The 135876-nt window shown below is 43.8% G+C and overlaps 4 protein-coding genes across 11 annotated transcripts; 1 reads left to right on the top strand and 3 right to left on the bottom strand.

The window, feature by feature from the left end:
• Window positions 1–13503: 13503 nt before the first annotated feature.
• Window positions 13504–17389, top strand: LOC139549229 (E3 ubiquitin-protein ligase RNF26-like). Its single transcript, XM_071359465.1, has one exon. It carries the CDS (start codon window positions 14108–14110, stop codon window positions 15461–15463), a length of 1356 nt encoding a protein of 451 aa, XP_071215566.1. The 5' UTR covers window positions 13504–14107; the 3' UTR covers window positions 15464–17389.
• A 13687-nt stretch (window positions 17390–31076) lies between these two features.
• Window positions 31077–36707, bottom strand: LOC139549245 (complement C1q tumor necrosis factor-related protein 5-like). 4 transcript variants are annotated; one of them, XM_071359488.1, is made up of 4 exons: window positions 36355–36707; window positions 34848–35270; window positions 32408–32646; window positions 31077–32272 (listed from the first exon to the last, which is right to left on the bottom strand). In XM_071359488.1, exons 2-4 carry the CDS (start codon window positions 34889–34891, stop codon window positions 31737–31739), a joined length of 819 nt encoding a protein of 272 aa, XP_071215589.1. In that variant the 5' UTR covers window positions 34892–35270; window positions 36355–36707; the 3' UTR covers window positions 31077–31736. The 4 variants fall into 4 exon arrangements, with proteins under 4 accessions (XP_071215589.1, XP_071215590.1, XP_071215592.1 ...); XM_071359489.1 differs by having other exon boundaries at window positions 32408–32643; window positions 36355–36706; XM_071359491.1 differs by lacking the exon at window positions 34848–35270 and having other exon boundaries at window positions 32408–32643; window positions 36355–36692.
• Window positions 36708–46775: 10068 nt separating this feature from the next.
• LOC139549228 (histone-lysine N-methyltransferase 2A-like) lies at window positions 46776–98711 on the bottom strand. Of its 5 annotated transcripts, XR_011669850.1 has the most exons (35): window positions 98443–98711; window positions 80323–80395; window positions 76404–79765; window positions 75496–75673; window positions 75099–75333; window positions 74933–74997; window positions 74293–74841; window positions 74003–74082; window positions 73600–73842; window positions 72772–72918; window positions 72468–72566; window positions 72099–72219; window positions 71748–71861; window positions 71212–71396; window positions 70711–70881; window positions 70241–70351; window positions 69242–69315; window positions 66861–67063; window positions 66563–66663; window positions 66298–66435; window positions 63969–64127; window positions 63553–63670; window positions 62729–62807; window positions 62485–62645; window positions 62119–62286; window positions 57443–62015; window positions 57240–57308; window positions 56937–57148; window positions 56640–56714; window positions 56298–56472; window positions 54615–54719; window positions 54310–54393; window positions 51719–51848; window positions 50961–51380; window positions 46776–48156 (listed from the first exon to the last, which is right to left on the bottom strand). XR_011669850.1 is itself a non-coding variant. In XM_071359460.1 (34 exons), exons 1-34 carry the CDS (start codon window positions 98686–98688, stop codon window positions 51105–51107), a joined length of 12879 nt encoding a protein of 4292 aa, XP_071215561.1. In that variant the 5' UTR covers window positions 98689–98711; the 3' UTR covers window positions 46776–51104. The 5 variants fall into 5 exon arrangements, 4 of the variants coding, with proteins under 4 accessions (XP_071215561.1, XP_071215562.1, XP_071215563.1 ...); XM_071359460.1 differs by having other exon boundaries at window positions 46776–51380; XM_071359461.1 differs by having other exon boundaries at window positions 46776–51380; window positions 72468–72563.
• Window positions 98712–105540: 6829 nt separating this feature from the next.
• On the bottom strand, window positions 105541–132426 carry LOC139549227 (ubiquitin conjugation factor E4 A-like). Its single transcript, XM_071359459.1, has 20 exons — window positions 132322–132426; window positions 130370–130541; window positions 129891–130061; window positions 128953–129065; window positions 128468–128620; window positions 127672–127831; window positions 125376–125578; window positions 124991–125182; window positions 112641–112974; window positions 112433–112559; window positions 111867–112174; window positions 110405–110537; window positions 109959–110149; window positions 109714–109814; window positions 109459–109572; window positions 108715–108889; window positions 107738–107918; window positions 107261–107408; window positions 107010–107167; window positions 105541–106770 (listed from the first exon to the last, which is right to left on the bottom strand). The coding sequence occupies exons 2-20, from the start codon at window positions 130497–130499 to the stop codon at window positions 106635–106637; spliced, it is 3228 nt and encodes a 1075-aa protein (XP_071215560.1). The 5' UTR covers window positions 130500–130541; window positions 132322–132426; the 3' UTR covers window positions 105541–106634.
• Window positions 132427–135876: the final 3450 nt, after the last annotated feature.

Genomic DNA, 135876 nt, shown 5'->3' with positions numbered 1-135876 from the left:
GACTGGATTTACAGTGGTTTTAAAGGACACGTACAAGCAGATTTTTTTTCTTTGTCAATAACTCAGCCATCTTTTGGTCAGTTAAGACATGCGCCATGGGCCTACATTCCAAAGGTGGTGTCATTTGGTCCTATGGTTCAAGATAAGAACATTCTTAAAGTATTTGAGCATATTTTAGCGTATTAGCGTATGCGCTAATGTGCATCTACTGGCGGACATCTTTGAATGCATCAACGTTATTTTCTCAAACTCTTTATGGACTATTGTGATTATTCCAAAGACCAAATTTGGAGTGAATCTGACTTTTAGAATTATTTTAATCATTAGCTCTCTCATAGTCAAAAAAAGGTCATTGTTAATAGTTTCCTTATTTTTTAAAGATATTATTGGCAAATGTAATATGGTTCATAATGTCTTTGATGACCCTAAAAAGTTTCAGGTTGATAGGCCATTGTGGAGTGTATTTACAAAAGATTTAAATGGACACGTAAAATATGATTTCCTTAATTATCAATAACTCAGCCATCTCTTAACCGATCCATTAGCTTTTTTCAAACTAAGTTAATCTAAGTTAAACTAAGTTAATAAGACGTTTGGGGAAGGTGGGGGGTGCTAAGCTGACAAATGAAATTGTTTTAAGATGGTCATACTATGGATCATTTAGCTATTTGATTTAGAATTCTAGTACCCCTTTAAGTATCAAAACAATTATTTGATAAATATTGATTTTGGCCTTTACTACTAAAGCCCATAGAAATGTATTGAATAACACATTCATAAATGGCAAAAAGGACAGTAAAAATATAAATCATAAGAAACAAACATGTCTGTCCTAAATCTAGGAGATATAAATATAACTCTGAACATATTTAGGTTTTTCTTTACACATATTTAACCCCATTTTTGGGTTAGGCACAGAATTACTTTCATACTTCCATTCGTTTTTTAAACCGATACCGGTTACCTTCAGATGAATCCTGTGACACTTGTGGGGGTCATAGAGAGAACGGAGAACACCATCGTGTTCGGGAGAATCTCCCCTTTCAACAGTGGGGTCCCATTAGTTTTTACCCCAAACGGTTCGGAAGCTACCAAATAGAAGTTGGCACACCATCGTGTTTGTGAGTCTCCCCTTTCCATAGAGTGGTCATAATAGTTTTTATAGGTCAAACCGCTACAGACGGTTACCTGAGAAGACTGATTTTCGGGATGTCTCATGGTCTGACAAACATCGCTCTAGCTCTGCGACTTTTCACTGCAGATGCGGAAGTGCGACACTGGTGGATGCCAAATAGCTCTAGCTTAAACCTACAGATTTTGATTAGGGTTTTATGTAACATGACTCTAGGGGGTTAAGAGATGTAATGTTGTGTTATTTGGACTTATGGTTCATGAGAAATATGTTTTTCAAAGGTTTAATCAACATTTCCAAGATGGAGGAAAATCTATCCTGATGGACCTTTGTTCAGCATGGGGAAAGACACCTACATATAAAGTTTCAAGTCTCTAGGTCAAACGGGGCAACGGATATAAGGATTTCAGTGACTGCTTATAACAGTGCCCGCTATTGGCCAATCGTTACCATTCTTTTTTAACAAGTTACTCATGGCCTCAATTTCTGTACGCCAAATTAGAAAGTTATCAATCTATGTAGTTGTACATTGAATAGTATCCATTGTAGGGTAAGCATAGCCACATGGACATGGTATGTGCTTTATGAAAAGCATTACATAAATCTTAGAAAGCTCAGAGAAGACAATCACCAATGGAGTTATTTATTTCATCTGCATATTTCAGCTTGGCCAGCAGCTGTTGGGTCGTGGGGCCCTAAGGGCCTACAGGGGCCCCTGCAGTCATGGCTGTCCTATCAGATCCCAGGTCCGTGATGAATACTTCCTTGGTGACCACAGTACTGACCAGTGAGAACAGACTTATATAACAGATAAATGGTGGGAAAAAGCATTGTGAAAGATATGATCGGACTGGGGGTCCCTTAAAATGTAATTATGCTGAAATTATGCATCAGCCTGTTCTCTTGCCGGATTCGTAACGCAGACATGGCATGGAATTACATTTCAGTTAGTTCCAGAGCATTCCCGAGCATTCCATTGCTTGACTAAGAGCTGTTCCAATTGATAAATCAAGGCCTATTAGAAAACTTAGATTGCTCTGCTGATTCCTCTGCCCCTAAACTGTGCTTTATCTGTGATTTTGGAAACCCAAGCCTCAGTACATTTGCCGCATGATGAAGAACTTGAGAACTCAAGAAGAAGAAACTACTACTCTTTGCTGAAAGCAAACATCCGGTACATGTAGACAGAAGTCTTTTTATGGAGTCCAAAAACAGGCTAACTTTTTGTGATTCTTTCTGTGTAAGTCTCTAAGAACTTTGCAAACCTGGATTGTACAATATTTGCACATAATACGTTTTTAATTCTTGAAGCTCTGTCAAGTTGGTTGTTGATCATTGCAAGACAGCCATTTTCAAGTCTTGCCATAGATTTTAAAGACGATTTAAGTCAAAACTGTAACTAGGCCACTCAAGAACATTCGATGTTGTCTTGGTAAGCAAACTCCAGCGTATATTTGGCCTTGTGTTTTAGGTTATTGTCCTGCTGAGGTGAATTTGAATTTGTCTCCCAGTGTCTGTTGGAAAGCAGACTGAACCAGGTTTTCCTCTAGTATTTTGCCTGTGCTTAGCTCTATTCCGTTTCCTTTTATCCTAAAAAACTCCCTAGTCCTTGCCGATGAAAAGCATACCCATAACATGATGCAGACACCACCATGTTTGAAAATATGAAGACTGGTACTCAGTGATATTTTGTATTGGATTTGCCTCAAGCATAACACTTTGTATTCAGGATTTTTTTATTACAGTTTTTCTTTTTTTGCCTTATTGCAAACAGGATGCATGTTTTGGAATATTTGTATTCTGTACAGGCTTCCTTCTTTTCACTGTCATTTAGATTAGTATTGTGGAGTAACTACAATGTTGTTGATCCATCCTCATGTCTCTTATCACAGCCATTAAACTCTGTAATTGTTTAAAGTCACCATTGGCCTCATGGTGAAATCCCTGAATGGTTTCCTTTCTCTCCGGCAACTGAGTTAGGAAGGACGCCTGTTTCTTTGTAGTGACTGGGTGTATTGATACACCATCCAAAGTGTATTTAATAACTTCACCGTGCTCAAAGGGATATTCAGTGTCTCCTTTTTTATTTGTACCCATCGACCAATAGGTGCCATTTTTTGTAAGGCATTGGAAAACCTCCCTGGTCTTTGTGGTTGAATCTGTGTTTGAAAATCACTGCTCGACTGAGGGACCTTACAGATAATTGTATGTGTGGGGTACAGAGATGAGGTAGTCATTCATGTTAAACACTATAATTGCACACAGAGTGAGTCTGTGCAACTTACTATGTGACTTGTTAAGCACATTTTTACTCCCAAACTTATTTAGGCTTGCCATAACAAAGGGGTTGAATACTTATTGACTCAAGACATTTCAGCTTTTAATTTTTGATTAATTGACTTTAAAATTAATTTGTTCATTTGACTTAAAAAATATATATATATTTAACCTTTATTTAGCTATTTAGCTATTTAGCTATTTAACTACCTTATGAAGTTTTTAAGACAAAAAAACAAATTAAATCAGAGCCGGAGATATAGAACTGCTAAACCGAAAGCTTTTGAAGACGCCATGCCGGTGTCCCTCATGCGTCAGGCGCCTCGTCGAAAAGGTCGGTACTTCCGTTCCAAGAGGTTTTATACTCCCCCAGATGGTGCTATCCGCTCCATTCAAAGTCTCACCGCTTACTGACATCTAGGGGAAGGCGTATGCAGTGCATGTAGCCCCATAGCTTATAAGGGAATTTATAAACCGACCCTGGAACAGAGACCTCAATTTCAGAAATCTCACTTCTTGACAGGAAGTGTGCTGTAGAATGAGTTCTGTTTCACTCAGAGAAATAATTCAAACGGTTTTAGAAACTAGAGAGTGTTTTCTATCCAATAGTAATAATAATATGCATATTGTACGAGCAAGAATTGAGTACGAGGCAGTTTAATCTGGGAACGAAAAATCTACAAAGTGTAAACAGCACCCCCTATTGAGAAAAGGTTTTAAGAACAAATTCTTATCTACATTATGGGGTATTGTGTATAGGCCAGTGACACAAAATCTAAATTTAATCCAATTTAAATTCAGGCTGTAACAAAACAAAATGTGGAAAAAGTCAAGGGGTGTGAACATTTTCTGAAGGTACTCTATGTGTGGTCAAGAAACAATATTAGTGGGCAAGACAAAATATTTAAGCGCTTTAAACAGGGTATGGTGGTAGGTGCCAGGCGCAAAGGTTTGAGTGTGTCAAGAACTGCAACGCTGCTGGGGTTTTCGCGCTCAACAGTTTCCGATGTGTATCAAGAATGGTCCACCAGCCAAAGTACATCCAGCCAACTTAACACAACTGTGGGAAGCATTCAATCAATCAATCAATTTTATTTTATATAGCCCTTCGTACATCAGCTAATATCTCGAAGTGCTGTACAGACACCCAGCCTAAAACCCCAAACAGCTAGTAACGCAGGTGTAGAAGCACGGAAGAAGGGCATTGGAGTCAACATGGGCCAGCATCCCTATGGAACACTTTTGACACCTTGTAGAGTCTATTTCCCTCTGAGGGCAAAAGGGGGTGCAACTATTAGGAATGTCTTCCTAATGTTTGTATACTCAGTGTATAGGAATTATATATTATAATGAGTTATATAATGAGTACATTATAGAATTAAATTGGGATTAAATTGGGATATGATATACAGTATTATGATGAACTATTACAATTAAAATATTTCATCATTAGTTTGGATACGTTTATTGCTTTATTTCTAGCCTGTGTTTGTTAAGATGTGTATTTAATTTATTTATGTTGTGGTGACCTAATGGAGGCCGTGGGAGGGGCCTCTGTGGAGTTATCTGCACTTTGCCAATCCCACCCCTGATCAGACTACTGTGAACTTAAAAGCCTTTGTGGTGAGGTACATGCAAGGGGCATCAATAATGATACCATGATTAAAGATGGAAGAGATGTTTGTGCTTCCTTCGAGACAAAAGCTTTTAGTCTTTCATTGTTGCTTCCCGTTACAGTGCATTCGGAAAGTATTCAGTTTAAAAAAAAAAAACTTTTTCTACATTTTGTTTTACTTTACAGCCTTATTCTACAATCTATTAAAGAATTTTTTTCCCTCATCAATCTACACACAATACCCCACAATGACAAAGCAAAAACTGTATTTTAGAATTTTTTGCAAATGTATTACAAATAAAAAACTGAAATATCACATTTACATAACTATTCAGACCCTTTACTTAGTACATTGTTGAAGCACCTTTGGCAGCGATTACAGCCTCGAGTCTTCTTGGGTATGATGCTACAAGCTTGGCACACCTGTATTTGGCGAGTTTCTCTCATTCTTCTCTGCATATCCTCTCAAAGCTCTGTCAGGTTGGATGGGGAGCGTCGATGCACAGCTATTTTCAGGTCTCTCCAGAGATGTTCGATCGGGTTCAAGTCAGGGCTCTGGCTGGGACACTCAAGGACATTCATAGATTTGTCCCGAAGCTACTCCTGCGTTGTCTTGGCTGTGTGCTTAGGGTCATTGTCCTGTTGGTAGGTGAAGCTTCGCCTCAGTCTGAGGTCCTGAGCACTCTGGAGCAGGTTTTTATCAAGGATCTCTCTGTACTTTGCTCTATTCATCTTTCCCTCGATTGTGACTAGTCTCCCAGTGTCTGTTGCTGAAAAACATCCCCACAGCATAATGTTGCCACCACCATGCTTAGGCCTGATTGCTGGAGTGATGCAGAAATGGTTGTCCTTCTCATCTCCACAGAGGAACCCTGGAGCTCTGTCAGAGTGGCCATCAGGTTGTTGGTCACAACCCTGACCAAGGCCCTTGTCCCCCGATTGCTCAGTTTGGCCAGGCGGCCAGCTCTAGGAAAAGTCTTGGTGGTTCCAAACTTCTTCCATTTAAGAATGATGGAGGCCACTGTGTTCTTGGGGACCTTCAATGCTGCAGAAATATTTTGGTACCCTTCCCCAGATCTGTGCCTCGACACAATCCTGTCTCGGCACTCTACGGACAATTCCTTCAACCTCATGGCTTGGTTTTGGCTCTGACATGCACTGTCACCTGGGGGACCTTATACAGACAGGTGTGTGCCTTTCCAAATAATGTCCAATCAATTGAATTTACCCTAGATGGACTACAATCAAGTTGTTGAAACATCTCAAGGATGATCAATCGAAACAGAATGCACATGAGCTCAATTTTGAGTCTCATAGCAAAGGGTCTGAATACTTATGTAAATAAGGTATTTCTGTTTTTTATTTGTAATACATTTGCAAAAAATAAATAAAAATGGGTTTATCATTGTGGCATATTGTGTATAGATTGATGAGGACATTTTTTATCTAATCTATTTTAGAATACGACTGTAAACGTAACAAAATGTGTAAAGAGCCATGGGGTCTGTGCAGGTCTGGTGTGTTGCCATCTGGGGGCTCAAACTTTCTAAACCCGTAACGAACGTCATTCAACAAACCGGACATCTCCTTTTATGCTCAGTAGACTTCATTGCACTCTGTTTTTCTTTTCCCCCCGATTTCAGAAAATAATAAGATCAACGCAGATAAAGGACCACAACTGCCTCCTTCTTCTCTTCTTCCTCCTCCTCCACCCTCAATCTACAGCTAATCCATTTTGTCTGGTTCAGTAAAAGCTCCGATCCACAACACACTCCCAGAGTACTCCTAGGGAGGGATACAGGTCTGTCTATGAGCAATGCTAATCACACACAATACATAAATATGTTTGACATTATTTGAAAAGGCTTTCAAGGCAACATATTTCTTCATGTTGCAGGTGAAACTTTGATTTAGATTCTCTAGATTATTTTGGTTCAGTTTTTGTGTGTGAAAATGTATGCTTTACTATAGGACTACTAGTGCTGTAACCTTTGGTAAGACCATGTGGTGGCTGGTGTGGATAAACTTTAGAAGTCAAACAGGGAAATTATGACACCTCTGGATGAAAGGCGGACGTAAACAAAGAGGTTGTTGATGCTTCCACTTCCTGTATGGCCTAGCAGGGGCCCCTGTTTCCAAAACAATCTCATTGTTCAACCTAACCATTCAAGGCCAGTGAAATAAAACACAGATTAATTCACTCAGTTTAGGCAAATTAACAACTGTAATGTCAACAGAATGTATCATATTCAATTTTTCTGTTATGAAGATAATGACCAAGGTGAAGGAAATACTTTTTGTATCCACAATGTAATGTATTGCAACAACAGCCATGAATACAGGAAATGGGGAGATGTGAAAATGTTTTTTTATATTTTGTAAAACCCAGCTTGTATATTGTTAAACTGATTCCAAGGATTTTACATTGGTGCATCCCCAGAGGGTCACTTATTATGAATGGGGTCACTTATTCTGCTCCTACCGAGTGAAGCAGCAGTGGACCATATGCCTTGCCTCTTTGGCATTCACATGATAAAATACAATGTGCAGTATTCTTGTGAGACAAATGTATTGATCTAAATACAGTATGGTCAATGGACATTCTGGCAGTACTGAGGTGAGAGGACAACATAAGACACAGCTGTCAGTAATTGGATTAGCTTGGGAATTCATTCCTACAATTCAGCCCAGCACAGACTACTCTAGCAGTGGTATGTAGGCTATAGCAGGTTAGGTTTCCCAATCAGCGGGTGTATGGACAATTCTCATCATATCATTGTGTCACATGAGGAAGGGTGGAGTTTATAGCTGACGTGTAGAGGAGGGGAAATTGAAATACAATCCAGTCGTTTCCGCCAATCACTCATGTTTTACTACTAGGTCATGTAACATATGTTTACTGTATATTAGACCGTTCCTGAAATACCTGGAAGACAAGAAGCTTATATTGAAACAATATGTCATAGTATAGTCATTTTTTAATTCGGGGCGGCAGGTAGCCTAGTGGTTCGAGCTTCGGGCCAGTAACCGAAAGGTTGCTAGATCAAATCCCTGAGCTGACAAGGTAATAATCTGCCGTTCTGCCCTTGAACAAGGCAGTTAACCCACTGCCCCTAGGCCGTCATTGTAAATAGAATTCTAGTTCTTAACTGACTTGCCTAGTTAAATAAAGGTTAAATAAAAATGAAATGCCAGTCTTTTACTATATCACAGTAACTTTGGTCTTAACAGCATTCGTCATGACTTCGATGTTGTGGGTTTTGGAACGGTAGAAGTCTTACTGCCGCTTTGCTATGATAGGTTGTGTCAGCTCTATTCTTCCGAGGTTATTGATAGTAAGTGGGTTTATACTTCAATTGTAGCTGTCATCAGCTCTGCCCTTGACCATGAATGATGTCAATGTGCAAGTTATACAAGTCAAATATCTAGTAGATGTGCTTTGTATTTGTGATGTACATTATAAACAGAGAAGCTGCCGATGTGAACCTTTTTTTTTACAAAGTCATATCAGGATTCATCTTAAGAATGTGCGCTCTTTACCTGTAATGATATACAATCCTAGGCAGAGGGTTTGGGAAGATTGGGAGCATTTAGTTTGGGAAATAAAATAGACTGGGACTGAGTAAGGAAAAGACAACACAAATAAAGTGCCTGGATGTCTCTCCTCCGTTGCAGTTCCCAGGGACTGCAAAGACCCTAGAAGACCCAAGAGAGTAAGCTTTTAATTTGGCTGACATATAGGGACAGAAAGTCAGGACATTCTGGAATTTTGTGAGGGGACACAGAAAAACATGTAGGGTGTTCCAAACAAACGTCCTGCTTTTATTCAAAACTGACATCTCTGTTTGTGAAATCAGGATCTTCACAACTTCAGATCTGCATATCTTGTTTATTTGAGCATTTTAGGGGATGTTTTGGAAGTGTTTTATTGATGGTTCTCTTTGTGTCCCTTTACATTGAACTTTATACCCATGAGAATCTTAATCTACGTCCGTTGGGAATAAACACACTTACATTTTGTCCATGAATCCGGTTGCCCTGGCATTTCCCCTTTGACGTATTCTCTAGGCTAGCACCCTTAGCACATACCCCTAGTGTACCCTGGTCCCTGCACGAGTGTAATTGATGATTGGACACTGTTCCTGTTTGTTATGGCGGTCGCTCTCTGTGGTGGAAAGAGATAGCTTAAGTTCTAAAGAGAGCCTAGAGGAAGGAAAGAAGAAAATAAGTCATTCTTTCCAGGCCAGACCCAAGAGCAAGTTGTTTTGGGGTTGTCTGTTCGAATGAGAGAGGGCCATTGTCCAATGTGCACAAGGGTGGGAGCACGGAGTGTGCGCAGGGGGCAAGGGGGCTTGGGGGAAGAGTGGGAGAGATATTTGGAGTCCTGTTTCTACTAAACTCCATCACAATAACATGAACTGTGACAAAGGGACACTTTGATAAGAGACGCAAGCTTTTGCAAATCCCTGTCTCCATGGTGATTACTGGTAATTAGAGGCTATTAATCATTACACGTCCCACATAGACAGTGTTTCAGGGCATGTCCAATCCTACCCCACGCCATGAAGAGTGAGAGCGTGATTTAGGCTGTTCTTTATCCAAAGTCCATCCAGTTCTGAGTTCTAGCTCAGTGTATCACATCTGTGATGTCTATTTTTGGAATGTCAAATGGGTATTTACAAGAAAATGTGCACATCTCTGACCTCATTCCTAAAACGTTTTTTAAATGAATCATAACATTGAGCATGGCTTTCTAACATTAGAAATGAAATTGAGCTAATAAGTGACGACCATGTCGATCACGTAAAGCCATCCCCATGGTCCTGGGAAGGGAAACTTTCACAGTCCAAGAATGTACTCCTGGGGAATTTCCACATTCAACAGCAGTTTTATTTTTTCTGATATTTCTCAGTGCCTCACTTCCTGTGTTAAAAGGATGACCCTCTTTTTTTCAGCCCACACCGCAATCAGGCCTGCCGATCATGTAGAAGGATGTAAGGGAGGGTCAGCCAGTCACATTCTCTATACAGCATGGAAATAACGTGGTGGGCGGGAAAATCAATTGAGTCCTTAGCGGGTCCCCTCTCCTTGTAGGAAGTGCGTCAAGGTGTTTTCTTATTTTACCATGGGACCCATCCTGGTGGCTTCTGTTGTTCTCCAGTCTAGGATCCATTTCAATATTGTTTGTTCATTTTACCCAGGGCCTCTAACGAGACCGTTTACATTTTGGCTCTAGAGCATGAGGTTGTAAATTGTGGGACTGTCATCACTGACAAATGTGAGGGAAAAATGCTCCTGTCGGTCATCGGCTGCTTGTCTTTGTATGGTGAATATTTATTTTATTTTTTATTTTTTTCACATTTGTTTAACGAGGTAGGCAAGTTGAGAACAAGTTCTCATTTACAATTGCGACCTGGCCAAGATAAAGCAAAGCAGTTCGACACATACAACAACACAGAGTTACACATGGAGTAAACAAACATACAGTCAATAATACAGTGGAAAAAATAAGTCTATATACAATGTGAGCAAATTAGGTGAGATAAGGGAGGTAAAGGCAAAAAAGGCCATGGTGGCGAAGTAAATACAATATAGCAAGTAAAACACTGGAATGGTAGATTTGCAGTGGAAGAATGTGCAAAGTAGAAATAGAAATAATGGGGTGCAAAGGAGCAAAATAAATAAATAAATAAATACAGGAGGGGAAGAGGTAGTTGTTTGGGCTAATAGGACACACAGCTCCATACTACTGATAAACCTCTGACTGGGTTTTGTAAGAGTATGGAAAATAAACATATTTGTCTTGGTCAAGATGAAAATCTAGATCCTCCTTAGAACGAATGCCCCTTTGGAGTTGAAGTAAGTAGCCCTGTGCCTTGGGGTTGTCACACTTATCCATAGTGGAATAAATCCCCAGATGTGAGCTTGCTGGAGGGGTATACCTACTGTGTAAAGTCTAAGCAATAATTTAAGAGATAAGGTAAGTATACTGAGGCCTTCAAAAAACGTCAGACTCCCAAGGCCCAATTGAGATTTTTTTGTTCACCTCATTGATGGGAAATGTATTGCTTAGTTGTTTGTGGATCAAAGGCATGCAAAATTTCATGACATTTAGGCCTAATCGTCATCTGAGATAATTTGGTGTTCGCCTTGCAATCTCGGCAACCCAGAACAAATCTAGCCACGTACCCTATAGGCAGGGGCGTAACTTTCATGGGGGACGGGGGGACATGTCCCCCCCCCCCATTATGAATTTGCATTTTGTCCCCCACTGTTTTATCATTGAAATGTGATACAAAACTGGGGCAATGGTGTGCTTTAGGACCATGCGGACGCCTCCGAGTGGTCGGGTAGGCTGTTTGGAGTGAATAATTTTTTTAAACAAAAAATAGATATTTTCCAGCTATATTGACTTCAATTCAGGGAATGAATTTTGATTGGATCCCGAGGGGTTCGTACTCATTGTACGGAGATTGTGACAGCCGGTCAAATGGCGTTCCTTGAGAAAGCAAGAACAAGATGTATGTCAGGAGAAGTGCAGTATTATCATAAGGAGATGTATACTTGGAATATGGAGGAGGAATGGAGGGAAAAAGAGAGGCAGAGGAGGTCTAAGAGAGAGAGGGAGGAAATGGCTGAAAAAAGGGAGATCGTTTGTTAAAGAAGAATGGTAGAAAGTGTAAGCAAAGTGAGATGAAGACAGGAGGAGAAATGGAAGTGAATGATGTTGAAGTGATGATGTCGAGGCTTGCACCGAGGGTCAGGATAAAGCTGAGTATGTGACAGTAGGAGTGAAGTTTATGGAAAAAGTGGACCCTTGCCTTTTGGCTGATCCATTCGTGGTTTCAGGGTGGGTGAAAACAGAATTGGGTCATGTGGAATTAGTGAGAGTAACCAGAAGGGGTCTTGCAATAATTGTTTGTGTTTCTGCTGGTCAGAGGAAGAAGGCGCTCGGCGTTAAACGAATGGGTGCAAGAAATGTGAATTGTTTCACTCTCCAGAAAAGGCGCCATTGAAAGGAGTGGTTACTGGGATAGCAGTAAATGTAAAAGTTGACCAACTGAAGGGGAAGATTCCCGTGTGAGTGACGCTTGTCGTTTGGTGCGACACAGACAGGGTGGTGAGAGTGGTGAAACAGAAGAGTCATTGTCTGTTCTTTTGAGTTCTGATGTTGAGTCTTTGCCCGACAAAGTGATGTTAGGATATATAAGTTACCCTGTACAAGCTTTTGTGCCGAATACATTATGTTGTTATAGGTGTCAAGCGTATGGGCATGTGGCAGCAGTGTGTAGGAGGGAGGTTCCTAGGTGTGAGCAGTGTGCAGAAGGGCATGAGACAAAGGAATGTGTAGCATTGGGGAAAGTAGTGGTATGTGTTAATTGTAGGGGTTCCCATGGGGCTGGGGATCAGACATGTGCCGTGCGAGAGAGGCAGGTTGAGGTTTCCGGGGTTATTAGTAGAGCAGAAGTTGTCATATGCTGAGGCAACGAAGAAAGTAGAGGAAGATGGGTCAAGGGGGAGGGATCTTGAGAGGAGTGGTGTGAGCAGTAGATCTGTACCAGTACAGAGGGAGGGATACTGAGAGGAGTGGTGTGAGCAGTAGATCTGTACCAGTACAGAGGGATAGGCCAACAAGTGATATATGTTTCAGTAAGAATGGATTTTTAGCATTTATAGCAATGGTGTGCGAGACTTGACATCAGAAGAGTTACAGGGTGTGTTAAGTGGTGATGTCCCATCCTTTCAGGCTGTTGGCATGAGGTAGGACTAAATATATATTTTTTAGCTGTTTGTTTTTTCAATATTTTACCCCTTTTTTCTCCCCAATTTCATTGTATCCAATTGGTAGTAGTTACAGTCTTGTCTCATCGCTGCAACACCCGTACAGACTCGGGAGAGGTGAAGGTCGAGAGCCATGCATCCTCCGAAACACAACCCAACCTAGCCGCACTGCTTCTTGACACAATGCACATCCAACCCGGAAGCCAGCCGCACCAATGTGTCGGAGGAAACACTGTACACCTGGCGACCTGGTCAGCGTGCACTGCGCCCGGCCCGCCACAGGAGTCACTAGTGCGCGATGAGACAAGGATAGCCCTGCCGGCCAAACCCTCCCTAACCCGGACGACGCAGGGCCAATTGTGCGTCGCCCCATAGACCTCCCGGTCGCGGCCGGCTGCGACAGAGCCTGGGCTCGAACCCAGAATCTCTGGTGGCACAGCCTTAGACCACTGTGCCACCCGGGAGGCCCTAAATATATTTAAATAGTGGAGTAGGGTGGTGTTATTTTTTTGTGAGTGTAGTGTTAGATGGTAAGGTATTTTTTTAAATATATATATTTTTCAAGGAAAGTATAAGGGAGTTGTACTCCAATCTAGTAAGTGGCGGTAATGCAACATATATTGGATGCCGACTGCCGTTAAACCTCATAGAATAAGAAGAAGAAGAAGTTTAGAGTAACACACGTACGTTCATGGACGTGATTCGTTGGAGGAGAAGATCATGTGACCAAACCGAAACCATTATGGCGGCCACCGTACAGGTGTCTGTTTTGTGTCTGACAGTGTCTGTTTTGTGACTTTTCGTCGTCAACTTCCTTTATCTTGCATTGGATTATGGTGGATTTCGCTCAAGGACATACGTTATTGAAGACGGGGCATGAGGAGCTGGAACATTTTGTGATCGCAAGACGGGAATTTATTTAGGAAGAACAGTTTGTTAGCTATTCAGCTAACCGAAGAGCTAGCTAGTTACTATAGCCAGCTCAAGTTTGAAAGTAAACATCCGCTGATTACAGTGTGTGCATATGTTCGCCCTTTAGCCAAAACAAACGCGGTTGCACAGCTGGTTATTTCAAATTGCAACTGGAATGTGCCCGACCAACGTGTTTGGCAGGTAGTTATGTTAGCCCGTAGAGCTAGCTTTGTTATGCTAGCTAACTAAACTGGCTAATTGAACCGAAGGAGAAGTGAACGCACCCGAGGACGAGGTAGCTAACCTTATCTAGCTAGCTATGTAACCTTTGCTGGCCAGACAAAGTTCATTGATCAAGACAGTGAACCAACGCGAGTAAGAAGTGTATCATGGGTCTGGTGAACCTTGTCTTTTGCACTATTGGGAAATGTTTCGATTTCATATTCTTCCTCCTGGACCTAAATTTCTTAATAGTCCATTCAGTGATACGGCTCCTGGCGGAATGTATCAACTTTGTGAATAAGCTACCCATGCTACTGACCAACTCAATGGTGAAGTGCTGGAACTTCACTGTGTTCTGCATGGTTGCCATGATGGACAGCGTATCACTTCTGGCCCAGGGCACAGTTAACATGTTAGGGCGCTGGCTGCAACTCTCGGGAGGTATTTTGGAGAGTTTCAAAATGGTGGGCTACTTGTCCTCACATGTTCTCTTGCATGTCTGGGATCTGTTCCACCGTGGGCTGCTGTGTGGCCACTGCTTGCTGCAGCAGGTGTGGGAGGGCTGTGGCATTGCAGTCAGCCTGGTGTTCTACCTGGTCAACACGGTGGTCAACCTGCTGCTCATCGGGACACAGAACGTCTACTCTGTTGTAGTCAGCATGTGGGAGGCGGTCTCCTACCCACTGCAGAAGGCTGTGGAGCTCACCCTCACACTCTTCACCTTCCTCTACAGCAGCCTGGTCGGCACCTCAGTCGTACTCTGGACTCCCGTCAGGCTAGCCCTGGAGTTCCTAGGCTTGCTCGGACACATTTTCGTCAGCGTTTTCCTCCTGAACATTTATGGCCTCATTCTCACGGCTGCCATTGTTGTCACCGCCACAATCTACATGAACCCTGAGCTGACCTGTCTTGGAGCCCGCCACGCCGTCGGTTACTTGAACTCTTTCCCCACCCTGCAGGTCCTACAGAGGGCGCTCCATCGCCTCTACATGCTGGGGAGGGGCGTGTGGCAGAGGCTTCAGCGGCAGGCCAGCCGCCTACACCAAACGATAACACCAGTCGACAGGAACATCAGAGTAAGGGGTGAGGGCCACACCAGGCAACCTGAACCCAGTGACAGAGAGCAGAGGGCTCTTCCGGACGGTAGGGCAGGAGACACTGCACCACGAGCTGAACGTGCTGCTCGGCCTCGCCAGCTAATGGATGACCTGTGGGACCTAGCGTTCCCCAGCTCTAGCAGCACACACAGGCCTTTACAGAAACATAAACTCTCCTCAGAGGAGGGGGGCACCAGCTCCAAGGGTCCCCCAAATGACAGCCTACTGACTCTGCTCCAGGAGCAGGAAGAGAGGAAGAAGTGCATAATCTGCCAGGACAGTACTAAGACAGTGGTGCTGCTGCCTTGCCGCCACCTGTGTTTGTGTCGGGACTGTACCAACATATTGCTGCGCCAGCCCATCTACCAGCAGAACTGTCCTCTCTGCCGCCATATGATCCTTAATACCATGGATGTGTATCTGTGAGGGACCTAACGAGGGAGGGGCGTGTGGCTCAGAACGCCTTGTTAACATGTAGAATCTCAGGTTTAGAATGTGCAGAGACTTTAGGCTACGTCTACACCAGCAGTACATTGCAGCTCAGGCACACTGCTATCCAAGTCCAGTCCACTGTGCTTAAATTGCTTGTCGCCCATGGCTGATGTCTTAAATGATGCCTGTGTTTTGTCCAGACAACCATGGCAGTGCTTGCCCACATATTTTTTTTTATACTTGCTTGTTCATATTACTGAACACTTCATGGTCATTCCAAACTGTATGTGGTGTGTGAACTTAAAGGAATGTTTGCTGTGTAGCAGTTCACTTTATTCAGCACAGGCTCAGTTTGAAACACAGGAGTCAATACAGTACGAAATGTTATCGTAAAAACACATTTTGTAGCCTATGCTTAGATTTAAACGGTGACAACCTCTCAAATGCAATTTGTCAATAGCCAATATTGTTCCAAGCAGTTCATATTCAGAGACCCGTGAAATTGTGGGATAGGGGGTTAATTTCATAAGCTATGGTTGTCTAAAAATATCAGTGTCAGAGAAATTATTTACCAGATCTATTTGTCTTGTCATATTATAAATGTTTGTTTTGTTCTAATGATTATTCCATCATTTGGATCACTAGGTTAGCCAGTTCTTTCCACTATGCTGATATATGAACACTACCTAATTTATGCTCCACACAAGGTATATTCCTCCTTTATAGTTATTGCAATGTTTTTATCTTGTGATCAAACATTGACATGCTGTTCAAAATGACCACCATTCGTCAGTAATGGCTTCATAATTCCTTGTTTCTATTTTGTCTCTTTGCTCAAAATAAGTATTGATCCAAAGCTCTGTGAAATGCCATGTTACACAAACTGCAATGGTTATTGAATTAGTTTGCAAGTGTTGGAGAAAGGCCCGTTAAGTGACAATAAAAGGCATATTTGAAATGCCTTTTTTTTGGACCAAGGTTTCATAAATACATCTTGGAAAGGCTCTGCCCGTAGGATATTTTTGAGTCAAACACGATGGAGTGACTTCAATATTGTGACAGACGAACTAGAACGTGAACCACAGTGTCACTGATGTCCTTCTGTGATTGTTTTTAGTCTCATTGACATTGTGTAGCCTACAATCATTTCCTAATGTCTTTGTTCCAATCAGAATTCTTCACATTTTTGTTATTTCAACAGGTTCTGTAATGACTCATTCAATAATTTATCCCTTTTATCTAGTACCAAACCAACAATTTTCAAGCGGCCTACCATTTTCTTAACACCCCCATTTATATTTCTATAGTAATTATGAAACCAACAATTGTCTATGATGTGACATATTGATAAGAATCTGGAGAGAAAAAAGTTGGGCCCGTGAATTGTCTATGCCGTGACATTGTATTGATTCAAATCTATGAAAAAAGATGGGCATATATTTTAGTCCAGAGTAAATCCTAGGTTATATTCTGAGTTGACCTCTTTTCCTGTCAGGTTTCCCCAGAGGCCTTTATTCATTGCGTGACATTCCTGTCTCCAGATACAGTGGACTCTTCACAACTTCACAACGGCTTATTTGATCTAGGAAGACTGACCTGTGTATCCGGGGGACATGGCACAAGTGATGGACATTGCAATAAGCCATGAATGGGGTAGCAGGGTAGCCTAGCCGTTAAGAGTGTTGGGGCAGTAACTGAAAGGTCGCTGGTTCGAATCCCGAGCTGACTAGGTGAAAATTCTGTCTGTGCCTTTGAGCAAGGCACTTAACCTTTATTGTTCCTGTAAGTCTCTGAATAAGAGTCTGCTAAATGACTTAATTGTAAACATCTATTTTGTTTTGTAAAGGTTTATGAATGTGGCCAGACTCACTAATGAGAATGACAAATGTCTGAGACAATAAACAAACACATATTTTGGTACTGTTTTTCTGTCTTTTTCTGTTGTGGAAAAACATTTATTTGATGTATTTTCACGATTTACTTCGCATTCCAGTTCAGAACAGTCAATAGACTGTGTTTTTGTTACAGACTGGGTTTACCAGCTTGTGTGAGCAAACCTAGGCCCTGATACAATCCACCAGAAAGAGAACAGCACCACAGCCAGTTCTGTTTCACAGGATGTTTTGCTCATCATACTAGATCATACGAGCACTAGATGCTTCAGCATCTATGTGATAATCAAGGCTATTATTTCCTTGTTAATTAACCAATTTTGAATGTATAATTGATTTCAGGTCCTCTTGACCAATGAATCCCCAAATAAGTGTTTCGCATTACACGCACTAGACATTGGTAATGTGTTGTGTCAAATTCCGTGATGATCGGACAGTGTTTCCAACATACATTTTGAGTTAAAACCCATATTTCCTTCCATTGCTATGCCACCATTGCCAAGATTTCTATATTGATCCACCACTCTGAAGTTCACTAAACTGCTAGATTTTCGTGAAAACCAAGTAGGATGGATATGTTGAAGATTCCATATACAGTGCATTCGGAAAGTATTCAGACTCCTGGACTTCTTTCACATTTTGTTACGTTACAGCCTTATTCTAAAATTGATTAAATAAAACATTTTCCTCATCAATCTACACACAATACCTCATAATGACAAAGCAGAACAGGTTTTTAGACAGTTTTGCAAATGTATATATGAAAAAATGTAATACCTTATTTACATAAGTATTCAGTCTCTTTACTATTTGGTATTTTATTAGGATCGGCATTAGCTGTTGCAAAAGCAGCAGCTACTCTTCCTGGGGTCCAGAAATGAGACTTGAAATTGAGCTCACGTGCATCCTGTTTCCATTGATCATCCTTGAGATGTTTCTACAACTTGATTGGAGTCCACCTGTGGTAAATTCAATTGGACATGATTTGGAAAGGTACACACCTGTCTATATAATGTCCCACAGTTGACAGTACATGTCAGAGCAAAAACAAAGTCATGAGGTCGAAGGAATTTTCCATAGAGCTCAGAGACAGAATTGTGTTAAGGCACAAATTGGGGGAAGGGTACCAAAAAATGTCTGCAGCATTGAAGGTCCCGAAGAACACAGTGGCCTCCATCATTCTTAAATGAAAGAAGTGTATTACCCCCAAGACTCTTCCTAGAGCTCGCCGCCCGGAAAAACTGAAAAACTGAGCAATCGAGGGAGAAGGGCTTTGGTCAGGGAGGTGACCAAGAACCAGATGGTCACTCTGACAGAGCTCCAGAGTTTCTCTGTGGAAATGGTTGTCCTTCTGGAAGGTTTTCCCATCTCTGCAGCACTTCATCAATCAGGGCTTTATGGTAGTGGGCAGACGGAAGCCACTCCTAATTTAACAGCACATGACAGCTCGCTTGGAGTTTGCCAAAAGGCACCTAAAGACTCTCGGACCATGAGAAACAAGATTGTCTGGTCTGATGAAACCAAGATTGAAATCTTTGAACTGAATGCCAAGTGTCACGTCTGGAGGAAACCTGGCACCATCCCTACAGTGAAGCATGGTGGTGGCAACATTATGCTGTGGAGATATTGTTCAGCGGCAGGGACTGGGAGACTAGTCAGGATTGAGGGAAAGATAAACAGAGCAAAGTACAGAGAGATCCTTGATGAAACCTGCTCCAGAGTGCTCAGGACCTCAGACTGGGGCGAAGGTTCACCTTCCAACAGGACAATGACCCTAAGCACACAACCAAGACAATGCAGGAGTGGCTTTGGGACAAGTCTCTGAATATCCTTGAGTGGCCCAGCCAGAGCACAGACTTGAACCCAATCAAACATCTCTGGAGAGACCTGAAAATAGCTGTGCAGCGACGCTCCCCATCCAACCTGACAGAGCTTGAGAGGATCTGTAGAGAAGAATGGGAGAAACTCCCCAAATACAGGTGTGCCATGCTTGTTGCGTCATACCCCAAAAGACTTGAGGCTGTAATTGCTGCCAAAGATGCTTCAACAAAGTACTGAGTAAAGGGTCTGAACACTTATGTAAATGTAATATTTACTTATTTTTTATATATATACATTTGCAAAAAGAAACCTGTTTTTGCATTGTCGTTATGGGGTATTGTTTGTAGGTTGAAAATGATTTAATCCATTTTAGAATAAGGCTGTAACGTAACAAAATGTGGAAAAGGTGAAGGGGTCTGAATACTTTCTGAATGCAGTATAAATGTAGCCATTATGCCCTGGTGATAGTATCTCTGAATGTGAGAAAGTAACCTTCCCCTTCCCTAGACTTCCCCATCTGTGAGGAGAGGGAAACTGAAGAACAGCAGCTGGGGGTGATAGGTGTAGGAGGGGGTCAGGAAAGGGGGCTCTGCTGGACATTGTGAACCACTTCCTCCAGAAAGTGGAACCACTTCCTCCCTTCACTAGAGTTTTGTGGTTTATGACATCACAGACTTAATTCCCAAAGTCCCTTCTAAATAGGGACTCCACACTATATATACAAAAGCATTTAAACAATGTAAAATGTGCAGTTTTGTCACACAACACAATGCCACAGATGTTTCAAGTTTTGAGGGAGTGTGCAATTGGCATGCTGACTGCAGGAATGTCCGCCAGAGCTGTTCCCAGAGAATTGAATGTTCATTTCTCTACCATAAGCCGCCTCCAACATTATTTTAGAGAATTTGGCAGTACTTCCAACCGGCCTCACAGCCGCAGCCCATGTCCTCCACATCCAACGTCTTTCCCTGAGGGATCGTCTGAGACCAGCCAATCCCGACAGCTGATGAAACTGTGGGTTTGCACAATGGAATCATTTCTGCACAAGCTTTCAGAAACCGTCTCAAGGAAGCTCATCTGCATGCTCGTCGTCCTCACCAGAGTTTTGACCTGATTGCAGTTCGACGTCGTAAACGACTTCAGTTGGCAAAAGCTCACCTTCGATGGCCACTGGTACGCTGAACAAGTGTGCTCTTCATGGATGAATTTCGGTTTTAACTGCACCGGGCAGATGGCAGACAGCATGTGGGGCGTTGTGTGGGCGAGGGGTTTGCTGAACGTTGTGAACAGAGTGCCCCATGGTGGCGTTGGGGTTATGGTATGGGCAGGCATAAGCTACGGACAATGAATACAACTGCATTTTATTGATGGCAATTTGAATGCACAGAGATACCGTGACGAGATCCTGATGCCCATTGTCGTGCCATTCATCCTCCACCATCACCTCATGTTTCAGCATGATAATGCACGGCTCCATGTCGCAAGGATCTGTACACAATTCCTGGAAGCTGAAATTGTCCCAGTTCTTCCATGGCCTGCATACTCACCAGACGTGTCACCTATTGAGCCTGTTTTGGATGCTCTGGATCGATGTGTACGATATCGTGTTCCAGTTCCCACCAAAATCCAGCAACTTCGTAACAGCCATTGAAGAGGAGTGGGACAACATTCCACAGGCCATAATTAACAGCCTGACCAACTCTATTCGAAGGAGATGTGTCGCGCTGCATGAGGCAAATGGTGGTCACACCAGATACTGACTGGTTTTCTGATCCACGCCCCTACCTATTTGCATTACATGTTTCATTTTCACAGAGCACAATGTTGTAAGGGCTCCTATGTAGAATCAAATCAAACATTATTTGTCACATGCGCCGAATACAACACGTTACCGTGAAATACTTACTTACAAACTCTTAACCAACAATGCAGTTCAAGAAAGAGTTAAAAAAATTAAGTAAAGTAAAAAACAATAAAAAAACAATAAAATAATAACGAGGCTATATACAGGGGGTACCGGTACCGAGTCAATGTGTGGGGGTACAGGTTAGTTGAGGTAATTTGTACATGTAGGTAGGGGTAAGGTGACTATGCATAGATAATAAACAGCAAGTTAGAAACAGTGTAAAAACAAATGGGCGGGGGGGGGTCAATGTAAATAGTCCGGGTGGCCATTTGATTAATTTTTCCACAGTCATATGGCTTGGGGGTAGAAGCTGTTAAGGAGCCTTTTGGTCCTAGACTTGGTGCTCCGGTACCGCTTGCCGTGCAGTAGCAGAGAGAACAGTCTATAACTTGGGTGACTGGCGTCTTTGACAATCTTTTGGGCTTTTCTCTGACACACCTGGTAATAATGCCTGATTTAGGGGCTAGCTTGCATGTGGGGGAAACAACTAGGTAATTAAGGGGCAACAATGCCACAGAGCGCAAGTAGTCTCACAATGGTTCAAGTAGGATGACACTTAACTAGCATTGGCTTGACATGTGGAGTGGCCTTTGTTGTGTCAACGGTATTCGAACGTGTGATCCAACTCTACTCCTGACAATTCTATTGCAGCTGACCAAACAATGCATAGGATACTGGTGTAATTCAACATTTCACCATTAAAGCCTATGGGAAACGTTTGAGGGACCTTGATCATTTCAATAGAATCCAAAAGCTTTGGTCAATCTGACCAGCCCCACTGGGGAAAACTGGTTGAATCAATGTTATTTCCACGTCATTTCAACCAAAAACTCTATGCGAAGACATTAAATCAACACGGAAAACCGTAATTTTTTTTCATGTTAGTTGACAACTCAACCAAATGTTAATCACAACTAGACGTTAAACTGATGTCTGTGCGTGAGAATGATCTACTTGAGACAATAAAAAACGGAAAACAGTGCTATCCCAGTATAGTTGAATGACTGTTTCCATTGCATTATCTATAGCGTACAGTTTGATGACATGATCCGCATTATGACATCTTGACCTATATAAACTGCAGTCAACGCAAATGGCCGCTGTGTAGAGACACTGGAGATACCGTTGGATCCATTTCCTTACGATCACGAGTGACACCATCTTGGATAAGTGTTTTGATTATGGAACCAGCAAGTTACTTTGAAGTGTAATGTGTTGTATTGAGCATTGGCAGCCGCAGACAAGAGGGTTACCATGACTTTTTCCACTGCCCCGAGGTTCGTCTTGGGGTTGTTCCCGTTCCTTATACCCCTGACGATGGGTGAAGTGAACACCCCTAGGAATCCCATCCAATACCACATTAAGCATTATCTCCCATCAGTCTCCATTCAATGTTTATATCGTTGTATGTAGAGGAGAGCATATTTTCTCTCAGCTAGATTAGGCCTACATGGCAGTTTAGTGCCTTTGCATGATATACAGTATACGCCTTCTCAAATACGATACAAAGCTATTTTCTGTAATATTATTTTTCTGTTTAGATGCTAAGAATTTCAGAGTTGGGTATTTCTTAATACTATACCATGACTTTGAGAGAGGATCTGGGTCTCCTGTTCCTTGGGGCTTGAGAGGCCGAGGTAAGAAACTTAGTCTAATCAAGCTCTTGTATGTCAGCAAACACATTTTCCTGGCATGGATTCAACCAGACCATTCAACCAGAGGGCAAGGGAAACACCAATAAATACACAGCCATTCTGAGTGATCACCTTCAACCTACACTGTATTGTGAATAATTTATATCCTGATGAGAGTGGTCTCATCAATGCCCCCATTCACAGGGCACGAGTGGTCACTGAACGGTTTGAAGAGCATGAAAAGGATGGTAAACCATATGCCAAGGTCGTCAGACCCCAACCCAATTGAACACTTAGTAGGAGATTCTGGAGCGGTGCCTGACACAGGGTTTTCCACCACCATCAACGAAACACCAAATTATGGAATTTCTTGTGGAAGAATGGTGTCGCATCCCTCCAATAGAGTTCCAGACACGTGTAGAATCTATGCTAAGGCGCATTGAAGCTGTTCTGGCGGCTCGTGGAGGCCCAACGCCCTATTAAGACACTGTGTTGGTGTTTCCTTTATTTTGGCAGTTACCTGTACATACAGTATTGTCTGCTCTCCAGAGCACTCTTACTGTGTTGATGTGAAGCTCTGTTGTTGCAGGTCTATTGGCAGGTCTCTGAGCAGCAGAAAAAGGCATGCAAGTAGATTCTATGATGGAACATCATTCCTCACAGACAACTCTGAAGCAATATACTGATGTTTTAGAAGCAAGCCACATAATAATACAAACCTTATCCTGTTCTAGTTGGAATTCCGAAACTACACTGAACAAAAATATAAACGCAACATGCAACAATTTCAAAGATTTTACTAAGTTACAGTTCATACAAGGAAATCACTCAATTGAAATAAATTCATTATGCCCTAATCTATGGATTTCACTTGACTGGGAATATAGATACTGTATGCATCTGTTGGTCAAAGATAGCTTTTTTTTTAAGTTAGGCGCGTGGATCAGAAAGCCAGTCATTGTCTACTGTGACCACCATTTGCCTCATGCAGCGCGACACATCGCCTTCGCATAGAGTTGATCAGACTGTTAATTGTGGCCTGTGGAATGTTGTCCCACTCCTCTTCAATGGCTGTGCAAAGTTGCTGGATATTGGCGGGAACTGGAACGAGCAGTCGTACACGTCGATCCAGAGCACCCCGAACATGCTCAATGGGTGACATGTCTGGTGAGTATGCAGGCCATGAAATAACTGGGACATATAAACTCAGCAAAAAAAGAAATGTCCTCTCACTGTCAACTGCGTTTATTTTCAGCAAACTTAACATGTGTAAATATTTGTATGAACATAACAAGATTCAACAACTGAGACAAAAAGTTCCACAGACATGTGACTAACATAAATGGAATAATGTATTCCTGAACAAAGGGGGGGTCAAAATCAAAAGTAACAGTCAGTATCTGGTGTGGCCACCAGCTGCATTAAGTACTGCAGTGCATTTCCTCCTCATGGACTTCACCAGATTTGCCAGTTCTTGCTATGAGATGTTACCCCACTCTTCCACCAAGGCACCTGCAAGTTCCCGGACATTTCTGGGGGGAATGGCCCGAGCCCCCCGAGCCCTCCGATCCAACAGGTCCCAGACGTGCTCAATGGGATTGAGATCCGGGCTCTTCGCTGGCCATGGCAGAACACTGACATTCCTGTCTTGCAGGAAATCACGCACAGAACGAGCAGTATGGCTGGTGGCATTGTCATGCTGGAGGGTCATGTCAGGATGAGCCTGCAGGAAGGGTACCACATGAGGGAGGAGGATGTCTTCCCTGTAACGCACAGCATTTCGATTGCCTGCAATGACAACAAGCTCAGTCCGATGATGCTGTGACACACCGCCCCAGACCATGACAGACCCTCCACCTCCAAATTGATCCCACTCCAGGCCTCGGTGTAACGCTCATTCCTTCGACGTTAAACGGAAATCCAACCATCACCCCTGGTGAGACAAACCGCGACTCTTCATTGAAGAGCACTTTTTGCCAGTCCTGTCTGGTCCAGCGATGGTGGGTTGGTGCCCATAGGCGATGTCTGGTGAGGAGGACCTGCCTTACAACAGGCCTACAAGCCCTCAGTCCAGCCTCTCTCAGCGGACAGTCTGAGCAGTGATGGAGGGATTGTGCGTTCCTGGTGTAACTCGGGCAGTTGTTGCCATCCTGTACCTGTCCCGCAGGTGTGTTGTTCGGATGTACCGATCCTGTGCAGGTGCTGTTACACGTGGTCTGCCACTGCGAGGATGATCAGCTGTCCATCCTGTCTCCCTGAAGCGCTGTCTTAGGCGTCTCACAGTACCGACATTGCAATTTATTGCCCTGGCCACATCTGCAGTCCTCATGCCTCCTGGCAGCATGCCTATGGCACGTTCACGCAGATGAGCCCTGGGCATCTTTCCTTTGGTGTTTTTCAGTCAGCAGAAAGGCCTCTTTAGTGTCCTAAGTTTTCATAACTGTGACCTTAATTGCCTACCGTCTGTACTCTGTTAGTGTCTTAACGACCGTTCCACAGGTGCATGTTCATTAATTGTTTATGGTTCATTGAACAAGCATGGGAAACAGTATTTAAACCCTTTACAATGAAGATCTGTGTTATTTGGATTTTAACGAATTATCTTTGAAAGACATGGTCCTGAAAAAGGGATGTTTCTAGTTTTTTTTGCTGCGTTTACGAGTCAGCAACAACAACTAATGATGTCACTGAAACCCTTAACAAAGAGTTGGTACAGTTGAAACTGGGATTAATCCGTGAAGAGCACACTTCTCCAGCGTGGCTATCGAAGGTGAGCATTTGCCCAATAAATTTTGTTGCAAAGCCGAACTGCAGTTAAGTCAAGACCCTGGTGAGGATGATGAGCACGCAGATGAGCATCTGACAGTTTTTGCAGAAATTCTTTGGTTGTAGAAACACACAGTTTCATCAGCTGGCGTGGTTACATGTGGTCTGTTCAATTCATTAAATTCTCTGGCAACAGCTCTGGTGGACATTCCTGCAGTCAGCATGCAAATTGCAGGCTCCCTCAACTTGAGACATCTGTGGCATTGTGTTGTGTGACAAAACTGCACATTTTAGAGTGGCCTTTTATTGTCCTCAGCACAAGGTGCACCTGTGTAATGATTATGCTGTTTAATTAGCTTGTTGATATGCCACACGTGTCAGGCTTATCTTGGAAAAGGAGAAATGCGCACTAACAAGGATGTAAACAAATTTGTGTAAAAGAAATATATACATTTGTGTGTATGGAAAATGTCTGGGTTCTTTTATTTCAGCTTATGAAAAATACATGTTACATTTCTATTTTTGTTCACTATACTGTATTTTTGTTCACTATACTGTATTTTTGTTCACTATACTGTATATCAAGACCCTTAAGGCTCTGGACAATTTGGATGTTTGTTTGTGGGACCCACACCTACAATCTCACATGACTATATGGTACATGTAACCTGGTCAAGATGTAAATCTCTCTTCTCGTTTGACACTATCGTATGACTGCGAGCAGTTGTCATACTCTGGATATTAACACTGAACTAACTGTACACACACACATCACACACCTTCCCTCTGTCTTTCTGTGAGGGGCTCCACTACCGTTCAAAGTTTTTAAAGATAACAGCAATAATGAACACCTCCACATCGCAACCAAACATGCATTGTGTTCTCCAACATGAAGACTCAAATGGAAAGTTGACCCTAGAAGGGAAGAAGGACGAGGGGAAGTTACCTTTGACTCTATCCAGACATCAACCTCGGTCATGGTTGGTGAGTGCTGACGGCTGGTTTCAAATATCTACAGTAGCTGCATACAAGGACGGATTGTTAGACTAGTGCAACCACACCGAAAGTTGTGTTTGTGATCTAAAATACATTACTGATAAACTACTTTACATTCTTTAGAGATTCATTATTTCCAGTTCTGGGGATCGTTCCTCATCTATCAGGGATGGACCTTTATTCAGCCACAGCAGTCAACTTCCTGGGCACTGAGCAGGTGTTCCAACTTCACTCTTCCCCGGCTATCAGGACTGAATACAGACAGTCCTGGCTTAAGAGTAAGCTCTACCACCTCAGTGAACTCAGTATCAACGACAAAATACCATGACAATGTGTCCAAACGTGAGAAACAAAAAGAGAGACGCACACTCTAAGAGCTCAGATGCAAAAATGTAATAACGTTTTGACAGCCGAGCTGTCTTCATGTGTGTCGAAACATGTCTTAGGCCGGGATTCAATCCAATCATGCGTTCTTGATATATATATATATATAGAGCTGATTTTCTATTTAGCCGACATATGCAGTATTTACCGTGAATGGGATCTTCACGAGCACGGGAACATTACCTATAAAAGGCACATTGTCGAAAATAACCGATCGGATTGAATCCTGCCCTTATTGTTTAGCTAAACAAACACCTGAAGATGGACGTTCAACAGAGAGATATTGCAGTTTTGAATTGCCCTGTTTTCCTTATTCATATGCCTTAAATAATGAACCTTGTTTCTGTGTTTTTCAATCTCATTGAGGAAACAGGACTGTGTCTTATTTCAGAACCCTCCTTCGTACACTTGGACGTTGTCCCCGAGAGCATTAACAACCTTAATGGGAGGGACAATGAAGTCTACGTTCTTTAGTGACGAGGCCATGTAGTTTGACCTGCCAAACCAGTTCTACTACTCCTTTAACAGTACATACCAGTAGAAGCGCTATACTGTCAATTCTGTAAAAATAATTATCAAAGACGAACACATTACGAGAGATACTGTGGAGTAATCAAATATGTTTTGATGGTTGTGAGACCACATTGGACCAGTGTTCAGTGTCGCGGACGTTGGCCAAGTCTTTGAGGTTAGGTATTTGACTCCAGTGACAATCCCCATCACGTCACCAAAGGAAACATACACATTCTACTGTTCCTTGACAGAGGGATTTGCGTAGATGTCAGCAAAGGCATATCTGAGAACAGGATTTGTCAGTCAGAATGGCAAACAAATTGTCATTAGCATCAATGGGATGGTGCTATTTGGTGATGACGTACAATGTCCAGCGTTCAATGACAGACTAAGTGGTAGAGAACATAAAGGGGTGTGCACACACTTTTATGGTCTAAACATATCAGAGAGAAAGTAGAAATAGTTCCCTACTCATTCCCGTTTCGGAGTGCAGCACCAATGGACATGACCTGTCCTAAGAGGTCATTTTATTCACACTGGAGACACAGGGCCTAGTTCTAAAAGGAAGTGTGAGTGTTGGCCTCTCAGTTTATCTTACCGTTATGCAGTACACACATTCCATAGTTCCTGAGCCATTGGGAACGATTGAAAAAGCTCTCTCAATGCCCACGCCTACACAGTAGGCCCATGGACTGCTCCAAACTCCAGTAGCAACCTTCACTTTGTGATGGATTAAAAGTACAACCAGAATCAGGGAGAGGACACATTGGATACACATTTAATGAGAGGAGAGTTTATGGGCTGGAGCTGGGCCGGATGAGGGAGATGGAAGTGGACCATAAGTTGATATCTGTTTTATTAATTTAAACGTTTAGCTACTGTTGTTATAACCAGCAGGGCACTTTAACCCCTAAAGACTGTTCATACAGCTGTTATCTGTTATTATATTCTACTAAGATAAATTGGCTCACAGATTACATGTGAATTCTTATATTTGAGGCACTTGGTAACAGATGTTCCCTCCAGCGACCAAGGAATGGGCAAAAATCGGTTTGAATGAGGCACTGGTGTGTTGTGGTGATACAACTGCCATCTTGTGGACAAAGTGGCTCTCCTTCTCACCATATCTTTTTTTTCTCACCATTTTAGCAATGCAAGTTACTCTTACCACTCTCTATCATTAACCCCAGGCAGGCAATAGATTTAGCTTCATAAAGTTTAAGACACAAGATCTGAATGTGTTGTGATACAGTATCTTTGTATTTTAAATGTTCTTAAGAAAGGGAGGAAACTCAGGCAAAGAGTTTCAAAGTCTGTTCCTTTGCTCATCTTGTTCTCTGACTTCCCTCCTCTAGACACTCACCCATGCTTGCTATGTCAATGAATGACATCACTGTCTCCTTCTTCACTGTTTGGCAGTCTTTCCGTCAGGGAGAGAGGGGGAGAGATTTACAGGGCCTGAACTAATAGAAAAGAGGGATGTGAATAGTGAGGGGAAGATTGATTAACTCTCCATCCCCTCATCTCTTCAGGGCAAAAACCATTAAAGTGTATTTTGGGAACATCATTTTGTCCAAGAGTTTGAGGTGAAGGGGAGAATGTGAGTTCCTTGTCTCAGAGTGAGAATATTTAACAGTCAGAGAAGCATTCCACTGGTTTTGGCAGTGCAAGGTAAACTTTCTGTCTCTAGCTAAGAGTCTGTCAATGTACTTTGAAGTTTAGATCCCCAAATGTGAAACAGCCTCCTCCATTTACAATATAAGAACATAGAAGTTACTGAAATCAAAGCACACAGTTTTTCCCCCTCGGACATCATTGCACACACGATAGCAGAGCACAATTTTTGTTTCAGCATTCCGCGCGACATCTCCTCACCTTGAAAACAATGCTGGTGGGGCGCCTGTGGCACGCCTGTGGCACTAGTTCCGCCTACTGTGAGTTCTGCTTTAACTTCTTATGGCTGCAGGGGCAGTATTGAGTAGCTTGGATGAAAAGTGCACAGAGGTGCACAGAGGTGCCCAGAGTAAACTGCCTGCTCCTCAGTCCCAGTTGCTAATATATGCATGTTATTATTCGTATTGGATAGAAAACACTCTGAAGTTTCTAAAACTGTTTGAATGATGTCTGTGAGTATAACAGAACTCATATGGCAGGCAAAAACCTGAGAAAAAATCCAAACAGGAAGTGGGAATTTTGAGGTTGGTCGATTTTCAACCAAGACCCTATTGAATACACAGTGGGATATGGATGAGTTTGCACTTCCTATGGCTTCCACTAGATGTCAACAGTCTGTAGAACCTTGTCTGATGCCTCTACTGTGAAGTGGGGCCGAAGGAGACAGGAATTAGTCAGGTCTATCATGACCTGACCATGCTCTGACCATGCGCGTTCACATGAGAGGGAGCTCTGTTCCATCGCACATCTGAAGTCAATGTAATTCTCCAGTTGGAAGGTTACTGAAGATTTATGTTAAAAATATTCTAAAGATTGATTCAATACCTCGTTTGACATGTTTCTACTGATTGTTACGGAACTTTTTGACATTTCGTCTGCTTTTAGTGAACGCGCTTCCTGACTTTGGATTTGTTTACCAAACACGCTAACAAAAATAGCTATTTGGACATAAATGACAAACATTTCTTGTTGAAGTGGGTGTCCTGGGAGTGCATTCCGACGAAGATCAGCAAAGGTAAGTGACGATTTATAATGCTTTTTATGAGTTTTGTTGACGGGACAATTTGGCGGGTAACTGTATGGCTTCCTTTGGTGGCTGAACGCTGTTCTCAGATTATTGAATATTGTGCTTTTGCCGTAAAGCTTTTGAAATCTGACACAGCAGTTGCATTAAGAACAAGTGTATCTTTAATTCTATGTAAAACATGTATCTTTCATCAAAGTTTATGATAAGTATTTATGTTATTTGACGTGGCTCTCTGCAATTTCTCCAGATATTTTGGAGGCATTTCTGAACATGGCGCCAATGTAAACTGAGGTTTTTGGATATAAATATGAACTTTATCGAACAAAACATATATGTATTGTGTAACATGAAGTCCTATGAGTGTAATCTGATGAAGATCATCAAAGGTTAGTGATTAATTTCATCTCTATTTCTGCTTTTTGTGACTCCTGTCTTTGGCTGGAAAAATGACTGTTTGTCTCTGATTTTGAGGTGACCTAACAATCGTTTGTGGTGCTTTCGCTGTAAAGCCTATTTGAAATCGGACACTTTGGTGGGATTAACAACAAGATTACCTTTAAAATGGTATAAAATACATGTATGTTTGAGGAATTTTAATTATGAGATTTCTGTTGTTTGAATTTGGCGCCCTGCACTTTCACTGGCTGTTGTCCATAAGAATTTGGGCCCGTGTTTGGTGATGTCATTAGACTGAAGATAACAAGGGCCCCAGTGGAAAATAATCCACGCTGATACTCTTTTCACTTTTTTGTGGTCATCTTGGATAGTAAAAAATAAATCTTAGAAAGAGAAAAGAATACAGCACCATTACACTGGCAGGCAAGCTGTCAGCTTGTTATTAAATAATTAATCTAGCTATATCTAACGTGGAACCAGGCATATTGTCCTTGTTGAGCACATAGTAACTGATGTCATCTCAGTTGTTGGTCCTTGTTTTGTTGTGTTGTCATAAATGTACTTACCTGGTCAGAGTATTAGGTATTAAAGCCACTCATGAAAGTTAACATTTTTATTGGTGACATAAGTGAAGGTTGCACAGACATAAGTAAAAAGATTGTGAAAAGTATTTTAGGGCTTCAGTTTGAATTCTTTAATAATACATTTTTTTGCACAAAGTACTGGCTAAGTTTCATGACATCAGTCAGTGATGTCACAGTTGGAAGCCCTAAATAGCTCACACACATGTGTGATGCCTTATTGAATCCTCTTTACACCTCCACCACAACAGGACATATAACCTTCTTATGTTCACATTTCCTGCCAATTGCAGGAGCCAACATGTCTCATTTAAACCCCATATGCCATCCTTGTTTGTAAAGGCAGAAAAACAATGATACATGTAGGGCCACCGTCAGAAAGTCTTAAAGCGATTCACCATTGCACAGCAGCAGTCAAATGGCTAACCTGAAGCACAGCTGAAAGCACTACAGTTCACCTGATTCCTCATCATAACTCATCAGTATGGTATGTGCCATAGCCTACTGCTATTTCTGTAACCTTGCTTAATGTGTTTATGCAATGACCAGAGTTTTCTAATAACCTTCTAGAGAGGCCATGAATCATGTAGAATGGCAGTAAATTAGTTTGACGTTTTCAAATATTTTCTGGGGGAGGACCCCCCTAGCCACAACACCAGACTTGGTCCCCGCAATGTCTATACCACTTCGCCCTTGGCGAAGACAGCAGAGTTTTTCCAGTCCGAGTACACCAGGAAGCCAGTGAACGTGCTGTCAGTCTTAGAGCTCGAGTAGAAACCACTGTACTCGCCCAACGCCATCTGCACCCACACCTGGTCGCCCGGGATGAGGTGCAGCAGCGAGCCTCCGGACAAAGATGCTGGCTTGGGCCAGTTCCCATAGAACTGGAAGTAGGACGCCATCGTGTGACCGTTCTTCATCAGGTCAAACTGCAGGCTGGCCCGGTAGACGGTGGCGTGGACCGCAAAGTAGTAGACGCCGGGCACTTTGCAGGTGAAGCGTCCTGTTTCCGTGTTGAAGTCACCCTGCTCGTTTAGCGTTACCTTGTCAAAGCGCACAGCATCTTCCGCCGCCACGGGCACGGTGCGGCCCTCGGACAACTTGGCGCTGAAGGCTGATTTGGGAGCGATGGCGCACTCCCCCGACTGCCCCCTGTCTCCTTTATCTCCAGAGTTCCCCTGATCTCCAGTGAGGCCTCTAAGGCCTGACTCGCCTTTAGGGAGAATAGGGTAAAAACACAATACTGTTACTACTGTTTATTCAATAACACTTGAACCAATTGAACCAGTGGAAGACTCATGGATCTATATAGTCCAAAGTATGTTGTAGAAAGTATGGTGCACTGTACCCGTCTCTCCCCTGTCTCCCTTCTCTCCCTTCTCCCCAGGAACAGAATCACGCCCGTCCCTCCCATCTCTTCCTGGTTGGCCAGCACTGCCGTGCACCCCAGGAGTACCTGGGATACCTGGGTGTCCCGTACACAGACTGGGCGGGATCTTGTTGTCGTCTAATTGGCTGGAGAAGTTGACCAGTAGAAAAGGGAGGAGGAGGAGGGACCACAGCTGGAGTGATGTCATTTCAATGCTACTATGTAGAGGAGGGAAACATTCTCTGTCAACATGAAGGAATTAAAAATATATTTTCTGCTTGATATTCTATTCTCTAGAACTGACTTCTCCAGGGGATCCTCAGTGTTTCATCTGAGTTTATAAATAGCTATGGTGTTCATTGATTTGTTCTGCAGATGTTATGAGATGCACAACAGTGCAAGGGTTATATAATCACAAGGACACCTAATTACAGAAGCTCTTGAACCCATAAATGCTATGGAAATATCCTTCAAAGAATTATGACATGAAATGATAGCAGAAAAATAACCTGTAATGTAGTGTAACGGCTGTCATATATTAGAGACTGAATCAGCTTTTCTTATTGACATACATTATTGACTACACTGACTTGTGTAGTGTGAATACAGACGTTCAACTCCTTTCCCATTGGTCACGTGTAGACAAAGGTCTTGGACTCTCACTCAACTGGACACAGCTGAGAGGAGGGGTCAGATGACCAGGGGAAAACATGCAACTGGAGGAGAGGGAGTGACGGAACTGGAATAACCATCTAAAAATAACATAAGACGCCTCATACCACGGACACAAACCTTTGAGAGTATAGGCCCCTGGTACAGTTAATGAGAGCATACACAGTACCTAGAGTGCCTTCGGAAAGTATTCAGACCCCTTGACTTTCCACATTTTGTTACATTCCATCCTTATTTTAAAATTGATTAAATCATTTTTTTTGTATCAGTCTACACACAATACCCCATAATGACAAAGCAAAAACAGGTTTTTAGAAATCTGAGCAACATTATTAAAAATAAACTTAAATATCACATTAGCATTAGTATTCAGACCCTTTACTCAGTACTTTGTTGAAGCACCTTTGGCAGCGATTACAGCCTCGAGTCTTCATGACGCTACAAGCTTGGCACATCTGTATTTGGGGAGTTTCTCCCATTCTTCTCTGCAGATCCTCTCAAGCTCTGTCAGGTTGGATGGGGAGTGTCGCTGCACAGCTATTCTCAGGTCTCTCCAGAGATCATGTTCAAGTCAGGGCTCTCTGGCTGGGCCACTCAAGGACATTCAGAGACTTGTCCCGAAGCCACTCTTGCGTTGTTTTGGCTGTGTGCTTAGAGTGAACCTTCACCCCAGTCTGAGCTCATGAGCGCTCTGGAGCATGTTTTCATCAAGGATCTCTCTGCACTTTCCTCTATTCACCTTTTCCTCGATCCTGACAAGTCTCCCAGTCCCTGCCACTGAAAAACATCCCCACAGCATGGTGCTTCCACCATGCTTCACCGTAGGGATGGTGCCAGGTGTCCTCCAGATGTGACGCTTGGCACTCAGGCCAAAGAGTTCAATCTTGGTTTCATCAGACCAGACAATCTTGTTTCTCATGGTCTGAGAGTCTTTAGATGCCTTTTGGCACACTCCAAGCGGGCTGTCGTGCAGTTTAATGAGCAGCTTCCGTCTGGCCACACTACCATAAAGGCCTGATTGGTGGAGTGCTGCAGAGATGGTTGTCCTTCTGGTAGGTTCTCCCATCTCCACAGAGGAACTCTGGAGCTCTGTCAGAGTGACCATCAGGTTCTTGGTCACCTCCCTGACCAAGGCCTTTTTCCCTTGATTGCTCATCGATTGCTCTTGATTGCCCGGGCTGCTAGCTCTAGGAAGTCTTGGTGGTTCCAAACTTCTTCCATTTAAGAATGATGGAGGCCACTGTGCTCTTGGGGACCTTCAATGAAGCAGACATTTTTTGGTACCCTTCCCCAGATCTGTCCCTCGACACAATGCTGTCTCGGAGCTCTACGGACAATTCCTTCGACTTCATGGCTTGGTTTTTGCTCTGACTTGTTCTGTCAACTGTGGGACCTTATATAGACCGGTGTGTGCCTTTCCAAATCATGTCCAATCGATTGAACATACCACAATTGCTCAATTTCAAGTCTCATTGCAAAGGTTCTAAATACTTATGTAAATAAGGTATTTCGGTTTTTATTATTTTTATTATTAGCAAATAATTCAAACATTTGTTTCGCTTTGTCATTATGGGGTATTGTGTGTAGATTGAGGATTTCTTTTTATTTAATTCATTTTAGAAAAAGGCTGTAACGGAACAAAATGTTGAAAAAAGGGAAGGGGTCTGAATTTTTTCCGAATGCACTGTATGGCCGACAGGCATTACACTTTTAAAAGGCTATAAGGGCAATCAGATTATGACCATACCCTATATAGGTCCCGTGTGGCTCAGTTGGTAGTTGGTAGAGCATGGTGCAACGCCAGGGTTGTGGGTTCGATTCCCACGGGGGACCAGTATGGAAAAAGAATATGAAAATGTATGCACGCACTACTGGTCTGGATGAGAGCGTCTGCTAAATGACTGAAATGTGATAATGTTAAATATCTGTTGGCGTCAGTAGACTTCTTTTTAAAACAGCTGTTTCACATTAAATGTTAACGAGAGCAGCAGTGCCAGAATGGAAGCAATCATTAATTACACTGTTCAAAACAAAAGCTCAGTGTTGATCCTGCTTTGTCCTGCTTTCCTTTGGTGTGAGTTCGGGATCGTGTCTGTGTCGTCTGTGTGTGTGTAAGCCTGAGGGTTTTGAAGTGAGGGACAAAGTGTCTCCGCCCCCTCCTTTAGCAGTCCTGGGAACGAGAGGAGCCAGATGTGAGCAACTGACAACTGACAACAAACAGTCTGTCTACAGACTGACACTGTTGGCTACCATGGGACTGGATCACATGACGGGTCTCACAAAGCCTGAAAAAACAGACACTGGGAACGGCAGGGCATGTCTCCAGAGCACTTCACAATCAATTTTCTGATAGCAAGAGTGAACCACGTGGCAGAGAACTGTGCAACTTGATCACACAAAAGAATGCTCACGTTGAAAATGTAAAATTACTACCACAGAATATGCCCATATTCAAATGTCCGTTTTAGACATCTAATAAAACTATCTTAGAGTAAGGACTTCCAGCCTGTAGTGTGCTCACTACAAGCAAGTATTACTTTAAGGCCAGAAAATGTGAAATCCTGTCTTCCAGGTTATTTTCAGTTCAGCGCAGCCGTTGTGAGTCAGTGGTATATTTCAGCCACAGCTGCTGTATTCTTTATGACAGCATTTAAAGACCTGTTCCGAGCAGAGAGGTCTGGCCTGTGGAGAAACTAGCCGAAAGATGTGTCAGCATTCTGAGGAAGAACAGACAGACAGGATAAACACTGGAATCTGAGAAGCTGCAGACCACTGTATCCCTATATTGACCACAAACTCACTTTTTTTGTGGGAATACAATATGCAAAATACAGTAATACCTCAGTATGTATTGTTGCAACTTTCTGAGCAACTAATCATCCAATAACAGAGGGGATGTTGGCAGTATCACAAAGAATCACAGTATAGCATGTTTCTGATGAGGATAGCAGCAGTTTTATGACTGGTTAGAAAAATGTATACTATTTGAATAGGATACTATTGGTTATTTCAATAAAACATGTATATTCCAATTACACAGGAATTCATCAATGCATTTGCAAAACAAAATTAGTTGCCTGTGAAACATACATTCCTCCATTCCTTTGCTGACTGTTTGCGTAGCAGCAAAAGATTGTCAATGGAAAATAGATCCTTTTCCTTATTGTAGATAATGTTGAACCACACCTACTCACAGCAGACAGTGAATATATAAAACTATTTTCAATCAGGAATTATGTGAAAATAAAGTTTACCAGTTAACGTCCAAAAGTCCTCAGGAGCTGCAGTCTTTGCCTTGTGCTGAAGTGAAAACAGTCATAAGTTATATTTTCTGCTTCAGCCAAAGAGGAGAACTCTGTCTTGAAAGGAAACGGTAATAAAAGCAAATTAGAAAGGGAGGGTGGGAGAGAGAGAGGGAGGGAGATGGAGAGGAAAAGACAGTTCGAGTAGGAGGGAAATATTTGAAGTCTCGCCAGCGCAAATAATAAAGGGGAAAATAAGTCTTCAATAAAAAGATCAGGATCAAACAAGAGTGAGGGAGAGGTTGAGAAATCAGGAAAGTGAGTGAGGGGGAAAAAGTAGGTGCAGTGAGGATAACAAAGGTTGGCAGATTACATCAGATTTTAAGATTCGACACTGGAGGAATTTCTTTTCCCAACATAAACAGTGGGAGAGATCAGACTGTTGTGGTCGCTGGTCGGGGATATGTAACCACGACACACTGAGGCAAAGTCCTGGAAAACTCGAGCAATACTGTTACAAATGCTGTTACAGCCTACCCTTCATATTGTGAACTCCTCAAAAAGCAGTAAGGCCTTGGAATCGGAGGATTCTTTATTATTAGCCTTGACGCGGAGATATTTGATCGGTTTCATGAGATTAAAGATACAGGGAGATACTTGAAATGATGTTATCTTAGAGCGAAGCAATGTTGTTCTTTCCTCCGATTTTCTTCAGAAATTGAAACAAAAGTGACTTTGGCTGGAATCGTCTCCTCGTGTCAGTTATGAGCTGATTGAGGAATGTGAAATAGTCGGAAAACATCCCACATCTCACTTAACCATTTGCAGCCACTCTTAAAGAGGATGTGACTTATTTTACTGAACTATCACTCACTTTGATCTCTGTCTCTCCATGCCCAACATGGATGTGTCCCTAAAGTCTGCTACAGCATTTACAAAGCAACCACCTTGAGTTAGTAGTACGTCACTGATGACACCCCTACAGGTACAGACTACATTGATGGGACTGCTGAGGCTTGGTCACATTTAGGGTGGAACCTCCATGTTTCTACACATGGGTTTGGTTTGGTCTTTACACCACTTCACTGTTTTATGGGACAAAAGAGGTTGGCAATTGCTCTTTACAATCCCAGACCTAGACTTTTCCTTTTCACTCGAGGCAATTGAACTGTTTCACAGAGGACTACACAAGCCTTGCGTTGAGGCCAGTAGCCATAACTGCACTGAGGTGGTGCAGATTTATATATGGTTTCAATTACCATTAGACAATCAGTCAATTTTTTCCCCTGCTCATTTGGACACAAAAGAGTGTAAAAACATTAGAAACGTGATTTGTATTTTGGGAATCTGTTCCAAAGTATTCTCAAGCATAATAGAAAGATGTACAGTATGTGATCGTGTACAAATGTAAGCAAGGTTTGAAATGATTATGTTTTTGACAAATATTATATATGTTTGGGCTTCTTACGGTCAATTTTCAGTCTACAAATGATTTGTAATTCTCTTCAGGCCCCCTGACCATTTGCTGATCCCTGCCTTAGATTATCCTTTCATTTCTACAGCAAAAGTCATTATTAAAATAACCATGACAGACTGAACCAGTGTCCCCAGCCTTTTGGAGGCCCTAAGCGAGTGGCATGAATGACTCACAAATGTTATGGAACTATAACATTTCAAATTCCGAACTGAATATATTGTGCAGTTTGTCAATAGTGTACCTTATGCTGTCATTATTTCACAAGACCACCGGGGTAGAATACATGTCAAATGAAGGTATACAATGTGTTGATGTACCATTTAATTAGACTTTATTTGGATCTCTTTTAGTCCCCATTTGGACTAATCTTCCAAGAGTCCTTAAACATTCAAATACAATTAATAATACGAACACATTTCCACATATAACACACTATTACAAACATACATAACATACTAACATAATGACCCAATAAATACTCAATCTAAAAAAATATTGATTCTTCATCTACTATAGTCTCACAACATTTCTATGTATTATATTTAAATCGTTTTAAAATAATGTTTAAATTTATATATTGAAAGGTTTCTAGTTTGCTCAGTTAATTTATTCCATTTCTTTATTGCTCTAAATCGAAATGTTCTTTTGCCTATTTCTCTTTTCTGTCTGGATAACGCATAGATGGTGGACAATCTATTCCTAGTATTTACGGAATGTCTGTCTCTTACCAACTGAATACCGTTGTGAATAGAACTTGGCCGTTTTAAATTATGTATATTATGAAATAAAATAAGCATGTTTTTTTCAATTATCTTGTCAATTGATGACCACCCAAGAACACTGCGCATGACTGCAACAGAAGAACCATATCTCCACCTTAAAACAATCCTTGCTGCTATATTCTGTGCATTCTGCAGCCTCCTAACTTCACTTGATGATGCATTTCCCCAGACCACAGAACAGTAGTTCACCTGACTCTCAATTAATGCTTGTGTTATTTGCTGAAGAATTGTTCCTGGTAAGTATTTAGCTATCCTTCTGATTATGCATGCCGTTTTAATATATATATATTTTTTTACATAGATTAGTTATTTGAGACGACCATGATAAGCAGTTGTCTAGCTGCATTCCCAATAGTTTGGTTTCTGCCACTTCTTCAATTTGTACTCCTCCCATACTTAATTGTATCCCATGCTGTTTTGGCCTTTTCCTAGTTGAACAGACCAACATAACTTTGGTTTTCTTGGTGTTTAAAACAAGTTTGTTTTGGCAAACCCACTCCCTGATATTCTCCAAATCTCCTTGTAAAGCCTGCTGTACCTGTTGAACCGATTGTCTTGCTGCATAAATTGTAGTATCATCTGCAAATATAGTAGCTTGAGTTTCAACTAAGGCATAGGGAAGGTTGTTGGTATATATTAAATAAAGAAGTGGCCCAAGGCAGCTGCCCTGCGGTATTCCACAGTTTAACACATGAGGGGAAGAAAATGAACCATTGATATAGGTGGACTGTTTCCTGTCAGTTAGATATGACTGTACCCAATTCAATGCTACCTCCTTAAAACAATAATGCATTCATTTTGTCAAAATTATTTCATGATCCACTAAATCAAATGCTGCACTGAAATCTAAAAATAGTACACCCACAAACTTTCCATTATCCATACCATTAAGCCACTGGTCAGTCATGTCAACCAATGCAGTGGTAGTGGAATGGTTTTTGCGATAAGCATGCTGATTGGCTGTAATCAAATCATTCTTTTCCATGTAGTCCCACATTTGTCTACTCACAATACCCTCCAATATCTTACTGAGTGTAGGGAGTAGACTAATTGGTCAACTATTGGCAGGGGTAATGGGTTCTTTGCAGTCTTTCGGAATAGGACACAGTTTCGCATGCTTCCATACATTTGCAAACATCCCCTTTTCCAGTGACCAATTAAATATGTAGCCCAGTGGAACTGCAATCTGGGGAGCAGCACAGCGAAGCAAAAAATTGTCCATAAGACCATAACCTGTAGATTTACCATCAGGTAATGGTAAATGGTAACTCCTCCTCCACTGACACCGTTTGCAGACTAAAAGAGCAGATCTTGTTGCTCATAATATGATCATCAATCCATTGGACAATAGCTTGTTTGGAAGAATGTATGTTTACATTGTTGCTCAGTAATTTAATTTTCTTTGTAAAAAAATCTGCAAAATGATTGGCAATATCAACTGATTTTGTTATTATTCTCCCGTCAACCTCCACACTAGATGGGCATGATGAGATAGATGTACCAAGTAAGCCCTTAACTGTGTTCCATACCTTTTTAGAATCATTTTTACAATCAATAAAAGCATTGTTGTAAAATAACTTTTTTTTCTTCTAATTCAATTTAACTGCATAATTACGTAATGTTATATAATTCTGTTCATCAATTTCTAATTTTGACTTGGCTGCTAAGACTTGCCACATTTCTTTGAGAAAAAGCCTCACCCAGTTCATCATCAATCCATGGAGATCGATGGGCACCAACTGTACTCTTTCTTATAGGGGCATGATGGTCCATTACCTCAGTGAGCAAATCAATAAAACATTCTGTAGCGTGATTTAAATCATCCTCTAGATAAATCAGCTCCCAGGGTACAGCAGCCAAATCATTTAGAAACAGCTCATGATTAAATGTTTAAAAAAAAATGTTGACCACAATCCTAGGGGGTTTCTTTGGAACCTTGGTGTTCATGGTTATGGTCACAATATTATGGTCTGTCCAGCCCACTGGCATTGATCTGGCTTTTAAGCATTGCAATGGTATATTACAGAAAATTAGATCAATGCATGTGTCTGAACGATGACCCAACTTAATTGAAGATCTAGACAGGAGTGTCAAACTCAAATACCCAGTGGGCCAAAATGTAAAACCTGAACAAAGTCGCGGGCCAACATTGAACAAATGAACCTTTTAATATGGACCCAAACAAGTTTTGCTTTAACATTGAATATGGAACAAGCATCGCTTATTACCATACAATATATATTTTAATAGTGGAGACATGCAAAATCGAATTTCAAATGAAAAAACACATCAATGGCATTCATTTATTAAATAAATAAAATTTCAATAAAAATCGTATGCCTCCTTTCTATTTGCAGCCTTCTGATTTAAATACCAAAATAAACATTTTCCACTGGCTAATAATTTTACAAATAAAATGATAATAAATCAATCAACCATTCAAGCCCATGCCTTGTAGCAAGAAAAAGTGCACAAAGAAAACGTTAATTATTGCACACTGATCTAATCTGATGTGCCCAAGCCAGATACCTGGCATCTCTTCTTGGATGCTAGTTCACTCCTTACTTACAGCCACGTTGACTCCACAAACAAGACAAACAGGTTTGTCTTTTACATATGTAAACAGATATTCTGCCTCCCACTTGTCCAGAAAGCTCCTGTTTTCTGCCTTTCTTTTCGCCATTTTTGGGAAGGGATAGCGCGCTGACAGTTGTAGCGTCTATGTTGCTATGACTACTGTCACAGAGGAGAGGGCGTTTCTGGGTCCTGTCCTGATTGGCGCGCGAAAACAACAGCAGAGCATTATGGGATTCGTAGTATTAGCGGTGAATGCGCTGTATAATACCGGCGGGCCAGCTCTAGTAGTAATTTGGTATTGTCTCGCGGGCCAAATATAATTACCCCGCGGGCCAAGCCAGAGTTTGACACCCATGATCTAGTAGTATCATTAACCATTTGTTTCAAACCACAGTTCTTAGCATATCTTAGCAATTTTGTTCTATTCGAATTATTGTGATCCTTCCAATTTATATTAAAATCACCCAAGATAAATACATCTCTGTTGCTATCTGTGGCCTGGTCAAACCCAGTACATAAGTCATCCAGATAGGACACCTTAGAGCTAGGAGGTCTATACACACATCCTACCAATATGGGTGCCTGGTGAGGCAGATGTTCTTGAGCCCATAGTGCCTCTATTTGACATACATTAAGGTCATCCCTCCTCTTAAAAGGTATATGATTCTGAATATACAGTGCTACACCCCCACCATTCCTATTCCTGTCCCTTCTCAGTAGACTATATCCTTGAATGTTAATTTGCCCATCATTTACAGATGCATCTAAATGCATTTCGGTCAAAGCCAAAATATGAATATTATTTATGTTGGCCAAGTTAAAAACCTCATGTATTTTGTTAGGAAGGCTACATACATTAACCTGAGCTATATGCAGCCCTTTCCTTATCAAGTGGAGATCAATAGAGCATGTATTCGTTATAGTTGAAGTTGTCATGATACACTGCAACACACAAACTCACATTTGAACATTAAATTAAAATACCCAGGGAGTTACTGTAGAGTCCTGATACTATCAGGATTGTGGTCAAAAGACATTTAAAAACATTTAGGGCAATAGCCCTTATGCACATTCCATGTTCGAACGTTCTAAACACACTTCGTATCGGTTTGACAATTTCCGGTCAGTCTAGTTATTATCGACGATATAACGTTACTACCACTATGTCACAGTATATTAATGATGTACATCGAATTGTTACATCAGCCTCCGAGACTCCAGCTAGCAAGAATGAAAAGGGGTTCAAGATGTATATAGGAAGCTACATGGTACTCACCTTCATAGTGGTCTAAGTCAGTGACAGATATAACGTTAGCTAGCTACAATCATTAGTTAGCTAATTTAACTATTAACTGTAGCTATCTAGTTACTTTGTAAAATGCCGTAACTTTGACAGAATCTACCTGAGAATGTGTGTATTTTCGTTAGCTTGGTTAAGTTATGCTTGCTAGCTATATTTGCTAGCCTATTAGGCTCTATGCATTATACCGCCTCCAACTGAGGAGTAGCTTCCATCTGGCTACTACCATAAATGTCTGATTGGTGGAGTGCTGCAGAGATGGTTGTCCTTCTGGAAGGTTCTTGCATCTCAAAAGAGTAACTCCGGAGCTCTGTCAGAGTGACCATCGGGTTCTTAGTCATCTCCCTGACCAAGGCCCTTCTCCCCGATTGCTCAGTTTTGCTGGGCAACCAGCTCTAGGAAGAGTCTTGGTGGTTCTAAACTTCTTCCATTTAAGAATGATGGAGGCCACTTTTCTAGGGGACCTTCAACACTGCAGACATTTTTTTGTACCCTTCACCAGATCTGTGCCTTGACACAATCCTGGCATATCAAGAAGCTGATTAAACAGCATGATCATTACACAGGTGCACCTTCTGCTGGGGACAATAAAAGGCCACTCTAAAATGTGCAGTTTTGTCACAACACAATGCCACAGATGTTTCAAGTTGAGGGAGTGTGCAGTCGGCATGCTGACTGCAGGAATGTCCACCAGAGCGGTTGCCACAGAATTGTTCATTTCTTTACCATAAGCTGCCTTCCAATGTTGCTTTAGAGAATTTGGCAGTACGTCCAACCAGCCACAGAACCGCTGACCACGTGTAAAGACGCCAGCCCAGGACCTCCACATCTAGCTTCTTCACCTTCCCCAGATGTCTGAGACCAGCCACCCGGACGGACAGCTGATGAAACTGTGGGTTTGCACAACCGAAGAATTTCTGCACTAACTGTCAGAAACCATTTCAGGGAAGCTCATATGCATGCTCGTCATCCTCACCAGGATCTTGACCTGACTATAGTTTGGCTTTGTAACTAACTTCAGTGGGCAAATGCTCACCTTCAATGGTCACTTGCACACTGGAGAAGTGTGCTCTTCACGGATGAATCCCTGTTTCAACTGTACTCTGCAGATGGCAGACAGCATGTGGGGCGAGCAGTTTGCGAATGTCAACGTTGTGAACAAGAGTGCCCCGTGGTGGCGGTGGTGTTGTGGTATCAGCAGGCATAAGCTACAGATAAAACACAATTACTGTTTATCAATGGCATTTTAATGCACATAGATACTGTGACGAGATCCTGAAGCCCATTGTTGTGCCATTCATCTTCTGCCATCACATTTCAGCAAGATAATGCATGGCTCCATGTCCCAAGGATCTGTACACAATTCCTGGAAGCAGAAAATGTCCCAGTTCTTCCATGGCCTGTGTACTCACCAGACAGTTCCCGCCAATTTCCAGCAACTTCGCACAGGTATTGAAGAGGAGTGGGACAACATTACACAATCAACAGCCTGATCAACTGATAAGGGAATTTATATGCTTACATATACATTTGTCATTTAGCAGACGCTCTTATCCAGAGCAACTTACAGTAGAGTGCATACATTTTTTATTACATTTTTACATACTGAGACAAGGATATCCCTGCCGGCCAAGAGCAGACGCTCTTATCCAGTAGAGTGCATACATTTTATTACATTTTTTCTGCAGTGCTGCTTAAAGGTAATGACTAAACAATTCCACCCTGAAACGTAATTATGACATTATGTAACATATATAATGAATAATTAGGCAAAAGTAACTATTAGTAATCTTTCGATTCTGTAACATGTATAACTTATAAACTATAAACCGAGAACAATTAAACTGTATGACCTGACCTGGCTAGAACTCGGAGAAACTTACGGCAGGACAGGGAGTCCTGTCAAGGTTCCTCTAATCTCGGGGGAATGGAACTGCCAGTTTGGTAGTGATAAACAGTGGTGAGAACCATGGGGAAGGATACATTCCACCTACTGTTCGTGTGTATGTATGCGCGTAGGCTATCTACTGTGTGTGGAGGTATGTGCGTAAGTAGGGAGTGAGTTATAAAATGGCATGTCTTTGTATTAGAACGTTCTCGTGAATAAACGGTACGAAACCTTTTGCATAAGCTGAGTCTTTGCCTAATTATTATTAAACCCAGGGTCTTACAAACCTCAGGGATTGGTCAACACTTATTGATTGTTAGTTATCATTGGGATTGAAAATTCTCTTGACATCAACTCTATGCAAAAGAAAACGTGTCAAGCTGCATGAGGCAAATGCTGGTCACACCAGCTACTGACTGGTTTTCTGATCCACACCACCTACCATAAGGGATCTGTGACCAACAAAAGCATATGTTTTCCCAGTCATGTGAAATCCATAGATTTGGGCCTAATGAATTCATTTCAATTGACTGATTTCCTTATATGAACTGTAACATCTTTTAAATTCTTGCATATTACGTTTATATTTTTGTTCAGTGTATAAAATAATTGTTTGTCTTGAATTGGTGTCTACACTGCCTGAACCAGATTAGGCTATTACACAACCTGCTTTCTCAATTTACCAAATATGGTTATCTGCTAGTACACATTTGTTCAGTATCGTTAAACCAATCTAATATATAAAATAAAAAAAGAGGGTAGAGTTATGTTCAGAACTCTGTTGCAACAGTAATGTTTTTGGACCGCTATATCTATGTTCAAAGCATTCCAGAACAGGTTCCCGGAGCGGGTGTCATTGTTACCACTACATTGAACATGTCCAGTATGCTTGTTTTATCAATACTATGACCACACTGATTGATACCTTATACAAATGTTAGCGGTTTCAACTTTAAAAAGATGACCTACCCAAGCTGCCAGAAAAATTGTGAGTTGAAGGAACTTGCATTACAATGTAAGTATTTGACCTAGATTTTTTTTATTCGGAGTTGACAACTTAATCTTGGCTTTTTTATACTTTGGCGTTACCCTGCTGCTTTAAAAACAAGTTGTCAATTGAGGCAATTAAGTTGTCTAAAAACTAGATAAAAAGTGCAAAGTTATCAAGTTTACATCAGTGGGATACACTTATGGGGTTCATAAACATAGAAATGGAGAATTGAACAAGGAGAGTGACAGATCTGGGCCCGGTTTCCCAAAAGCATCGTAAGGCTAAAGTTCATCATTAGAACCTTCCTAAGAGCATCGTTAAATCTCTGAGCCGTTTCCCAAAAGTATCGTTACTAAAGTTGTACTTGAAAACGCTCGTTATTTAACAGCTGCCTCAGACAGCTAAGTGCGTCATTAGATGTTTCCCCCCCCCCTATCGTGTCACTTTATACAAAGATATCCACTACACAGAATCAAGCTGTTTATCTGCCTCTGTGACCACCAATAACTTCGGAACGAAGTCACCAGTCTTTGCAAATTATCAAGCGACAGTTGAAAAGATGCTTCAAATGAAAACCGAGATGACTGCATTAAAAAAGTATACAAAACATTTTGAACAGGTGCTCTTTCCTTGACAGACTGACCAGGTGAAAGCTGTGACCCCTTATTGAGGTCACTCGTAAAATCCACTTCAGTGTAGATGAAGGGGAGGAGACAGCTTAAAGAAGGATTTTTAAACTTGAGACATGGGCAAGACAAAATATTTAAGCCTTTGAACAGGGTACGGTAGGTGCCAGACGCACCGGTTTATGTCAAGAACTGCAACGCTGCTGGGTTTTTCCACACTCAAGTTTCCCATGTATCATTAACGGTCTTTCACCCAAAGGCCACCCAGCCAACATGACAACTGTGGGAACCATTGGAGGCTTTTCTGAGGGCAAAAGGGGGTGGTGAAATATTAGGAAGATATTGAAATCAAATTTCATGTTCAGTCAATTGTTTTATTTTATAGGCTACGTTGTCTAAATATTTTCATATTGTGTAACGGGCACAATAAGGTGCCAAATCAATTAAATTTAGTGCATCATTATAGAGCAAGTATTAGAATAAGCCGCCTCAATACTTGCAGTCATAAGGTGATCTCTCTAGAAGCTGATCCGTCAGTGTTGTAGAATAATTATAATGTTAAAGGTTAAGATTTGAATGGAGAAATCTGATCAGAGAGCAGCTCCATCTTTCTTTCGCACCCCGAGTATCGACACATGCGCCAACCAACGCACTTACGGAACACTCTTCCTGCGTGGTGTTTTGGGAAACGCACTTTACATCTTCGGGAGTTGTAGGAACAATGCATCTTTAAAAATATATATATCTAGGTTGACAGATCAAGTAAAAGAAAAGGAGAGCCTGAAGAAAGAGTAAACGAGACATGTTTATTATTTAAACTATCACTTAAATAAAAAAAGTGCATAGAAAATAAACATGATTAGAAACTTTTCTTTTTACAGTTATGTACAATTTTGTTTCCTAATTATACATTCAACCTTAAGTAGTTTACTCATGTGGTTCAACTTTCCTTCATTTCTGTGACACGAGAGAACACTGATGTACAACTAACAGGGAAAAATATCATTATTTCTCATGGAGTTCAGGAGGAAGTGTTAATAAGACAAAGGTATATTCAAGGCATAGGAAGAGTGCCGTTTAACCATTTCCAAGTCCTACCGCCAACTCCTTGATGCCACGTCTCATCTCAGGCTGATAAGTTCTATACACAAGGAACAATTATAAAATTACAAATAAAGTGGAGTATTTTTACCCACCCCCAACATCCTTCAAGCAGGTTCCAGCAACTACCTTGACCTGTAAATAAATTCATGGACGTTCCAATACACAAAATAAATAAATAAAACCTATTTTTCATCATCACTTTCTATAAAATAGTACATGATAAGTACAACCAAAGCTTCCCGAAGAGGGGTGGTGAGGGAGACATGGAAGAGGGTAAAATAACATTGGTGGGATTTGTTTTTTTCCTGGTCTCCACAAACTCAATCATACCACAATCAAGTAGGTAGTCTAAAATCCCTGTTAAAAAATGTACAAAGAATTTAAAAAAAAAACATTCACTACAACAATCAAAACACAAAATAAAATGGCTGACCTCAAGAAGTTCGGAACCACTTTATACATCATGACATAAATACTGTTTATTTTCGAGAAAAAAAAGAAAGAAACTGCAAAGCTCCCGCCAAAAGGAACATAAACAGGAAACCTGTTACTGGATATCAATATACAAAAATGTACGTTAGTTATTCTAAACTGATACTGTAACAAAACCATTAGAGTACATTGAACACTGCTATGAACCATTACAAACCTGCTGTTTGCTACTGTAACTAAGTTTCTGTCCATTCTGTATATTGTATAGATGCTGAAGTACATGTTACTATTTCGATATAGATATATCTATCATAATTACAAGTGAAGGACAAGGGCCACTGGTGTGGCATGGTATTATGAAGTCCAAGAAACAACAGAGTCTACCATTTAAAACACTTGACTAATGGGCTGTTCTAAAAACATCTGACACTTCACTGCTTTGGATCTGTAGAGGAGTCGGAGCCTTTGGAATTTGTAAAAGGATTACCAAAGCCATCTTTGAAGTCTGTTAGTTTATTCAGTGTGACCTTTCGATGTTAATTTAGAATGCTGTCCCTCAATCATTTTCCCTCTGAAATGAAACAAACTGTCCTGTGAGGTCATCTTTCAGGCCGGTCTTTGTGGGGGGGTTTTTTAACTAAAAAAACAAAAAGTAGTTGATATCAGAAATCACCACAATTCAGTTTTTGTATATACATTCATTAAAGACACAGCAGCAGAATTCAGCATGACCCTGTGCCTCACCCTAAGGCTAGCCAGGATAGGAGGACAGCGAGAGCTGAACCAAAACGGTATCCCTGAATTAGCTGGCAAAACCCAGGCTGCAAGGTGGAGGAGTGTTCCCTGTTGGCCTCCAGAGTGGTCCCTGCACTCTGAACGTCCCTAACACACTTTGGGGGGAAGGTCGAGCAGAAGTGCACTTTGCTGGGGGGCCACAATTCCTAAGGGAGCTTAAACAGTATCTGTGCTTGTGGTTTTTAAACATAGGAACCCATTGGGTTTACAAGTGTAGAAAGTTGTTTCCCCATGTTAAGTCAGTGCCTCTGTCACAGTTGAAGTACAATGTGTTGGCAAAGTTATTGTTTCACTTCACAGCCTGGGCAGGGTAAGGGTTGGAGAGATTCTGCGACGGGCCTTACAAGATAAAGTCAGAGTACGAGGAAAAATGGATTACAAACCAAAAACATAAAGTCACTGGCCTGAAGTGGCTCACTATAGGACAACTGGAGCCAGAGTTGCACAAAGCAGCAATTTGGTGAGCTTTGTTCGAGGTATGCAAGGAAATGCATGCCTGTCATCAACCTAGTCACTTTTTGTTCACCGATGTCCCACCAAAACTGGGACTACAACTGTCAATTTACGAGCGAGAGTTCTCTAAACGAAGCATGCTCAGTTACAGCAAAGGCAAAGCGAGAGATCAAGCGAGCGGACAAACTCCTACATAGGTTGCATTGTGGTCAATGGTAACGCTTAGCCTCTTCTAACTTAAATCAGCTTCTACCGAGCTTCTAAAAAAAGCTTTCCATGTGTAGCCGGTCTCATGTAAAAGCCATGAAACAAATGCTGTACTTTGAGGGAGTCGAGTAGAAACATGAAACGTTGACAGTATTAATATGAAAGCAACACTGACAGAAGGAAACCATGGAGGTACAATCCATGGGGAACCTTGGTGCACTGATGTGGCGTTAACTGTGTTTTATGTCCTTACAGTTAGCAGATTTTGGAGTGTGTTTGATCCCGAAAGGGAGACGTTGAAATTTGTAGAGAAATATATTTATTTTTTTAAAGCTGAAAGTGAACGAATTACGCACAGTGAGCAGCCCCAAGTCTGAATGGACTGGCTGGAGCCTCAGCGTAGTGTGGAATTAAGGCTGGAAAAAGGAGTTCAGACAGCTACTCTAATAGACCAGCACTCAAATGGACTCCCTCAAGTGCATATAACAATGCCATGCTACTAACAGGCAGTCCTTAAAAATGTCCTTGATTGACAGATTGGCAAATAGAGCTACTGGTGGACTGGGCTCAGCAGGGAGCGACAGCTTCAGTCTTTGGAATCCAAAAAGAAACATTCAGGCTACAAATAAAATTAAAACGCCAACGGAAAAAAAAACAGCTTGGAAAAAGGCAGCTCAATAAAAATATCGAGCACAAGCGTTAGTGTTTGTAAACCTCTATTTCCTACAAAAATGGCAATAAAATAAATACGATTTCTTAAAAATATAAATACAATTTTATAACATTAAGTGCTATTCACTAGCAAGTGCTTTTTAGTCGTTTGTATAGAAAAATATACATATTATTTACATTCTCAAAGCAAGTGTGATATTTTTCTGCCCATAAAAAAAAAGGGACAGAGGAGACAAGACCTCAAACGACTCGGTTCGACACAAATAAAAAGACAATTCCTTTGCAACAGTAATTCGTGAAATCGGCCATAATAAGAATAACTTTGATCTTAAAATGGGATTAAAGGGAAATCAGATTCGGAGGGGTGGGGGTGACATTTGGTTCTCATTGCTGTAATTCCGGACTCTGTTCTAACCTAATTTCAAAAGACAATGTGTGCATACCTGCGATACAAATCGATGGCTCTGCCTTTATCATTTTCCTATACAAAACCAACAATAACATTTACAGCTGTCAGTCCACCAGAATCTCAGCGTAGCTTGCTAGTCACGACTTTATCCAATGACCACCGACCGACTTCGACAACGTCTCTACAAGTACACACGCGGTTATCATTAATTATCAACAACAACATAACACTTGAAAAAAAAAAAATCTACAGGCCTCTTTCTTTCTATCGCTTTGACTAAAGCTCCCTCTAGTGTTTCTCTTCCAAACACATCTTGCGACTTGTTGCTCTGGACAGGCATAGGAACTATTTACAGTGGCTGAACACACAGCGTAGCAGCCCCAAGCAATTCTTTATGATATCGCGAGATACTCCGAAGGCTGCACAGGATGCACATTCCGACAGGCAGATGTGTATAAACAGATGAGGCCAAGAGAAAAGCGTCGTCTGATCAGTTCTAATACGTCCTCGTTCTTTTTCTAAAATGCAGAGAAAATTCCCTTCCACAAATTGCACTTTGGTGTTTAAAATGGAACTTACAAGGTGGAAATTATTATTGTGTTTAACATAATCAATGGATTCTATGCTCACACAGAATTGAGATATAATCTAGAAAAATAAAATGTGAGGTGATGTTAAAATTCAGAATGAAAAGGGCAATTTGTGTATCATTCAGAGACGGAAAACATTAAAACATTGCTAATCTTACACAGTTACCATTTCCTTTGACTTCCCAGAGTCTGAAACCATCCGATCCAAAAGTAAAACAACCAAAGAGGCACAACAATAAGTTGTTCTCTTTCAAAAATGTCCCTCCCCAAAACAGAGACCTGCTCGTATCAAACTTAACCCAGTCCGTAGCTCACCTTTCTTCCCAAGCCTTACAGCAACAAGGGAGCGCAGTACTGGAAGCATCATTCTGCACTCTAAGACCTGGCAGTGCATGGATGGCTTCGTGCTAGTCGAGGGGACCGCTAACACCACTCCCATCACACATCAGAGTGGGGGGGCTAGTTGAGGAACTTCCGGCACCTCTTGGTTCCGCAGTTGCATGGAAGCTTATTGCCCGGCTCCTCGATGGGAAACTTGTAGTCGTAGGTGAGCTCCTCACCGCGGTAGATTTTGCGTGTTGCGAAGATGACGATGTGCTTCTGCCCATCCACGTTGATGACACGTGAGTAACAATTGGGCTCGCACGAGTGGTTGATGAAGCGGGCGGCGTTGCCGTGCACGGTGGCATCCACCACTTCATAGTCGTCGATGCGGAACATGTAACAGCCAACACCCTGTAGAGGAAGGGACAGGAAGAGAAGAGGGTGAGCAGCTATTGGCTGAGGATTGCAGTCAACAAAACCCATAATCAAATGACTGAAGATCCTGACTGGTTAATAGGGTGGTGTTGACACATAAAAACCACGTTCAGCAGGCCCAACATTCAGATACAAATACCTTACGTAGAACAAACATGACTCTGACAAGTGGAATAAGAACTCACGCAAGATCTATTCATGACATTTCTATCTGCAACATTCCACAACATTTGCCTATTGAACATGGCCCTGTACAGACTCAAAACTAATGAGCAGAGGACTGTGTTCCATTGAGGCCAGGCCTCTCTTCTCACCTTGCCGTCATAGTACTTCTCCCGTTTGTCGGTGAGGACAGAGCGGATGACGTTGCCCGAGTACTCGATCACCATCTCCCCCGCGTCGATGCTCCGCTTGCAGAACAGCCCTCGGCCGTGTATGGCTGACCTGTGAGGGGAGGACACACAGGGGCTCAGTGACCACTGGTTCACCAAAGGGTTTCATATTTTTTTTTTTTTCAATTTAAAGTTTTATTAAGTTTTCAAACAACCAACCAAACACATTCCACATTCACAGATGTGACAGACTTAAAAATAAATAAATAATAATAATAATTTAAAAAAAATGTTATATATATATATATATACATACCTACATATACATACATACACACATACACACAAATAATAATTATAACAAAATTTAAAATGTAGAACTTGCAGCAGCACTATCAAGGTTCTTATTTGCTATTTCCAGCCTTAGCTGAGATGACGAGCCAATGATTAGTTTTTAGATTTTACAGCACCTTACACAACACGCATCTGCTCACCTCCCCGATCCCCCCATTCACTCTGTCCAATTTGAGATATAGTGGAGTAGTGGAGACCAGAGTCTATCAAACTTGGGCTGTCTCTTGTGGAGATCATAAGTGAGCTTTTCAAGAGGGAGAAAGTCAACAATCTGGTCAATCCACATTTTAAATGTAGGAGAGGTACTAGAGGCCCACAATAGAAGGATACATTTCTTAGCAAAGTATGTAATGGTCATGAGCAAATTTTCTCTGGCAGGATCAAGAACAAAGTCCTGCTGGGCATTAAGAAGATAGAGACACGGGGTCATATCAAACTGTACATCTAGTATTTTCTGTGCAGCAGTATGTATAGATTGCCAAAATCTGGCAATCTCTCTACAGCTCCAAAATACATGCATATAGGTTCCACTTTCAAAGGTACATCTTTTACAGTTAGGATAAATGTCTGTTTTCATTTTATGGAGTCTCAAGGGAGTGTAATAAAAATTGTACAAAAATTTGTAATTCGATTCTTTCATTTTTACATTAGTAGAGGAGCAGTATACCCTGTCGCAAACCTCCGCCCATAACTCATCACTGATAGTCAGACCAAGGTCCTTTTCCCAGATTATTTTCAAAGGAGTAAAGGAGGAGCCTCCTTTCTCAGAAAGGAGTCTATAGATATAGGATATTTTGCCTTTAATGGATTGTGCTGTGACAAGAAGGGTTTCAACTTCGTTCAACTGAGTTCTAAACCTCCTCTTGGAAGTAAATGAGGAGATGACATGTCTAATTTGAAGATATTTTAAAAAAAAATGGGATCTTGGCACATTGAATTCACTGCAGAGCTCTTGAAAGGATTTCAGTGTAGTGGTCTTCTGATGAAATAGGTCTGAAAAGGTCCTGATTCCTAGAGTATGCCAAAGATTGAAGTTGGCATCCCTCAGGGCTTTTGGCAAGTCTGGGTTGCCTACTATAGGCGAGTGAGAGCATATTTGGGAGGAGATTTCTTACAGTCCCTCCACGCTAGTAGGGTGCTGTAAATCACAAATGTTTTGGCTATGTTGCCCACTTCACTAAAGTTATTAATGAATATAGTTGAGCTTAGTGGCAATGAACCACAGGATTGGGCTTCTATCTGGATCCACGTTGACTCTTGTCTGTTTGTGATCCATGTTAGCATGTTGCGGATTTGGGCAGACCAGTAGTACAATTGAAGGGAGGGAAGGGCAAGACCGCCCTTAGATTCAGGTTTCGATAGAGTGGAGAGCTTGATCCTAGGTTTTTTATTGCCCCATATAAATTTGGTGATGCTTTGGTTAATTGTTTTGAAAAAGGAAGCTGGGAGATAGCATGGGAGCATCTGAAATAAATAGTTCAGTCTAGGGAGGATGTTCATACGGATTACATTAATTCTTCCTACTAAGCTAATTAGGAGGGAGATCCAGGTTTGGAGGTTGTTTTTGATTCGATCCAGGAGTGGAAGATAATTCTCCTTGAAAAGCCTATTCAGATCTGGTGTTATGAATATCCCAAGGTATTGAAACCCCTGTGTCTTCCATTGGAATGGGCATAGTGTCTTCATAGAACTGGTGAGTGTAATATTGAGAGGGCAGACAGTGGATTTGTTAAAATTTATCTTATAACCTGAAAACGTGCCATACTGAGCAATTGTGTCTAAAATGGGAGGAAGGGATTTCTCAGGGTTGGATATGTAGAGCAAGACATCATCCGCGTAAAGCGAAATCTTGTGCTGCAGGCAGGGTTTCATATTTTAACCCCACTCTCTGGAACAAGCTTTAGCAAAGCTACAGTAGTAGTTCATTTTCTTGTTAAAACCATTCCACTGAATTTGGGATTCGTGCTCCCGAGTGGCGCAGCGGTCTATGGCACTGCATCTCAATGCAAGAGGCGTCACTACAGTCCCTGGTTCGATTCCTGGCTGCAGCACATTCGGCCGTGATTGGGAGTACCATAGAACGGCGCATAATTGACCCAGCGTCATCCGGGTTTTTCCGTCATTGTAAATAAGAATTAGTTCTTAATAACAGACTTGCTTAGTTAAAAAAGGTAACTTCCCGCCCCTCTTAAATGTTACGTAGCCAGCGTTTTCCTAACCTGTAGACCCCCACCGCCTCCTTGGACGTTCTCTTCAGGTGTCGGAACCTCATGGGTATGGGGAGGTCCATGCTGGTGGCCCGGCTGAAAAACAACAGTAGGACAGTGTTAAAGTTCCAATGAAGGAAGGATGGTCTACTACCACCAAGAAGCTCCGACAGGTGGATACGGGGATGTTGATCAGAAAACCAAGAAGAGTCCACTGTAATGATGAGATGGAGGATAGAGATAGTCCTCCTGATTTTCAGAAGTAAAAATATACAAAAAAAAAAACAGGAATTGTGTAACAGGGCGGAGTGACTCACCGAGCAGACTTGAGCTGCACCTCCTCATCCTCCTCGTTGGGGTTGTACTCGGGAGGCTGGCGATGCTTGGAGGCCAGGAAGTTGAACATGTCAAACACAGACCTCCTGTGGCGAGGCAAACAGATGGAGCAGACACACAGGTCAGATGACACAGGCAAATACAACTCAATGATGCAGACGCTCTAAACCCTAGGAAGGACCTCTCCCAAATAGTGACTTGAGATTTGGTAACGGGTACACACAGTTACCAGCTCCAAAACATCAGTTAAGAGAGCCCGCGTACAAACAGCTCACAACATTGTCATTGCTGAAGTAGAATGCATAGATGACGTATAGACGTGGATTTCTTCAACAATCAAAGGAAAGCTAAGAGGCAGGGTCCCAGTTCAAAAACTGTAGAAATGCATCCTTCCTGAAGTAATCACTAATTAGATTCATCAGGTGAACACAAGGTCTCCACCACATGGTCTTCACCTGTCCAGTCATAACTCAGTGATTACGTTAACTTCTTTAGGGTAGGGGGCAGCATTCTGAATTTTGGATGAAAAGCATGCCCAAATTAAACTGCCTGCTTCTCGGGCCCAGAAGATATGATATGCATATAACTGGTAGATTTGGACAGGAAACACTCTAAAGTTTCCAAAACTGTTAAAATAGTGTTTCTGTGAGTATAACAGAACTGATTTGGCAGGCGAAAACCTGAGAAATCCATTCAGGAAGTAGGATTTTTTTTGGTTTTGTAGTTTTCTATTCAATGCCATTACAGTATCCATTGACTTAGGACTCAAATTGCAGTTCCTATGCCTACCACTAGATGTCAACAGTCTTTAGAAATTGTTTCAGGCTTGTATTCTGAAAAATGAGGGAGTAAGAGCAGTCTGAATGAGTGGACCCTGCCGTGTCACAGAGCTTTTTCATGCGCACGACCGAGAGATTGCCTTTCATGTTTACCTTTTATATTGACGACGTTATTGTCCGCTTGAAATATTATCGATTATTTAGGCTAAAAACAACCCGAGGATTGAATATAAACATCGTTTGACATGTGGATTTGGATTTTTTGTCTGCCTGTTGTGACTGCGTTTGAGCCTGTGGATTACTGAAGAAAACACGCAAACAAAACGGAGGTTTTTGGATATAAAGAGACTTTATCGAACAAAAGGAACATTTATTGAGTAAATTCATGTCTTCTGAGTGCAACCATATGAAGATCATCAAAGGTAAGGGATTAATTTTCTCTATTTCTGACTTGTGTAACTCTTCTACTTGGCTGGTTACTGTTTGTAATGATTTGTCTGCTGGGCTATGTTCTCAAATAATCTTAAGGTATGCTTTCGCCGTAAAGCATTTTTAAAAATCTGACACCGTGGTTGGATTCACAAGAAGTTCATCTTTAAACCTATGTAAAATATGTTTTGTTTTCTGAATTTGTATAATGAGTATTTCTGTATTTGAATTTGGCGCCCTGCAGTTTCACTGGCTGTTGAAGAGGTGGGACGCTACCATCTCACGTACCCTAGAAGGGATGAAGGAAGGATGCGCATGGAGGCTGGTCCAGGGACCTCTTGTTATAATAAAGAATAACTGTACATTTGTCTGGATACCAATCCAACCTTACACTTTTTAAGTATCGGAAGAGGGCTGTGTGTGACTTTGCTATCCATCTTTTGGGAGTGTCTGTACCTGTGGTTAAGCTCGGCGCGGGCTGAGCCATGGGGGTTGATCGGGGGCTCGTCGGCCTCCTCGGGCTTGTGGAAGCGAAAGCGGTAGTTGCGACAGTGCCTGGAACCATACAGCTGCTCCAGCAGGAACACCACAGCATCGTGGAGGACCCCCAGCATCCGCAGGCCGTTCACTCCTGAGAGAAGAAGAAAACAAAAAAATAAGATCGAGAGAAAGATAGAACACAAAAGGAAGGAGTGGAGGATTAAAGAAAAAAATAAATTTGTGATGAGTCACCATTTCATTCCTCAAAAGTTGTTGAACCTGCATAAACAAAATAAAATCTGATAAAAGGCACTTTACCTTCAAAGGAGAGCTCTTTGAGTCTGGCATTGGAGCGGGCCTCCTGGACTTTATCTGTCAGGGACTTCCAGGCCTCTGTGGGACGGAGGGAGAAGACAATACATGTCAGCTTAGTGTCTCATCTCTGTGTTAGTATTAAAGTACACAGTTTACTTCATTTGTATGAGGATTTTGAAATAAGAGATCTTTACTGTTACACATTCACTTCAATAACTTTAGCGCCACTTTCTGCCATCGAGTGTCATAACCACGCTACACGGAAACAGAACAAGAAGAGCAGGACTGCGTTGCGTATACCTTCGATACTCTCGCAGCGGATCTGGAAGCCGTCGTCGCTGCAGATCTCAAAGATGAGTCCTTTCTTGGGCTTGCTGTCTATAGAAGAGTCCCTGCAGCTACCCTCCTGGTCAGGGGTGGCCCCCAGTAGAGAACCAGCGGTGGTCTTGCTTTTCTCCTCAGGGAACTCACTGGTTTGTGCAGGAGGTTCAGCAGACTTGGCAGAATAAACACTGCAAATAAAATACATTTTGAAATTAATCTCATTATCCATTGCATATTAATAGTATTGAATGGAAGGGGTGACAAGCTTGCGTTACTCACTTTTTGCTGGTGTCCCTCTCTCTGGGCTTGCCTGTGTCCATGGGCTCGGGAGAGACTGGCTCTCTAGACCTGCAGTGGTAGAGGGAATTCAAATATGGATAAGCAGCAGGTGGCAACTGGTATGATAACTTTGTGAAAAACTTAGTGAAAAGTATAGTCCTAGTTAATTATTTAATGAGTTATCGGTTATGTGAGAATCTTACCCAGGAGCGGAAGTGGGCCGGTCTCCCTGCATCTCCCGAGGAGGCTCTGCCAGCCAACCCTTGTGTTTTTTCCCGCTGGCCTTGTCTGGACTGTGCCTTGTCCGCTTGGCTTTCTGCTTGCCTTTCCCCAAGCACGTGGATGCCGTTACTGCAGCGCTACACTTCAGCTCTTGTTTCTGCTCTGAGGACCTGGATTTAGGCATGGTGTGTGAGCTTTGAGAGCTGGAACTCTGGGAGAGCACTCCGACCATGTGTCCCTTGTTGGAATCCTGTTGGACCGGGCTGGGGGCCGAAGCAGCAGGTTGTCCACTGGCAGTTGGTGGGTGCTGCTGCCGCTGGAAGGCGCCGCTCTCCGGGTCCACCTGCTGGCTGACAGACATGCTGATGGTCTGATGAGAGGGAAGCACGCAGATGCTGCTGGCAATGGAGGTCTGGACGGGGCTGCACAGCTGGGACATCAGAGGAGCTCCAGACTGGAGCAGCATCTGCTGCTCCGGAAGGCCCAGGTTGTGTGGGCTGGCTTTGAAGAGGAGGCTGCTGATGGGTCCTGTGATTTCAGTGGAGCTGAGCACCGGGGTGCTGAGAGAGACAGAGCCTGGCGTGATGAGGCCTCCGGGCCCGCTGGGCTGAGCCATGGACACCATATTCAGCACTGCTGACTGGTTGGGGTTGAGCCCTGAGACTGTGCAGGGCAGCAGGTGGGTGGAGGAGGCGTGGCCCAGGATGCCAGGATGCCCACTGGGAAGAGGCATCCTCTGCTGGATGGGCTCAAAGTACATGACTCCCGATTTGGGTCTCTTGATAATGTTGGGGACTTTGCTGTGAGAAGTGGTGGCGGCCGTGGTCAGGGTGCACAGCTCGGACTGGGCCATCTGTGGCGAGGACAGGTTGACCAGGGTCATGTTGGGTCTCACCTCAGACGGGCCCAGGGTGGGCTGGCTCCTGGAGCGGGCCAGTTTCTTGGTCTTCCGCGGCTGGAGACGGGAGATGGGTCGCTTCCTGCCGTGTCCAGATGCGAGCACAGCCGAGGACGTGGAGATGGAGGCACTGGACACGATGGTCACGTTGGGGGCCAGGTCATGCCTCCGTCCGGCCTCAGTCACCAGAATCTGGGGCTCGTGGGAGGGCACCCCGATCAGGAGACCGGAGGTGGTGCTGGGAATGCCAGGCTGGAAGCCCGTCTGGGTGGTGCCGGTGAAAGTATGGATCTGAGGGTGATGGGGCATGGTGCCCAACACTTTACCCCCAGCAGGAAATATGGGCTGGGAGGTGGTTATCCCGGTGGTGAGCCCTGTGGTTAGAGTCATGGTATCCATCACTCCTGTTGCGCTGACCGATGGCCTGATCTGGATCTTCTGAGTGACACCATTGGGGAGAGTCTGTAGGACGTAGAGGGGCTGCAGATGCTGGTTGACCACTATGAGTTTTTCTGGTCCTGGTTTTAAATGAGAGGTGGTCAGGACAGTCGTGCTGGCCACATGGGAAGGTCCGGGACTGACTGAAGATGGAGCAGGGATGTACTTCTGTCCCTGGAGAGGCAAGGTGGGCGAGCTGGGTAGGACTGGGGTCCCAGAACTCCTGGTCAGATCCTGGTTACCTGCTTCTACAACTTCGCCCAGGGAGGGACTGGTGATGTGCTCAAACTGCTCCGGGGTCATGTGACCTTCTCTTACCTGAGATTCTCGGCTACCTCCACTTCCTTCCTGCTGGCTCTCAGGGGACACCCCGGCCCCTCCTCTCTGCTGCTTGTCCATGCCTCCTTTCTCAGCGATTGTCTCGTCCGAGGCTGCCAGGGACAGCATGGTGCACTCTGAGCCCTCTGAGATGAGGCCACCGTGGTTCTGGTTGTTGACTGTGGGGCTGCGAGTGGTCAGGACAGAGAGGTCAGAGGGCAGCTCCAGAGGTAGACCGTACGGCTCTTCCACCGAGATGGATGTGCTCACCCCGCTCTCCACGGGCTCAGTGCTGGCCAGCGGCTGGGTGAAGTCCTCAAAGAGGATGTCTTTGCGGCGGTTGACGCCCACCCCGTAGCCCTCGTCCAGGGAGAGGAGCTCGGAGGAGGCGGCCTCAGGCTGCTGCCCCAGGGCCTGCATGGAGGGCGTGTTGAGGACAAACTCCATGATGTCCGAGGGCAGGATGTTGCCGCAGTCGTCGCTGTTGTTGTTGTCCGAGTCCGACTTAAGGTCAGTGTTAAGTGAGAGCTGCGCCTCCAGGGGGTCCTGTCCCTGGGACGACTTCACCCCGCCCAGAGGGAGGGAGTTGTCCTTCTGGCTCTTCCTCCCTTCTCGGATGTTGTTGCTGCTGCTACCGCTGCTCCCACCCCCTCCACTGCTGTTGTCTGCCTCCTTCCTGGAGTCATTCTCCAGCTTCTCCGCGTGCCTCTCTCTGCCCTTCCTCTTACCCGTGCTCTTGTGGGAAGAAGTCACCGCGGTGGCCGTGGTGGTGGTGTTGGTGCTTGCGCTGGCGTCGCTCTCTGAGCTGTCGTCAACGCCGTCCAGCTGGCCGATCTGCTGGTGGCCCAGGAGGCTCCGGGTGGGAACACCCTCATCCACAGCGGCAACGACCCTCTCCTCCTCCTCTGCCTCATCCTTCAGGAAGCGCTGCAGCTGAGAGCCCCTCCCCAGGCACTGGCCCATCCCCTCGATTGAGGGCATCACTGGGCCGGGGTTGATGATGGTGCGGGTGAAGTTGTAATAGTACGGATCCTTGTTGGAACACTGGTTGAATCCCCCTTCCTCTTCTTCTCCGCTGTCCCCCGAGGAGGTGGTACTCCTATCGTCCGCACCGTCCACCTGGCCTTCGGCCGAGCGCCTGCTGCCTCCGGCCTTCCTCTTCCCGGGCCCGTCCCCGCTGCTGCTGTAGAAGGGGATGTCCTGCTCTCCATAGGAGCGCACTCCGTAGAAAGGCGTCAGGCCGAAGAACATGTTGGAGCGGGCTCTGGCGCTGCGCCTTGGGTAACGCCTCTTGGTCGAACCCGAGCAGTCGCTGTCATCTTCGTGATGTTTATCCCTGTCGTCGCCTTCCTCCTCCAGCAGGGCATGGTCATCCCTGTCGCTGGACCCCTCGTTCTCGGTGCAGTGAGCCAGGAGGCGCTTCTCCTCGCAGTCCTCAGGGTGCAGTGCCGGGCTGTTCGACTCGGAGCTCTCTGAGCGTGCTGACGGTGAGAAGAGCGTGGAGCAGGAAGACTTACTTTGGGGGGGTCCCTCCTGGCCTGCAGGACAGATGGAAGCGGTGATGCAGGAGTCAGAGGAAGAACTCACGGTGTTGGTCCCGTTAGGGTCGGTCTTTAGCGGCGTCAGGGACGCCTTGACTATAGCGCGCTTCTTGTCTCTAGCAGCAGCGATGTCATTGGCTGTTAGTCTTGCTTGAACTTGCGAAGCCCTCATGCTTCTCTCTGAGGCTAACCTGGGCTGCTTTATGGTCTCTAGGCTGGAGCTGTTCTTCTCAGGGCTCGAAAATCTCTCCCTGCTCTTTGCAGATCGCCCTCTTCCTTGATTCTCCAGCTTTTCCACCTCCTGCTTGCCAATGGCTTTGGTGTTGTTGCCGAGGGTCGCAGCCTTGCTGTTGCTGTTCTGAGAAGTTGGGGTTGGAGCGTTAGTGGTTCCACCAGTCTCTTTAGCATTGTTGGGGTTCTTGTTGCTGTTCTGAGGAGTCTTCTCCCACTCTTTAGATGCCTCTCTGCTGTCAATGTTTTGGACTTTGGAGTGCTTGTCTTTGGTGGTGGAGGCCGCATGGCAGGAGGGGACAGCCGGGGTGGCTTGGGTGCCCCGTTTGACGGCGTCCTCCTTGGCCATGGCCTCTGAAGACCACAGGGGCTTCATGGCGGCGGCAGGGGCTTTTCCCGACAGATAATCCTGGGACTTCTTCCCACCGCTTTTGTGGAATGGAGGCTGGGGAGACCCCAATTTTCCAGCATCTTTAGAAGCTGGCGCCAAGGTAACACCTCCCTCTTTGGCCAGGTTACTACTACCACCACCTTTGTCCTTGGACAGGGTCGTGGTGACGCGGTGGCGGGAGAGGAGCGTGACGCCAGCCGACAGGTCTGGGTCCTTCCCGTCCTGCTTCCCCTTCTCTGCTTGGGAGTTGCTGCTGCTCGCCCTTTGGTGCGCTGTCAGGACACCTGTACCTGGTGGTGGGGAGGCCTGGCTCGCTCCTGCCATCTCTGGGTCCTTTGGGGAAAGTTTGGGGTTCTCACCCACAGCCTGCTTGCCAGGCACACTTTCTTTCCCACTGTCTGTCTTCATCTCGGAGATGCTGTGGTGGTGTCGGCTGTGTTGACCTCCAGGGCTGAGTGAACTAGTGTCGCGGCCCTGCGTTCGGACGCCAGTGGCAGGTGGCTTCCCCTTCTCCCTCAGACCCAGGTCTCTGGAGGAGGAGAGGGGAAGGGGTGGGGCGGAAGAGAAGAGCTGGGCCAATTGGTTCATAGCGGCCTGTGAAGAGGAGACTACCTTCTGTCTGGGCTGGGGGGAGAGGGAGGAGGTGCTGTGGCGACGGGAGCCAATGCTCCTCAGGCCGGAACTCAGAAGTGGGTCCCCCACTGTCACAATCTCATGGGCAGACTGGGAGGTACCGTCTGCAAAACATGGACACAAACATTTTACCATACTGTCTCCACGTGTGAATGGTAGTTTACAATGACAGTTTGAGGCAAATGGGGGTAAAGAGTTTGAAGATACCTGGGGATGGAAGTGGTCTGGAGCCAGGGTAGCGCTGGCACGGGGGGTAGCTGGGGTGCCTGTTCCGTTTGTAAACTTTAGGAGGATTGGGGCTGGAGGGCAGCAGGGACAGGCGGTCGGAGGGCTTCAGGGAGTCAAACGGCTTGGGCACTGGAGACAGGACTTTCTCTGTCAATGAAAAGTGGAAAGCAAACAATTCTTCAGAATACTGCATTGTTGAGGAAGAGCTTACTATTTATACCTGCTGTACCCGTGACAAATAAACGTAATCAATGCGTTTACATACCGGCTACATACTAGACCAAATGCAGTGCAGGGTAAATTTGAATAATCAATAATGCAGTGATTCTGTATTCTGGCTCACACCTGAGATGGGAGTTAAAGGGCTGTGGGAGATGGTGCGGTTCTCCTCTGGAAGAGCACTCTTTAGGTCCGGCTCCACCACGGTGGGACGACACACCAGGATCCTGCAAGTGTAGACACAGCGCTTCCGGGCATCTAGAGTGCTCCAGTACACCCTGGAACACCTGTGGTGACAGAAACAAACCAATGAATTCAGTCATGTTGCATCGACTCCTTCGCATAAGACATGCGCACTGTGTGTACTTACTGGTAGCCGACGGGGAAGAGTTTGCGCTTGCAATCCGAGAGCTCAGTCAGTATTCCAAGGCAATCGATTGTCATGGAACCTGCGATGGAAGAAAGGAAGAGTTAAAACCCTTAATCCAAGGAGGCTATTCAGAAACATGTTTGTTGGGCCAGCTAGTGTCTCAAAACTCCACGGGGACCCCTGGTCGTTTCACTTGATGATGAGTTGCCCATTTGAATCAGGTGGGCTAACTAGCTCTGGAATAGATCAAATATGATCAGATAACGGTTGGGGGGTGGTCGCCGACACAGAGAATAAGCAGAGCCATATATAGTGCGCATCCCTAATGGCACCCTATTCCTTATATAGTACACTACTTTTGAGAGCCCTGGTCAAAGGTATTGCCCTAAATAGGAAATAGGGTGCGTTTGGGACTCGACCATAGAGATCTCTATACATGGCTGTGAGGGGTAATATGAACATACATCTACTGCATCTTGCCATCTTTATGTAATACATGTATCACTAGCCACTTTAAACTATGCCACTTTATGTTTATATACCCTACATTACTCATCTCATATGTATAGACTGTACTCTATACCATCTACTGCATCTTGCCTATGCCGTTCTGTACCATCACTCATTCATATATCTTTATGTACATATTCTTTATCCCTTTACACTTGTGTGTATAAGGTAGTAGTTGTGGAATTGTTAGGTTAGATTACTTGTTGGTTATTACTGCATTGTCGGAACTAGAAGCACAAGCATTTCGCTACACTCGCATTAACATCTGCTAACCATGTGTATGTGACAAATACATTTGATTTGATCATACACACCTATCATCATGTGGATGTTCTCCGGCTGAAGGCCGGTGAGGAACTTCCGCCGCAAGCTGATCCCCTCCAGGTCTACCAGGATCCTCCGTGTGACCTCGAAGCCAGACTCAGACACCACCTGGGCAAGGAAGTCATGCATTTCAAACAAAGTACCTACAAGTGCACCCTTCTCCTCACTGTGACCCAAGCAGGAATATGGTTTCTATAGATAATGGCTGGGCTAAATGCATGCATGTTGTTTTTACCTTTTACCAGTAAACCAGAGAGTAAAAAAACACAAAGAACACATTGACATAATAAAAATGAATGGGGTTTTCGTATCTTATGTTCTAGATGTTTGTTTGTGTGTGATGCTGCAGGTGGGTAAGGGAAGTGGGCAGGAGAAGATAAGGAAGGAGTTCTGCTTTGCATCTCACCTCTCCTTTGATGAGGTCCCGGTGGCGCTGGCAGTAGACCTTCTTGTCCTCCAGGAAGACACAGTGGCGCTGCCGGGCACACATGAAGTGGTAGTTTCTGGTGCAGGAGGTCAGGCAGCAGCCCACTGTGGCGCCGGGACGCTGGCAGTTCTCGCAGCGCTGCCGAGAGGAAAACAAACGTCACAGGACACTGCCATTAGACAGAAACAACAGCGACAAGGTCATTTTAGTAACAATAAATATACTATCACTGTCTAATTTTAGCAAGAGAGCATGCATAATAGAATTTACATTTTACATTTACATTTTAGTCACTTAGCAGACGCTCTTATCCAGAGCGACTTACAGTAGAGTGCATACATTTTATTACATTTTTACATACTGAGACAAGGATATCCCTACCGGCCAAACCCTCCCTACCGGCCAAACTCTCCCTAACCCGGACGACGCTATGCCAATTGTGCGTCGCCCCACGGATCTCCCGGTTGCGGCCGGCTGCGACAGAGCCTGGGCGCGAACCCAGAGACTCTGGTGGCGCAGCTAGCACAGCGATGCAGTGCCCTAGACCACTGCGCCACCCGGGAGACTAAATTTGATGCATTAGGATCCCCATTAGCGACAGCTAGTCTTACTGGGGTCCGACATAAAAGACAAAATACTTTACAATTTATATACATCATTATCATTAACATGTAGTGTGTGTGCGCACATCTATCAGTTCCACATAGAAGTCAGTACATACAGACAACAAGTGGGTCACATGGGGGAGAGGCGTTGTGCCGTGAAACCAGGTTTGCTGTTCACATGCACTCTATAAGATGGTACGTTTCCTTGAATTTGTTCTGGACCTGGGGACTGTGAAAAGACCCCTGGTGGCATGTCTAGTGGGGTAAGTGTGTGTGTCAGTGCAATGAGTAAGTTGACTATGCAATTTCAAACAATGTTTCTTCTTCTAAAAAAAAAAAAGTAAAGCAGTCAGTCTTTCCTCAACTCTTAGCCAAGAAACTGGCATGCATAGAAGACACATCATGATTAAGTGCAAATTTACAAGTACAATACCAACATATTTTCAAGGGAAACATACACTACATGACCAAAAGTATGTAGATACCTGTTCGAACATCTCATTCCAAAATCATGGGCATTAATATAGAGTTGGTCCCCTCTTTGCGGCTTTAACAGCCCCCACACTTCTGAGAAGGCTTTCCAATAGATGTTGGAACGCTGCTGAGGGCACTTGCTTCCATTCAGCCACAAGAGCATTAGTGACGTCGGGCGATTAGACCTGGCTCGCAGTCTGCGTTCCAATTCATCCCAAAGGTGTTTGATGGAGTTCGGGTCAGGGCTTTGTGCAGGCCAGTCAAGTTCGTCGACAACACTCGACAAACCATATCTGTATAGACCTTGTTTTGTGCACAGGGGCATTGTCATGCTTTAACAGTAAAGGGCTTTCCCCAAACTGTTGCCACAAAGTTGGAAGCACAGAACCTTCTACAATGTCATTGTATGCTGTAGCGTTAAGATGTCCCTTCACTGAAACTAAAGGGCATAGCCCAAACCATGAAAAACAGGTCCAAGCCCTTATTCCTTCTCCAAACTTTACAGTTGGCACTATACATTCGGGCAGGTAGTGTTCTCCTGACATCTGTCAAACCCAGATTTGTCCGCCGGACTGCCAGATAGTGAAGCGTGGCTCATTACTCCAGAGAACGCGTTTCCAATGCTCCAGAGTCCAATGGCGGCAAGCTTCACACCACTCCAGCTGACTCTTGGCATTGCGCATGGTGATCTTAGGCTTGTGTGAGGCTGTTCTGCCATGGAAACCCATTCATGACGCTCCCGACAAAACAGTTATTGTGCTGACGTTGCTTCCAGAGGCAGTTTGGAACTCAGTAGTGAGTGTTGCAACTGACAGGATTTTTACACACTATGCGCTTCAGCAGTCCCGTTTTGTGAGCTTGTTATGGCCTACCACTTCACGGCTGAGCCGTTGTTGCTCCTAGACATTATCACTTACAGTTGACCGGGGCAGCTCTAGCAGGGCTGAAATTTGACGAATTGACTTGCTGGAAAAGTGGCATCCTATGACGGTGCCACGTTGAAAGTCACTGAGCACTTCAGTAAGGCCATTCTACTGCCAATGTTTGTCTATGGAGATTGCATGGCTGCGTGCTCGATTTTATACACCTGTCAGCAACGGGTGTGGCTGAAATAGCCGAATCCACTAATTTGAATGCGTTTCCACATACTAAATGAATATACACTATATATACACAAAAGTAAGAATATACATCTAGTATGAATATGTATTTAGGATCATAAGTCTTACCAACTGTTTCCCTCGGATCACAGCCATGTGGACGTTTTTCAGAGAGCCATCGTCATCCTCAAACACCTCGGCTGACCACAGGGCACAGTTCACGTGGGTCCACTCGTTCTGCCCGATGTACAGCAGCCTGCCGCCCTCCTGAAACCAGACACACCGCAGACGCACAAAGAACTTAGAAAACACTAAGATATATTTCAGTAACAGGGAATACGATCAAGAGCTGTACCACAACTAATAGCGACTGTGTAGTACAACTTTGACTTACGTTGATGTTATCATCTCCGTACTTGAGACACAGCACACACTGGCGGTTGTCGCTGACGCCAGGGGGTGGGAGCAGCTCAGGACTGTCTTCACGGCTCAGGTCTGAGAGAGAGATACAAGAATGTCACGAACACATCAGCGTCATTTCCTGCAACTGAAATGGTATCAGAAAGTATCAATTGCATACTTAGTGTAGGTGTGTATACCAAATAGCACCATATTACCTATATAGTATATAGGGAATAGTGCACTACTATGGTCCCGAGGCGTTGCCCTTGAGTTGTGTTGAGCAGACTCACCGTGGAGCATAGGGAGTGTTGGAGGAAGTAGAGGTCTGGGCGGAGGGGGGGAGTCTGGCTCTAAGTGGGTCTTGGAGCAAGGGGCCGGGATGATCTTCTTCCTGAGGGGCTGCTCGGCACGGGCGATCTCCTCGCGCTCCTGCCACTGGGCATAGTTGTGGTCCAGGGAGGGGGGCAGCACGGCATTGGGGAGGAGGCCACTGCTGCAAGACAAGTATAGACTCAGACCCTGTTTGAATTCATCCTTCCTGCCGTCCACCCTTGAAGTGTTAACATTGGATTGGTGAGAGCAGGTTTCCTACTACATTGATTTCACCAATTATGTCAATTTAGAGCAGTGAACACAGTACTTCACAGTAAGAATATTTGAACAGGGTCTAACACAGATTGATTGCAATAATTGCACAGGTCACACACACAACCCGTTATACCCAAAGTAACTCTACCCCAAAGCAGTGAATTCGGTCAATATTCAAGAGCATAAACGATCCAAAATGTAAACCCATTTTCAAACCGCACCGTTTATCATCTTCTGAACGACTGACTAATTGGGTTAACAACTTTAATTAGGCAAAACACAGAAAAGTCCAGGTAGCAGATAATGGAGCCTATCAGATATTTATGTAGTAGGTTCTGTTTATTAACTAATAAAGATGGACTCTAATTTAACAATTATTTGTTAGTTTACAAACTGTACAATTTATGCTCCCCACAAACACCACGAGACCGCCAGAAAGGTCTGAACGCAAGATGGTAATTTTGATGACTCACGTGGTGAGCCTACTATAGTCTACTGTACATGGTAAGCTGGTGCACACAACAAGTTGTACTTCATGTTTTAGTGTGGATACAGCTGTGAGGATCTTTCTACAATATTCACAACAAAAACATAATTACAATCAAAGAATAAAATCACATTTTATCAATTACATGTGGAAAAACGTATTTGAGTCAGGCCAGCAGCAAATGAAAACAAAAAGTGAATTTTCACATGGCCAAAGCATTGCATTTCGGTTTAGCCCACCATCCACACACGGACAGTTTCAGGCCCCAGCTACTGGACTCAATACAGAAACAATGACCTCCACTGCGACCAAAACGACTCGTTTCCCATAGGCTTGTACTATCTATATTATGACAGCACCAGCAGTTAGCTATCAACAGCTGCAGACGTGTTAAATTGGTTACTTTAGTGTTAATCAGTGATATTTAGATGGCAGACGAGCTAAATGCGGTAGCTTTACAGCTAGCATAGAGGTTGTAAACTAGCTCTTTCACTTACCCGGTGAAACCGTGAACAATGCTTTGTCTCTGCTGGCTGTTTGTAAGACTTTATATACCACGTTGTTGGTAGCGACAGCATCCACTTTGAAAGAGCAATGTTTTGCTGAAGCCCCCCCTTCCATTGTTGAAAGCCATGGGAGGTTCTCAATGATGAAATGTGCCTCGCAGATTGACGAGTAGATGCCCAATTAGCCCGCCTCACTTCTTACAAATGTATCCCACTTTTTAAGAAGTGTTTCGTTTGCGTGGCCATACTCACATTTGCATAGCAAGTGTTTCTACAAAAAGCTTGGCCATCTTGAATACAAATGCAATTGCTAGCTAACCCCATACTACTAGGCAACAACTTTTTTTTAACCCACGAGTATATTAAGGGTAAGCATGGATTTTTATTTCCTCACTGTGTAACGCTGACCGCAGTACGTTGTGCGAATATTTCTGAAGTTGAAGCTGATTTGTAAAAAACCTCAAACCCAACTTAAAGAACAATATTACAGTATTATTTAAAAAAATAACGTATTTAAGAGTTTTCCATTTGGGAATGTTTTCTTGGGATGTTCCGAGTTACTAGATGCGTTTCTGGCATTGAGAAATAGCCGCTACATGCGCTTTAAATGTTTTAATTAACAAATGGCGGTTGAACAGAGGGACTAAAATGGCGGCAAAAACCGTTGGGCGACCGCAGAGGAGTGTTCAAAGCTCATATATCAAAAAGGGACACGGGGTGGCCCCTTTCTCACAATGGAAGTGGGAGCATGCACAATGCATGAGCTATGGGAAGATGATATCCAGGCACTGGGAAGCAAGAGGAGAGCAGAACAGAGATGGACTGGGCTCCTCAGGTCAGTCAGTGTCATTTGTTTGCACAGATGCTCCCGTGCCTTGTAGGCCCCTATGTATCAGAGAGTACATTGAAAAGGTAAGTTCACTTAAGTGAGATTAAAACCTTATGGTATGGGCAAATAAAGAAGCCATCAACTCTACTGTTAACCATTAATTGAGTTAGTCATTTCGATATGAATCAATGCGACAGGCAGCATGTGTACCGATCTATTGGTCTTGTGTAGTCTCAGTGATATGTTGCTGTTCACACTCACTTGGTGGAGAATTTGTGCGCTTCCCAGAATCGGGACTCCTTGACTTTGAACCAAGGGAACACGCGCTCCATTTGCTGCAACAGAGACAGGGGGAAAATAGATGTTAAAGGCCCAGTGCAGACAAAAAACAGATTCTCCTGTGTTTTATATACATTTCCACACTATGACGTTGGAATAATACTGTGAAAGTTAAGCTAATGTCCTTTTAGTTAAGAGCTATTTGAAAAGACCACCTTAAATGTCAGCCTGTTTTGGTGGGATGGAGTTTTGGCCTTCCATGGTGACATCACCATGCAGTAAATTAGTTAATAGACCAATAAGAAAGAGTTCCAAACCTCTCTGCAAATAACTCATTTTTCAGTTTCCCCTTCCCCACTCAGACAGTCATAGCAAAATTTATGCTTGAGAAATTGCTCTTGCTAATAACCTATTGTTGACCATTTTAATTGAAAACATAGTAAGGTACTTTATTGTAACACAGAAATGATTTGATATTGAGATAAACAGCTGCATTGGTCCTTTAAAAGGTTCAGCCTGGGACCTGGGCATTTGTTCAATAGTTGAAGAATGAATAGAACTTATAAAATGTGTCAAGAGCTTAGCACCACTGTCTTACCATACCACAAAATCACTCAAATGGCAACAAAGGAAAACGTATAGCTTCAAAATATGTTTATAACCATCATGTAAATCTTGTGTATTGTCAGTGCATCCATAGCCGTGTCTATTAACTGGAGAATAGTTACATCTCACCTGCCGTTGGGCTGAAACTGACTGAGGACTCTGACTAACAGCTATAGCTGCATCCCAAATTGCACCTTGCTCCCTACATAGTGCCCAACTTTTGACGAGCCCTATGGCTCCTGGTCAAACGTATTACCCTACCGTTTGGGAAGCAGCCTGTGTCTACCAGCCGAGTCAATCAGGGTGAACACTACTACTACTACTACTGAAGCTGAGCAAGTTCTCCGTAGGCTAATTCCTGTAGGCTCTCCTCACCCGGATAAAGAAGGACTTGACCATGCTATTGGCTTTCCTGTTCTCCGGCTGCCCGCCGTCTGAGTTGATGGCCGTCTGGATGACCTTCACTATGTCGTCACTGAACTCAAGCTGAAACAAAGGAGAACACACCACACTGAGTGACACACTGCCTTCTATCTCATACCTTACCCCCTCCCTCCCTCTCTGAGAGTGAACTGCGTTTGAACTCTGAGCGAAGAGAGTTCCCCAGGGCTGAGCATTCATGCCCCTACTCGGGTGTCTGTGGATGATGTGGCTGTGTATTCATACACACATAGCTAGTGTTGTCACGCAATGCTGGGCGGATGCTGACTGGATGAAAGAATTGAAATGGACTGAGACTACACAGTTTGGAAATATGAAAGCTTTCGCAGCGGGAAGTTGATTGAATGTGTTTCGAAGGTGCGAGGTTGTGAGATTACACGAGTGGGACGTGATTTTAGACTCACCACAGACTTGTAGCGCCCCGCGTCCAACTTCTTCTCCACCGACTCCAGGTCGAGGGGCGAGTCATTGGGGGGTGCGACCTCGGTCAGGACCGGGGGGTCTGGCCCCTCGGGGGAGCGTCGGGTGGGTAAACTCTCCGTCTCAGGGTTCAACTCAGGCGGCTTCATCACAGCCTGACGAGAGATGGAGATGGGGGGGGGGGGGGGGATTACATCTGTTAATTTGCTCTCCTTACACTTCACAGACATACCATCAAAACAGGTATAATCTGTAGGGCCAGGTGTTTTTCCATGTGACCAAACAGCACAAACTCTTGGCCCTAGTTATAGCCGACATTCCAGGGCCAAGAGTTTTTCCTGACCCTGTCACATGAGCAGGAAAAACTTGACCAGGTTCTACCCAACAGCCAGAGCTTTAAGTCTTTCCCAACTTGGTCAGGAAAAACCCCTGGCCCTAAATATGCAACACAATATCCCCTTCTCACAGATATCCCCTCTCCTCACCTGTCTGTAGCGGAGCAGGTGTGTGGAGGTGCGGGAGTTGAGCAGCGCGGTGAGGACCTGGCGCACCAAGCCCTGTAGCTCCTTCTCCAAGGCCGTCCTCCACTCGGCCGGCTGACGCTTCGTACAGTTGGTGCAGGTGTAGGCCACGCTCTCTGGCAGCTTGGACAGCAACTCGTACATCTCGTCTAGTAGTGGGAGACAAGGGAGTAGAGAGGGAGGTTTACTTTTTACACTCATTTAGCGGTTGGTTATCGGTCGAGTCGCCGTATCAAAAAGTGTTAACAGGTCCATGCGAAGTAAATGACTATGGAAAGGCATTTTACAAGTGTTTTTGGGTATATCAAAAGAAGTTGAAATTGAAAAACACATTTAAATATATTACCCCTAAGTAGTGAACATACAGCAGCCAAAAGAAAGAACGGTGCCGAGTTCAAATCTGTACCGCTTCATAACAGGAGAGGTGTTGAGAAACAGACAGACTGAAAGATGGCATTGTTTCCCGAGAGTAGAGTTGTGAAACAAGAGCGCCCGCTAACCTGTGAGGTTCTCACACTTGGAGTGGACCCAGTGGTCGCACCTCCCACACTGCATCATCTTGCTGTCGTAGTCGTCTTCGTCATAGCACTTATCGCAAAGGGGGCAGAAGTTACCTGGAAAACACAAGTCATTGTGTCATAGAAAGCTTCTACACACACACACTCTCCCCCCAAATCCTAATTATTTTCATAGTACTGAGGAGACCTATGCCAGGGTCGTGTTCATTAGGGACAAAACAAAACTGACTGAAACCAGAAGGGGCTACCTGGACTTTGCCAACAAGAAACGTGTGTGTGCTCTTAACTTAAAAATAAATAAAATGTTCATTTATAGTCCTGCTTATGACTTACCTTTAGCAAAGAGTTTGGCACAGTCATGACATAGGGAGAAGTCATGTGACCACTGGGCGTCCCAGGCCTTCCCAGGTTTTGTGGCCCCACAACTCTTACAGCGCACACACTTGGTGCAGATCTGGACACAAGGGCACAGAGGAGCGACAATTCATGACAAATGAATTAATGGTGTAACAAAAAGGCAGTCGATATACAATAAACGTTACGTCTCCAGGGGGCAGATATACCGTCTAAACCTTACCCTAAACCCTAAACCAATTTTGATCCCTACGCCTAGCCTTAACCTTTGGGTCTGCTGGCCCAAATATACACTAACAACAAAAAACATTTCACTGCTTGGATGAGGAAGGATGGCGTGATGCATACCCAGACCCGTTTCTTCTTGGTGGGCCTGGTGGGATGGTTGGGTCCCAGGCACTCGGGGTGATAGCTGTTTCGGCACTTCTCACACTCCAGAAGTTGCTGCTTGGGGGGGGGGGAGAGAGATGGAGAGAAGCAAGTTAGCAACCTAATTACCCTGGCCTAAAACGTAAATCTTTCTCTACCTCTTGGTGGAAGACATTGAATAGAGCCAGACATAACAGGGATAGTGATAAACCAAATAAGTATTCTCAAACCCCTAATAGCCTTTGTTATTCAGACTCAAATCGTTCGAAAGGGAGGGCCTTACTTTAGTCTTCTGGTGCTGGAGGCCACAGGTGTGGCAGAAGCGACAGCTGCGGCAACACCAGTTCTCCCACTGCTCCTCCAGAGGGCGCTCAGTCTCCCCCAAGCAGAAGAGATGGAAGGGCTCGCAGCACACCTGGCAGAATACAAACTGGAGGAGGAGACGAGGGAGGAGAGTCAGTGCAGCACAGTCAGTATGGTTGAAATTAATAAAATGGGTACTAAAGTGGGATATGTGGTTATAACAAGGTATTAGACATACCGACAGTATAATTTCAAATGCCCTCACGGGGGCTGCATGCTAGACCACTGGTTATAACTATAAGTTAACTATCTAAGATGTGCCAAATAAATTATATCCAGCTCAGGGCTCTAGCTATGCATTTAGTTTGCTAACTTGCTAGTTAAGTGGCTAGCTCAAGCTTCTTGGTTACAGCGGAGACAATCAATCCCCTCCTGGATTAAGATCCATGTTGCCTAAATTGCTTTGGTAATATCGTATACCCCAGTATGGTACAGAAACGGTATGAAAATCAGTATACCGTCCAACCCTAGTCGTAGCCTTTGATATGTCATATGTTGAATGCTTGAAGTGGGCCCGCTGGTGCTGTCCGGTACAACCCTATGATAGACTAGCGGCATGTCCAGGGGGGTGTTCCACCATGTTTTTAGACGAGTAGCTCACTTTATTAAATTCTTATTTTGAAATACAAAAAGAAGTGCTCCTTTTCCCTCATTTTGAGAGCAAGGCCAGCCTGTTCTCACCTCTGTTGTTGTGTGTGAGTGAGAGGGTGCGCACAGGAGTAGAGAGAAAGAGGCTCTCGTGACTCACCTCGACGTTGCCACTGCTGGCACAGAGGAAGCAGACGACCCGTGGAGTGATTGGCACGGAGGTGAGGAGGCTGAGGCCGCCCGTGGCCCACACGTTCTCCACATCATGGTCCTTCTTAAAATCTACTCTGATTCTGTGCACTCCGTCGCTGGGCACTTTCTGCTTGGCGGTGACCCCAGTCGAGGGAGTGCTCAGCAAGTTTAAAGTACTGGTCTCAAGTTTGGTGGCCAACGGCTTCTGTTGCTAGGGAGAGGGATGTGGATGACAGAGGGGTCAGGGATGAAGGCCAAGGGAGAATGCATGGGACTTATGGAATATAAATTGTATATCATTTTATTGTCCATCCAAAGATAGACATTTGCCTTTGGCATCGCCTTACAAAAAAGGGAACTGCAGAACATACCTTTTCTTTTGGTTTGGTGGGTTTAGGTTGTGGCGGGACAGAGCGAGGAGTCTGTTTCTTCATTTGCTTCCCTTCGGGTGCTGAGGGGACACAGGTTATAAGAGTACCAACAATAGCTACTATGCCATTTAGAGCAAATCAGTGTTTTTCAACAGAAATGTAATTATATTATTTCATAGTGTTTACAGCAGGATATACTAGTGTGCAAGGGAAAATACAATGGAAAACAGCTATTTTCTAGCTATTTCACAAAGGGGTAATTCTAACCTTTACAACATGGCTCCTCCTACCTGTGTCTGTGATGGGTGTGGCCAAGCACTGCTGCTGGGGCTTCCTCTTGGCTTCTGTGGGTGGAGACTTGGGAGCCCCTCCTCCCTCCTTTCTTGCAGGCCCCTGGGTGGGCTGGGGCCTCTGCTGCGGGAGCTGGGGTGTTGGTGGGGATGGGGAGCTCTGGAGCGAGGAGGACGACGAGGAAGAGAAAGGGGAGGAGGGAGGGGTGGGCTGCTGCGGCTTGCGTTCCTTCCTACTAGCAGCACCCGTGGGTGCCGTTGCAGGATGTTTCTGGTCTTGCCCATGGGCGGTGGCGCACCTTGGGGTCTGGGGGGTCTGGTCGTTTGGGGGGGTAGGATTCTCGGCTGGGGGGGACTGCAACTGTGGCAGCGGCTGTTTTTGCTTCTCCTCACCTGGCTTCGGGGGAGGGGTTTCACACTTTTTGTGAGGGGGCTCCTCCTTCAAAGGTGGCGGGGACAGTTTGAGACTAGGCTCAGTGCTTGTTGGGTCCTTGACTGGGTGTAGCGCCTCCTTTTTTTCTGACAGTTTGTTCTTCTTGTCTTTTTTGCCTAAAAATACAAATGATGCAATCCCGTCAATTACACTGAGAACTGAAGACATTGTGGTTTTATGGAAAAAGGCTTTATTAAAGACACAGACCTTTTCCTTGCTTCTGGAGAAAAATCTTGGAAGGCATCCACTGCAAGTTCTGACACTTTCGGACCCTGTGACGTACACGCATACAGTCAGTCACATATTCAAACATTGTGGCGTTAAATGAGTGCGACTGTGAAATCGCCCAACATAACGGGATTCTCATACTTACTTGCAACACTGCTTCTTGATATTGCGGCCCCCGAACTTGGGCTTGTCCAGGCAGTTGGTGCAGACTCCGCAGTCCTCAGGGACCTGGCAGCCAGGACACTGCCCGCAGCGCCGCGACCGCCGCCCCTTCCTGGGCACCGCCCCTCCCTCCTGGATAGTCTTGGTGTGCCTCATCACAGGCTTGATGGGAGGGGACTGGGGCTCCGCTTCTTCCGAGCCCGCCACTGAAGATTTGTCTACGGGGGGGGGGGGGGGGGTTAAACAGAATAAGGTATGGCCCTTACCCTCAAACGCCATGACTTCGTTGATGTGTCCGGGGAGCATTTGAGTATGCGAGTGGGTCATACTTCATTACAAATATTCAAAAAGGGGACGTGCCCGTTTAACGCGGATCTTACCATCATTCCCCATGGAAGACAGGATCTTTTCTCTCTCCTCCCACGGCAAGGCACTGAGGGTGGGCATGTCGTCGGGGAACACGGCCCGGTTGCGGCCCAGGGCCACAGCGGCGCGCCGACACACGTGCTTGATGCGCGGCCCTCGCACCGACGTCTCCGAAGAGTCGCTCTCTTGGCTCTGGCAGAGCAAAGCCAACGATATCAATACAGTATAACTTAACTTGATCGAGATGAAGTGCCCAAATTCTGGGACTGTGTATTTCAAGTACATTTTTTTTACATCTATATTAACTCTTATAAATCAGTCTCTGAAGGGGCAACTCTAATAGGGTCGTATCGTGGGAAAGGAAACAAAATATGAAGCAGACTTAGTTGATGCACAACATACAGCCTTCTGTTATCACCCAGTGACATTTGTTAATTTCCCAAGCTATAGCCCATCATACAATATTTTACATACAGCAGGTTATTAAAGGACTGTAGAGTTCTGTCTGCTTAAATGTGATTTAAATGTGGTGGAAAAATCCGGCATCACCATACTGGTATCGTGACAGCTCTAATCTGTAAACCGTCTTTCTCTAGGCCCTCTTCCCTCGACAGATACACATCTTTGTTTTCTGAAGGAGAGTACTTCAACAGAATTTGTGCACGGCTGTCTGCATTATGTACAAAGTGGCTTGGCAGAATTCCCCTTGTATAACCCCCTTTCAGGGAGATTCCAGCTATCAAGTTTCAGTCTGTGTTCAAAAAACACTCGCAATGCTATTTATGGCAGCAAAGATTCTCAGAATCATGTCAAAATGATTTTATCGTGGTTATGTTGAGACAGCGATGAGACAAAATAAACCAACAGAAATAGCTTAGTCAGTGAAGGGGAGAGGAGCAGGGGGAGAAAGAGGGGAACTAACCTGAACTTTAGGATGGTCTGGAGACTTTAGCGACTTGCTCTTCTCGATCTTGAACAACTGCGCTTTGGCCTTCTTCAGCAGGCCGGCCACCCGCTTGTCGGCCACAGGCAGCTTCTCGGCGTGCGCCAGCATGGAACCCAGTGACGGGGCAGCCAGGGGCTTCTTGCTGCCGATCTGCCCCAGGGGAAGGCCTGTCAGCTGGGCAGGGGCACTTGTTTTCTCCTTCTCCCCAGGCTCAACCTCTGGCCCCCTCTCCAAGGGCCGGGTCTTTTTGGAGGCACGGCCCTTGGTCAAGATAAGGGGAATAGAGGAGTGGACTGCAGCCCTGTCTACAGGTGCCGTCTCTGTACCCGAGTCTACGGACACAGACTTCTTCCTCCCAGGTGTCTTTTTAGGAGCGATGGAGGTCAGAGACTCCTCCCCGTCCCTCCCCTCCACGGCAAACAGGCTGGGGGTCGTATTAGGAGAGGCGTCTGGAGTGGACGCCTTCCCTCTCCTCTCCCAATCTTTTCTACCTTCCCTTTTGTTCTCTTTCTCACGCTCTCTGCTTTTCTCAGTCTCCCTTTCCATCTCCTTGACAGGAGCCGAGTCCCGGGAAGCCGAGGTGCTCCTCTCTCTCCCCCCTTTCCCGGCACCGCGGCCCGTCTCCTGGGGGCTGGAAGTGAAGAGGGGGAAGAGTTGGGAAGAGGAGGAAGAGCCAGAGTTGCCGCCCGTACCGCCACCAAGGCTCCCGGCTGCTCTGTGTCCATCGGAGGAGGAAGGCCCATGTGAGGAGAGGCCCAGGGGGCCCGGTGAGAAGGTACTGAAAGGGGCAGGTGTTAAGGCACTAGTGGGCAGAGAGCTGGAGGAGCTACAGGTGCTGCTGGCACCAGTGGAGACAGAGCCTGTCAGCAGACACAGTTCAGAGGGGGCCTTTCCTGGCGGGGCCCCTGGCTGGTTGCTCCGTGTGGTCATGGAGTGTGATGGAGACCGGGGCTGCCCACGCAGGGGTCCCAGGGTCTTCCTCCTCCTGCGTCTCACCGACCGGCCCGACTTGGGGGAGGACTGGAGGGGGGACAGCGATCCCGGGCTGCTCCCCGATGACGACTGCAAGGTGACCGACTCAAAGATGCGGGAGTGTGCCTCGCTGGGAGTAAAGCGTGGGGCGCGCAGCAGTGGGCTGCGCTTTTGGAGCGGTGACTCGAAGCAGGACGAGGGGTGCTGCTGGTGGTGGTGCAGTGGGGAGTACAGGCGGGTGCCGGCCCCGGACCCACCGCCACTGCCTGGCGCGGGGTAACCCACTGGAGCAACCCCCCCGGCACCATGGGGCATTAGACCTACGTCTTGGGCCGTGAGAGGGGGAGGGCGGAAATTGTCGAAAATGGGCTTGCGGATAAGACCCTCCTTGGCGTACTTAGCGGAGGAGAAGTACTGCTGCTCGGTGCGAGACCGTGATGTCCAGCGGAAGGTGGGCTCTCTCAAGATGGACCTTCGCTTGTCCTGCAGGCTGGAGAGCACCAATGACGGGCCTTGGAGAAACGGGTGGGGCAGGATCCAAGGGGAGTGGGGGTGATGTTCCGCCGTAATGGAGCCTGACTGGGCCTGCTGTGGGGGGCTAAGGAGAGGGGGAGGGGACGAGGAGGCAGCCTGTTGAGAATTGGACATCAACACTCCTGTGGCTGGACTGATGATGGCCTTCTTCCCTCCGGTGGCCAGGCTGCCTCTTCCCCTTGCCCCAAGGCTGCCCCTGCCCACACCCTGGCCTCTACGGCCCCGCCGGCCCCTCTCAATCAGCACCCGCTGCTCCGGCTCGGGCTCCGACAGCGGCCTGGAGGTGTGCAGCAAGTCCCCCTCCCTCTCTCCCTGGGAGGACGGGGAGTGGTCTCGCTCGGACAGGGCCTGAGTGCCCTCCGAAGCCTGGGAGTCGCACGACGAGTCGTCCAGGCTGGGGCTGCTGGAGCGGGACGACTCTCCCGACGAGAGCTGGGAGGAGTGCTGGGACATGGCGCTGGAGCCACACGAGGCGGCGCTGCTGCTGAAGCGCCCGTTGCTGGTGCTGTTGTTGCAGCGGTTGTTGAGCAGACTGGCCGCCACGGCCGTAGCACTGCTGGCTGCGATGATGGCGGCGGGGGGAGGGATGGTGTCGACCGGAGCTGCGGTCACGGCTGTAGCAGCGGCGGTAGTAACTGCAGCTGTAGACGCCCGCATGGGGGAGGAGGCCGAGGCGGGCTGGGGGGCAGCGACAGGGGGCGGGACAGCATCAAACCGTGCCATCTTCATGTGGGGGTGAGGGGCCCCGAAGCTGCCCTCGTCCTCGATGAAACGCTTTGGGGTTTTGATGATGCGCAGTGAGACGGTGCTCACCACGGGCATGATGAACTGCCTGATGTTCTTCAGCTGCGTTCTCCTCCTCTTCCGGATGCCTGCCTCCATGCCTGCCCCCCCCTGGCTTCCTATGGCCACCGCCTCCTTCTCTAACAGTTTCTTTTTCTGCGCACCTTTCTTGGCACGCTGCAGCAGCTGCTTGGCGATTGCGGCGTCAGTGCGTTTGGAGGGGGGAACGATCCGCACGGGCTTGACGTGGCGAGGGCTGGTTCTCAGGTTCAGCGGCCTGCCCAGCTTGGAAGGAGAGGATTCGGCGAGCGGGCTGGAGGGCGGGGAGGAGCTGTGGACGTCGGGGCTGTCGTCCTCCTCAGCAACGTGGGACGCCCTGAGCTTAGACTGCTGTTGAGGAGTGTGGGGGTCCCTATATCTGTCCCGGCGGACCCTGAAGGCCTTTTGTTTGGTTTCATCTGAACCAGAGGCCTGGGCAGCAGCGGAGGCAGCCTCGGCTTTGAGGCGCTCGGCAGAGGGAGGCCGTCCTCGTCTGCGCCGAGGCACGCCGGGCACCGGTACACATTTCCTGGCGATGGCCTTGAGCCGCGACTTGAGCGGGCTCAGTTTGACCTCGCGCAGCCGCTTCAGTTTGGTCACCTTGGACACGCGGCTCGCTTTGGGAGGCTTGGCCTCTGTGTCGTGCTGCTGCTGCACGGAGCCCAGGGGCGTTCTCTTGGTGGCCTTCTTCTCCTTCCCGTCCTCGGCCCTGTCCTTGCGGTGTGCAGCTGTGGAGGCGTGCTCCTGCCCCACCTGCCTGCTGTCATTGTTGTTGGCTGCATGGCTGCGGGCCTCCCAACTCCTCTGTGTGACAGAGGCTGGAGGACGGCCTCTCCTTTTCTCTACGGAGCCAGGCGGCCTCCCGGGCAGCCGCTTGGCCTTCTCCGCAAGCCGTTCCTGGCCCTCAGGTTTCCCCAAGGCAGGCGAAGGGCCAGCGCCTGCGGCCCCTTTCTGTGCAGTCAGGGCCCGTGGGGGTCGGCCTCTGGGCTTCTTCTCCTGCGTGGGAGTAACTGGTATAAAACAGAAACAGAATGGGTTTCAAATAAGTGGGGCTGAACTACAAAACACTACTAATATTTTTGAGAGAGAACAAGATATTGATTGCGAGTGTACACACACAAAACTATGTGAACATCTTCCACTAGATGTTGGAACATTGCTGCAGGGACTTGCTTCCATTCAGCCACAAGAGCATTACTGAGGTGGGGTACGGATGTTGGGCGATTAGGCCTGGCTCGCATTCGGAGTTCCAATTAATCCCTAAGACGTTCGATGGGGTTGAGGTCATGGCTCTTTGCAGGCCAGTCAAGTTCTTCAACACCGATCTCGACAAACCAGGCCTAATCACCCAACAGTGCCCTTCACTAATGCTCGTGGCTGAATGAAAGCAAGTCCCTGCAGCAATGTTCCAACATCTAGTGGAAAGCCTTCCCAAAAGAGTGGAGGCTGTTATAGCAGCAAATGGGAAACCAACTCCATATTAATGCCCATTATTTTGGAATGAGATGGACGAGCAGGTGTCCCCAAACTTTTGGTCATGTAGTGTACATAAATAAAATAATCTCACCTGCCAACGTCCTTGACGGACTCTGTTTTCGTCGGTGTTCACTGACTGTACTAAACCCTCCAAATGCTCCTTCCTATGGAGGGAAAATACAATAAACACATGAAATACGGCCAAAATGTTTTCTGAAATACTTCAACCGAATAAGAGAATGAATGTATTATTTTTTTACAGGTCAAAGTGATGAGTGAATAACAGATTCATAATTCAAAGGCTCCATCCAAACCACAATGTTCAGTCCTAGCTCTACACTTCAGTCATCCCATACTGAAACTACTTAAAACAAGGACAGAGTTTAGTCCCCTTGACAATAACGGTAGTCCAATCTCACTTTCGCCTGGCTGCTGACTCATTCCAGTTGAGTCAGCAGTCATTTCGTTTCCCTATGCTTTACAGATTTGGTGCCTAAAGCGGCTGGAGACGGCTCAGTCAGAAGGTTAGACGTTCTCAATTTGAAACTGTCCACCTCAGAGCTGAGTAACAGACGGTGCCGCCAAAACCACAAGTCAGTCAAGCCTTTTCCTGTTTTAGGTGAATGCTAAGCTGATTAGTCACACCTTGGGGGGGAGCGCAGGGTCGGAAACTTTACGGTAAATTTCTGGATTTTTCCCATGTGAAGTGAAGCCCAGGAATTTGGGGAATGTTGCTTAAAATTCATCAAGAGAGTTAAGCTAACAGTGAACCTTTTTTGTGAGATACACAAGGCAATTATTGTCTTGTGACATATTTTGGTTAAACTATCCCCAATTCAATGGAATTGCAACCCTCTACATGCACAGTGCATTCTTCCATCACATGTACAGCTGATTCTCAAGATCTTGCACACTAATGAGATGCTATTGAGCCCACACTACTACACTGCCTGAGCCAAGGACTACATTCTTTATGGTAATTTTTGAATACAATACTGGGTGGGGTGAATATATTTTATACAACATACATGATTTTCTGTTAACTAGTAAATGGTAGCCTACAGCAAAGTGTGTTTAAATCATTTCTAACTTGTTAACCATTTCTGCTAGTTAGTTTTTGCTACCATGTGGGTTTTAGCTTGCTTGAGCCTGCTAACTGAGGTGTGTTAATTTACCTGTTTCCATACACGTTTCATTTTGAAACATTTCTCTTAAAAAGGAGTTGTTTAATCTAACTGCTTAACAATTTATATGTGCATGGAATTGTATTTTTATAAAAATAATTACATCAAAAATCTAATCTTTACAGGAAAATGCCACGGGCACTGTCGGGTGTGTGGAGACATTTCACTGCAGTTAATGTAGAAGGAAAAGCTGTGTACATTTGCAAATACTGTGACAAATCACGTGTGAAGAATGCAAAGATGCATAATCTGGCCAAGTGCATAAAGTTCCCTCAGCACTCACAACCTCTGACAAAAGTCCCTCTACTTCTATTCGAGGTGAAAATGATGAATCAGACACCTTATAGATAGCAACAGCTCATGGTCCTCCTGGAATCCAAAGTTTCTTTGACTCAATGGAGGAACGCAGTCAGAGAAATGCTGATGAATGTCTTGCTCGAACTGTGTATGCAACTGGTTCACCGCTGATGCTCACAGGCAATGTGTATTGGAAACATTTCTGAATGTTCTTGCCCAGCATACACCCCTCCAACCAGACATGCTTTATCTACTCATTTGCTGGATGCAGAGTTCAAGTGAAGGTCAAGCAAATCATAGAGAAAGTAGTCTGTTGAAATCATCTGATCTGTGTATGCAACTGGTTCACCGCTGATGCTCACAGGCAATGTGTATTGGAAACATTTCTGAATGTTCTTGCCCAGCATACACCCCTCCAACCAGACATGCTTTATCTACTCATTTGCTGGATGCAGAGTTCAAGTGAAGGTCAAGCAAATCATAGAGAAAGTAGTCTGTTGAAATCATCTGATGGGTGGTCGAATGTTCGTGAGCAAGGAATAATTAACTACATCATCTTCACCCCTCAACCGTTATTCTACAAGAGCACAGACACAATTGACAACAGACACACCGGTCTCTACATTGAGGATGAGCAGAAGGCAGTCCATGACCTTGGACCACAGAAGGTATTTGCACTGGTGACAGACAATGCTGCGAACATGAAGGCCTCTTGGTCAAAAGTGGAAGAGTCCTACCCTCACATCACACCCATTGGCTGTGCTGCTCATGCATTGAATCTGCTCCTTAAGGACACCATGGCACTGAAAACTATGGATACACTCTACAAGAGAGCCAAGGAAATGGTTAGGTATGTGAAGGGTCATCAAGTTACAGCAGCAATCTACCTCACCAAGCAAAGTGAGAAGAATAAGAGCACCACATTGAAGTTGCCCAGCAACACCCGTTGGGGTGGTGTTGTCATCATGCTTGACAGTCTCCTGGAGGGGAAGGAATCGCTCCAAGAAATTGCAATATCACAGTCTGCCGATATGGACAGCCCCATCAAGAGGATCCTCCTGGATGATGTATTTTGGGAGAGAGTGGTAAGCAGCCTGAAACCTATAGCAGTAGCCATTGCACGGGTTGAGGGAGACAATGCCATCCTGTCTGATGTTTAGACTCTGCTTGCAGATGTAAGAGAAGAAATCCATACTGCCCTGACCACTTCACTGTTGCTCCAAGCAGACGAAACCGCAGTTCTGAAATACATAAAAAAAACATGAAGACTTCTGTCTGAAGCTCATACACGCCCGCGTACATGTTGCACCCAAAGTATGCTGGCAAGAGCATTCTGTCTGGTGCAGAGATCAACAAGGCCTATGGTGTCATCACTAGCATGTATCGCCACCTTGGCCTGGATGAGGGCAAGGTTCTTGGCAGTCTGGCGAAGTACACTTCCAAGCAAGGGCTTTGGGATGAAGATGCAATATGGCAGTCGTGCCAACATATCTCATCAGCCACCCGGTGGAAGGGACTTTGTGGAGCTGAGGCTCTATTCCCTGTTGCCTCCATCATCTTCCAAATCCCACCAACATCAGCCACCTCAGAGCTCAACTGGTCCTTGTCTGGGAACACACACACCAAAGCACAACAGGCTGACCAACACAAGGGTTGAAAAATTGGTGGCCAGCCGTGCAAATATGAGGCTTTTTGAGCCTGACAATGAGCCATCCTCAACAAGGTTGAAAAGTGACAGTGAAGATGAGGCCTCAGTCTGATGTTCAAGAGGTGGACATTGAGGAGGTCCAGGGAGAAGACATGGAAGCCTGAGAGGAAGACAACCAATGCTCTTGTCTCTAGAATATCATTTTACAGACGTTTTTGGGAGATGCGATGGATCATTGAATATTCCCTTTCATTTGTTGTTCAGTGAAATCATCCCATGTGAAGAGTCAACTCATTTAAAGTTAAATTTGTAACTAAAATGTTATATATATTTTTTATTGGAAGGATTTAATAATTTGCAATTATGTCTACTTATGATAAGGTAAAAGGCTTAGGTTTCTCGTTCATCTTTTATTGAACACACAATAATGGTGTATAGGTGTAAAAGACAAGTATGTAATTCTTATCTAAACATAAAAAAGCAGACAGAAACAAGACCCAGAGTTCTAGGTACAAAACAAATAATACAAAACAAGACATACAGAACAAGGATAGGTAGAAAGAAAGAGGGTAGCTGCCCCCCGAAAATTCCTATGCAGTTTAGTTTTGGAATAGTGTAATACCTTGAATTGTATGAGACGATGTCTGGAGTTAATGGAGCAGGTGTGGATATACTCCAAGCCATCTTCCCAGTCTGCCACAGAAATGTCAGTCCCTAGTTCTTGCTCCCATTTTGCCTTAAATGGCATCTGTAAAAGGTATGCTAACAGATTGAAAAGCATCATATAGAAGAGATATAAGTTTGTCTGAGGTGGGGCATATTTTTATGCATCCGTCAAACATGGAAGGTTTAGCATTCCCAAATGTCTGGAGGTGTTTTCTAACAGTCTCTAATTTGTAGGTATCTGAAAAAGTTACTTCTGGGAAGATTATAAGTTTCCCTCAGCAACTCACAGGAGGCAAAGGTCCCTTCTATATATAGATCCCCTATGGTATTTATCCCCAACTCTCCCCATTGCTCAAAGGTGTTATCAAGGTTAGAGGGGGCAAAGGAGGGATTCCTCGCAACTGGGAGCATGAATGATATTGGTCTAAGATCAAAGTGGACTTTAAATCGCTTCCAGATTTGGACTGTGCTATGTATAATAGGATTGTTACTATAAAGTGACATCTCCAGATTGACAGGCGACAAATCACAGCACCAATAGAGAAGGGGTGACAATCCTCACGCTCCATACTAAGCCAGCTGGATGACGGAAGTGCGTCATCCGGCAAAAACCTAACAGCACGGAGGTTAGCAGCCCAATAGTAAAATATAAAATTTGGGAGAGACAATCCTCCTTCCATCTTGGATTTAGAGAGGTGTTTTTTACCTATCCTGTGTGTTTTATAATCCCAGATGAATGGATTGATAATTGAGTCCAGTTGTTTATGAAAGGACTTAGGTATGAATACTGGGATGTTCTGGTATAGGTAGAGCAGTTGTGGGAGAAAGACCATTTTAAATGGCAATAATTCTTGCGAGCAGAGAAATTGGGAGAGTTCTCAAAAATGTTGTTTGCCTTGAGTTTTGCATCAGAGGGGAAATTCTCTTTAAATAGTGAGGAGTATTGTTTGGTAACTACAATTCCTAGGTAGGTAAATTTTTCTGAAGATAACTTAACTGGAAGATGTTCTAGCCATGAGGTGTTTTGCAACCGTATGCGCATTAATTCGCTCTTGATCCAATTTATTCTATATGCCAAGAAAGGTACCAAACAAATTAATCACATCAGGTGATTAGCTGGGATACTAGCTTGGGGTTCTATTACATAGAGGAGAATGTCATCTGCGTATATGAAAATCTTATTTAGAGTATCTTTAGTATTATAGCCGTGTATTGCTGCATGAGATCTGATCGCCAGAGCGAGAGGTTCAATAATTAGAGCAAAGAGCATAGGCGACAGCGCACAACCCTGCCTTGTCCCTCTAGAAAGGTTAAATTGGGGCGACAATGATTGGTTAGTGAGTATTCTCGCACAGGGGTTCCTATATAAAAGCTGGATCCAATTTATGAACCCATCTCCAATATTACATTTCTGTAGGACCTTGAATAGATAGGACCACTCAACTTGGTCAAAGGCCTTTTCGGCATCAAGAGATACAACGGCAAGGTCCACGTTAGGTAACCTCTGAGAATACATCATGTTGAAGAGGCGCCTGAGATTGAAGAATACGTTTCTGTTAGGGATAAAGCCAGTCAAGTCCGAATGGACCAATTTGCCCATTAAAGTGCTAAGCCTGTTAGCCAGAGTTTTTGCTAAAATCTTTTGGTCTGTATTAAGGAGAGATATTGGTCTATATGACCCTACCTCTTCCAGATCTTTACCCTTCTTATGTATAACTGTAATGAACGCCTCATCCAAAGAAGGTGGGAGAGCTCCGTCCTCAATGGCCTAAAACAACATTTTGTGCAGGTAGGGAGAGAGCATGTTGCTGAATGTTTTATAGAATTCACCAGGGTATCCATCTGGGCCCGGGGTCTTGCCACTCTTTAGAGATTTAATTGTTTCTCGAATTTCTCCAAGAGATATTTCCTTATTCAGGAAGTTGGAATCTTCCTGGTTCAGGGCAGGGAGATTACAGTCCTCCAAAAAGTTTTGCATAATTAAGGGGTTAGGATCCGCTTTAGATGTGTATATAGAGTCTCGTAAAACTGACGTAATCTGTCATTGATGTCTTTGGGGGAAGAGAGTAAAACAGGCTTAGCACTTTAATGGGCAAATTGGTCCATTCGGACTTGACTGGCTTTATCCCTAACAGAAACGTATTCTTCAATCTCAGGCGCCTCTTCAACATGATGTATTCTCAGAGGTTACCTAACGTGGACCTTGCCGTTGTATCTTTGTGAATCATTCGGTCAATCACATTTTTTCTAAGTTGTCTGGCGAGTAATTTGTGTGGTTTGTCACCAAACTCAAAATATTTTTGCTTGGCATAGAGAAAAAATTTAGCGATTTTAGCTGACAGAATCTGATAATATTAAAATTTTAAAGAGGTAATTTATGTTTCTCCATAGATGGATGGCTAGCATTTTCACTATCCAGTAAGTGAATTTGTTCTTCCAATTATTTTCTGTTTTGCCGACTCCTGGCAGCCTGAAAGGAGATACAGCCTCACAAATTAGCCTTCAGTGTTTCCCACAATAATGCTGGGGAAGTCTCTGTTGTCGTTGGTATCAAGGAAAAATGTAATTTGGTCTTTAAGATGTTCACAGAATGTTGGTTCTGTGAGGAGCTGAGGATTCAACCTCCAGCCCCTCTCGTTTGGTACGATGTCACCCAATCTCAGGGAGAAGGTGAGTGGACTGTGGTGAGATTATAATATCATGATACCTCACATTACAGGTATAGGGGTGTAATTTCGCATCAACCAAAAAGGTAGTCAATTCGAGTATAAACATTGTGAACATGAGTAAAAGGAGTATTCCCAACCCGTAGGGTTAGAGATCCTCCATCTTTCAAATAAGTTAGAACTTTTTATGTAGTTATTCAAGAATTCGCTTGAATAGAAGGTAGGGGTACCCCAGGTAGAGGATCTATCCAAATATTGGTCTAGCACACAGTTAAGGTCCCCTCCAATGACCAAATTAGTATGGGAGATATCTGGAATCAGGGCAAGGACTCTTTTGAGAAAAAGAGAGGACTCTTTTGAGAAAAAGAGAGGTTATCAATGTTGGGTTTATTATTTAGTAGATTTGCAGAAGTAGAGTGGATCTCTGCTATTACGATCACATAAAACCACTATTGCGGATAAAGAGGGTTAGGTAGAAAGGGAATTCCTTTCCGTACCAGAATCGCTGTGCCTCTTGTTTTGGCAGAGAAGTTAGTGATACACTTGCCCCACCCACCTACATTTAAGTCTGCTATGAGAATTGTTTTTCAGATGGGTTTCTTGCAAAAATATCAGACGAGAGTGCTTTCAAGTGAGCTAGGACCTTGCCTCGCTTAACTTCTTATGGCTGCAGGGACAGTATTGAGTAGCTTGGAAGAAAAGGTGCCCAGAGTAAACTGCCTGCTCCTCAGTCCCAGTTGCTAATATATACATATTATTATTGGATGGAAAACACTCTGAAGTTTCTAAAACTGTTTGAATGATGTCTGTGAGTATAACAGAACTCATATGGCAGGCAAGCATCTGAGATAATCCAACCAGGAAGTGGGAAATCTTAGGTTTGTAGGTTTTCAACTCATCGCCTATCGAATACACAGTGGGATATGGGTCATTTTGCACTTCCTAAGGCTTCCACTAGATGTCAACAGTCTTTAGAACCTTGTATGATGCTTCTACTGTGAAGGGGGGCCGAATGAGAGGGGATTGAGTAAGGTATACCATGACCTGAACATGCGCTGACCATGCGAGCTCTGTTCCATCGCACTTCTGAAGACAAGGGAATTCTCCGGTTGGAACATTATTGAAGATTAATGTTAAAAAGATCCTAAAGATTGATTCAATACATATTTTGACATGTTTCTACTGACTGTTAGGGAACTTTTTGACATTGTCTGCTTTTAGTGAACGCGCTTCGTGACTTTGGATTTGTTTACCAAACGTGCTAACAAAAGTAGCTATTTGGACATAAATGATGGACATTACCGAACAAATCAAACATTTATTGTGGAACTGGGATTCCTGGGAGTGCATTCTGATGAAGATCAAAGGTAAGTGAATATTTATATTGTTATTTCTGACTTCTGTTGACTGCACAATATGGCGGATATATTTGTGTCTTGATTGGGCTCTGAGTGCCGACCTCAGATTATTGCATGGTTAGCTTTTTCCGTAAAGCTTTTTTGAAATCTGACACAGCGGTTACATTAAGGAGAAGTGGATCTAAAATTCCATGTATAACACTTGATTTTTGATCAACGTTTATTATGAGTATTTCTGTAAATTGATGTGGCTCTCTGCAAAATCACCGAATGTTTTTTGAACTACTGAACATAACGCGCCAATGTATACTGAGATTTTTTGATATAAATATGAACTTTACCAAACAAAACATACATGTATTGTGTAACATGAAGTCCTATGAGTGTCATTTGATGAAGATCAAAGGCTAGTGATTAATTTTCTCTCTATTTCTGCTTTTTGTGAGTTCTGTCTGGCTGGAAAAATGGCTGTGTTTTTCTGTGACTTGCCCCCCCCCCCCCCACAGGCATACACATATAGAAGAAAGAAAAAATAAATTAAACACATCGTCTGGCCGATGCCAAAAATGCACGGTGCGACCTCGAACAGTTAAAACAAAAATAAAATCCCAACTATACGTTCCCCTCTCACTATCCTAGAACTTCTAACATATGAACTGGGGAGGCTCCCACGAATAAAGTGTTCAATTATCATCTAATAAACCTAAACAGAATAAGTTGCAACTTAAACAAATTGCACACTTGTGTCATCTTGAGTCAATCCCTGAGATAAGCAAGATATAGCATCGAAAGATTATATTGCTAAGCAATGCCTGTCTAAACATAAACCAACAGCAACAGACAGACAGTAAGTACTACATTTACATATTGTGGGTTAGGAGATCAGAACAAGGATTTTGATAAATTAAAACGTACCCCCCCCCAATCAAAAAAAATATATGTATATCTACATACAAGTATAAAGGTTGTTTGTCTCCATATGATATGGTAAATATATCCAATGCAAAAAAAAATCTACATTTAAAAATGGCATTAATATTAATTTACATATATTTCCATTGATTCCCATATACTATCGTTAGTGATTAAGGACGTGCAACTATACTTTTCCCTTCACAGAAAATACATTAGTGGAAAACATTCGGCAGAAAATAGATTTATTTTCAGAGGTGGCAGGTAGCCTAGTGGTTAGAGCGTTGGGCCAGTAACCGTTAAGGTTGCAAGATCGAATCCCTGAGCTGACAAGGTAAAAATCTGTCGTTCTGCCCCTGAACAAGGCAGTTAACCCAACTCGGCCATCATTGTAAATAACAATTTGTTCTTAACTGACTTGCCTAGTTAAATAAAAGGTCAAAATAAATACATAAAAAAAAAAAAAAGCAGAACAGAAGTGCAATGCTATTTGGATTTCAGCCACATTAGTAAATGAGCTTACAATGAAAAAGCAAGGATTTTTTTGTTGTTGCAAAAACGATGAATGGCCAGGACATTTCTAATGTTTTCAAATTTGATTTGTCACATGCACCGAATAGACCTTACAGTCAAATGCTTACTTAAAAGCCCTTTTAACCAACAACACAGTTAAGGAAAAATAAGGAGTTGAGAAAATGTTTCCGGTGACGAGCAGAAGTTACAATAAGAAGCATTTAAGATCTGTGTTTACAAAACGCAGCAAGATATTTCTCATCCATTCTTCTCTTTTTTTTTCTGAGTGAAAAACTCATAATTCTGCATTAACAGGACCCCTGTCAATTAAGGGCTTTTTAGTAGCCTATATCTCAAAAGGAAAATTGCCTATAAGCCTAACTAGATAAATATTTCATGTAGCATATGATGGTCACAGACAGTCATAAGGCTACACCGATGTATTTAATGATGTCTATGGCACCGTTGAGCATGATATTGGTTTTTCTTCACTTCCAGGAAGTCCTATCAGGGCACACCGGTATCCTTAGCAGTAGCTGTTGCTAGGCTGCCTGACATCAGCTGTGATGTCACCCACTCAGTCATGTAATCTTTGAGAGGGCCCGATGGGACTCATCTCCTGACATAACACACAAACACACTTAGTAGGGTACTTATTTTACTTCCCTCTAAAATGTTTCAATCTCTCCTAATGTTGAGGTAAGGCACAGTGAACGAGGCCATCTCTAGCTATAGGAGTTACCTGAAGGCAATAATTCCAAAGCTACCCAGACAGCATGTTAAACATGACTCATAGTGAGGTCAACAACATCCAATGGAGCTCTCAGTTGACTAGGCCTAGGCACCTCAAATGGAACCATATTGCCTGTTTATTACACTACTTTTGACCAGGGTCCATAGGGCACTAGATAGGGAATAGGGTGCCATATGGTGCCCTCGTCTACAAGTGTACATGATGACGGTGGACCTAATCAGTGCAGTCTCTACAGTGGGGTGTGGGATGTTTTATATCAGAATATAAAACGAGTCACTTACAGCACCAGGAAGTGTGTCCTTGGATTGATTCAATTTTTTTATTTTATTTTTATTTCACCTTTATTTAACCAGGTAGGCTAGTTGAGAACAAGTTCTCATTTGCAACTGCGACCTGGCCAAGATAAAGCATAGCAGTGTGAACAGACAACACAGAGTTACACATGGAGTAAACAATAAACAAGTCAATAACATGGTAGAAAAAAAAGAGAATCTATATACAATGTGTGCAAAAGGCATGAGGTAGGCAATAAATCGAATAATTACAATTTAGCAGATTAACACTGGAGTGATAAATCAGATGATCATGTGCAAGAAGAGATACTGGTGTGCAAAAGAGCTGAAAAGTAAATAAATAAAAGCAGTATGGTGGGTGAGGTAGGTAAATTGGGTGGGTAGTTTACAGATGGACTATGTACAGCTGCAGCGATCGGTTAGCTGCTCGGATAGCAGATTTTTAAAGTTGTTGAGGGAGATAAGTCTCCAACTTCAGAGATTTTTGCAATTCGTTCCAGTCGCAGGCAGCAGAGAACTGGAAGGAAAGGCGTCCAAATGAGGTTTTGGCTTTAGGGATGATCAGTGAGATACACCTGCTGGAGCGCGTGTTGCGGGTGGGTGTAGCCATCGTGACCAGTGAACTGAGATAAGGCGGCACTTTACCTAGCATAGCCTTGTAGATGACCTGGAGCCAGTGGGTCTGACGACGAACATGTAGCGAGGGCCAGCCGACTAGGGCATACAGGTCGCAGTGGTGGGTCGTATAAGGTGCTTTAGTAACAAAACGAATGGCACTGTGATAAACTGCATCCAGTTTGCTGAGTAGAGTATTGGAAGCTATTTTGTAGATGACATCGCCGAAGTCGAGGATCGGTAGGATAGTCAGTTTTACTAGGGTAAGTTTGGCGGCGTGAGTGAAGGAGGCTTTGTTGCGGAATAGAAAGCCGATTCTTGCTTTGATTTTGGATTGGAGATGTTTGATATGAGTCTGGAAGGAGAGTTTGCAGTCTAGCCAGACACCTAGGTACTTATAGATGTCCACATATTCTAGGTCGGAACCGTCCAGGGTGGTGATGCTAGTCGGGCGTGCGGGTGCAGGCAGCGAACGGTTGAAAAGCATGCATTTGGTTTTACTAGCGTTTAAGAGCAGTTGGAGGCCACGGAAGGAGTGTTGTATGGCATTGACGCTCGTTTGGAGGTTAGATAGCACAGTGTCCAAGGAAGGGCCGGAAGTATATAGAATGGTGTCGTCTGCGTAGAGGTGGATCAGGGAATCGCCCGCAGCAAGAGCAACATCATTGATGTATACAGAGAAAAGAGTCGGCCCGAGAATTGAACCCTGTGGTACCCCCATAGAGACTGCCAGAGGACCGGACAACATGCCCTCCGATTTGACACACTGAACTCTGTCTGCTCAACTGGAATTGGACAGAAATTGAATATTATTCTGTCTCCAGGACCCTCCATTTGTAATTACATCTGGGCCACAGGATGAGTGTGTAACAGTAATTATAGATAAAGCAGATCAAACAGGAGGCAGACAGACTCAATGTCCTCCAACACCAAGGTGGGACTCCGCTCATCAACCGCAAAATGCCTTTAAGTTTAACAGCAAACTTCTATTTATATAGCACAAGTATTGTTGTTTATGACTGTCAGTACTACTGACCATTAGACCTGGGCAAGTTGAGAGGCCAAAGACATCTCATACATGCATGTCAGAAAACACATAGGCCTTAGATGACCATCTTAGCATGCCACCGTAGCGAGGCCTTAACCCAACTAGCCACAGTCCATAAAGCATCCCGAGCCAACCAACCCCGCAGGGCTGGTGAGATGATTAATATCTCAGAGTTCCTCTGGAAGTCTTTAGTGTCACTTCTCGTGCCGGAGGGGTGGGGGTGTGTCATTTCATAATCTTTATTTATAGCAGAATATGGGGCTGCAGTTTAAGTCCCTTCGGCCCTGTTTGTAGAGCAGCTGCTGTCTAGGAGTCCACACTACAGTCTTAACTCCAACCTGTATAGCACAGCCAACTTGTTGACGTCCCATATACTATTAATATTGTGATCAGATTCAGTTAGCGGCAATTTCACTTGGCATATAGCCTAGACTTTTGGTGATGGCGACAAGTGTCGATAATTTGCAATATAGTAGCAGCCTCTAGTTTAGTTAATCATGTTGCCCTCTGATACCTGAATCTTTCAATCTAGCCATCTCTTACTTCAACGCTGACACTGATGGACTATGTGCTACAGTTCATTCAGGCAGCATTTCTCAGCATGTTCTCAGGCAAGTTGCTATAGGTGTTGGTTGGTTGGAGAGTGCTAAGGGGGCGGAACATGACAAACGCGAGTAGCTCGATGACGTCACACACACACTCCTCCCTCCGCGTGAACCACACCGCAAGATGTAAACAGAGCCAAAACAGGAGAGGGAATGAGGATGGGCAGAAAAGCGGGGTGTGTGTTGGGGGAGCAGCATCTTGACCACCTGGTACAGCAACTGAGCCTGTGCATGTTTCCAGGGGAACTGCGAGCATGAAAAGGGGATGAACACGCTCGCACAGAAGCAATCAAAATCCCAATCTAAACAAGCCTCCCACACACACACACAAGCCTCTCACTCCCCCATGCAGCCAGCCATGCGCTAGAGACGCACAAACTCGCTCCATGCCCACAGGCAGGCCGGGGAGAGCAGTGTGCTGCAAAACCAAAAGGACCTATGGGCTCGCTTGCAGGAAAGGGAGCCACCTGCTTCGACTAGGACAGGGGTGGCAGGTAGCCTAGCGGTTAAGAACATTGGGCCAGTAACCAAAAGGTAGCTGCTTCGACTAGGACAGGGGTGACAGGTAGCCTAGCGGTTAAGAACATTGGGCCAGTAACCAAAAGGTAGCTGCTTCGACTAGGACAGGGGTGGCAGGTAGGCTAGCGGTTAAGAACATTGGGCCAGTAACCAGAAGGTAGCTGCTTCGACTAGGACAGGGGTGGCAGGTAGCCTAGCGGTTAAGAACATTGGGCCAGTAACCAAAAGGTAGCTGCTTCGACTAGGACAGGGGTGGCAGGTAGCCTAGCGGTTAAGAACATTGGGCCAGTAACCAGAAGGTAGCTGCTTCGACTAGGACAGGGGTGGCAGGTAGCCTAGCGGTTAAGAACATTGGGCCAGTAACCAAAAGGTAGCTGCTTCGACTAGGACAGGGGTGGCAGGTAGCCTAGCGGTTAAGAACATTGGGCCAGTAACCAAAAGGTAGCTGGTTCGACTCTCCAAGCCGACTAGGTGAAAAAATCTGTCTGTGTGCTCTTGAGCAAGGCCCTAGTTGCTCCTGTAAGTCGCTCTGGATAAGAGCAGCTACTAAATTAATAAAATGTAAAGTGTAGTAAACAAAGAAGCAAGCCAGGGAGAGAAAGGGGATGAAAGGTAGCATGCATAACCTAGTCGGAAGGCTCTTGTTGGAAGAGGGCGACAAGTAAAGCTTGTGTACTCACTCTCCATATTTTCTTACCCCCTGCTTCCGTTTGTTTTACAGCCACAACATGCAAATTTTAACCTACACTTCCACGTCATGCATTGCCAAGTTCTTCCTCATTAGTTTAGTTAAGACAGAGCAACAGGTCCGATTCAAAGCGGAGATGTTCATGTTTCGGTCTGCTAGTTGGGCCTGTCCCCTGCAAGCGCAGAACCATCAGACCGGATGTAAAAGTGGTTTGAGGTATTCTGTTATGCATCACTAGTACGTGGGTGTATATTGGCGAGGTGAGAAGCCCAATATGACTGTTCTATAAAATCGGATGATAACCTGAAAAAAACTGAAAAAAATAAAACACCAGTTAGTGATGTTCAGCTAAATGTTTATTAAAATGTATTTGTCTACTTTCAACAATTTACTTTCAAATATAATTTTAAAGACCAGGCAAAGAAAAGAAGTCCTTGTAGTAGCTCCCTTTAAAAAGCAAGGTAAATAAGAGTCACAGACGGCTGCTCATCTCTTCAGGGATGCTGATGATCCACAGTCCCTGTAACCTCCACATCAAGTAGAACAACCGATCATTAACTCTCAGCCCTGGGATATTTAAAAGCGGTAGAATTCAGCTCCAAACTTCCAGGGAATCTAAATGTCTAAAGAACCTCAAGTCCCCTTTAAATACAAGCATTGTTAACTTACTTTTAACTTTGATGCTTTCCTCATACTTCTAAACAATTCCATGCGGTATAATCTTGTGAGACATCTGCCTTTTGCCTCAGACTGTCCTTGTACATCACTGCACTAACCTGGGACTGTGATGTTTAAACCCAAGTCAGTGGCGAGAGACGTCAGAAGAAAAAAAATGTATGCAGATAAAATGTGCAAAGAAAGTCTCGAAATTGTGAATGTGGTCAGGGAATAAGATTACAATCACAGGGAGAACTCAATCTGTTTATTTAACAATTGAGATTAATGCAATGAATGTCGGGCAGGATAAAAATGGCATGATATTTTGTACTTCGCAACTGTATTATTTAATGTGGGCTATAAGACTAAATCCAACCAAAAACCAATAAAAAAAAAAAATGGCCTGGAGCTGGGTATGGACAAATTGGCCTACTGAGCATATTCTCATGATAGTAATTTGGAGCAGCCAAATTAAGGGCTAGAGGCTTCACTCCAATTTACTATGGATACTCCACCCCTCATTTGAATTTCAATTGGGGAGGAGATCATACTGTATATGCCCTTCCGGTGACACATTCCTACTAAAAGGCCACTGGGGAATTCCTCTCAGGTGGCTCTGGCCAATGACTGCAATGGTGGGTCTCGGAAGAATTTGAAAAACTCAAGAAAGAAGAATTCTGATTGTTCCACAAAAAGCTTGATATTAGTCCCTCTCAGGTGCCAAAACACTAGGTAAAAAAAACAACATTGGTTCACATTTGCCCACACACACCAAACACCTACAAGGAGATAGATCGATGGCTCATGTTCCCAACACCTCACTCCCAACCGGGCAGGGAGAGGCAGCTCCAACCGGCACCCTAATAAAAACAAAGCTGAGGACACGCCTCCTGCGAGGTGCAATAAGGGACACAAAGTCTGGGGGACAAGCCCCAAACAGACACACAATTGACGGCTTTCTCACAGCTCTGAAAGCAGAGGCAAAAACCCTTTGGTCGCCTGATAGAGCAGAATAAAGCCGTGGATGGGAGGGCCTGTGACTAATTCTCCTCCCAGCATAGACCCTGGGGGAGGAAGCTTCGCTCTTCCCCTTTGATATCCGTGCCTGTGCTCTTTCAGCCGTCTGCACTTCATGAAAGCTGGAATAAAGCAGACAAAGCTCTGCCATATAAATAGGGCAAACACCTGCTGGACCCCTTCCGCCAAACACAAAATTTAGCAAAAACCAGTGGGGCAAAGCGTTCCGTTTGATAACATCTATTCAGCTGCACTTGTGTGAGGGATTGACATCGGTCTTAATCTAAGCCAAGAGAAAGACGGGTTCAATTCTAAGACACAACGAAAGTGAGTCAGATTTTTTTTTGGGGGGGGGGGGGACGACAAACAAAGAGCCCCAAAAAGACAACTATGACAGATGGGCGCTTAAATAAACAACCATCATTTGGCTGGATCAATAAAATAAATTAATTTTTTAACAATAAATTCTATAGCCTACAAATGCTGCCATTTGAACAACAATGGTCTACAAGCCCTCTTTTGAGGGATCCCAAAAGGCTTGGCTAATATATTCCAAAGTGGCAGCTGTCAGAAGAAAAGTTGAGCTCAGACAGCCCCTGTGTGGCTGAAGTGGATACGGGTCTGCCTGGAAGGAGGGGCTCAGTGTCCGGCTGCTCTGTGAGCTCAGCAGGCTGCGATGAGCCAGAACAATCCTGCCCAGGCGCAACATCCACTCTGAATGAAATCACAACACTGTGTCTACAACTTCCATGAGCGGCAAGATCCACTGGGATCTTGTGGCCCTGTCCCACCGCATCCCAGATAGTGTGTTTTCCCCCCTCTTTGTGCGTCTTGGGATAGAGGGAGGGGGACATGTTGATTTTTAGGAAGGGGGATCAACATGTCCCCCTCCCTAAAAAGTGTTAACCCAGGCAGGGGGACTCATTTCCATAGCACTGGCCAACATCAAAGTAGATTCTATTAACCTTTCGGGTAATCTACTAGTGATGGTACGAGGTGTATACACACACACACAGGACAGAATCGGTGTTTCCAGTTTCACAATAGGTCTCATGATAAACGGTTCATTGAAATCACACACGAGTATGGACTGGAGAACACTCAGAGTGATCTAAACATCAAACCTGAATAACACCAATAAATACTCTAATATAACAGTACATCTTACAACGTTGATAAAGTGTTGAGTTAACCTCCATGTCCGATCTACAACACTAGGGTCTACTTCCACTGCACTGAAAGCGTGCTCGTCATGAAAAAAGAAAGATGGTAGTTCGCTAAACCGAACACACCCCCACATCACAAGGTCCGTCAAAAGGCTCCTTATTGTAGCTTGCGAGCTCACAGTCAGTACTAGAACGATGAAATTTGGAGTAACACGCATCAAACATACATGATACTGGCGAATCCTTCTCAGGCCACCAAAAATTGTAGTTCACTAGCACGTCATCATATGTCCACAATTCCGACATTATTTTGGTACTACGCACTGTGTAGAGGGGGGAAAAACATGTCCACCTCCCATTTTCCTATGTATCAGCGATAGCTAGTTACGCGTAGTAAGTGCGTAGCATGGTAGAGGTTCATGAGCTAAACACTTAGCCAAATGAGCGAGTTCTACTACAAGCTAAATCCATCACCTAGTAAGCTACACAGACCATTAGTCAAACCCAAATCGCGAATAACGTCGTTTCCAACTAGCAACTTTAGATGCGTGGATCAAGGCAGAAAGATGAATAAATGCTAGCTAGCTGATAATTTAGTCAAGGTAAATAGCCTCGTTCTAAGGTTAGCCAACATTAGCATTATGCACTGACACCTCGCAGCAAGCTAGTGACAACGGTAGCTTCTTGAACTCTTCAATATCGGCGTCTAATGCTAAGCTAACTAATGCTTGTAATGTTACTACACTAGGGCAATTCAAACGAGGTGAGTATAAATAACGTTAGCTAGCTAGATGCCTTAGCAAGTATCAAAAACATGAAGTTCAGGTTCCTTGTCCTCCCCAAGTTGACATGTTTTGTTTTCAAACAGGAGCCTCGCTCGCTAACCGGGAGGTCCCATGCTACTGTAAATCAATGTAACACTAACATCACAGACAGTTAAAAAACGGAGATAACGTTAGCTAAATAACGATGAAGTTAGAAAGCTGTTAAGCTAGTTATACTGTAGCAAACTGGCTCGTAAGATCTCATTCTGAAGAGTTGATTGTGATATGATGATGCTCTATCCCTACAAGTCACCACCCCACAAATAAGCCAACGAACGATGGTTTAGCTTTATATCCCATCCTTCCTTTTTCGCCTCTGTGGCAATATTGGACAACCAGAGAGTCAATTTATTCACTTTGGCCAAATTGTGGCTAGAAAGTGAGCAGGCTACTTTTAACTCTTTACAACATCAGCACCGTTGGTACTACTCGGCTAACTAACGTTACCAATCCTACACGGGCATCCTTGTTGTGACTTCTGTGGTTCATCACTGTAAAATGGGTAGCAACAGCAGCACATGGATTGAAGCATGTTGATGGGCTTGATACCCAGTGAGGGGATGAAGGCCAAACAAAAAAAGTTAGCTTATTGGCGTTGACAAGTTAGGTCACACTCCTAACACCGAATACAGAGGCAGCATCATCCAACTCCTTGGTACTAACGTTACTGTTTAACATTGCTAGCGAGTGTGGGCACTTAATGTTACCTTCCTCCTTGAAGCTATTTAACGTTAACAAGTTAGCTAACAACCAACCACAATCAAGTTAGTGTTTCGCTTACCTCCCCGCTGCTTGAACCACTCGACTCCCCCAAAACATCCCGAAATGTCTGCAGGTTGCAACCGATAGCAGATGAGACCTGTAACGCTGCATCAAAGCCGGGCCCGAGCCCAGCCGTGTTCGGGTTGGTCCCAGTGCCACTTCGGAGGGAGGCCGTGACCCGGATTCGGCCCGCTCTCCTCCCGGTGCCTAAGTTGCTGCTCCCTCCGGGCCGAGCGGGGAACCGCCACCGACAGCTGTGCGCCATTTTACACTATGCCTGTCTGCCCTAAGATCAGAGAACTCAGTGGGCGTGGCCCTGAACCAGCATTTCGCATAACCCCCAGCCACTCACTAACGTGAAAAACATCCGTAGTCATGTTGCGGGGTGGGCATAAAGTGGCCCCGAATACGCATTTCTTCAATGTTCCTAGTCAATCACTTTATAGCCAAAGCTTAACTAAACAGGTTCCAGGGCCGTGTCGGAAAAACACACAGTTCTAAACTACTGACGCTTGATCCATCTCAAAATTCCGATTAAATTATTGAATAGTTATTGACTCAAGACATCTCGGCTCATTAATTAGTAAAAAAAAAAAAAAAAAATACCACTGACATTATGGGGTATTGTGTGTAGGACCAGTGCCACAATTTTTTTTTTCAATTTATTTTAAATTCAGGCTGTAACAAAATATGGAAAAATTCAAGGTGTGAATACTTTCTGAAGACACTGTACCGCAGCAAAGAGAACAGTCGATGACAGATATTCAGGAGGGATTTCATCATAACCAATACAATGAATAATAAATCCAGTCAATGTATTTGTTCATAATAGAAAAGTCCACAATATTTTCGAAAGAGGTGCCATACCTACCATACCTGGCAAATAACTAGAAACAAAGGGGCAATTGCAACGAACAACAAATTATGTGGTTTAAGTTTAAGATCATATCCAACAAATCAACGAGGGTTCAATTAATCTCGCCCGGGCTCCCGTGTAGGCTGTTCTGACTGGCTAAAAGTTTATTGCGTTCGATTTGGAACCGGCCTGCCTCCCGGGCGTGAGCCAGGTGCCCCTGGCAGACTTATACCTTAAACATGGTTGCTCTTGACCAATAAACATTCACGTGGGCATGGTCTGGGCATACAGTGGCAAGAAAAAATATGTGAACCCTTTGGAAATACATGGATTTCTGCACAAGTTGGTCATACATTTTGAACTGATCTTCATCTAGGTCACAACAATAGATAAACAGTCTGCTTAAACTAATAACACTCAAACAATTATACATTTTCATGTCTTTATTGAACACACAGTGTAAACATTCACAGTTTAGGGTGGAAAACGTGTGAACCCTTGGATTTAATAACTGGTTGACCCTCCTTTGGCAGCAAATCAAATCAAATGTTATTTGTCACATACACATGGTTAGCAGATGTTAATGCGAGTGTAGCGAAATGCTTGTGCTTCTAGTTCCGACAATGCAGTAATAATCAACGAGTAATCTAACCTAACAATTCCACAACTACTACCTTATACACACAAGTGTAAAGGGATAAAGAATATGTACATAAAGATATATGAATGAGTGATGGTACAGAACGGCATAGGCAAGATGCAGTAGATGGTATAGAGTACAGTATATACATACAGTGGGGCAAAAAAGTATTTAGTCAGCCACCAATTGTGCAAGTTCTCCCACTTAAAAAGATGAGAGAGGCCTGTCATTTTCATCATAGGTACACTTCAACTATGACAGACAAAATGAGAAAAAGAAATCCAGAAAATCACATTGTAGGATTTTTAATGAATTTATTTGCAAATTATGGTGGAAAATAAGTATTTGGTCACCTACTAACAAGCAAGATTTCTGGCTCTCACAGACCTGTAACTTCTTCTTTAAGAGGCTCCTCTGTCCTCCACTCGTTACCTGTATTAATGGCACCTGTTTGAACTTGTTATCAGTATAAAAGACCTGTCCACAACCTCAAACAGTCAAACTCCAAACTCCACTATGGCCAAGACCAAAGAGCTGTCAAAGGACACCAGAAACAAAATTGTAGACCTGCACCAGGCTGGGAAGACTGAATCTGCAATAGGTAAGCAGCTTGGTTTGAAGAAATCAACTGTGGGAGCAATTATTAGGAAATGGAAGACATACAAGACCACTGATAATCTCCCTCGATCTGGGGCTCCACGCAAGATCTCACCCTGTGGGGTCAAATGATCACAAGAACGGTGAGCAATAATCCCAGAACCACACAGGGGGACCTAGTGAATGACCTGCAGAGAGCTGGGACCAAAGTAACAAAGCCTACCATCAGCAAGGGCATTGAAGATGAAACGTGGCTGGGTCTTTCAGCATGACAATGATCCCAAACACACCGCCCGGGCAACGAAGGAGTGGCTTCGTAAGAAGCATTTCAAGGTCCTGGAGTGGCCTAGCCAGTCTCCAGATCTCAACCCCATAGAAAATCTTTGGAGGGAGTTGAAAGTCCGTGTTGCCCAGCAACAGCCCCAAAACATCACTGCTCTAGAAGAGATCTGCATGGAGGAATGGGCCAAAATACCAGCAACAGTGTGTGTGAACCTTGTGAACACTCACAGAAAACGTTTGACCTCTGTCATTGCCAACAAAGGGTATATAACAAAGTATTGAGATAAACTTTTGTTATTGACCAAATACTTATTTTCCACCACAATTTGCAAATAAATTCATAAAAAAATCCTACAATGTGATTTTCTGGATTTTTTTTTCTCATTTTGTCTGTCATAGTTGAAGTGTACCTATGATGAAAATTACAGGCCTCTCTCATCTTTTTAAGTGGGAGAACTTGCACAATTGGTGGCTGACTAAATACTTTTTTGTTTTGCCCCACTGTATGAGATGAGTAATGTAGGGTATATAAACATAGTGGCATAGTTTAAAGTGGCTAGTGATACATGTATTACATAAAGATGGCAAAATGCAGTAGATGATATAGAGTACAGTATATACATATGAGATGAGTAATGTAGGGTATGTAAACATTATATTAAGTGGCATTGTTTAAAGTGGCTAGTGATACATTTTTACATACATTTCCATCAATTCCCATTATTAAAGTGGCTGGAGTTGAGTCAGTATGTTGGCAGCGGCCAGTAAATGTTAGTGGTGGCTGTTTAACAGTCTGATGGCCTTGAGAAGCTGTTTTTCAGTCTCTCGGTCCCTGCTTTGATGCACCTGTACTGACCTCGCCTTCTGGATGATAGCGGGGTGAACAGGCAGTGGCTCAGGTGGTTGTTGTCCTTGATGATCTTTATGGGCTTCCTGTGACATCGGGTGGTGTAGGTGTCCTGGAGGGCAGGTAGTTTGCCCCCGGTGATGCGTTGTGCAGACCTCACTACCCTCTGGAGAGCCTTACAGTTGTGGGCGGAGCAGTTGCCGTACCAGGCGGTGTTACAGCCCGACAGGATGCTCTCGATTGTGCATCTGTAGAAGTTTGTGAGTGCTTATGGTGACAAGCCGAATTTCTTCAGCCTCCTGAGGTTGAAGAGGCGCTGCTGCGCCTTCTTCACAACGCTGTCTGTGTGGGTAGACCAATTCAGTTTGTCCGTGATGTGTACACCGAGGAACTTAAAACTTTCCACCTTCTCCACTACTGTCCCGATGTGGATAGGGGGGTGCTCCCTCTGCTGTTTCCTGAAGTCCACAATCATCTCCTTTGTTTTGTTGACGTTGAGTGTGAGGTTATTTTCCTGACACCACACTCCGAGGGCCCTCACCTCCTCCCTGTAGGCCGTCTCGTCGTTGTTGGTAATCAAGCCTACCACTGTAGTGTCGTCCGCAAACTTGATGATTGAGTTGAGGATCAGCGGGGTGGAGATGTTACCTACCCTCACCACCTGGGTGCGGCCCGTCAGGAAGTCCAGTACCCAGTTGCACAGGGCGGGGTCGAGACCCAGGGTCTCGAGCTTGATGACGAGTTTGGATGGTACTATGGTGTTAAATGCTGAGCTGTAGTCGATGAACAGCATTCTCACATAGGTATTCCTCTTGTCCAGATGGGTTAGGGCAGTGTGCAGTGTGGTTGCGATTGCGATTGCGTCGTCTGTGGACCTATTGGGTCAGTAAGCAAATTGGAGTGGGTCTAGGCTGTCAGGTAGGGTGGAGGTGGTATGGTCCTCAACCAAATGTTTTCTGTAGTTGCAGATCAGACCTGCACAATGGTCAGGAGGAAATTTGGGTCATTTCTATTTACAAAACTGTTTCAGTTCAGCAATATTCTTGGGATGTCTGGTGTGAAAGACATTCTGTTGTTGATATACTTCTGTGTTTTGGGTCGTTGTCCTGTTGCATCACCCAACTTCTGTTGCGCTTCAATTGGCAGACAGATAGCCTTACATTCTCCTGCAAAATGTCTTTATAAACTTGGGAATGCTGTGCTCTTGCAGTCATCTTTGCAGGACAGCCACTCCTAGGGAGAGTAGCAACAGTGCTGAACTTTCTCCATTTATAGACTATTTGTCTTTCCGTGGACTGATGAACATCAATGCTTTTAGAGATACTTTTGTAACCCTTTCCAGCTTTCTGCTAGTCAACAATTCTAAATCTTAGGTCTTCTGCGAGCTCTTTTGTTTGAGGCATGGTTCACAATGCTTCTTGTGACTAGCAAGCTCATATTTTGTGAGTGTTTTTTATAAGGCAAGGCAATTCTAACCAACCTCCTGAATCTTGTCTCATTGATTGGACTCCAGATTAGCTTACTCCTGACTCCAATTAGCTTTTAGAGAAGTCATTAGCCTAGGGGTTCACATACTTTTTCCAACCGACACTATGAATGTTTAAATTATGTATTCAATATCGACAAGAAAAATACAAAAATGTGTGTGTTATTAGTTTAAGCACACTATGTTTGTCTTTTGTTGTGATTTAGATGATCAGATTAAATTTGATGACCAATTTTATGCAGAAATCCAGGTAATTCCAAAGGGTTCACATACTTTTTCTTGCCACTGTAAATGCATATAAATCAGTGAAGGATATTCGTATTGTAACACAATTTGGTACACATGATGCTTACACTGTCAAGACTCAACATTCATATGGACCTCACGGTGGCGATATAATGGGCACATGTTTATATCTCTTGATTTGTTTGATTCAGAGAGCTGATATTTGGCACACATGCTCAGGGATATGTCTAGCTAACCCACACGATATCTCAGACACCACTGGCCCCATTTTGACGAAACTTGGGTAAATGAAGGGTTTTGGTATAGAGATCCGTCATCTACAAAATTACACTGATTGGCCCAATGGGTGCACTGCATCATTCGTGGGGGATGACACATGTTAACTGTTGCCTTGTATAGTTCGAAATGATCTTACACCACTTAAAATTGAAATCACCCCGATACTGTTTGCTAAAACCTGAAAGTGACCCACACTGTTCAGTGTTGATTTCCCATAGGGCCTCAGAAAATGGTTAAAACCAAGGTAATAGGGATCTTTGTAAAATTACACCAGACTCATGATAAACTGAGTAATTTGGTTGGTCAAGCACACGCTTCAACACACACTTTTTTTATTGGTCGACATTTGTTTTCTATTCCAATTTTTGTACAGATACTGTCGAACAATAAAAAAGTGTGTGTAGAAGCGTGTACTAGAACAACCAAATCACTAAATGGCTGTCCTTCGCTACTCTGAACAAAAATATAAACGCAACAATTTCAAAGATTTTACTACGTTACAGTTCATATAAGAAAATCACTCAATTGAATCAAATTCATTAGGCCCTAATCTATGGATTTCACATGACTAGGAATACAGATATGCATCTGTTGGTCACAGATACCTTACAAAAAAGGTAGGGGCGTGGATCAGAAAACCAGTCAGTATCTAGTGTGACCACCATTTGCTTCATGCAGCGTGACATATCTCATTTGCATAAGAGTTGATCAGGCTGTCGATTGTGGCCTGTGGAATGTTGTCCCACTCCTCTTCAATGGCTGTGCTATGTTGCTGTATGATGTTGCTGTATATTGTCAGGAACTGGAACACTCTGTCGTACACATCAATCCAGAGCATTCCAAACAGGCTCAATGGGTGACATTTCTGGTGAGTATGCAGGTCAGGGAAGAACTGGGACATTTTCAGCTTCCAGGAACTGTGTACAAATCCTTGCGACATGGGGCTGTGCATTATCATGCTAAAACATGTTGATAATGGCGGATGAATGGCACAGCAATGTGCCTTCAAATTGCCATTGATAAAATGCAATTGTGTTTATTGTCCTTAGCTTATGCCTACCCATACCATAACCCCACTGCCACCATCAAGCACTCTGTTCACAACATTGACATAAGCAAACCGCTCGCCTACACACTGCCATACAAGCTGTCTGCCATCTGCCCTGTAGAGTTGAAACCGGGATTTATCTCTGAAGAGCACACTTCTCCAGCGTGCCAGTGGCCATCAAAGTTGGTTACGACGCCGAACTGCAGTCAGGTCAAGACCCTGGTGAGGATGACGAGCACGCAGATGAGTTTCCCTGAGATGGTTTCTGACAGTTTGTGCAGAAATTCTTCAGTTGTGCAAACCCACAGTTTCATCAGCTGTCCGGGTGGCTGGTCTCAGATGACTCCCTAGGTGAAGAACTCGGATGTGGAGGTCCTGGGCTGGCGTAGTAACACATGGTCTGCGGTTGTGAGACCGGTTGGACGTACTTCCAAATCTTCTAAAACGACGTTGGAGGCGGCTTATAGTAAAGAAATGAACATTCAAAGGAGAAATGCTCACTAACAAGGATGTTAACAAATTTGTGCACAACAATTGAGAGAAATACGCTTTTTGTGCATATGGACAATTTCTGGCATCTTCAATTTTAGCTCTTGAAACATGGCACCAACACTTTACATGTTGTATTTCTATATTTGTTAAGTGTAATTGGATAGTGTTAATTAGGAGGTACTTTCTTGTTCAGTGCCTAATACCATTCAATTATCATTATGTTATGGTAACTTTAGTATGTGAGTATTAGGAATAAATGAGTGACTGCGTACAAACATCTACCAATTAATAACCATACTTGGTTATTGCCAGTTATTATGGTACTGGAAAAAGTAATGCAAACATTTGTTGAAAGCTTGATACTGTAACACATCAAAGCTTTTTATTTATTAGTCATACTGTACATTCCAAATACATTTTGACATTTAAAATATTGCATTATAATTTCACCCTGGTAATCATCAAGTTGTTAGATATGCCATATACAAATGCATGCTATCAAATAGGTATTCTTTCCCAAGTTCTACTCATTTCTTTAGCAAATCACAATTTACTTGAATTAAGTCTCAAATTCCAAACAAGAGCAACTCACACAAGTTTGTAAATAACCAAAGCAAGTGACACCCTGACTCCTCCACGGTCTATACCATCTCTTGTTTAGGATATAAGACATATCCATTGACGGCGCATTTAATATCATAAATGGAACAAAGACAAAATAATAACTTGAAAAATGTCTGGTCTCATTTGATGAAATTAAAGCAAGGCTGGTGGTTTTAGGCACCGATTCTTTCAATGAAGATTGGTTGAACCACATTTTATTATATGGGTATTATATGCTTGCATAACACATATTATTTCAATGGTAAATGCTAAATAACATCAGATAATCTTGTTTAGGTTCATAGATGGATGGTGCATATAGACTATGGTTACTATAGAGACAAGGGGGAATTAATAAGACATTATCTTGTTCTGAACTACAAGTTTTCAGTATACTTTGCCTACTTTTAAAATATAAAACATTTGGCAGAGCTGATGATCATTTAGGAATTGCTAAACGACTATTTTCCAGTTAGACCAATGGTTCTGACCAGGCTGCAACCACTGATAGTAAACAGTATATTCTCTGAAGCAGGGGGCAGAATTCCAAACCACCATAGGGCATATCAACGTAGCAGTGCAACTCAGTTTTCAATTGTACCACTACTTGCTCTCCTGACAGTTTTTGAGACCTGGGATCTTCCATTGACTGGTGAGGGTTTTTAAGTGACATGTGCGCCGCATGAGAGGGAGATAACAGTCTCTCACATGGTTTGAAGTCCGAAGCTTGAAGGCAAGCACACATGGAGATGAGTCAAAGTGGAGCATACTACTGTCGGTAAGGAGGTGAGGGAAGGTATGGTACAGTCATAGTTTGTTTGAGAAGATCCCAGGGCTAGCCACTAGGGCCCATCTGCAGCCGCTCCTGCTTATGCTGGGCCAGCCACTGTAAGATCTGTTGCTTCAGCTCCTCGTTGGGCCGGATCTGGTCCATGGTGAGTGGGCTGCGGTTGAACGGGTCTGTCTGATCGCTGTAGGGAAATGAAAATTGATACTTGATATCGTACAAAAAACTTGATCTCGGGCCATATGTTTCAAGCATCTCAGAGTAAGACCGCTGATTTGCATTTTAGATCACAATGAATAAGACTACATGGACAAAGGGAGACCTGATCCTAGATCAGCACTCCTACTCTGAGATGCTTGATGCATATTGCCCCTGAAATAAACCAGCAGCACGTAGACATACTACTCCTAAGGGATCACTCACCTGAGTAAGTGCCGTGCTATGGTCGAGCGATCGACCGTGACATTGGAAGAGGGGAGCAGCACAGGGTCGAGCATCAGCGTGGACATAATGGGGTCCAGGAAGTCATCCGGGGCGTCTGCGTATGTTTCCTCATCCTGCAGCTGTCGGTCTGCATGAGACTAAGACAGGAAGTAGTTATTCGTTTAGGGTTATGCTATGGAGAGGGCATAGTGGTACAGTATAATATGATTTTATACGACTACAGATCTAACCTTTATTTTGTCAGCAAGGAGACCGAAACCCACAATAACTTCTCCGGGCTTGTTGATCTTCTTCAGGACTCGGACAGTCTGAGAGAAGAGCGTGGGAGAGTAGGAGCGCCCGTCTTTTGGGACAGTGGCACAGAAATTCTCTTCATCACTGCCGAAGAGAAAACAGACATTGTTAGAATCACTAAAAACCAAATAGCCACCTTATATGCCACAAATGGATTCAAATGGTACTTAACAAAGTGTACAAATAATCTGGCTTTGCCTGACTGCTTGCCTGGCACAATAGAACCAATGGAACCATGCAAAACATGCAAACCCCACCCACCTGGCACTCCAGGCAGACACTCAAAGTATTTGAAATCCTTCAAATACTATCAGAATACAGGTCTGAAGTACAGATTGAAAAAACAAGCGAATTTCAACCCAAATTACTTGAGCCTTGTCTTAGCCTTGAAATATTGCAGTTTTGAAACGTACCCCAGGTTAAGGTAGATGTTGCAGATATCGGAGACCAGTTGTTGGGGCTTGAAGTCAAACTCGCTGAAGTCTTTCACCTTCAGGGCGCCCATCTTGGGTCCGACCAGGTGCTGCAGGAAGTGGTTGAGCATGGAGATGATCCTCTCGGCCATGAAAGGGTGAACAAAAATACCCTTGATCTCTGGGATATCATGGAGAGGGAAAAGCGAGTATGAGTTTCAATATATTCATATACACTGAGTGCACAAAACATTAGGAACACCTGCTCTTTCCATGACAGACTAACCAGGTGAATCCAGATGGAAGCTATAATCCCACTTGTTAAATCCACTTCAATCAGTGTAGATGAAGGGAAGGAGACAGGTTAAAGAAAGATATTTAAACCTTGAGACAATTGAGACATGGATTGTGTGTGTGCCATTCAAAGGGTGAATGGGCAAGACAAAATATTTAAGTGTCTTTGAACGGGGTATTGAACGGGGTAAGGTGCCAGGCGCACCAGTTTGAGTGTGTCAAGAACTGCAATGCAGCTGGGTTTCAACAGTTTCCCATGTGTATCAAGAATGGTCCACCACCCAAAGGACATCCAGCCAACTTGACAACTGCGGGAAGCATTGGAGTCAACATGGGCCAGCATCCCTGTGGAATGCTTTCGACACCTTGTAGAGTCCATGCCCGTTGAATTGAAGCTGTTCTGAGGACAAAAGGGGATGCAACTCAATATGAGAAAGGTGTTCCTAATGTCTGTATCGTCAGTTGTACAACACAATGCCATCAAATATAAATTATTGCCATTCACCTTTAACAGGGCAATCTCTTAATTCTGCTTATGGTTTCACTAACAATGAATTGGACAACGATATCAACAACAACAAAAAATACACAAAAACCCATAGTGTGTGTAGCTCTAGGTAGAGACGTATGTCCAAGACGTTATCCAATCATTGCTATCCATTCATCCTCCTTCTCCAACTAACCTGATGTGAGGAAAGCCAGTGTGCCGATGGTCTCGTTGGACATGATATTATGGAAGCGTGCCAGCTGTCCCAACATCTGCAGACTGGACTCCTTCTCTCTGAGGGCATCAGGAGCCAGGCCCTCCCACTCGCCATGGTCCTTCTCCAGCTGTAGTAGCTTGATCTTGCTCAGGTACTACCACCGACAAGGACCAGGCCAGAGAGAAGTAGTGACAAAATCTGACACAGTTGAAATTTAGGATCTTCTTATAAACTAGAGGACATCAACTAGATTCAATCGCGGACCAATTTCTTCTTGAGCGGATGGCAAATTGTAGATGGCAAATTGACCACAAGAAGCCCAAACATATCTAATATTTGACTAAAACGTAAGCATTTCAAAACTTTGCTTACAAGTATCTCTCTTTATTATGCATGGGAATACTTTGGAACAGATTTCCAAAATGAAAACCAATTGGAGCTGATTTGCTGGTGTTTTTACAGGTCTTTTATTTGCCTCCGCCCCCCACAAAAAAAGATGGATCAGTAGAGGCTGGTGAGGTGAGGACGACTTATAGTAATGGTCGGAATGGAATGAAATGAATGGTATCAAATGCATAGAAATGTGTTTAATACCGTTTGACGACTCCATTCCAGCCATTAAAATAAAACCGTCCTCCAATTTAAAGTGGCACCAGCCACCACTGAGATGGATATAAGTCAATACCAGGAATGTCCTTTTCATAAGCGCTGACAGTTTCTCACCTGTATAGCTTCGTCGAGTAGGAAGATGGCGTCGTTCATCAGGAGATTCAGATACCGCAGGAAGAGTGGAGGATTCATGGCTTCGAGGTTCTCGGATGCATAAACAGCAAGACTCTGAAGTAAACAACATTCCACATAAGCATTTTGGTACATAATGGTGCAGATGTGAAGAGCAATACCGTGTGTCTTCAATAAGGACGACTCCACATGTGGTACCATCTAAGTAACTAAGAATAAAAAGGGAAATGAGCTTGCCTTAATGCTCTCTCTGTAGCTCTCCTTCCCCCACATGTACTTGAGGATGGGATACATAGGTCTCCTGTAGTTGAACTTCTGTTCAAACTGGTGAGGATCACCTGAGGAGAAAAGTCAATAACATAAAAGTCACATCATGCAGGCACTTGAGCTTCATCAAAAAGGTTTAGATTCTAGCACACACAAACGCATGTGTGCAAGACACAAACATATGCCGCACACACACACACACACACTAAACCCACCAGTGAACTCAATGTCCACAAACACAGCGATGAGCGCCTCGGCCAGATGAGGGGCGTGGCGGTAGGAGCAGAAGACCCTTTGGCGCTGGAACATGACTGGCTGGGCCGAGCCGGCCGACGCCGGCTCCATGTGGGGCATCACCGCCTCCAGCACCTCTGCCAGCTTTGCCCGCAAATGAGGGTTCTTCATCCTGGGTACATGGGTAAAGAGTAACACAATAGGAACATAGATGAGTCCAAATGGTAGACACATAAACCCCTTAGGAATGTCACATCCAGAAGAGTGACTGTAGTAACAGCCGATGGGGATCCACAATTGAGAAAAACAGACCTCAAGGCATTGTGTGTACCAGGACACATGGATATTATGCACAGGTGTAAACATGTTACCTGATACTGTGTATGTGTGCGTGGATGAACTCAAGGCATCTCCCTCTCTTCCCTACCTCTCCACGTTTCCCATGAACACAGTGATGAAGTTGAGGACCTGCTCCAAGCTCTCGGCAGAAGACTCGAGGACCTCGTCAGCGAAGCGGCGGAGGAAGACAAAGAAATCTCCCAAGTTCTCTGCAAAGAACTCTGCAGAAGTACAAGAATCTTTGTGATAACCAACTCCTCCTACTAGTCCTCCTATTAATACACTCTCTACCAGAGGAGGCTGGTGGGAGGGGCTATAGGAGGACGGGCACGTTTTAAATGGCTGGAATGGAATCAATGGAATGGAGTCAAACATGTTGTTTCCATGTGATTGATGTGTTAGGTGTTTCATTAATTCCATTCCAGCAATTACAATAAGTCCAACCTCCTATAGCTACTACCACCAGCCTCCTCTGCTCTCGACATATGTGTTATTCTCATTGGGACTTTTTATCATTTTTGCTGTTATTTGGCACAGTGCTTCCCAACCTTTTATGAACCGTGGCACACCTTGAAGGAATAAAGAAATTCTGCGGCACACCTAAAATATCCCTATTAATTAATTTAGTGGTAATTTCCTCCATCTTATCGGATCCTTACTGCAAATCATTGATTTTCTGTGACAAAAGTTTTTTTTAAATAGATTAAATAGGGTTTATTTAAACTATTTTCACAGTTTGCATAGTTCCTTACTCATGATGACTCATTTGTGTGTATCCCTTTAAGAGCGTCTCCGCAATCCGCGCAGGAAATACATATAAAAAAATTGCTCTGTTAAAATAGGTCTTTAGTTTCGAACGGTTTGAGCTAGAGACGAGCGGTTTTCTGCATTGTACTTGTGCAACCACCCCCACAAAGCCATGCTCCGTTTGTTTCTATGGCAGCGGCTGTTGTACAGCTAAGCCTAATCAGACTTGTCTGTGCTAATGGTTCTCACAGGTAAAGTAAAAATGATACAAATGACTTTGCTTGTGATGCGTGTACCCTTCAAATGGTACAAATGTAACAGCAGCCTGAGCGAACTGGACTTGAAACAACGATACAGAGAAAACCATGTGCCATTCAATGTATTATCTGAGTGGCACTGGTGCTCCCACTCCACAGGTTTATAAGTGAGTGTTCAAAACAATTATCAAGATTAGGAAAACATTTGCGGCACACCTGAGAGTCCCCGCAGTGGCACACTGGTTGAAAACCACTGATTTAGCACCTCTATTGTATTCACTGACTGCAAGCCAGCATAAGAGCATCTGTCAAATGACTGAAAATATGATGTCAACATTGAAAAGACTGCCAAAAGTTGAGTTCTTGATGGCCTTTTTCTCCTCATGGTGCGATTGGTCTAAGTAAGTAAGGTTGACGGAAAGTTTTACCTGCAATGACTGTGATACTTGGTTGTCTTTCCTACCTTAGTTAAATGTCTTGACTGTAAGTCGCTCAGCTAAATAAAATCAAAAAAGTAACATGACAGAGGGAGGGAGGGGTAGCTACCTGGCATGTGACAGAGCAGGCTGTTGTGTAGCGGCGGCAGGGGGAAGGAGAGCGGGGCGTGCTCGGGCCCCTGGTTGCTGAGGCCCAGTTGAACCAGGAGTGTGGCGCTGGACGCCTGCAGGTTGAGGCAGCACTGCAGCATGCCCGGCTGGGTGGCTGCTGCCTTGGTCGACAGGTAGACCGTCATGAGGCGCTCGAACTGTTCGCGGAGCTGCTCGGCCGCCGGGCCGCCCGTGAGCTGGGCCTCCCGCCACGTACCCTGCAGCCGGTGGAGCGACTGGTTCATCTTCACCATCTGCTCGTGGAGTCTAGGGAGAGGCAAGGAGAAGACACAATACAACTTTAATAACCATATGTTAGAGCGAACAACGGAAATTTGTCAAGGTCCAGTTGACAACATTAGATACAGTACACATGGCTCAGCTGTTATGAAGGATTACACTATGAGAATGGATCTGACATAATTCCCTATTCTACTTGAAGGACAATCATATCTATCCTATGATTTGCATTATATCTGAATGTTCTGTAACGTTGCACCCTTCTGAACAGGGCCAGTTAGTTACCTGTGGAAGCCTAGATGCAGGGTCATCTGGGTGAGGATGAGGTTCTCAGTGAGGAGGCTGTATGACTGGGCGTACTCCACCGACTGCTGGGGGGGAAGGGGGACGAGACACGTCTCTTTGTCCAGACCTAATAAAAGAGAATTTATTATGTAAAAAGGATATCCAATGACCCAGACACACATGCACGTATATACACGTGCACACACACCTCTGGCATGCACGTTGCGGTTGCGCCGCTCCTCCTCGCTTAGCTCCTTGAGGGCGCAGTAGGTGGGGTTGAAGGTGAGCAGCTTGGGCGAACGCGGCCGGCAGAAGGGCTGGCACAGCTTGAGCAGCGCGGCGCCCAGGTTGAGGAAGAAGGCATCTGAGGCATACATCTGGAAGAAGATCTCAGGCATCTGGTTGGCCCAGATCTTGGCGCGCCCGACGTTGGCCTGCAGGCAGCCGCCCAGCCAGGAGAGCAGCAGGTGGCGCGTCTCACCTGACTGCTGCAGCAGGTTCTTCAGGAGCTGGTGCAGCTTGTCATGGAACTGGTCCATGAACTGGGAGGAAAGGAGAGCAGGATAGGATATGTCAACTGGATGGGAGCAGAGTATGTGAGTGGTCGGAATTCCCGCTCATTACTCATGGAGCGGTGCCCAAACTCCGGTACTCCATGTCATTTTCAACCACTTCGCTAAAAACTGCTCCGCGCTCGCTGCTGCTCCAAATTCGCTCCATTCATTAAAATCACAATTTAACCAACACCCATCTAATTTCGTGACTATCTGGATCTACCATTTGGTTTTGAAGTATTGAAACCAAACCATATGATTTGAATGGCAAGTATTTTAGAAGCGCTAACCATTTCAAATAGGCTACCTGTCATATTAAACAGCATATAAAACTCTAAATAGATCAGGATCCAGACAGGGAGCTTAAGAAGGAACGGAAATTAATTATTTAGGCTATATTATTTCTATTATTTCAAGGCTATAGCCGACAAAAAAATATATTGTGAAGCATTTGCGAGTACGACACCATAGGCTGGTAGGGACATGAAGCTCTCAACATTTAAACATTTGTTGTATTAAATCATTATAGTCTATAAATTGTGCATATCGGCTCTGACTTACTCCGAATTAAATACAAATTAGATGAAAAATGCCTTATTAGGCTCAGTGTAATTAATTAACAAACATGAGTTTGGCCAGTCCGTGGCTTCAGGCTCATGCGATGGTGCCTGGAGAGCAGACCAGCAGCAGAGAATATCCTCTCCACACCTGCAGAGCCACCCTTTTGGCCACTCTTGCCAGGCTGGGCAGAGATGCATTTGTTTTTTCCCCCTTCTATTAGGTAGGCCTAAAGGTTTTTAGGCAAAATAACCCAATCAAAATGGAAAGCTCCTTGAAAGTGGGAATATGCCAGGCCTATTGAGCCAAAATAAATTATGGATATAGATAGATAATAGAACAAAAATTAACTAAACTTTTAAGAGATCGAATTGGCGTCACAAACTGTATGATTGATTCTGCCTGGAGCTTTCCAGTGGGGGTCTGCGAGGAAAACCGGTGAAGCATAGGTCGGCGCACAATTGGCCCAGCTTCATCCTCGTTAGTAGAAAGTTTAGCCGGGGGGGCATTACTTGGCTCATCGCACTCTAGTGACTCGTGGTGGGCCGGGCGCCTGCAGGCTGACTTCAGGTTGTCAGTTGAATGGTGTTTCCTCCGGCACATTGGTGCACCTGGCTTCTGAGTTAAACGGGCGGGTGTTAAGAGGCGCGGTTTGGCTGGTCATGTTTCGGAGGAAGCATGACTCAACCTTCGCCTCTCCCGAGCCCGTTGGGGAGTTGCAGCAATGAGACAAGATCGTAACTGGATTGCAATTTGATATCACAAAAATTGGGAAGAAAAAGGGGGCAACATTCTTTTTTGCAAAAAAACTAAAATTAAGGAGGAGGGTACCACTAGTCCTAAGTCAAGTAATAGCATGTAGTGAATGTGGATGTGAAAGTTGTGTGAGTGTGGAGTTACTGAGTGAGTGTGTTATTCTGTTTATGCGGCAAGACTATAGAGACCATAGCATTTATGATTATATAAACTATTGATACTACGGATGCTGAGGGACTATAGATGCTTTAGGGACTAAGATACTATAGGGACCATAGATACTATGGATGCTATAGGGACTGTGATGCTATAGGGACTGTGGATGCTCAGGGACTATAGATATTTAAGAGACTATGGGGACTGCAGAGACTATAGAGGAACCGTGGCAATGATACATATAACAGAAGACTAGAGCGAGGGCAAGTAACGGTACCATGCCCCGCTGACAGCTGTCTGTAGGCATTAATAAGAAAAGTGTCTACGTGGTCTGCAGCCACTGATAACAGCACAAAGTGCTATTCTATATGTATAGTGAAGATACATATGGTGCATAGGAAGTAACGACAGAGAATCGTTGAAGATGCACATGGGGTAATAAGGGAGAATACCGAGTGTGTTTGGGAATAGTACTAAGTGAATGTGGATGTGAAAGTTGTGCGATGTGAGAAATGACATATTAAGCTGATTGAAATTTGGATAATAAATTTATTGAAATTATTACTATTAAGATTGAAATTTGGATAATAAGCTGATTGAGTCTGGGACTACTAATAATAGCACGAGTGTTATTAAGCACGGGGTGTTGTTTTATATGTATAGATACATATGGTGCATAGGATGCACATGGAGTGGTGTTGATGTGAATACCTAACTATAGTTAAATAAGGAAAAGAATAAATACCCCAACCAGTTCTGTGTGAGCTGATTTTTTAGATCCATAACGTTATCTAGGGGTTCTGTCCACCACCGGCCCATCGAAGGAATGGGAAAGCCATTGAAAAAATTGAGAGGGTAACAGCCCCCGGACACTGATTTCCTCGATATGAAAGAGATGTGTACCTCTCGGGCTGCTGCACTGTGATTGTTGCTGTGGACGTGAATAACTAAAGATGGATAACTTTATATAGGGATTCTGTATGGAAATATGAAAGAGTACTATTCCAATTTGCTGTCAAATAGTACACTAGAGTGAATATTTAAACCTCTATGTATAGAACACTGGTGTAGAAGAGGAATTTGTGATGTAACACAAACGTATAATGGGTTACTGCATCTGCTTCCCTGTCTATGCTGTCCAAGGTGCCAGACTTATTATGGACTGGGCATGCCATCTACAAGGGACTGATAGACAGTGGCAGACCAGTTAATACACATTGATCCCTCCAAAGCATTACACACAGTTGAAGTCGGAAGTTTACATACACTTAGGTTGGATTCATTAAAACGCGTTTTTCAACCACTAGTCGGTTAGGACATCTAGTTTGTGCATGACTCAAGTAATTTGTTCTACAATTGTTTACAGAGAGATTATTTCACGTATATAACTCACTGTATCACAATTCCAGTGGGTCAGAAGTTTACATACACTAAGTTGACTGTGTCTTTAAACAGCATGGAAAATTCCAGAAAATTATGTCATGGCTTTAAAAGCTTCTGATAGGCTAATTGACATCATTTGAGTCAATTGGAGGTCTACCTGTGGATGTATTTCAACACCTACCTTCAAACTCAGTATCTCTTTGCTTGACATCATTGGAAAATCAAAAGAAATTAGCCAAGACCTCAGAAGAAAAATTGTAGACCTCCACAAGTCTGGTTCATCATTGGGAGCAATTTCCAAATGCCTAAAGGAACCACGTACATCTGTACAAACAATAGTACGTAAGTATAAACACCATGCAGCCGTCATACCCCTCAGGGAGGAGACGCGTTCTGTCTCCTAGAGATGAACGTACTTTGATGCGAAAACTGCAAATCAATCCCAGAACAACAACAAAAGACCTTGTGAAGATGCCAGAGGAAACAGGTGCAAAAGTATCTATATCCACAGTAAAACAAGTCTATATATCGACATAACCTGAAAGGCCGCTCAGCAAGGAAGAAGCCACTGCTCCAAAACTGCCATAAAAAGCCAGACTACGGATTGCAACTGCACATGGGGACAAGATCGTACTTTTTGGAAAAATGTCCTCTGGTCTGATGAAACAAAAATAGAACTGTTAGGACATAATGACCAAATCAAATCAAATTTTATTTGTCACATACACATGGTTAGCAGATGTTAATGCGAGTGTAGCGAAATGCTTGTGCTTCTAGTTCCGACAATGCAGTAATAACCAACAAGTAATCTAACCTAACAATTCCACAACTACTACCTTATACACACAAGTGTAAAGGGATAAAGAATATGTACATAAAGATATATGAATGAGTGATGGTACAGAACGGCATAGGCAAGATGCAGTAGATGGTATAGAGTACAGTATATACATATGAGATGAGTAATGTAGGGTATGTAAACATAAAGTGGCATAGTTTAAAGTGGCTAGTGATACATGTATTACATAAAGATGGCAAGATGCAGTAGATGATATAGAGTACAGTATATACATATACATATGAGATGAGTAATGTATGGTATGTAAACATTATATTAAGTGGCATTGTTTAAATTTCCATCAATTCCCATTATTAAAGAGGCTGGAGTTGAGTCAGTATGTTGGCAGCGGCCACTAAATGTTAGTGGTGGCTGTTTAACAGTCTGATGGCCTTGAGATAGAAGCTGTTTTTCAGTCTCTCGGTCCCTGCTTTGATGCACCTGTACTGACCTCGCCTTCTGGATGATAGCGGGGTGAACAGGCAGTGGCTTGGGTGGTTGTTGTCCTTGATGATCTTTATGGCCTTCCTGTGACATCGGGTGGTGTAGGTGTCCTGGAGGGCAGGTAGTTTGCCCCCGGTGATGCGTTGTGCAGACCTCACTACCCTCTGGAGAGCCTTACGGTTGTGGGCGGAGCAGTTGCCGTACCAGGCGGTGATACAGCCCGACAGGATGCTCTCGATTGTGCATCTGTAGAAGTTTGAGTGCGCTTTTGGTGACAAGCCAAATTTCTTCAGCCTCCTGAGGTTGAAGAGGCGCTGCTGCGCCTTCTTCACAACGCTGTCTGTGTGGGTGGACCAATTCAGTTTGTCCGTGATATGTACACCGAGGAACTTAAAACTTTCCACCTTCTCCACTACTGTCCCGTCGATGTGGATAGGGGGGTGCTCCCTCTGCTGTTTCCTGAAGTCCACAATCATCTCCTTTGTTTTGTTGACGTTGAGTGTGAGGTTATTTTCCTGACACCACACTCCGAGGGCCCTCACCTCCTCCCTGTAGGCCGTCTCGTCGTTGTTGGTAATCAAGCCTACCACTGTAGTGTCGTCCGCAAACTTGATGATTGAGTTGGAGGCGTGCATGGCCACGCAGTCGTGGGTGAACAGGGAGTACAGGAGAGGGCTCAGAACGCACCCTTGTGGGGCCCCCGGTGTTGAGGATCAGCGGGGTGGAGATGTTGTTACCTACCCTCACCACTTGGGGGCGGCCCGTCAGGAAGTCCAGGACCCAGTTGCACAGGGCGGGGTCGAGACCCAGGGTCTCGAGCTTGATGACGAGTTTGGAGGGTATTATGGTGTTAAATGCTGAGCTGTAGTCGATGAACAGCATTCTCACATAGGTATTCCTCTTGTCCAGATGGGTTAGGGCAGTGTGCAGTGTGGTTGCGATTGCGTCGTCTGTGGACCTATTGGGTCGGTAAGCAAATTGGAGTGGGTCTAGGGTGTCCGGTAGGGTGGAGGTGATATGGTCCTTGACTAGTCTCTCAAAGCACTTCATGATGACGGAAGTGAGTGCTACGGGGCGGTAGTCGTTTAGCTCAGTTACCTTAGCTTTCTTGGGAACAGGAACAATGGTGGCCCTCTTGAAGCATGTGGGAACAGCAGACTGGGATAAGGATTGATTGAATATGTCCTTAAACACACCAGCCAGCTGGTCTGCGCATGCTCTGAGAATGCCGTCTGGGCCTGCAGCCTTGCGAGGGTTAACACGTTTAAATGTTTTACTCACCTCGGCTGCAGTGAAGGAGAGCCCGCAGGTTTTGGTAGCGGGCCGTGTCAGTGGCACTGTATTGTCCTCAAAGCGAGCAAAAAAGTTATTTAGCCTGTCTGGGAGCAAGACATCCTGGTCCGCGACGGGGCTGGTTTTCTTTTTGTAATCCGTGATTGACTGTAGACCCTGCCACATACCTCTTGTGTCTGAGCTGTTGAATTGCGACTCTACTTTGTCTCTATACTGGCACTTAGCTTGTTTGATTGCCTTGCGGAGGGAATAGCTACACTGTTTGTATTCGGACATGTTTCCGGTCACCTTGCCCTGGTTAAAAGCAGTGGTTCGCGCTTTCAGTTTCACGCGAATGCTGCCATCAATCCACAGTTTCTGGTTTGGGAATGTTTTAATCGTTGCTGTGGGTACGACATCGTCAATGCACTTTCTAATGAACTCGCTCACCGAATCAGCGTATTCGTCAATATTGTTGTTGGACGCAATGCGGAACATATCCCAATCCACGTGATCGAAGCAGTCTTGAAGCGTGGAATCAGATTGGTCGGACCAGCGTTGAACAGACCTGAGCGAGGGAGCTTGTTGTTTTAGTTTCTGTTTGTAGGCTGGAAGCAACAAAATGGAGTCGTGGTCAGCTTTTCCGAAAGGAGGGTGGGGGAGGGCCTTATATGTGTCGCGGAAGTTAGTATAACAATGATCTAAGGTTTTACCAGCCCTGGTAGCACAATCGATATGCTGATAGAATTTAGGGAGTTTTGTTTTCAGATTAGCCTGTTTAAAATCCCCCGCTACGATGAACGCAGCCTCAGGGTGTGTGGTTTCCAGTTTACAAAGAGTCAGATAAAGTTCGTTCAGGGCCATCGATGTGTCTGCTTGGGGGGGAATATATACGGCTGTGATTACAATCGAAGAGAATGAGTGTTTGTGACCATTGTTATGTTTGGAGGAAAAAGGGGGAGGCTTGCAAGCAGAAGAACACCATCCCAACCGTGAAGCACGGGGGTGGCAGCATCATGTTGTGGGGGTGCTTTGCTGCAGGAGGGAGTGGTGCACTTCACAAAATAGATGGCACCATGAGGATTGAAAATGATATGGATATATTGAAGCAACATCTCAAGACATCAGTCAGGAAGTTAAAGCTTGGTCGCAAATGGGTCTTCCAAATGGACAATGACCCCAAGCATATTTCCAAAGTTGTGGCAAAATGGCTTAAGGACAACAAAGTCAAGGTATTGGAGTGGCCATCACAAAGCCCTGACCTCAATCCTATAGAACATTTGTGGGCACAACTGAAAAAGTGTGTGCGAGCAAGGAGGCCTACAAACCTGACTCAGTTACACCAGCTCTGTCAGTGGGAATGGGCCAAAATTCACCCAACTTATTGTGGGAAGCTTGTGGAAGGCTACCCGAAACGTTTGACCCAAGTTAAATAATTTAAAGGCAATGCTACCAAATACAAAATACTAATTGAGTGTATGTAAACTTCTGACCCACTGGGAATGTGAAGAAAGAAATAAAAGCTGAAATAAATCATTCTCTACTATTAGTCTGACATTTCACATTCTTAAAATAAAGTGGTGATCCTAACTGACCTAAGACAGAGAATTTTTACTAGGATTAAATGTCAGGAATTGTGAAAAACTGAGTATAAATGTTTTTGGCTAAGGTGTATGTAAACTCCCGACTTCAAATGTATGAATCTTAAAATAAGACATTTATTAAGTATTAAGTAGAAAGTAAATATCCAACAGAGATTGGTAATAAAAATAGAGTAACATCGTTAGGGTAGACAAATTAAAACAATGCCTTCCAATATGGAGAAAGATATGTTTGTTTTGTTTTGTTTAAAACCTTGCAATAGGGGGAAAAGCAGAACTTTGTTTGAGAGTGATCCATGTGTATTAGTAGTAATAGATTGAGGTCTTCCAATTGGGAAGAAGGGAGTCCTATTTGAAGGAAATAGATATGGAGACTAGTGAAAGTAACAAAGTGAATGGTAATTGGCTTTCAGATAGCACTCTAATAATGCAATATCTTAGTAATTTGAAGTAAATGTTTCAATACAAGGTCACATGACAAACAGAGGGATTGAGCATTGGGACTGATATTAAATTAGAGGCCGCTATCTGGTGTTTGGGTTAGAGATAAGCATCCTGTGGAACAATAGATAGCCGCCAGTACATACTGAACTCAAACAGGCTTTAAGAGACACAGTGTGAACATTTGGGACAGAGGTATGAATAATTGAATAAGACACTTTGACAATTTCTAAATTCTATAGTTTGGGTAGCACCAGTGATTTAAGTAAGAAGGTAATGTCATCTAAAACAAATATCTGTTTCCATTACGTGGAACTGTGTCCAGAATGAAGTAAATCCCGGTAAATGTTTTTAGTACCGAATATTGAGCTGATAAGCCAGCACCAACTTTTTGAAGGTCCTAGCAGATTTGTTAAACAACAGGTTTCATCTTTTGACTAGCTTATGTCCCAGGGACAGTTAGTACAGAACTGTATGTCAATGCAACAGGTCAAAATAACATTGATTACAAGAGAGGGGCTCTGGGATAACTTACTTTAGAAGGTACCTATTCAGCTTGATGGGTAAGGCCTGGCCATTTTGTTTGTTTTTACCCTACAATTTTTACCACACATACAGCAGCACCCACACACAACCTACCTGTTAATGAATATTTGTTATACTCTTGTTTGATTTATTGTGTGGGGTCTTTTTATTTCTGTTTTCGTGGATTTTTCACGGGATAGAAATGATGCAACTTAAAGGGTACACAAATGAACATTTCTGAAGTTTCTAATGTCAGAGTTTTGGTCGCACACATATAAATGATAATGATAAGAAATGATAAGAAAACCCCAATGTAAACCTGATACACAAAATGTTTGACATATCTTTAAATAATGTCTGATTTACAGGGAAACAAACACTCACTTAATAGGGCTGACTGACCTCTGATCTGACTTTCTGGTGAGGCCTGATCACCCTCACTAGAAAGACTTGAGACATTGGGTGAGATTTAAATAGGCTATGTAAACACTAGATAATTAGGAAGAAGGGTATAATTTATTAACAGTCCTATGTGTGATTCGGAACACGGAGACAGAGAGAGAGAGAGAGCGCTGCCCCTGAATAAGGGACACCTGTCTCTAGTCTATTTTACCGTTACCTTATGGGATACAATTAAGTGAAGATGGAGTCATCAAGGGTCATAATTCTAATTTGATTTGTTATTTTGATTTAACAGGCAGTGTTGTTTTTTGTGTGATGCATGAATCACGGTGAGTCATGTGTTTCAAAGGGGGAATTACCAGTCCCCCGGGGCCCTTTAGTAAATTTGCTAATTGATTTTGTTCACATGCCTGCCTATAAAAGGAAGAAATAATGTTGGTAATGGTGACAGTTACTTCAAATGGATTGAAGTTTTCCCCACCTCTAGTTTTATATGAAGAAATGAATTGCTGTTCTGTTGTTTTCTTTGTTTTTGTCTTGCTTCAATAACAAATCTCACCAGATTGGGTCTGCTGGATGGACGGGATTTCTCCCTAAGGATTAGCCCTCTGACTCCCTGACCCTGTAACTGCGATGAGATCGCCAAGATGATAGGGGTGTATACCAATTTGGAGAAAAAAAATGGTTTCAACTGTGCGTTGGTATTCTCTTTGACGTGTCTTCGAAATCAGTGAATAATTTGTCATTTGTTATACAGTAAATAATTTGTACGGATTTCCTGAATCAGAAATGCCCTAAACTAAACTGTTGTTCTGGTCTGTCTTCTCTCGAGGTTATGGCGAAGGTGACCACAGTTGGTATCTAGATGCATGGAAGGGATAACCTCACCACCTCTAACCGGCTGAAGTAATGGTGACAATGGGATTCAGTATGGTGCTTTACCACTTCTACCATGAGACCTGAGTCCGAGCCAGCAACCTGTACACAGCATCAAGTTGAAGCTATCAACTGCCTTTTCTCTTAGGAGTGTGACATGAGTCCACGTGGAGTGAGCATGGAGAGAGATCCCGTCCAAACTTCTCTCATGCTGCTGGTGTCAGACAGCATGGACTGTAAAGGACAGCGGTGGCTCAGATAAGAGACATTACCAAGGGCCACCCACTTTGAACATGTGCCATTGGGAGGATGAACTGAAACACTATCTGAAGAAGAACGCCAGAAGGGTAAGTGCTGGGAGGGAGGGGGTGGACAACCGTGCCCGTAATCAATTTAGGCTCATCCAAAATTGCTTATTTGGGGTATCAGACTGACTGTGGAGGTCTGCACACTGCGAAATGTATAGTAATTTATACTGAAATGCATTGAGATACAGATCTGTAATTAACATGCCACTCGCAACAAAAGCTCCAGCTGAAATGTTATGGCCAGAATCAATAAATTAAAATGTGTAATGAAGCATTTGTGTAACTGCATGAAGTGAAGGTCTAAAGTAAAAACATTCTACAGCAATGGTTTTACAAGTATAACCCAGAATGAAGGGTTGGAAATGATGAAGTGTCTGGTTTTATGTGTTGATTTCCCTTACTTTAATAGAAATATGATATAGAAGCTAAAATCTAATGCTTACCTTAAAATGGAATGACTTATCACACAAGTGATAAGAGGATGGAATGTGATGGAGATGTTTATGTTTGTGCTTTTCTAATAACCAATTTCTGTGTTCATGCAAGTGACTGATTGAACAAATCTTCACTATCAGTATCTGCAATTTGGCAGTACGCCCAGAGCCTTGTTTTGAGAAAGGTGTATCTCAGTTTCAAGGTCTCAGCTTAGAGAGAAGAAGCCTTGTGAGGTATTGGTCGGTCACATGAACGACGCAAACGTCAATGATGAATAAGCTAAATCATGAAAATAGAGCTATAAGAGAACTAAATGGGACTTCCCCGTGTAGAGCTCCTGATCGACATGTGTAATTGGTGCATTGAGTTGGTTGGAACCTCTCCACTCACATACTCTGGACGGGAGGTGATCACTTAACAACGCTGTAACCTACACTTGTTGCTCTACTGGTGTGTTCATAAGATCTCGTGGTGAACTCTCCGGACAAAGCACCATGTTATGTTGTCAGTGGATCATTTCAGCATGCCATTTCTTGTTAAATTCAGTTTATTTTTTTTTATTTTTTTTTAATAACCCTGAATACTATGATACCCTGTTTTTGTCTGAAACTTATCAAAATTGTGTTTAAAACAGGGGTGCTCAAACTTTTGGGCTTGGTGGGCCAAAATATAATCTGAGTAGTGGGCCGCGGGCCGAACAAATAGACATTATTTAGAAATCTAAAAAAGGTAAACAATAGTTTTTTGGGGGGTCTTTAAACAACATCTTCGTAGTAAGCAATCATAAAATCACACTTAAAAATTACTGTGAGGGGAAAATTATGTATTCACCTTATTTGTTGGCTATGTAACAAATATTTACTTAACGAACAGTAAGATATTTCTGTCCTGCAAATGCTGTGTTTTATGGTCTCCACTCTAGCACCCTGTAGCTAGTCTGGGTGTTGAGGACATGGGTTCTACTAGAGATAGCTTGAAGCTGACAATTGACTTGTGTTGTAGTAAGCAATCATAAAATCACACTTAAAAAATTACTCAAATTGTAGCCATATAACTTGACACCTCACAACACATTCTGATTACCAGTATTAAAGATGCATAAAAAAATATTGAAGCGTGGTGGCACAGAAACTGCAACCAAGTTTATATGTTCATAAGGCTAATAACTTGAATATGTTTGAAATGACTTAAAGATGCACTACGCAGAAATCGCTCCGCCATTTACTGGTTGCTAAAATTGAGCTAATAGTTAGCCTAATTTCAGTTTATGTGACAAAACAAGCAGGTATAGCGTAGCGAATCATTGCACCATCTAAACCGCTATGAAATACATTTTGCACAAAACCGAAATTAAAAGACGCAAAAATGAAATTTAATACCGGGAAGCATAGAAATAGTGCACATAGAACAGATATACCGCTTCTTAGACTAGCTTTCAATGAGAATGACAGATCTATATGTTAATTTGGTTGGGTAGCCAAAAAAGTTACATATTGTTAGATTTAAATATGGGAAAGGTGTTGGAAACTTCCGGTAAACTTCAGGGAAGCTCATCAGGCAGAAGCGCCTCTAGCCTTTCGGGGCGAAACAAAACATTTTAGTGCCCGCCCACTTGGCAGTGGATAATTGTTTATGCATTGTTAAAGTAAAACTTTCAGCAATTCTCCACATTTTGGCATGGGGTGTAGAGAACATTTTGCAGTCTTAAAAAGTAATTTCATGCAATTCTACTTATTTTGCCATGAGGTGATTTTGTATTTATTTTTTCAGTTTAAAGCTAATTTCCTGCAATTCTACACATTTTGCCAGGACTTATGTCATGTTTCCATGATATCTGAGTGAGAGTGACCTTTAGAATCTGTCTGACTCTTGGCAGTAAGCTGGATGTAGGCCTAAGTGGGGTTTTGGAGACACAGAAGATGATAAGGTTAGGGGTCCATCCCAAATAGTACCCTATTCTCTATATAGGGCAATACTTCTGACCAAACCTCTATTTCTAGAGCCCTTACCTGGTGTATGTTGGATTCCTGGACCTTCATTTCCTGTGGACTGGAGCGTGATGGGTTGAGGAAGAATCCGTGACCCTCCACCACCCCCGGGGTCTTAAGCAGGCAAGAGATACTCAACACAGTGCCAAGGAGGGTCTTCTGATACTGAAGCCCATTGTTGGGATCTTTGGGTTGGATGTGCTCCACCAATACCTGGAGTAAGGCAATTTGAAGTATATTATATTAGCAAAGAGTAAATTACTTTTGAGATCAAGGTTGTCCATCGTAGACATATGAATGCAGTTGTTAAAATAATAATACACTTATTATTATTAGAACAGCATAGAATATAATCAAGGTTGTAAAAAACAGTCCAGAGTGATGACAATGCATTACGGCCCCTGACCATAGCGATATCTTTTTGGCGGCTGAAGTAGAGGAGCAGGTCCAGGTAGGAGAAGAGCAGCAGCTGGCAGAGATCCAAGTCTTTCACACGGCCTTGGAAGATATCGAGCACGGGCTCGATCACCTCGCTGAATGTGCGCACCTCCTGGTCAGCCAACAGGCCAGCTATCACCTCCTCCACGAACTCCACCACCTCCTCCAGCTCTGCAACGCACAACAGAAACCACACTTAATGTCAGGGTTTTTCTTGGCTCAAAAAGGGGCTTAGGTATAGATAAGTAAAAACCCTATATAATAGGCCTGTATAATGCAGAGAATATACTGTACTTTACAGAACCATACACGTACAGGGTTTTTCCTGGCTCAAAAAAGGGCTTAGGTATACAGTACCAGTCAAATGTTTGGACACACCTACTCATTCTAGGGTTTTTCTTTATTTTTACTATTTTCTACATTGTAGAATAATAGTGAAGACATCAAAACTATGAAATAACACATGAAATCATGTAGTAACCTAATATTTTTTTAAACAAATCAAAATCTATTTTAAATTTGAGATTCTTCAAAGTAGCCACCCTTTGCCTTGATGACAGCTTTGCACACTCTTGGCATTCTTTCAACCAGCTTCACCTGGAATGCTTTTCGAACAGTCTTGAAGGAGTTCCCACATATGCTGAGCACTTGTTGGCTGCTTTTCCTTCACTCTGCGGTCCAACTCATCCCAAACCATCTCAATTGGGTTGAGGTCGGTTGATTGTGAAGGCCAGGTCATCTGACGCAGCACTCCATCACTCTCCTTCTTGGTCAAATAGCCCTTACACAGCCTGGAGGTGTGTTGGGCCATTGTCCTGTTGAAAAACAACTTATATTCCCACTAAGCGCAAACCAGACGGGACGGCTTATCGCTGCAGAATGCTATGGTAGCCATGCTAGTTAAGTGTGCCTTGAAAAAAATATATAATAACAGACAGTGTCACCAGCAAAGCACCCCCACACCTCCTCATCCATGCTTCACGGTGGGAATCACATGCGGAGATCATCCGCTCACTTACTCTGCATCTCACAAAGACAAGGCGGTTGGAACCAAAAATCTCTAATTTGGACTCATCAGACCAAAGGACAGATTTCCACCGGTCTAATGTCCATTGCTCGTGTTTCTTGGCCCAAGCAAGTCTCTTATTATTATTAGTGTCCTTTAGTAGTGGTTTTGTTGCAGCAATTCGACCATGGCCTGATTCACACAGTCTCCTCTGAACAGTTGATGTTGAGATGTGTCTGTTACTTGAACTCTGTTAAGCATTTATTTGGGCTGCAATTTCTGAGGCTGGTAACTAATGAACTTATCCTCTACAACAGAGGTAACTCTGGGTCTTCCATTCCTGTGGCGGTCCACATGAAAGCCAGTTTCATCATGGCGCTTGAGGGTATTTGCAACTGCACTTGAAGAAACTTTCAAAGTTCTTGAAATGTTCCGTATTGACTGACCTTCATGTCTTAAAGTAATGATGCACTGTCGTTTGTTTTTGCTTGTTTGAGCTGTTCTTGCCATAATATGGACTTGGTCTTTTACCAAATAGGGCTATCTTCTGTATACCACCCCTACCTTGTCACAACACAACAGATTGGCTCGAACGCATTAAGAAGGAAAGAAATCCCACAAATAAACTTTTAACAAGGAACACCTGTTAATTGAAATGCATTCCAGGTGACTACCTCATGAAGCTGGTTGAGAGAATGCCAAGAGTGTGCAAAGCTGTCATCAAGGCAAAGGGTGGCTAGTTTGAAGAATCTCAAATATAAAATATATTTTGACGTGTTTAATACTTTTTTGGTTTCTACATGATTCCATGTGTTATTTCATAGTTTTGATTTCTTCACTACTATTCTACAATGTAGAAAATAGTAAAAATAAAGAAAATCCCTAGAATGAGTAGGTGTCCAAACTTTTGACTGGTACTGTATATTAGAAAAAATTACTTAACAGTTCAGTAAAGTATATTCTCTGAATTGTACAGGCCTCTTTCCCACCATTTTCTGGACACAAACCACACACAACAACACATAGCAAAGTGAGGGTATTGTACTCTCATAAATGCAGATCGACAAGTTCAAAGCAGTAAAAACCAGTTATTTCATCAGCGGGGGCAAACTAGCCTAAGTTACAGCACATCCTGTCTTGGGAGGCCTCAACAGTCGATAACTGAGCAGCAGACAACACCACTTTCTTTGGCTACTGAGATAGAACAGAAGAGGGATCCTCAGACAGTCGGGATGCTTTAATAATTGAATGGACTCACGGGCTCCGCCGACTCCCTCCAGCAGCAAATCCAGTAGCTGCTCATACACGTTCTGGCTGATGTAGATCTCGGGGGTGAGCAGGACTGTGCGCGTGTTGGACACCGTCAGGTTCTTACAGCGCACCGCATACGACAGCAGCTTCTCCGGTACTTTGGTGACCTGGGGGTGTGTAATGTCAGGAGGAGGCAGGGAGGTTAGGAATTTATCACATCATTGTCAGCGATGGAGCACAAACTAAACATGCTTTATTTTGCCTATATGCAGACTGAAATTATCTAGAAATAAACAGCAGATTTATCCTTAGACAGGTCATTCATTATGTTCAGTCAGACGATTAACCTTTTCACACTATTGTGGCGACCCAAACCGAACTGTGCTCTGATATTTTCATTTTACATTGTCCTATACACCATGGTTTAGACACTGAGTGTAGAAAACATTAAGGGCACTTACCCATATCCCGTTCAAAGGCACTTAAATCTTTTGTCTTGCCCATTCACCCTCTGAATGCCACGCATACACAATCCATGTCTCAAGGCTTAAAAATCATTCTTTAACCTGTCTTCTCCGCTTCATCTACACTGATTGAAGTGGATTTAACAAGTGACATCAATAAGGGATCATACCTTTCACCTGGATTCCCCTGGCAAGTCTGTCATGGAAAGAGCAGGTGTTCCTAATGTTTTGCACACTGTGTATGCCTGTTACAGCGCACTTTTCCTGACTGAATTCTGTCTGGCAATTCGTGGAGGAAGAAATTAGAAATGAGAGTGAGTGCTGTGTATGTGACTCCACCTCTTCCTTGGCTCTCTGGTAGCATGCGTAGAGGAACGGTATGGCGCACTTGTCCCCAGCGTCTCGGTCAGCAGAGAGATTCACAGCATTACACGAGGTCATGTAGATGAGGTGGTTCCCTGGCTCCAGCATCAGTAATCTGTTGAAGAGTGCCTAATGTAGGATAAAAAAAATGTCAAACTTAGCCAACATTCTGTGCTATGAACATGATGTACTTACTTACTGATCTCTGCTCCCTGTGGATCATAACGTTGCTATGAACACTGTACGCTATGTATTTTTCACTATACCATCTTCTTAGAGTAGACGATACACTGTATATATAATAGGCATAGTCCCCTGAAAATACAAGCCAACGAGGAAATCGTCATGAGAAGAGGACACAGTACTGTATATCGTATGTGAATCTCATGGCATAGAGGTCAACTGAGCTTGACCAGCGAACAGTTCGCTACCACCATTCCCAATGTCCAATCCTATTGTACCTGCTCGATGTTGTCCATGTCCAGCCAGTCTTGCCCGTCCATCTCTGCGGCCATTTCCTCCAGGAACACACAGCGTGGAGGAATCCCATTGCCTCCTCTCAGACTGGGGTCACCTGAGGTCAAACAAGTCATGTTGAACAGCAGACTCCAAACACTTTCCTTTTCACTTACAGCAGAAACAGTCATTCATGACTCATTCCAGTATCCAGTTTATGAGTATTGAGTTGGGGTGAGTCATTTATTGTTTACTTGACGGCCCTGAAATGGAATACTAAGAGACCAGCGGTCCAGCAGCACCGAAGAGCATGAGCCGATTAGATTTAAACTAGAAATTGACAGAAAGGGGCTCCATCATCGGGGCACTTTCATGCCAGTCAGTGAGGGATGATGAGCAGAGGAGGTGGACAGTAATCTGGGACCTGTAGACTCCCTTGATGACACAGCCTCTGAGTCAGTCAGTTGGCTGATGCTCTCCATCTAATCTAGTACAGCCACAGAGTGATGTCATGAAGAAAAGACTGCCAGGAAGGATGGTTGTACTGAATTCCCTTACAAAGGAGTTTAAGAAAGCTGTAATCACACATTAACCATGTTTCAAATCAAGCACCTCAGATCAATCAACAGAAAACACAGGGGAGTAAAAGAGACAGTCAGAATTGGGATGTTGATGGGTGATGAATCGAGCCGTTAATTGTGTATGGGCACATAAATGGTTGCCTGGGAAACAGACTGATTTGCTTTACTTCATATCCCTACGCTACATCAGATAAACCCTGCCAGGAAACAGTAAGGGTTGTTTACATGACAACAAGATTCAGTAAACTAGAAGGGACAAGTGGCATCACGCTGCTACTCCAATGGGGGGGAAAAAGTGCCCTAAACAAATTAGAAATAGTGTAAAAACCCTAATACGCTCCACTCTAACTTCCCACACTTACTGTTGTCCAAAGTGATGAGGAAGATCCTCTGGATCATGTGGTTGATGTTGAGCTGTTCGCACAGTTCCTGCCGCGACAGGAAGGAGCGGCTGATTTCGGCCACCGAGTCGTCATTGTCCTCGATGCTGTCCGAGTTCTCTGACTCTGACTGACTCCCCTCAGAGTCCTCTGCTGCAACACATGACATAAGGCAGCAGATATATGAAACCGTATGAGGTCATTGTCGAGCGTCAAGCCAGTGAGCGAGCCGCATCATATCAGTAATGTTGAAGTTAGACACAGACCAAAATGAGTAACACAGTGGAACTATTGGAGCTGGAGTGGCCAACCTTGGGGAGCTATAAGGTTTGCAGGCCTTTATTCCAGCCCAGCACTAAAACGCCACCGATTGAGCTAATCAAGGTCAGGTCATGTGTGTTAGAGTTGCTGGAGCAAAAGGCTGCACGCTTTGTAATTCCTCCTTAGGAGGGTTAACTCACAGGGTGGTTCGCCATGGTGCGAAGATGGTTTCTGGCCCGATGCAAACTGCTTGGCGTCGGCGAGGGAGCTGAAAAGGGCAGCGAAGGGGTTGCGGGAAATGTTTTGGTTGTTGTTGCCCTGGTCAGTCATCTCACTGGAGCATAGACTCCATCAACAGGTGCTGGCACCAGCCTGGACAGAAAGTTACACTGTGGTAGCGCACTGGACTAGGTGAGTTCAAACAAATATACAGAAGTTATTTCAAGTGTTAAATGTGCATCTGTCTGTGATGGCAATCAAGGGATGCAGGGGAACCCAGATTGTAAAATCCAGAACCTATTTTTCTAACTATCCACTCCTTATATGCTACTCTGTTGCAAGGAGTGGAACGATAACTCAAACCGACCGGTACCCCTAGGCTAAACCCGTAAAGTATGAATTTTCATTCAAGAACCCAATGTTTTTTACAAGAACCCAATTTGTAAGTCGCTCTGGATAAGAGCGTCTGCTAAATGACTTAAATGTAAATGTAAATGTTTTAATTGATTTCATAACACTTTCTATTGAAAACTGTGAACCACAGACTGACTGATTAGCTTATTGATAGGGCTCTACAGTGCTACCATTTTGGAGGCATATGATCTTAAATATTTTGCTGTGCTACCTGGAATTTTAATTAGGTAGAAACAATAGAAAAAGAAAAACTTGAAAAAATCACCCAGGTAATAATTGTTAATAATTTCTTCTCTGTCCCGCTGCCCGCAGCCTTAGTAGTATGCAAACATGTGGGTGCACAGAAAGAAAGCAAAAGCTACAGATGAGCTTCAAGTGTAGTTAGGAATCACACAGGCCCAATGTAGGCTATATCCCAACCTTAAAAAAAACTACTTCTGGTTCTCATAAACCCTGTATTTTGTATTTAGTGGCAATTGGTACAATTAAAGGTGCAATCTGCATATACTACATCAATTTTGTTTTACTTATAAATGTATTATATAAACCCATTGATTCTTGACAAGTATAACAAATTACCCATGAGCCCCATTAGAAGCCAAAATATAAGCTTGTTTTTCCATTGTTTGTAAACAAGGTACATGTAAACACCTTAACTTCAAAATATAGTTAAAACAATAATTTGTATATCATGGGTGGTAAGTCATTGCATCCATAGTTCTGTCTATAAATTTGAGTGTGGTTACATTTCTCCAGCAGCATCTCTCAAACTTTGACAGAAACAGTGGCGGGGAATCTTCATTGTTTCTACTACGAATTGCCCCTTTAATACCTCAAATGTTTCTTTGTGCTCCTATATTTTTCGAATTAGGCTCACGTGTGCACCTTGTAAAACATTTCACAGTAGAGTCCTGAATGAATGAGGATGTTTACGGTTTGACTGAAATAAGGCAGCATAGACAGAATGTCAACAGATTCGCATAATGTAACATTATTATTATCATCTTGCGAAGGAAAGGTTCTGTCAACTTCAAGTGGCGGTAAACTAACATTGACACCTGTCAAACGTGCTAGTTAGTAACATAGCTAGTTAGGTTGCTAACTAGCTAGCTATAGCCTGGTTAGCTAATTACTGAGTTGTCAAGTGATGGTGACTTGATGAAGCTTTATCACAAATAAAGGTGTTCCGTGATGTGTTATTTGAAGGAAGGGCACATAACGTTAGCTAGCTACTGTTACGTATCTTTCAATACCTAGAATCATTTACAGAAACGATTCAATAAGCAAGCTGATGATGTAGCTAGTTGTCAGTGAATCACCGGTTCCGCTCAAGTAGCTAGCTAGCAGTCGCTTGCGTCGTATTTAGCTGGCTATCTTGCTAGCTAACGTTAGGCTAGCAGCTGGACTGCATTACATTAGCCAGGTAAATTGTTAAGACCGTTGTACTTTTTCAGTTAAGGGGCAAAACCATACTCTTTTGACAAATGTCAAACAAAAAAATATCGGAGTATTGTCATACCTGAAACAACAGCAGATACGTGTATTTCAATTAGCTAGAAATGCTTTATTTCCTCTACTGTGATTCTGGCACCGCTCTGAAGCAGGCAGGATAACTAAGTACTTCCGGGTCACGTATTTTTTTAATCTTTCAGAATGAAAGTCCCACCCTGTATACTTTGTAAATAAATAATTAGTGCTAAAATTATGGACCATTTGAACAATTATCGATATATTTTATACTCGTATCATACAAATAATAATTAAAAAGTTTTATATAAGATATTATGTAATTTATTTGTAAAAAAATGTCAAGCTTAAATGTTCAACAATGTTTTTTGTGTGTGCAGGGCAGGCGTTATGGAATTAGAGGGCCTGGCCCGCACTAGCGTACCTCCTTGTCAGTCCTAATCAAATATTGAAATATTTATCATTTATTTGACCAAGACGAGCGCCGACAGAAAGAAGAATCAAATCATATTATTTATTGGACGCATACACATATTTTATTGGTCGCGAAACGGCGCCCCTTTGTACCAGTATGTGTAGACCATGTATCTTATTCTGTCTGGACCAAAAGAGTATGACATGTCATACTATTTTCTGGCCAAAACAGCATCAGATACATGGACTACGTATAGTAAGATTTGAGAGGGGCGCTGTTTTGGACAGAAGGAGAAATGGAAGTGGATGAGGGTGAAGTATCGGAGGTGGTAGGTGCGGTGAAATTATCAGAGACCGAGGTATGCACCGAGGATCAGAAAAAAGAAGAGTCTGTGACAGTAGGAGTGAAGTTTATGGAAAAAGTGTACTCTTGCCTTTTGGCTGATCCATTTGTGGTTTCACGGTGGGTGAAAAAATAGTCGGGTCGTGTGGAATCGGTGAGGGTAACCAGAAGTGGTCTAGTAATAATTGTTTGGGTTTCTGTTGGGCAGAGGGAGAAGGCGCTCGGCGTTAAACGAATGGGGGAAAGAAAAGTGAATTGTTTCGCTCTCAAGAAAAGCGCACCAATGAAAGGAGTGATAACTGGGGTAGCAGTGAATATAAAAGTTGACCAGTTGAGGGGAAAGGTTCCCGGTGTTTGTGATGCTCGTCGTTTGATGCGACGCAGACAGGGTGGCGAGAGTGGGGAAACAGAAGTGTCATTGTCTGTTCTTTTGAGTTTTGAAGTTGAGTCTTTGCCCGACAAAGTGAAGTTAGGATATATAAGTTATCATGTATGAGCCGAATACATTACGATGTTACATATGTCAAGCTTATGGTCATGTGGCAGCAGTGTGTAGGAGGGAGGGTACAATGTGAGAAATGTGCAGAAGGGCACGAGACAAAGGAATGTGTAGTATTGGGGAAAATAGTGGAATGTGTTAATTGTAGGGGTGCGCATGGAGCTGGGGATCAGACATGTCCCGTGTGAGAGAGGCAGGTTGAGGTTTCCAGGGTTAGAGTAGTACAGAAGTTATCATATGCTGAGGCAGTGGAGAAAGTAGAGGAAGATGGGTTAAAGGGGGAGGAGTGGTGAGAGTAGTAGAGATATACCAGTACAGAGGGATAGGCCAAAAAGTGATATAAGTTTCAGTAAGATTGGATTTTTAGCATTTATAGCAATGGTTATCAACTGTACTGCAGGGATGGATCAGGATTCTCAGAAAATTGAGGTTGTTGTGGCAGAGGTATTTGGGTGTGTGAGACTTGACATCAGAAGAGTTACAGGGTGTGTTCAATAAAATAAGTGGGTATGTCCCATCCTTTCAGGATGATGGCATGAGGTAGGAATAAATACATTTAATTCGTGGAGTTAGGGTGGTGTTAATGTTAATGTATATAATTTTGAAATTAGTGAATGTAGTGTTAGATGGTAGGGTATTTTATTTAGTACGTTTTTATTTTTCAAGCAAAGAATAAAGGAGTTGTACTCCAGTCTAGAGGGTGGCGGTAATGCAACAAATTGGATGCCAACCACCGTTAAACCTCTTAAGAAGAAGAAGGGCGTCGTTTCGCTCATCGGATGCTTTCTACCGTAAGAGAGTTTTAGCAACGAGGAAGAGGCGCAGCGAGAGAGCTCAGTCTCGCCTAAATCTGTCCAGAATACGCCCAATGCGTTTGTATGGGCATAATATACAGACCTAAACTTGTCGCCTGCCTTCTGTAAGAAATTGTATTAGATATTGGTAACTTGTTTTAACAACTTCTCAACATTACCTATAAGTTGACACAACATACACACCCCCTCTTTCTCTTGGACATATGCTGGACACATAGGACATATACACGGCACCCACAATTCCCCTCCCCCATGACAATCGCACAGACACACCCAACCCATGGTTGGACCTCAGGACAAAGAACTCTCAGGAACCAATGGAACGTGGACACCAGGCCTGATCAGGACTACCCAAGACCCAGATCGACCAATCGGAAGGCCGGACTCGCAGATCTACCTACTTTGCTTGTTGTCTATATAGTACTGTACATTTCTGGAAACTGGCCTCTTTTCCGGACGATTCACTAGGAGTCAGACTGAAAGAGCCTTGCTGCAAGATTTTACTAAGATATCTTTACATGTGATTAAACGGCCTTATTATAAAATTATCCACCTCGTCCTATTGTCTCCTCTTGTTCTCCTGTCAACAGTAAACGTTTTACTAACACTTCCCACATTTGGGACAGCTATTGTTAGGATGGAGACATAAGCATCTTGTCATTACAGATCTCTCGTTTCAGCCTCTTGCGAATTGGAAAGGAAAGTTAGCGGGTGCACAGTGCACTGATAAGGATGCGGTCTTCCCCTAAAGTAAATTGATGTTTTGCCAAAATTATATAATTACTCCTGTCTAAATAAAACATTCAAAGTACTTCACCAGACAACATGACTTAGTCAAAGAGGATTAGTAGCTTTTTTTTTTTTTTTTTGGTGTAGGCCTATGCCTATTTGGGCAGCGTGCATTGCAATATATCGGGCTGATTGGGTTGCAGCTGTCAGTGAAAAGCGTCTAAAATGTGTGGGAAGGTAATGTGTCTTGAGTATAATTTGAAATGTTGCAACAAGAAGACGGGGAGGGGTGTGGCGAAGATATAGAATGGCTCAGGAGTCTCCCGGCACATGTTTGCCCTTTGATCGTAAAATGTTATCAATTTCACATTACATACAGTATGTATACCAGTAGGCCTAGTAAATGTACCGTTAATCACCCATCATTTGGTTACATTAATTTCTATTAATGCATGTATTAATTAGCCATTTACCGTTTTCATTCTCAGTGAAAGAGGAGTTCACAACCTGCTACACTTGCGAGAAACAAGTTTTGGTGTATTTCATAACCATGACGAGTTTTTTTTCTCCAATTTGTTAATTGTCTTTTGTTTGGAAACTCCATATGAGCATGTGTCTGGTTTCTCTGCCCTGATAACTTTGAGAGAGCTCCTGTACATAGAAGTAGGCCTTCCTGGCCTGCTGTATGCAAACATCAGAAAGTGCACAAATACCAATGTCTGATTTCTGATTGTCTTAACTCGCCATAAACTGAGCTTCAGTAATGTTTCTTCACCTCACTGAAAGTCAAGTCTGTTTTTTTAAACA

Source organism: Salvelinus alpinus, chromosome 22 (genome assembly GCF_045679555.1).
Source record: "Salvelinus alpinus chromosome 22, SLU_Salpinus.1, whole genome shotgun sequence".
Taxonomy (NCBI): domain Eukaryota; kingdom Metazoa; phylum Chordata; class Actinopteri; order Salmoniformes; family Salmonidae; genus Salvelinus; species Salvelinus alpinus.
This window is presented reverse-complemented; position numbering and strand designations above follow the sequence as displayed.

Bases quoted from the DNA above. Each gene is read 5' to 3' on its own strand.
- LOC139549229 (XM_071359465.1), top strand. From the start codon at position 14,108: ATGGGTCTGGTGAACCTTGTCTTTTGCACTATTGGGAAATGTTTCGAT.
- LOC139549245 (XM_071359488.1), bottom strand. From the start codon at position 34,891: ATGCTCTACCAACTACCAACTGAGCCACACGGGACCTATATAGG. The intron at 32,647-34,847 runs GTATGGTCATAA...TCCTCTACATAG, and splicing joins CCACACGGGACCTATATAGG to TAGCATTGAAATGACATCAC. The intron at 32,273-32,407 runs GTACAGTGCACC...TTCTCCCTAAAG, and splicing joins GGGAGACAGGGGAGAGACGG to GCGAGTCAGGCCTTAGAGGC.
- LOC139549228 (XM_071359460.1), bottom strand. From the start codon at position 98,688: ATGGCGCACAGCTGTCGGTGGCGGTTCCCCGCTCGGCCCGGAGGGAGC. The intron at 74,998-75,098 runs GTAAGTATGAGA...TGTACGTCACAG, and splicing joins ATCAAGAAGCAGTGTTGCAA to GGTCCGAAAGTGTCAGAACT. The intron at 66,436-66,562 runs GTAAGTCAAAGT...GTCTGGTTTCAG, and splicing joins ACGGAGATGATAACATCAAC to GAGGGCGGCAGGCTGCTGTA.
- LOC139549227 (XM_071359459.1), bottom strand. From the start codon at position 130,499: ATGACTGACCAGGGCAACAACAACCAAAACATTTCCCGCAACCCCTTC. The intron at 125,579-127,671 runs GTGAGTCCATTC...TGTGCGTTGCAG, and splicing joins GGAGGGAGTCGGCGGAGCCC to AGCTGGAGGAGGTGGTGGAG. The intron at 106,771-107,009 runs GTGAGTGATCCC...ATTTCCCTACAG, and splicing joins ATAGCACGGCACTTACTCAG to CGATCAGACAGACCCGTTCA.